The 101,913-nt window shown below is 51.6% G+C and overlaps 1 protein-coding gene across 4 annotated transcripts; it reads right to left on the bottom strand.

The window, feature by feature from the left end:
• Nucleotides 1–8,554: 8,554 nt before the first annotated feature.
• On the bottom strand, nt 8,555–100,870 carry ADAMTS14 (ADAM metallopeptidase with thrombospondin type 1 motif 14). 4 transcript variants are annotated; one of them, XM_067025444.1, is made up of 22 exons: nt 100,642–100,870; nt 98,485–98,927; nt 75,623–75,779; nt 69,969–70,159; nt 41,945–42,028; nt 41,090–41,237; nt 39,022–39,127; nt 37,170–37,313; nt 36,378–36,510; nt 34,835–34,948; nt 32,155–32,303; nt 30,002–30,177; nt 27,698–27,831; nt 27,226–27,349; nt 26,156–26,236; nt 22,777–22,940; nt 20,077–20,245; nt 19,496–19,628; nt 17,436–17,643; nt 14,273–14,402; nt 14,054–14,164; nt 8,555–12,342 (listed from the first exon to the last, which is right to left on the bottom strand). In XM_067025444.1, exons 1-22 carry the CDS (start codon nt 100,721–100,723, stop codon nt 11,849–11,851), a joined length of 3,675 nt encoding a protein of 1,224 aa, XP_066881545.1. In that variant the 5' UTR covers nt 100,724–100,870; the 3' UTR covers nt 8,555–11,848. The 4 variants fall into 4 exon arrangements, with proteins under 4 accessions (XP_066881545.1, XP_066881547.1, XP_066881546.1 ...); XM_067025446.1 differs by lacking the exons at nt 98,485–98,927; nt 100,642–100,870 and adding an exon at nt 86,752–86,822; XM_067025445.1 differs by lacking the exons at nt 98,485–98,927; nt 100,642–100,870 and adding an exon at nt 84,038–84,163.
• Nucleotides 100,871–101,913: the final 1,043 nt, after the last annotated feature.

Consider the following 101,913-nt stretch of genomic DNA (forward strand, 5'->3'; position numbering starts at 1 on the left):
GGCAAGGGTCAGGAGAGGCCAGCAACATCACGCGGCCCCCTGCCTGCCTGCTAGCCAGGAGATGCACCGCCACCCTTGGAAGAGATGGGAGCCACAGAAGAAGGTGACCTCACACAAGTCCCTGACCTCTCGCTAGAGTCCTCAGATATAAACAGAGGGGCTGGACCAGGTGATTCTGAAGTCCTCTGAGAGCCCCTGGCCAAAAGTTTTAAGCTGTTTCACCCCTCTGGGCAGGTTGGTGTCTTTATTCCTAGGATTCTGCAAGTGTAAGATTTTTATATTTTAGCAACTGATTTTAAAATCTTATGTTTTAACACAACATTGTAAAACAACTATACTCCAATTTTTAAAAAAAGACACACACAAAAATCTCAGTTTTCATTATTTTTGCATGTGAGGAAAAAAAAGGGACTGACCCAGCCAACAGGACATTATTAGCCTCCACTCAGTTATAAGAGCCTACAACCTCTGGTAATGAGAGGCACCGTGCTATCTTTAAATGTTGTTATTTTTCATTATATATATATATTTAAAAATCCATGCTCATTGCAAATGTTTGGAAAATAGAGAAAATTGGGAAAGGTAAAAAATAGAGTCAAGACCCCAAAGAAAACTACTAGTATTTTTTTAACATATTTTCTCATTCTCCAAGATACGATGGTAAATAAAAGAGCAAGGTGCATTAAAATGTGTTTTAAAATCTTATGCTTCAGTTATTTCTAGAATCCCAATATCAAGTATTTCTAGGATTCTATGATTCAAAAATTCTAAGATTTCCTTATCCTAAGATTCTCTGGCTGCAGGAAAGGAGACCAAAGGCCTCTTTTCAGGCCCCTGTGAGCTACCATTTGGGTAGAAGGGAGAGAGAATGGGTCGTTCCATCCTCACAGCTCCCTAGGACTTGGACAGGCTGTGTAAGCATCTCATCCATGCCCATGCCGGCCCTCCAAGGACGCCCCCGCCCACCCTCTGCACCCTTCCCCGCGACTCACTGAGGCTGGGCTCTGGTGTTTGCCTCTCAGAAGGTGTTTGGTGGGTGCTGGCAGCCCTGGAGCCTCAGCCGCCATGGCCCTGGTGGGGCCTGACCCATAAGGTGAGGGTCCAGGAGGACCACACTCTTTCCCTCTCCCTTTACTCTCCCTTTACGGTGGGGGCCAGAGACACCTCCAGGTGGGTGCTGCCCCACCAGAACCAAAGGTTCCAGGCCTAGAATAGGCTGGTGGGGCAGGGGCTCTGAGCAGACGGCGAGGACTCACCCAGGAGCTCAGCATTTGGGCTTCCCCGACGTGGGGTCCGAGTGGTGGTGGTGGAGGGGACTCTGCCGGCTGCGACCCACCTCCCCACAGAAGAACATCATCCTCTGCTGACGGGTGGTGTGGGAGAGCCAGGGCTAGGGACTGTGGGTGTGCGATGGGTGCCTTGTCTCTGCCCTTCTCCCTCCAGGCAACATCCAGAGCTGGTCTCTTCATTCCTGCCCAGCTCCCCCGGGCACCTCCGGGCAGAGCCTGCGGGAAACCCTGGCAGTGGTTGGCAAGCTTCCCCACTCCCACCACCAGCCAGGCCCTGTCGCCTCCCTGCCCGCAGTGTGTCTCTCCTGCCCCTGCCACTCCAGCCTCTTCCTCACTCTGGGTTTGAGACCCACTAGACAAAAGGAGCCACCCAGCTCTGCCACAGCCCACTGTGCGACCCTGAGAATGCACGTACGTACTTCCTCCCTGGGCCCATCTCCCCATTCTGTAAAGTTGAGGGTCCAAAAGATTTTCAGGCTCCTTCCAAGTCCAGACAGGCTCTGACTCCATGGGACAGAAGTGGGGTACGCTTGCAGACGGGCACTACCCCAACTATCCCAACACAAATACGTGCCATGTCAACAAAGTCGCTAAAGCAGAGGCGATTTCTCTACTGAAACCCAGACGTCAGCGTGGGGTTCCTGCTCCTTGAGGTCCTCAAGTGGCTAGAATCTCTGCGCAGAGTTTGGTGCCCTCCTCAGTATTTCTGTGACTTCCTGCAGTGTGTGTGTGCGCGCGCGCGTTGGGGGGTGCGCGCGAGTGGGAGGCGTGGGAGGGACTGCTTGCTGAGCTCCTCATTCCTGCCCTCCGATTTCCAGGGCTGTGCTCACTCCTTTATCTTCACCCATGCATCAGTTCATCTCTCTCAATTTTCACCAAAATAAACAAAAATCCTGACTCATGCAAAGCCCTTAATGTGGACATTCCCAAAGGACTGAGGGGACAGCCACACCAGAACAATTAAGTATTAGATGTATTGGGCAAATTGCATCCTAAAAAGCCCCCAGCTGCTCCCACCTGCCCCTGCTGCCATCTCTGTCTTTGTGGCTCCCCCGACCCCGTCTCCACAACCATTTTCTCTCCGCGTTAAAGGTGCTCTCCGCGGTTACAAGGGGCCCCTTATGCAGCCTCACTTTTCTCAGCGCCCCGAGCAGCGCAGACCCACTTACTCGGTGATACAAATTCTACCGCTCACTTAGAAGGCAAGAGTGGTTCCAGTCATTTGCTTTCAGTGACATTTCTTTTGTCAGTGGTGATTGCTCTACCAAAGCCTCCTGAGATTTCTTTAGTGAGCTCCCCTAGTTACATTTAGAACAGGATGAGACTTTCATACATTTGAATCCCAATGATTTTTTTTCTTCCCTACAGCACAACGCTGAGATAAAGTGTAGTCCTGCAATTCGGGCCTCAGGAAAGCATGAGACTTATTACCCCACAACCTGGTGGAAGCCTCGTGCCAGCCTGGCAGTGCCCGGTGTGGGTGGGAAGGTCAAGGGGCCACAGGAGGAACACCCTTCCCCAGGACAGTGAGGTGGGACCCGCGCAGCCTGGAGCCCCAGCCCTCCCGAACCGGGGTGGCAAGGCTGCTCGCAACATCCCTCTTCTCCCCCACCCAGCTCCGCCTCCCCCCCAGCAGAGGGTGCCCCGGGAATCCGGGGAGCTAGCTGGAGGGGCTGCAGGTGGGAGGCACACCCTCTTCTCACCACTTACCCAGCAAATGCCCCTCGCCTGTCTCAGCCTGGCCCGGGGACTTAGGGCTAAGTCCCTTCATTCATCGGCCTCCTAGGGGCAGGGCCCAGACGCTCTGGGGCTGAACCCCCATTGGGGCTCACCTTCCAGCTCTGGATGCCTCCCTTGGACAGGTCTCTTTATTCTCAGTGCATCAGTGGCCACATCTGTAAGGTAGAATAATGAAACACAGAATGAATGAGATTATTTAGTGAAAGCACCTTGCAAACTGGCCCAATGCCAGTGTCAGACCCAAGTACAGTATATATTGGCAAAAAATATCATCCCAGGCTCCTGGTTCAGGGCTCCTGCCCAGTATTTAGTCCCCTGTGGCTCTGTGACCCTCCAGCCCCCTGCCCATGGCATTCCAGGTGAGAAATCCTTGAACCCTCCCAGTTCCCATAGTTTGAAGATTTCTGGGGCTCCTGCAAACATAGAGACTTGGGGTCCCACTGCCCGTGGCCCCAGCTCTGTCCCTCACACCAACCCAGATGCAGAATCTGGCTCCTGCACAAACTGTCAGGAGGAATCCAGTCATCATGAGCATTTGGGATTTCTGGAGACTTTGCAGGGGTTGTGTGGGTCCCAGAGAAGAGCTCTGCTGTTAGTCCCTGGCATTCAACCACCACTCTCCCCTTCCCCCATCTCTCTCTGCCCACTGCCACCTCCCACTCAGCTCTCACAGAAACCCCCAGATAATACCCTTGCTCACAAACCGTCGCCCCCAGCCTTCGGCAGTCTTTGTACTAGGGGACCCTTGCCTTGAATCAGCATCTCCCCAAGGGGCGTTACCAAGGGCTCACCCAACTGCCCAGAGATGGATGAACTCCTCCAGCTCCCTTTGCCTGGGATGGGTGCCCACCCAGAATCCCTGCGTGGCTGAAAGCCTCTCTCAGCTGCGCCCTCCTTCTACCCTCTCAGCCTCCACGGTGTGACCTGGCCTGTGCCCACCCCCAGCCCTCCCTGGGGGACGTGGCCACCTCCGCTCAGAGTCTCCCTGGCCGCACACGGACTTCCTGAACTTCAGTAGCCCGGAGCAGGACAGAATGCTGGAGACGCTCCTATCCCCTCAGGCATCCCCAGACCCTCTGCATCTGCTGTATGGGACCCTCACCACCACTCTCCCCTTGAGAGGCTGTAGGAATAGCTGGGGGAGGGAGGAATAGGATGGAAATGGCAGCTAACACTTACGTAGCACTTAGCATGTGCACGCACTCTCCTAAGGGCTTTTCACTTACCACAAATACGTATGCAATGCATGCAAAAATAAACCACTTAATCCTCACACTAATCCTGTGAAATATGTATTATTTCCATTTTATAGATGAAGAAACTGAGGCTCAGAGAGGTTAAGTAACTCGCCAAAGATCACACAGTGAGTGAGGGAGCCAGAACTGGAAGCCAGGCAATCTCGTCTCTGCTCTTTTCCACAAGAGGCTTCTGAGCCCATACCCCCGTCGTCTCCCTCACCAGGGCCTATGCTCCTCCCAACCCACATGGTAACACCTGGAGCTTAGATGGAAGAGAGGGTGGGAAACCACTGGCCTAAGAGGAAATGTGAGATCTGTCAGGAATATATTGCATGAGCATAGGCAAATCTTAACTCCTGGCCTGGATGCTGCCACCACTGGTTTGGTTTGGGCATAGTCATTTGGTCTCTCTGGGCCTCAGTTTCCCCATTTGCACAAGGGGGTCAGACATTTGTACACATTCTCCTGCTGCTAATCTTGTATGAACTGAAGGCCTAAGTGTCCTCTTACCGATCAAGCCAGTGATAGGCTCCTCCTAGGAGACATAACCTCCAGCTGCAAGGCCCGGTGGCCTCCTCACCCCCTCTCCTGGCTTCCAGCTGCCTCTTGGTTTCCAGGGCCTTGTCCCCAGGAAGAATCTAGGGAGCCCTGTGGGACCTTGAAGGGAGGCAGGGAATACACCACCTCTGCATCTCTGTTTATCCTGCAAATGCTGCTTTTATTAAAGGCAAGTCCTGCCGTCATGGGCTCATGGTCTAGGGGGCAGATAGGCCTTATTCAGTCACCATGGAGATCAACTCACAAATGCACCAAATTCTCTGAAGCAGAGGTTGGAGAAACATCCTCTGAGGAAGACCGGCAGGGCCTCAGCAGATGCGGGAAGGATTTTGGCCTTCTCCCTAAGGGCAATGGAAGCCACTGCACGGCTTTTGGCAGGGCCCCTGTGAGGCAGAACTGAACTGCCACCGCCCCCCCACCAGATCTCTTTAATGTTATTACTCATCATCAGATTTTTAGGAACAATAGTAATTCCTCACTTGCTAAGCACTTTCATAGACATTTCCTCCTTTGTTCTAAACCAACCTTGTGAGTCGTTCCATATTCCCATTTTGCAAATAAGGGAGCTGAGGCTGGAAGGGAGGCGGTGGCCAGGCAGGCTGCACGTGGGTCCAAGAGCTGGTGTGGAGCCAGGCCCCCCGCCTCCCTGAGCTTGTCCCAGGGGGACTCTGAGCTTGGCGGGCGCCCTGCTGCCTCCACCTCTCCGGGAGCGATGACGCACCTCCAGCCCTGGTGGTCACCCCCTCCCAGGGAGTCTTGGCAGCAGGAACAGGGCCTTCGCCCAGCAGCGGGGGGTTTGCCGGGGCGCCTCTGGCTGTCCGTGCACGTTTCTTCCAGCAGCACGCAGCCAGGAGTCCCGGAGGCCTCTGCTGAGGCCTTTTGGAAGGCAGCAGGTGGAGACAGAAAGATACAAATAAGAAAAGAATCGTGCCTCTCCTCCAGCAGCCTATGGCCTAGGGAGGCAGAGACACTGCACTCAGCAGCTCAAGGAGTGATCAGCAATTCTGATAGGGAAAAAGTATGCCCATTTTACAGATGAGAGTCTAAGGATCAGAGAGGTAAAATAACTTTTCCAATTCCACCCCAGCTGGTAAATGGTGATGCTGGGAGTCAAAAGAATCCCTGTCCAATTGGGGGAGGGGAGCAGTTTTCCCCAGGAAAACAGTGCAGCTTTTTCACAGAGATCTTGGGTGACAGAGGTCTCCCGTTAACCTGGTTATGTGATTAAAAGTTATTTTTTTTAAACTGAGGTATAATTTGCACACAGGAAAATGTGTGTGACAAATGTGTGTAACCACCACCAGAATCAAGGTACAGAGCACCTCCAGCTCTCCACAAAGTTCCCTCATACTCACTCCCAGACTCCTTCCTACCCCCCAGCCCTGGCAACTAGTCACCTGTTTTCTGTCCTCAGGGTTTTATCTTTTCCAAAATCTCCTGTGAAGGGACTCACCTGGTGTGTAGTCTTTTGGGGCCTGGCTCCTTCACTTCGCAGAACGCTGTGAACATCCGTGCACGCTGATGCACGAATGTACGTGGGAGTGACTCACGCCTTTGTACTGTTGAGTAGTATTCCGTCCGTTGTATGGATACGCCACAGTTATTTATCCATTCACCATTTGCTATACGTTTGGGTTGTTTCCAGTTGAAGGCTATTTTGAATAAAGTTGTTAATGGACATTTGCATACAGGTTGCTTTGTGGACAAAAGTTTTCATTTCCCTTGTGCGAGTACATAGGGCAGGCGTTGCTGAGTTGTAGGTAAGTGCATTGTCCAACTTTATAAGAAGCAGTCCAAATGTTTTCCTAAGCGGCTCTACCACTTTGCATTCCCACCCAAATGTATGAGAGTTCCAGTTGCCCAGCATCCTCCCAATACTTGATGTGGTCAATCTTGTTACTTTTAGCTGTTCTAATGGGTAGGAGGTAGGATCTCTTTGTGGTTTTAATTGGCCTTTCCCTAATAACCAATGATGTCGAGCATCTTTTCCTGTATCTATTTGTCACTGTATATCTTTAGTAAAGTGTCCAAATCTTTTGTCCATTCTTTGGGGGCGGTTAAGAACTCTTTATATATTCTGGATACAAGTCCAATATCAGATATATGATGTGAAAATATCTTCTCCCTGCTTGTGCGGTTTCGTTTTTTTCTGTTTTTTGCCTTCTAATTTTTTCACCACTGTCTTTTGAAGAGTAGGAGTTTTTAGTCTTGACTAAGTCCAATTTGTCAAGCTTTTCTTTTATGGCTTATACTTTTAGTGCCATCTTTGTCTAACCCAAGGTCACAAAGATTTTTTCAAATGTTTTTCCTCGGTAAGTTTTATGGTTTTAGTTCTTACCTTTAAGTTGATTATCCATTTTGACTGAGTCAATTCTCACACATGATATGAGGTGAAAGTTGAGATTTATTTTTTTCCATGTGGATCTTCCATTTTTCCAGCATCATTTACTGAGAAGACTATCCTGTCCTGATTGAACTACCTTGGCACTTTGTTGAGAACTAACCATGGTTGTGTGAGTCTATTTCTGGATTTTCTATTCTGTTCCATTGTTCTGTGCGTCTATTCTTACACCAAAGCCTGACTGTCTTGGTTACTATAGCTTCAGAGTAAGCCTAGAAATCAGGTAGTGTAAATGCTCCCACTTTGTTCTTTTTCAGAATTGTTTTGGATATTCTAGATCTTTATTGCCATAAAAATTTTATAATCAGTTTGCCAGTTTCTAAAAAACACCCAGTCTGCTGGAATTTTGAGTGGAATAACATTAAATTTATAGATCATTTTGGGGAGAATTTGACATCTTAACAATATTGAGGCTTCTTTTAGATATTCTTATGTTTCCCTCAGCAAGGCATTATAGTTTTTCATGTACAGGTATTTTATGTCCTGATGCACTGTGAACAGGTATTGTTTTTTTTTTTTTTTTTTTTTTGCGGTATGCGGGCCTCTCACTGTTGTGGCCTCTCCCGTTGCGGAGCACAGGCTCCGGACGCGCAGGCTCAGCGGCCATGGCTCACGGGCTTAGTTGCTCCGCAGCATGTGGGATCTTCCCGGACCGGGGCACGAACCCGTGTCTCCTGCATCGGCAGGCGGATTCTCAACCACTGCGCCACCAGGGAAGCCCAAGGTATTGTTTTCTTAATTTGCGCCCTCAAACTTGGCTGGAGCCCCAGGGGATGCTGTCGAGGCTCTCCTGTCCTGCCGCAGATATTCCTCGTGTGCATCCAGAGGAGGCCTGCGGAGAAGAGGGGATGAGTCGGTGTAGACTCCCCTGAGCACGGGGCTCCCTATGATTCCAAATTGTCACCCTAACCTTTAAAAATCTGTTAAAATTTCAGTTGCATTTTCTGCTTCTCTGTTGACTACTTTCTTCGATGCTCTTCCATGTTCTGCCAGAGGTGCAAGAGAGCATGGGCCCCCTCTCTTCTAGGGACTTGTCACCCTCTGAAATTTAATCCACCTGGGGCTAAGAGGTATGACTTTGTAGATTATTAGCTTCTTCTTATCGTTAGGGTAGGACTGATATCTTCTTGTAGCTTTCTGCATCCTAAGCAGCGTGTAGGTAACTTGGTCAGGGCCGTGGCCTGGGCTTCCAAGGCCACAGTCCCCTCAGGGAAGGGAGGGCCACCGGGAGACTGGAAAAGGGGAAGGATTCCACAGGTGGAGGCCTGGGGGCTTAGAGGAGCCCAAACCCTGGCCCACTCCTGTGGCCGGATGAGCTGTCCTTTTTTTTTTTTTTTTTTAAATCTATGATCTTGTTTGCAATACTCTAGAATTGACAACAGCAGATAAACCTGGTTTTCTCACACACACAAAAATTGTGTAGCCTTGTTAGTTATAATACTTTAAATGGCGGGAAAGAAGATAAAACCCCTCTTACTTAGCTGCTTCCCAATCCTCTGCACTTCATCAGGGCCACCCCCCAGCTGAGGTTTCCCTGAGTCACAGCTCATTACTTACTATGACAATTCAGGCAGCAAATGGCAGAACTACCAAAAGAAATGCTGTAAGTGTCTGTGGTGGTGGTTGCTGTTTGTATGTCTGGTTTTGTGCCCCCAAGAATGTTATTTCCCTGTTGCTGGAAGCCTCATCAAAACCAAAGATGTTTCAATTTATGATCACCCTGCCATCTTCATGAGTGACACAGACAGCCAAGTATTATCCTATTTATTAGGATTCCTTGTCCTGCTGATGGCAGTTGATCAGAGGTCAGTACCTGGAGCATTATGTGAAGGACTCTGAGGGGAGAATGCACTGATGGATTGGCAACGTCTGCCACGGGCAAGAGATGGGGAAGCATCGGCATGTGTTTCCATGTGTTATCCCTGCCCCATGAAATGTGCCAGGACTGCTGTCAGAGCTGGGCCGCTGGGGCTCTTAGAGGGCCCCACTCCACCCATACTACCCACCACGGCAAGGACTGCACTGCACCAAGGGCATGTGCCCACCCAGGGTCCACGGTCTCCCTCCTTGCAGGCTATACTCTGAGTACAATGGCCCACAGAATGCCCTGCCTGAACAGTCCCAAATCTAGGGCCTGTGGTAGCATCTCCCTAGGTCAGTCCCCCTAAGGTGTGACTGGGTCACCATGAAGGCACCCCTAGGCCCAAGTGGTAGCTGTTTAGAAGGGGCAGTTTCCAAGGGGAAGCTGTTTGCACAGGGATGTAAATGGAGCTTGGACTTCAGGCCTAGACACACACAGGCGTGGGAGGTCCCTGGAGGGGGGTTTCCTCTTGCCCTGGGCCCCACAAATGTCAGGGAGGGGCCTGTGATACACTCGTTGAAAGGGTGTGGTAAGGATTAATAACGTCTGTCATGGGCGAGGGGTAGTTTTAAATTATACAGCACCTTGCATGTTGGCCCTCCCTGCCCAGTAAGATGCATCACATTCTTTCTACCTCCTGTCTGGCATCCCCATCCTGCACGGACTTTTCCAGGGAAAGAGCGCTCACCACCTCCCAAGGGAGACACCCCCCTGTGTGTTTGAAAGTTCATTGGAACGTCCTTCCCTATGTGACCCCCAAATTACCTCCCAGGTACTTCCACCCTTTGGACCAAGTTCTGGACGGTGACTTGCCCAAGGCCACACAGCTACTTGGTGGAGGAGCCTAAGTAGGATCCCCAGGCCCCCAGGCCCGTTCTTGCCTCTCCACCCTGAGGTGATGCTCAGAAGAGCCCCAGAGCAAGCGGGGGCCACGGCGGGGAGGCTGGGGGCCGAGTCTTCTCGTGGCTCGGGCCACTCCCCGTCCACCCCCCAACCCCAATCGTCTTACCAGCCCAGCACATTAGAGCTCTGGCTTTGCTGGCCCTTTCCACTAAAACAGAGAGAAAAAGAAAAACACAGCACAACATTCTGGGGTCCAAAACAAACACCAAGGACAATGTTAATAAATACATAAAGTTGTAAGGATCTGGATCTCAAAGGCACTTAACATAGGCAGGCTGGGTCGCACAGGAATGGTTCAGTGTGTGCCCCAGCCTTGCTGGGAGGGGGCAGGCAGCAGGTAGAGAGGGCACCTGGGGAGCCCCTCTAGGGCCTCCATTCTCCGGGGGTTGCCGCCCGGGGCCCACTGCTCCTGTTCCTCTAGCCTGGCTCAGAGTGGCCCCCTTGCCCTGGGAACAGAACTAGCCAGCACCTCTATGGCCTGCTGAGGAGTCTGGGAGACCCTCTGCATGACTTAGAGTGAGGAGCCCTGGGAGAGGTCCTGGGAACCGGGTGGCTTCCTGAGAGCCAGAGGGCCCAGGGAAGTTACCTGCCCTTGGAGGTAACGTGGGTGCAGCTGAGGCCCCACAGTGCTGTCTCCCCCCACCCGCACGAGGGGCAGAGGCTCACGTCCTGCCCTGGGGCACTTGGCCCTTGTCATCCCCAGGACCCAGCTGTGAGTGGACTCTGGTCCTCAGCCCTGGAGCCTGGTCACCCCCGCACCCTCACCCAGTACAACAAATAGACCTATGGCCCAGCTTAAGCCAGGTGGGAGAAGAAGACGCCTGACTCCAGCAGGAGTGGTCTTTGGTAGAGGGCAATGATTAGCAGGGCTCAGCCTGAGAACTCACGTCTCCTCTGTGCCCCACAAAGTCACCTTCCAGGCCATGCTCTCTTCACGCGCCGGAGTGATGACCACAGTTGCCGTTCCTGGTCCAGCCAGGGGGCCTAGCACCAGCTGGGAACCCCCTGGATGATGAGGACACATGTTCCAGAGTATCCAGAACCCCCTTCTCAGGGGGGCCTGGGGTGAGGTTAAAAGGCCCACCTGTAAACTGGAGGCACCAGAAGTAATAGGAAGCGCCATCTTCAGGGGCAGAGGTGGCCACCAACATGGCCCCCCAGCCAGCAAATGCAGGGTGGACTCTGCTCTTTGGCCTTGGCCGGAGAAGCTGTCTGGAGCTCTCGCTATGAAGAGCTGGGTCTGGGATGAACTGGCCTCCCACCCACCCTAGCCCTGCAGCTGGAGCCTCATGACCACATTCAGCCCCAGCCCACTTCCTCTTGGACCACCCTGTGAGTGCGCCCCGGATCTTTCCCGGCCCTGCTCTGCCTCTTGGCAGAGGAGCCTGGTACTGGTACACGGGGCCTCCACAGGGGTCCCCACAATTTCTGGCAAAGGGAGGCGGAGTGAGGCCCGGTGGCTGTGTGTGTGTGTGTGTGTGTTGGGGGGAGTGAGCTGGCCCTCAGTGTGTGTGTGTGTGTGTGTGTGTGTGTGTGTGTGTGTGTGTGTTGGGGGGGGAGTGAGCTGGCCCTCAGTCCTGGCAAGAGAGACAGACAGGAGCCCCTGAGAGGTTCGATTCGGTCACCTGGGCTGCTTGCTGAGGTATCTCCGGTTAGGGCTATCCCTGATCTTTTTCTTCCTCATAGACCCACTTCACGGGGTGAAAAGTGTCACAGCCCCAAACTAGAACAATAAGAAGGCAAATAATTTAAAAGGCAGTCCGTGCTCGCCCCGGCCCCGCTGTGTGTCCTCTGAGCCGGGATGTCTGGGGCAGCACAGAGAGTGTAAACTTGACTGGTGGGATAGGCAAGGCGAGGCTCATGTCACCGGGGAGGTGGTGGGAAGGCTGGTGCCTGGATGCTTCGCGTCTTCCCTGAGCTGCCCTTTATCTTCAGAGACTGGTGTAGGGGCCCCAGCCCAGCCCCAGGGCAGTCCCCGGGGGGCACTAGGGGGAGTGCCCCAGAACACTGTAGGGTTCAGTTTCTGGGTAGCAAAGCGGCGCTGGCTCACTGGGGAGCTTGTGCCCAGAGGTCCTGGGAGCTGTGTGGGTCGGCCAGGCTGATGGTCGTCTGATCCCGCTGGTCCCACAGTGGGCTCCACAGCCTCTGGAGGGGCCTTGGGTGCTCGGAAGGGGCTCCCAGGAGTGGAGAAGGGTGGTGGTGAGGCCAGGCTGGGGTCTGGGCTCACGTCAGGGCCCGAGGCCTTCTTGGTACAGGACTCACAGCACAGCCGGTGGAAGCCGGGGATGGAGCAGTAACGATCAAGCACTTCCATCTGGCAGAAGATGGACCTGTCCTCCACACAGGGCTCCGCTGCACACACAGCACAAGGACCGATGCTGGAGGACGCCCATCAGCCAGGTTACAACTCCCACTCAGCCCTCCATCTCCCGCCCTCACCACCTCCCAATCAACCCAAAGGAATCCAATCCACTCTGGCCAGGGCCAGGCAGATGCCCGGGCTACTCACACTCTGACAAGCAGCTTAAACATCCTGCCCCTGGTGAGCACGCCTTTGGAACAGTAAGCCCCCCACCAATAAATCTGGAATCAAGCAGATCTAGGTTCCGATCAAGGCTCTATCACTTAAAAGCTGCAAGGCTTCGGGCAAGTCATTTAAACTCTCCAACACTCAGTTTCTTCTGTGAAATGGGGATAATGCTGACATTTACCAATGAATAATAATATTATTACTGTAAATAGCATTTGTAAAGTTCCTGGCATAGAGGGGTGCTCATTATATTAGCTTTGTTTGCTTTTGTTCAAATGTCATCTAAAAATGTTTTTGCATTTCTGTGATAACTTCAGGTAGGTCTCTCCAGACAATGTGAAGGCAGGAGCTTTGCTTTCTATTAATTTTTGCCAGGGAAAGAGAAAAGGAGGGGGACAGGGAAGAGGAGAGGAGGGGGACAGGGAGAGGGAGAGAAAGAAGAGAGAAAAGGTAGGGTGCTGGCTTAGGGGAACAGGAGAGAGACTAGAGAAAATGGAAAGCCAGTGGCCTCTAGATGGTGCTAGAATTCTAGGATCAGAATCAGAGCTCCCCTTTGCTCCCAGAGGAAAAGGAAAGGAAACTCAAGCATTTGAACAGCCTGAGCCTCAGCACAGGAGCAGAGCAGCAGCAAGACTGGAGCCAGAAGCTCCTTTGAGGACATTTAATCAGACCCCTCTATTTTACAGATGAGGTCGCTGAGCTCAGAGAGTTTCACGAATTTGTACAAGGTCACACAGCCAATTGATCCTCTAACTAGGAGTTCGGGTCTGGGATCTTTCTGCTACTCATCTTGTCAGACCCTGGTCCTTGGGAAGGTAAGAAAGGGAAACAGAGAAGGAACCTAGGAGGGAAGCACAGAACATAGAGCCTGGTATATAGTAGGTGCTTAGTTAATATTTATTAATGGATGGATGGGTGGTTAGATGGATGGGTGGATGGATGGAAAGATGAGAGGGTGAGCTGCTGGGCTCCTGGTCATGAAGCAGAGAGAAATGACTGCTATATTTGTTGTTGGCTGACTGCTAAGCAGGAATGCATGCATTATCTCATTTAATTCTCTCCACAGCCCTATAAAGAGAGCTCAGAACTACAATTGCTTATCCAAAAATCTTGGAACCAGGTATGGTTCATAATTCAGAACTTTTGAGGTTAGAAGAGTAACATTCAGTGTATTCATATTATATAATGTCCCCAGTGGAGACTGGAAGTCACCTTGCAACCAAATACGGCAATGTTTCTGTAGCAAAAGAATAACTAATCTCTCATTAGTTCAGTTCAGATTTTGCTACCCAGTGAGTCTGCACCAAATTTAGGGAGACACTTGCAGCTTTCAATAGTTTGGAATTGCAGATAAGGAATCATGGACCAATATAAGCACCATCTCCACCTCACAGCTGAGGAATCCAAGGCTCCAAGAGGCTAATGTCACGCAGACAGACTGGAAGCTGGGTCCACTCCACTGCACGGCCCATGCCCGCGATGCCGTGAACACTGCAAGACTGGGGAGGGGGTGGGGTCCAGAGATACACTTACTTGATGATACCTTGTTGATGGGATCTAGGGGCCCAGATTGTGGCACCCACTCCCCCTCTGGGGTCACAAGTTCCCGGACGTCAGCCCTCACTGTGGAGTTCTGGAGATTTCCTGTGAGGGGGAAAAGCAGCTCTAGTATTTGGGCTGGGAAGCCAGCCAAGCTGGGCCTCCAGTCTAGGCCAGAGGAGCTGGGCAGGCCCCCCATCCTACCCAGCTCACCTCCGCAGGCGGGCAGGCTGCAGACCTGGACCGTGTCCGGCTTGTCCCCCTCACAGTGCCCCAGACTGCTGGCGTTGGCCCGGCACACCACCTGCCGCAGCTGGACGCCCTCTCCGCAAGTGACAGAGCACTGCCGTGGGGAGACGGGGGCGGGGGGTGTGGAGAGACAGAGGAAGGAGGCGGTGAGCTCCGCATGTCCAGCCAGTGCCCAGGACAGAAAGGGGACAGAGAAGGGTGCCAAGTCTCTGCTGGACCAGAGGGACATGCAAGGACTGCTCTCAACAGCCTCTCCAGGACAGCACAGCAACTGTCAAATACTCCTGTACCAGATGGGAAAGAGCCACTGACCTTATCTTGGAACCCCCTGAACCTTCCCACCATCTGGAGGGGGCCTGTGGGACCCCATTCCGGCACTACTGCTTGCGTCCACTCTGTCTGGCCTGTGCCTGAGTCCTTAAATATTTTGTGTATCACCCTGCTGCCATCCACTAGCCCAAGGGACCTGAGGCAGGTCCATGCACTTGATGACACCTTGTGAAGGGGATGCAGGAATCCAGATTGTAACAACTGCTAAGCTGAGAGAGCTGGGTGATGGGGTCACCATGGACCCCTCTAGCTCTGACATTCAGTGACTTTGTTTCCAACACTCAGCTTGCAGAGACATGCTCAAAAGTGTCTTCTCTAAGAGGGAAAGGTGTGGGTACAAGGAACAGAAGGCCATTTGAAAGGGCTGCCACACACATCATGCCCTGGAACCCACATACTCTGATAAAGGGGTGGGGTGGCTTCCAGAAAAGCAAGGGTGCCCCACATGACCAGGTCACTGGGTCTGTAGGCACTGAGCACAGCCTCTCCCAGCGGGATGGGAAGGACTTGCAAAGGTCCACTTCTCATACCAGGGCAGGTGATGAGCAAGGGAGACACAAGGGTCACATGCCACACACAACAGTGGGACAAAGACGGCTCATCTTCCCGGGAGGAATAATTACAAACAGCAATAGCTCTGGAATGCTCTGCCCATCTTACAGGGGCAACTATCTTCCACCAGCTGTCACCTCTCTGTTTTATGTAAGGGGCCCTTTATGGACCAGCAGTCTTTCTGGTTTACATTCAAACAAATAAAGCTATATATTATGGAGAAGAATATAAAATCTGCACAGGTTGTGTGGGGGTTTTTCGTTATTTAAAATACTCTGTATTATGCAATATTCAAGCCTACAGGAAGGTATGAGGAAGTTGGTCATGAACGCCTGTTCAAACACCCCCACCAGCAACTTTAATAACTCAGTATTCTGGCGTATTTTCAAATATTGTGTTGTGACTTTTTAAACTTTAAGTAAACGGTATCCCCATTGGTAGTGCTTTTTTCTTCATTACTTCAGTGCTTTTTCTCATCTGTTTTTCTGAGGCTTATCTATATTGATAAGTACAGTTCAAGCTTATTCATTTTTCTTGCTGTATAGTATTTTATTACATGAATAGACCACAGGGTTTTTTTTGGGGGGGGTCCAATTTCCTATGGATGGATATTTAGAATATTTCTTGATATTTTGCTATTACAATAAACATCATTGTGCTTATTTCCATGATCAAATGAGGTTTTAAAAATTGTAATCAAATATACAGATCATAAAATTTACATCGTAACCATTTTGCTTGTTTGTTTGCTTTTTGTTTTTTTTTGGGGGGGGTACGCGGGCCTCTCACTGTTGTGGCCTCTCCCGTTGCGGAGCACAGGCTCCGGACGCACAGGCTCAGCGGCCATGGCTCACGGGCCCAGCCGCTCCGCGGCATGTGGGATCTTCCCGGACAGGGGCATGAACCCGTGTCCCCTGCATCGGCAGGCAGACTCCCAACCACTGCGCCACCAGGGAAGCCCACATCGTAACCATTTTTAAGTGTACAGTTCAGTGGCACTAAGTGAATTCACATTACTGTGTAACCATCACCACCATCCATCTCTAGAACTGTTTCTTCTTCCCAAACTGAAACTCTGTGCCCATTAAACATTAACTTCCCATTCTGGAAACCACACTTCTACTTTCTCTCTCTATGAATTTGACTGCTCTAGGTATCTCACATAAGTGGAATCATACAGTATTTGTCATTTTGTGCCTGGCTTATTTTACTCTACATAATGTCTTCAAGGTTCATATCAAACGAATTTTTAAGAGAAAACCCCAAACTTGAAAAAACTTCCCTGTGGCCCCTGGACTATTCCACAACCTTCTTACTGTTTGCCTTTTTCTTCCCTGGTCTCCCAGCAATGAACTTGCTACACAGCTTGCCAGAGTGATCTTTAAACCTGAAATCAGAGCTGGTGACATAGACGTTAAAATCTTTCAAGTTTCCCACTGCTCTTAGAATAACTCTAACTCCTCATAAAGCCCTGCAGGATTTGACGCCCTGCCCACCCTTCCAAAGATGTCATGTAACCCCTGCCCCTCTCATTAAGCTTTAGTCCCAATGTCCTTTAGGTTTCTGGAACATGGCAAGGTTGGTCTTGCCTCAGGGTCTTCATATGGCTCACACCTCAGGTCTCAGCTCAAATGTCACCTCCTCAGAGAGGCCCTCCCTGATATGTTACCCTGTTTACTTCTGCTCAGCTCCAACTGCAACCTGTAAATGCTTTTGTTATTGGTACTTGTCTCTTACGTCTCCCTCACTGGACTGTAAGCACCACGAGGACAAGAATCAGGTCTGTCTGGTTGGTAATGGGTTCCAGGCGTTCTTAGTACAGTGTGCCTGGAACATAGTTGGCACCTTAGTTTCCCGACCAGGGGTTGAATCCGTGCCCCCCTGCAGTGGAAGTGCGGAGTCTTAACCACTGGACAGCCAGGGGAGTCCCAGTAAATATTTCTTAATACAAGAGTGTCTTTCAATTTGCTCATCTGTAACACAGGGATATTAGCCCAGGCCTCCTAACTCTGTGAAGGTCAAAGCTGATAGTGAATGAATATAAAGGCCAAGCCCAAAACCATGGCCCAGCATACCGTTGGACTTAGTTCTGAGAAAAATCAGATCAGATGTGGGGAGAGGAATTCAGCCAGAAAGGGAGCACCAGATCTCTCTGCAGCTCCTCCACCCAGACCCTCCTCTTCCTTGACTTTGCAAGGAAGATGCCTGTTGGCCCAGCCCCTCCCACGCCCTGAGGTCAGCTCACCTGGGACCAGGCTCCCGTCCGCCACTGGGCTGGACAGGGCACGCGGTGGCAGGGCCGGCGGGCCTCGGGCCGGTCCCCGGGGCAGGCCTTGGCCGGCATGGCCTTGTGGGTACCGTTGGAGAGGGGCAGCAGGCACTGCACTCCCCGAGTCTGCACCCCCAGCTTCCCACAACTCCGGCTGCAGGTGCCCCACTCCTCCGTCACCCACCTGGAGACAGACAGGGAGAAAGGTGGAGGAAAGGCGGGACTATGGGACACTTCCTCCCAGGGCCACTCCCACTCCCTGAACCACCAAAGGCAGGAGCCACAGAGAGAGTTTGGGCTTCAGAATACTTGGGGGCCAAGCCAACCATCCATATGGCTCTGCAGCTGTCAGGTGTGTGGCCTTAGGGAGGTCACATATTCTCTCCTCTGTTTCCTCATCTGAAAAATGGGCATAATGCATATTTAAATCCTGACATCCTGCAGGTCCTTGGACAAGCTATTAACCCCTCTAAGCCTCAGTTACCCCATCTTTACATCAGGATTCTTTCAACACTTCATAAATCTTTGCGAGTCTATCATGTGCAGGCACTGTCCTAGGTGCTGACATTCAGCTGAGCACAAAACAGATGAAAATCACAGCTTGCAGAGTAGAAGCCCCTACCATGGGGCTCTTGGGACAATTAAAGCACCTGTATATGTAAAGCACATGGCAGAGCGCATGGTATGCAGTAGGCACGTCATAAATGCAGGCACTATTATTATCACCGTCAGAGCCTGCAGAGCTTTGTTGGTGCTGATCAGCTAAGCCGCTAGTCTCCAAGCGTCTTTTAGCCACAGAGCAACTTCCAGTAGCATCTTAAGCAGGTGCTCACTGGAAGAGTTAGACAAAAGCAAAACTGCTCTGGGGGGGTGGAGGGAGGGGCAGCCCCCAACTCCCACTCCACTCTGTTTCCTGAGGCATCATTTAGTAAACCACGGCTTTAGCCAACCCCTTCCCTTAACAAACAAAACAAAAAGCCCCAAAACTTCATTTGGCATTTTACAGATAAGGAGACAAGCCAGGGTGGGGTGACCTGCTAGGGGTCGGGCAGAGTTAGCCCCGCATGCTCTGTGATCACAGATGTTTGTGGGCAAAGTGGCCTGAATAAAAAGTAACGCATAAAAAAGAACCACGGAGAGCCAGGGGGCTGGGGATCGTGGCCTGGGCCGGGCACAGGAAAGCCATGGCAGCCTCTAGCACCGGTCACCAGCTCCCGCCCTGGCTCTGAGGTCCCTCTACCCTGTGGGAGCAGAGCTGCTGTGGATCAGCAAGGCCGAGTTGGAACCCCCCAACCCTGGGAGGACTCCGGGGAGGCAGGAGGATGGACTCAGCTCTTCATGGTTTCCTACTGGCCGGCCACCCTCGGCCCTACCTGGGGGCCACTAGAGAAGCCTGCTGGGGCTGCGGAGGAGCTGGGCAACAGGCCCAGAGACCAGACATCGATCCTCCACAAATTATAGCTCTCTCCTCTCCCCAAAGCCACCTCCAAGTAACCCCAAGAACATGACCTTGGGCTCAAAAAGAGCCTGTGTCCTCAGGCCAGGGAATCCCAATCAAGGGCTAGACCACAGCTGGGGGCTGGAAGGCCAGACCGCATCCCCGGGCCCCAGATGACTGGGCAGAGAGGAACTGGTAGACAGCATCCTGGCCTAAGGCCTGGAAACACTGAAATCCTCTTCACCTGCATGGATCACCTGGATCCTTGAGGGAAAGCTGTGTCCCCAGATCGGGCCTCAGCTTCCCCATCTGTAAAATAATGCTGGGAGGGGGAGAACAAAGGCAGCATCTTCCTCCTTCTGGGAGTGAAAGTGAATGCAGAAATCCCAGAGGGGATGGACAGGCAAGGAAGGCAGCGCGGGCCATGGGCAGAGGCTGGCATGTGGGTGCTCTCTGCTCAGGAAGTCCCGGCTGCGGGGGCTATGTGCCTCCACCCTCCAGCGCTGGCGGAAGCAGGTTCACCCACCCCTCGTCCTGACGTCAGGGCAGAGAGAGGGTCTGCGATCAGCCTCCTCGTCCCTCCCCCAGAAGTACTCACGCAGGCTGGGCACACGGGTGCTGGTTGCAGCGCCGGCGGATGGGCTTGGGCCTCTTCCTGTGGTCGCACAGGTGCCGCTGGACCATGTGGTGGTCTCGTCGGCGCCGGCAGCCGTACTTGGTGAACTGGATCCCTGAAGGGAGGACAGCCTGCCGTGGGGGTCAGTCTCACCAGGCCCCCACTGTCCTGCCCAGAGCCTCAGGGACAGTGAGCTCTGCAGAGACTGAAGCCAATCCCCCCTCCCTCTGTGCCTTTGCACCTTCCCCTCCCCAAGTCACTTTCTGAAGAAGGCTTCCTTGACCAGCCCATCTCGGGTGTCACTGGTATAGCACAGGTGGGGACGTGGGCTGCTGTCCCTGCATGCAGCTGGTGAGCCCTTACAGGGCAGAGGTCCTGCCCCGGATACTGCTCTAGCACCCCCAGCCCAGGCCCAAGGCCCTACCCAGGCACCCTGCCATACCCCAGAGACCTTCAAGGAGAAACTGAGGCATGAGCAGGGGACACGCCAAGTGGAGACGATGTCAGGCCCCTGACCCCTCCCGCTCCTCCCACAAGGCGTCTGAGGTCAGGCAAGCCAGTACCTCCTCCGCAGGCCTTGGTGCAGGGTGCCCAGTTCTTGAGTGCCCACTCGTAGGTGTCCGTCTCCTCCAGGAGCACGTTGTTGCTCCCAATAAGGGGCAGCAGGTCCTCGTGGATGACGTACTTGTAGGCCAGGCTGCTGCGGGGGCTGCCCTCAGCTGGGGGGAGCACCTGAAGGGAGACAGATGAGGTGGCAAAGGACTGGAGAGCAGGGAAGCAAGGCCAGCATAGGGGGACCGGGGAGGAGGGGTCAAAGGGGAGGATGTGGGGTCAGATGCAGAAGCAGTGAGAGCCAGGAGGGGGCAGCACTGAGCACGCACTGGCGAGGCCTTTCAGACCTGTAGCCACATGGCAAAACTGAGACTCATACAAGCAACTCATGCAGCTCAAAATCAAGAAAACAAACAACCCAATCCAAAAATGGGCAGAAGACCTAAATAGACATTTCTCCAAAGAAGATATACAGATTGCCAACAAACACATGAAAGAATGCTCAACGTCATTAATCATTAGAGAAATGCAAATCAAAACTACAATGAGATATCTCCTCACACCGGTCAGAATGGCCATCATCAAAAAATATACAAACAATAAATGCTGGAGAGGGTGTGGAGAAAAGGGAACCCTCTTGCACTGTTGGTGGGAATGTAAACTGATACAGCCACTATGGAGAACAGTATGGAGGTTCCTTAAAAAACTAAAAATAGAACTACCATACAATCCAGCAACCCCACTACTGGGCATATACCCTGAGAAAACCATAATTCAAAAAGAGTCATGTACCACAATGTTCATTGCAGCTCTATTTACAATAGCATGGAAGCAACCTAAGTGTCCATCAACAGATGAATGGATAAAGAAGAAGTGGCACATATAAACAATGGAATATTACTCAGCCATAAAAAGGAACGAAACTGAGTTATTTGTAGTGAGGTGGATGGACCTAGAGACTGCCATACAGAGTGAAGTAAGTCAGAAAGAGAAAAACAAATACCATATGCTAACACATATATATGGAATCTAAAAAAAGAAAATGGTCAGAAGAACCTAGGGGCAAGATGGGAATAAAGATGCAGACCTACTACAGAATGGACTTGAGGATACAGGGAGGGGGAAGGGTAAGCTGGGACAAACTGAGAGAGTGGCATGGACATATATACACTACCAAACGTAAAATAAATAGCTAGTGGGAAGCAGCCGCATAGCACAGGGAGATCAGCTTGGTGCTTTGTGACCACCTAGAGGGGTGGGATAGGGAGGGTGGGAGGGAGATGCAAGAGGGAAGAGATATGGGAACATATGTATATGTTTAACAGATTCACTTTGTTATAAAGCAGAAACTGACACACCATTGTAAAGCAATTATACTCTAATAAAGATGTTTAAAAAACAAAAACAAAAAAACCCCTCAAGCTAAGCAGCTACTGTGCCAGGCCTGAGAACAGCCTGTGTGCCCATCGGTGATTCTCCTTCCCACACACCTAAGTTCCAATGAAGGCAGGAACCATGTCTGCTGGTCTGTCCTGCTCACCAGAGCACCCACACTGCCTGACTCTAGAAGATGGTCTACAATAGAGACTCTTATCAGATATAGGATTGCCAATATTTTCTCCCAGTCTGTTCAGGTTATCTTCTCACTTTCTTAAAAACATCTTTTTTGATGTACAAAAGCTTTCAATTTCCATGAAGACCAATTTATCTCTTTTTTGTTGCTGTTGCTCATGCTCTTGGTATCATATCTAAGAATCCAAGATCATGAGATTTATCCCTCTCTTTTCTCCAAGAGTTCTATGGTTTTAGCTCTTGTACTTGGGGCTTTGATCTATCTTGAGCTGATTTTGGTATATGGTGTGAGGCAGGGGTTCAACTTCATTCTTCTGCATGTGCATATCCAGTTGTCCCAGCACCATTAGTTGAAGAGATTCTTCTTTTCCCACTGAATGGTCTTGGTACTCTCGTTGAAAATTAATCAGCCATGGGTGTATGGGTGGACAACAAATACAGGGTGAGTAGAAAGCACATGCTGGATTGAATTAATGTGCTGACATCAACAGGCTTCAGATCCCGCCCTCTAGGACCTCCCTGACTAATGAGGGTAGCACCAGGAACAAAGCCTGTAGAAGGTCTCCCTGCCACCAGCCAATGCCAACAGAGCCCCTCCCGGTCTGGTCTCCTGAGTTAACAATCCCTGCTCCATAAGCCCTGGCTTATGGTCTAGGAAGAGGGGGTGTTGGCAGAGGTGGGCCTCAGCTGGGACAGCGGCCCCATCCCCCTCTCAGGAGGCTGGCAGTGCCAGAGAGCAGTCCTGGGCCATAGGCCACTGGACTCCTGGACTCACTTGCTGGCAAAGCCATAATGCAGCTGGATACTGGATGATGGTAGAACGATGGGGGAACCAACCCAGTCCCTGCAGCTCCTCCTGGGCCCTATTTCTGACCCTGTGTTAGGAAAACAGACTCCCTGTGTGGGGCACCTCTGATCAGACAGTGAGACAACCATTTCTTTTTTCCTCCTCACTTGCCATCCTGCCAGCCTCGAAGCACAGAGGGCATCTTGGCCTTTCCCAGGCTCCTGAAGACACCAGGACAGGCGGATTTCCACCAGGCTTGCGCTGGCTCAGCAGCAGAGATGATGAGCTAGGGGATTGGGCTGGGGCAGCAAGCGGGGGTGGGCAGGGGCCACCACGCAGGGTGGGGACTCACCAGGACGGCAATGGCTTCCGGCAGGGGCCCACTGGTCTTGAGGCTCTCCTTGGCGTCCTCCACTGCGTACTCCCACTCCAGGCCCATTGCAGTGAAGGTCCGGCTCGTGGCTTCCTTGCCCTTGGGGTTGAGGATGAAGCTGCCTGTGACCTGGTTCTTCACCGCTGGCCATGGGGAAAGGGTCACACAGATTTCTATTCCCCTCCACAGGAGCACCAGCCACACCTCAGGGGTTTCAAGGCCGTCCCAGTGGGCCCCTAGGGGCTCCCTGCACACCTGTCACTCCTTCCCACCTGAGCCTTTTCCCAGTCGGATGGGTCATCCTACTGCCCCCACATAGCACCCCTGCCTCTGGACCCTGGCACACACCATTCCTCTCACCTTGTCTCCTCTTCCTCCTGCCTGACTAAGCTCCACCCACATTTAAGGCTCAGCACAATTCTCCCCTCCTCCAGGAAGCCTTCTTTGATTGTCCAGTCCGCAGGGATTTGCCATCCCTGCAACTTCGACAGCAGAGCATTGAGGCTAAGAGTATAGGCTCTGGAGCCAGATTGATCTGGGAAAGTTACTTAGCCTCCCTGTGTTGCCTCAGTTTTGCCATCTGTAAAATAGGAATGATAATTCTACCTAGTTTGTAGGGCTGCTGCCCCATGAGGATAATCACAGTATCCCCTTGCCCACCTACCCTGCCATGGGGCTCTTGGGACAACTAAAGGAGTTCATATATATAAAGAACTAGGCAGAGTGCATGGCATACAGCTGGCACTTAATAAATGGTAGGCACTACTACTGTCATCAAATCAGCACCTGACTTTTAGCACTGTTGCAATTATAGACATCCTGTCTCTCCCATAGCCTGTCAGTGTATCTCCTCCATCTCAGTGTCCTTGGCCCAGCACAGGGCTTGGCACAGAGCAGGAGTATAAAAAATATCTGTCCATTTTTCCCCCTTAAAGTCGCAGTCAGCGAGTAACTCACAACTTGTAACTGAAAGGCGCTGGGTGACCGGCGGGCGGAAGGTGTGTAGCTGCAGACACCCCAGCAAAGGTCCCCGAGTCACAGCCTCATTCACCCTGAGGCATCAGGGGTCAGAGAATGGCTGCACCGTGGGACCCGAGCCCCCAGCCAGGTGGGGATGGCAAAGGCTCTGGAGCCCCGGGGTGTCCCCAACCTGGTGTCATTATAATATAAGAGCTCAGGATCCAGGGCATGAACCACATGCCATTCACTCTGCTCCCTCCTCAGTGGGATCCTCACACGCATCCTGAGGTTGGTGCTGTTATTAATCCAGATGGGGAATCAGAGGCCCTGAGAGGGGCAAGGGTTTGTCCTGGACACACAGAGGCTGGTAGCCCAGCCCTCCGGAGGGCCAGCCTCCCTGCTGAGTAGGAGGAGAGACGCCCCCTCCTTTCCCACGACCTGATCTCTACCAGCCCCCAGAATCACCAGACCCTCCAGGCTAGAGCTGAGCATCTCCTCAGGCCCTTGTCTGCCTCCACAGCTCATGACCACTGCTGTCCCTGGTCCCTGGATGTACACCCCGCCTTCCTGAGGGCGGTGGGCTGGAATCTCCACCACCTCCTACCAGCTCTGAGCCCAGGTCCTACCACTGACCCACTCGGTACCTCCAGCAACTCTTTTAACTTCTCAGAGCCTCAATTTCCTCAACTGCAAAATGGAATAACAAGACGGTTACCATGAAGCTCCAACGAGATAACGAATGAAAAGTGCCTGCTCAAAGCCCCACACACGGTGGATATTAACAGCACAGCTTGTCTTCCCTTCACTTCCTTTCAGAGTCCATGCCCCCAAATTCCAGGAGTGCCTCACACATTTGGACAGGGCCTTGGCCTTCACTGCCAAGGCTGCCACCTGTCCCGGGCTTCTCCAGAGAGTACATACCCTGTTAGCACGCGTGTGCACACACACGTGCACACACACACACTCACTCCCACATACATACTCTGCACATTTACACCAGGCCCGCTGCGATCTCACACACATATAATCACACAACCTGTGCCGACGACAGGTCTCAGTTATGCTTCCCTCCCCTCCAGGCTCCTGGAGAGCTCTTACCCTCACCCCATAAACACACAGCAAGTGTGCCCGCCCAGAGTCTGCCACAGGTGCTAGGAGCCTCTGCCCCGACCTCCACGGAAGCCAATCTGCTGCCTACAAGCCCATCTAGCTCCTTGGAAGGGCTGAACATCTGAGAGGGGTTGGGGGGCCGTGGGTGGAAGGGGCTCAAGCCCAGGGGCCCAAGGGGCTGCTGACATTATGGAATCATCTGTAGGGGTGCAGTAGGAGGAGTGTCTGTAAGCAACCATCCTCTTCCAGGGGTAAATGACCTTCTCTCCTTGCCCCTGTGCAGGCGTAATTCTCCACAGCCAGACAGGCAAGTGGGCAGGGAGGCGGCCAAGCCAAAGCCCTCCCGTCTCACACCCCCACATGCAGAGGTGCAGCTGGCAGGGGCACGGGGTAGAAGATGGGAGACCCAGGCCCAGACTGACTCACCCCGCAAGTGAAGGAGGGTGCACAGAGGGCCCACAAGCCACTTTGCGCATCAGTTTCCCCTTGTGCCTTATGCCTGCTTGGACTACACTCAGGTGCCCTCCAGAACAGGTTAGGAATTTTTACAGCTGTGCTAATGCAGATGTATTCTCCAGGGAGTGCAAGTTCTCCAGGAGACTTTAAAAATGTTTTGTATTATTTTAATAATAACCTAAAAATATAAAAAGTCAGCACTTTTGTAATATACAAGCTTGCCCAGAGATGTTCGGTTTGGGGTTCGTGTTTATGACGAGCTGGTGACAAGCAGGGTGACTTGGGTGGGCACAGTGGGTAAGAGCGGCCTCTGTGACATGCCGAGGCCCAGGGACATCACAGCCCACATGCCCTCAGTAAGGAGCCTGAGCACAGACGAGGGTGGGGGAACCCAGCCACGGCCCAACGTGCGGGCAGCGGCCTTCTGCCCACGTGCTCGCCAGAAGCCTCCTCCAAACCATGCTTACGTGTTTCAAACTGAGATATAATTCACATACCAAACCATTCTGCCTTTCAGTGACTGTGCAATCATCACCACTGTCTAATTCCAGAACATTTTCATCATCCCCGAAAGAAATCTGCCCATGGGGGCTGGGGGGGAAATCTTCACTGGATCTCCTTTCATACCTTCTGATATTTGAACCATGGAGCAGGTTCCCATTTCAACATGAATAAAAATCAACCAATCAATAAAAAAGGGTTCTCTCCCATTATTCGAACTCATGAAATGCCCTCTGCATTAGAATCCTCTCCTCTGCCCTCCCAGCTCCCTCCACACCCGAGGGCAGGTCCCGGGGCCTGGCTGCCCATCTCCTGGCACCCCGGCACTCACCAATGTGGTGGGGGACCTTCTCCAGCTCCTCAACCTGGATGTGCCTGGCACCTGCTGGGATCTGCACCAGCTTGAGAGCTCCTGCCACAGAGAAGGATCCAGAAAAACCATGAGCATCCTGAGCTGGTAGCCCCACTGTCCAGCATCCCCCATCACCCCCTCTCCTCACAGATACCCAGGAACCTCAGTTTCCTTGTCTGTAAAATAGGAATGGGCCCTTCTCCATAAGGTGCTGAGAGGATCACAGTTCATACAGCTTAAGATGCTCTATAAATACTACTGGGCTCTGTGTGTGTGTTAGTTCCTATTATTTGACACTTTCTTGACCTTCCTTTTCTCTCCTGACTTTCCCTCCCCTCTTTCTTCTCACACTTTAAGCCACTGTAGGGATTTCGATGAAATAGGCCATGAAGATCCAGCATGGGGGGCCCCCATGATCCTCCCAATCTGAGGCCTGAAAACTAACCTTTCTCAGAGCAATCAACTTTCTCCCAACAAAGAGAGAGAGGCATGGCAAAGCTGAAACACTCTCCAAGGGGAAATGAATCTAGTTCATACTAAAGTGTAAAGAACTAATATCTGGCCCTTTTCAACAGCAAGTGTGGCCAGATTGGAGGTGGGGAGGGAAGTCAAGGAACTCTAAGGCACCAGGAGTTCAAAGCAGGAAGCACTTCAGTTAAAAAAAAAAAAAAAAAAGAGAGAGAAGAGCAAAAAGGAAATTACCAGTCCAGCCTGGGCCTCATCTACAGACCTGTCTGGACCCTCACTCCCACCAACAGCCCCAGGCCAAAGAGATGGCTGAGTTCCTAGGACAACACAGTGCCAAGCAGGAAATGCTTCTGAGCTCCTGAGCCCAAGCGCAGGCGCAGCACGCCTGGAGGATGAGGGACCACAGCCAGGGGCAGCTGTGGTCTGAGACAGGCTCCAGGCCCCCCCCTCACCCCCCCCCCCGAACTGTGGCCCAGCTCAAGGAGGGAGGACCCACCTAAGGGATGGTTTGGGCTCTGGGGACGCTAGCTGGGCCAGAACCCCAGCCCCTCCTGGTCATCCCCCAGCCCTAACCTGCTCACCTGCCTGCTTGGAGGCCTTGCCCAGAGTCCCCTTCACAGTCCTGCAGTGAGAGTTGTCGCCGCCACAGACCCCACACTTGTCATCTGCCTTCATGGACCCCACCTCCTTGTCACAGCCGATGGGCTGAAGCCAGAGATGGGGTCAATGGGAAGAGGCTTCCATGCCCCACCACCACCCCCGGGTCAGCAGCCCCTGGTCCCCTCCTCAGTCCCCAGGCCCTGACAGGAGAGAACCCCGGACCGAGAGGCATTCTTGGACTCGCCGTGTGACATGGGCAAGGTCTTAAACCTGGCCACGCCTCTCCCTTCGAATGGGGCTGGGCAGTAACGCCTTTCCAGCATCCCAGGGTCACGTTGAGGACCGAGGGGTGTCATGGGTGAGGAAGGGGAGGCGATGCCTGTCTTCCCAGGGAGGAGAAGGAGGCAGTGCAGCCCTCCAGGCTCCCGGGACGGCCAGGAGGGGGGCACCTACCACACACTCGCCGCGGGCACAGACGCTGTACGGGTCCCGGTAGCTGCAGCGAGTCCCGTCGTGGACCACCTGGTTCATGAAGACCACGTCCCCGGTGTCCTCTGACTGGCAGATCAGCTCACACTTCTGGGCGTCTGTGGGGAAAGGGACCTCACTGAGCCAGCTGGGCTCGGAGAAGGTGGGTTGGCCTAGACCGACATTAATGCGTGGCCCGAGCAGGAAACTCCGGGGGCCAGCTCTGGGCAATGGGGGGAGAACTGGGTGTGGAGCTGGGCTTAAAATCCTTGCTGTGTCACTTATGAGCCATGTTGACCTTGGGCAAATTTTCTGACCTCTCTGAGCCTCAGTTCCTTATTATGCCTGATCAGTAAAATGGCACATCACGTTGATAAGAAACATCAAGTGATAAAACAATAATAATAACAACAATAATAAGCTGACACTTAATGAAAGCTTACTATGTGCCAGACTTCTAAAACCTTTATACATTCTTACTGTACAACTTTAAATGCTTTTCATGAATTAACTAAGTTAAGCCTCTCAATACCCCCAAGGAAGTAGCATTCCAGAGGAGGAAGCCAAGGACCAGAGAGGTTAAGGAATTTGCTCAAGGCCATACAGCCACCCAGTAAGAGGCAGAGCCAGGATTCTAACCCAGACAGTCTGGCTTGAGTCCTGCTCTGACCTCTACATACACATCACCAATCACACATAGGATGGTGAATCTTACCATGCTTGTGAACACTAGAAGCCTGCATGAAAGTAACGCCGAACAGTGGTCTGTTTTGGGGTTTACAAAATGGAGCAGCAGTGAGGGAAGGAGGGAGATCCTTTCTAGTTCTAACAATCAGATCAAGGCTATTAACGTCCTACAAAAGTACGTTCCGGAGAACATATAAACACTTGCTGTGTTTCTTAGAAAAAGGGAGGTTGGGGCTTAGCTAACTTCCTGGAATTTGTCTAAAAGTCCTGGGAAAACCCAAAGTCCAGCTGCCCCATTGGCCTTGCAGCCCTTCTCCACCCCGTGTTGCAGCAGCTTGTGTGGGTCTGGACGGATGTGCAAGGCTTCCAAAGCAAAATTTTTAAGGAACCATCTGGCTCCCTGCTCCTCATCCCTGGGCTCCCAGGATACCTGGTGACGTCTCGCCCCAGCACTCAGGACTCAAGTCCAGAGCCACAACATCCAATACTACTTTGGACTTCATGCAGAGGGGGAGTCATATTCCTGGTGGGACCTGGGCCAGGGGCTAAGGGGTGGGGGGATGCATCCCTCCCGAAGACAGGCAGGATCCTGACCAGTGCACCCCAGGCAGGGGGGTTTCTGGGCAGCCCCGGAAGCCAGCCGACAGTGGCACGGGAGTGGTGCAATACACAGGCCTCCAAGGTCCCTTCCAACTTGAAGACTGTTGTTCTAAATGTGAGCTGAAGATGGAGGGTCTTGCAATTGATATTAATACTCTGGAACCAGGGCTACGAAGAGGTGGCCCGGGGCTCAGGAAAGGCCGTTCTGATCAGCGCCATCTGATGCCAAGGGCTACATGGTAGCAGGTAAGCATCAGGCTATGGAAGGATCACGGAGAGGCCGGCAGGGGAAAGTAGACTGAGAGGACTGTTAAAGGCCCTTCCAGCCTGAAGGCATGAATCCAGCCCTTCACTGGGTTCTCTGCCGCTGCGAGAAATGCTCCAGATAGGCACTGGCTTGGCCCCAGAATTCAGACCCTCTACGTGAGTCCTGAGACCTGTGTCCAGGGTAGCCTGTAGGGGGGTCAGTAGGAGGATCCCACAGACTCCCATCGGCCTGACTTTCAAATCATTTTCATTAACTACTGAAACAGGAGCACCATCAGTAAAACCTAAAAACATGGTATGTAATAGGACAAAGCTTCTCAGGATGCCAGTTACGCAAAGCGAGGGGCACCCGCATCTGTACCGGGCCTTCCGTACAGGTAAGGACATGTCCGAAAGGCACCAACCCCGACAGCCAGCACTGCTGCCAGCCGGTATCTCTGGGGCCAAGTAACCCTTGCTCAAGACATTGTCCTTGCATCTGACAGAAAACGGTCAGCATAATCATACAAATCAAGGATGGCTGTGATGAGGATTGTGGCTCCCCCAATGCACACAGTGCAAAGGCCTGCACAAAGGCGTATGGCCAACTTGCTGACTGCAATATCCCTTTTGGTGCCACCACTGTCCCTCCACCTTCACTGGTGGGCCAGGTATGGGAAGCCCTGCCTGGGAAGACATGGACCCAGCAGATGCCCAGGGCCACGGGGTGGGCGTGGGAAGCAGGGCTCCGCTCACCGTCATCCGGCTCGTAGGGGATCCAGCTGTGCTTGGCGTTCTGGTGGACGTAATAGGAGTTGCGCTTGGCGCACTGCTGGGCCCGGAAGTCCTCGTAGGGCCCCGGACACTCCTCGCCGTTGCAGACCTGGTACTGGAACGTGGGCCCCGAGCACAGGCGGCCTCCATAGGCTGGGCTGGGACGAGTGCAGAGAGACCGTGCTGGCTGGAAAGGCTGGGGGTGGGGGCAGGCTTCCCACATGGTGACCTGGGGTAGCCCAGCCTTTTAGAGTAGCATAAAAAGGGGCTCCACTAACTTACAAACTAGAGAGGAACCCCCACTGTGAGGACTGCTGAGCTCAGAGCCTTTTGGTCCCTTCAGGCATATGCCACCTATTGTGTATGTGTGTGTGTGCGTGTGCATGTGCGTGTGCGTGTGCGTGTGTGTGAGTGATGGGGGTGAGGAGAGAATGAGCAAAAGAAAGGGGGCAAAAGATGGGGGGAGGGAGAGGGGGGAAGACAGGAGGGAATGACTAACCCCCTCCAAGTGGGCTAGAAGAGAAATCAATCCGATTCATCTTTGTATATTCTTTCAACCGTTACACAGCTCCTGACATATGGTAGGCCCTCAATAAATGACTCAACTGCTCCTATTTGCATCCACTTACATTTAATATCATAATAAACTGAGGAGTGGTAAAAGAGACTTGGATTTGGAGTAAGAAGACCTGGCTAAATCTAACCCCAAGTCTTGCTGTGCCTTAACTTCTGCTTTAAAGGAGGGACCTCAACACCTCTTATTTTACCTACCTCCTGGTGTGTCTGTGAAGAATAAATTTTAAACAGGTATTTAAATCTGTACTCTCTTCCCCATTAAATTAAAAGGATTCGGTAAGATTATGGATACAAAGTACCCAAGTGAGCAAGGTTACTGGAACTCTGCTCAGACATGCTGGGAGGATGACATGGGTTTATGCATGGAAGTGCTCAGCACCCCACCTGGCACAGAGAAAGTGCTCCACACACTGGAGTAATTATAACAGCAGCTGTCCTTTATTAATCTGTGCTGGACATGGTGCTGAGAGTGCATAGATTATACTTCATTTAAGCCTCATAAAATAAAAATAGTTATTATCATAGACGAGTTCAATAAATGGGGATAACTATCTGTCATGACTGGGAGGTGGTTTATCCAGAGTGGGCATCACCATGCCTTTCTTTAGCCTGGCTTTCATACCCCCAACAGGTTGAAGTTACAAGGCTGTTCATTTTGGCTCATATTTGTAAAGGGTCAGTACACAGGAATAGGCTGCTCCGGGGGCACTGAGCGTCCCATCCCTGGAGGTACACAGCAGAGTAGGAAGGACCACTCCTGAGGATGCTGGAGGGAGGGTGACCATCACCGAGCCTCTGTGATCCTAGGACCCTGCCAATCTGAGGTCCCCATCACATCACTCAGCACTGTGAGGGGTGGCACCGGCCCTGCCCCACAGAGGTTCAGAATCACTGAACGTGGAGACAGCTGACCCACACGGCCAGCCCCAGCCAGCCCCCATCTCTCATGAAGCTGTTCCAAGCAGGCTGCTTCCGCTTGGGAGACGGAGGCCATAAAAAGCTGGCACTCAGAGGCTCCAAAACCATGGGAGGGGATCCCCATAGACGGGATAAATGGGAGAAAGAGATTATTCCCTCAGAATGCTGACATATGGGTAGGGGGTAGTGAGGGGGGGGACTTGATGTTAGAAAGAGATAAGTTAAGAAAAATTGAAAGAAGTTTTGCTTCATGTAGTAGGAAACAGACTTGGGGAATTTATCGTCCCAAGACATGGCTAGTGAACATTTAGATCAGTGTTTTCGCAAAGTTTAGCCGGAGGATCAGGGTCACATGAGGGCTTGTTAAACTGGCCAAGCCTTGGGCCCACCCAGATTCTCCGCAGACAAGAATCTGAGAATCGCTGGTTCAGACCCATTCTCAGATGTCAGTCAGACACAAAGGGAGATGTCAGACCTAGGTGGAAGTGATTTGGCGCCCCCAACAATTCTGGGCCGTCATCCATTGGAATACGTACACAGCCACCTGCAGGGGACCTTCTTTCTTGTGCCCTGCCCCCCAGCGACTCCCTCTCCAACCCCCTCAGGCCCCTGCCCTGCCCACCTCAGCCAAGTGCACTCACGGGGGATTGTCACAGCTCCGGCTACGGGATCGAACCCCGCCCCCACACGACCGTGAACATGACCCGAACTTAGTCCAGGAGCTCCAGCCTCCATCCTGGCCATAAGTCTGCTCCGGCGACTTCCAGATGCAGTGACCTTTGAAGCACCACTGGGATGGAGCAGAGGGTGCGAGGTCACCCTAGGGTCACTGCTGCCTAGCCTGCCATAGAAAGTGCCCAACCGGGCACATGGCACAGCTGGCAGGCACCACGGGTGAGCCCAGAGAAAGGAACGTTAAGAGCACGAGCCTCAGGGTCACACAGAATCCCACCCCTACCATGCGCTGAGGGACCTTGAGCAAAGGGCTCCTCTTTCTGATCCTATTCCTCAACTGTACCATGGGGATAACAGCACCTGCCCACAGGGCTGCTGTGAGCATTCAGTGAGATAACACCTGGCACACACAGCCCTCCAAAAACAGCAGATGGTATTATTAATGATGACAATAACTGTGCAATTATTTGGTTTACCTCCCCCAGAGAAACAAAGGGCTGATGAGGGAGAGAAGACACAATCTTCCCACACAATCTAGAGTTGATCTTGGCTCTGTACCTTGAAATCACCATCCAGGTGCCCCAGGCAGGTATGTTCATGGGAGGAAAGCCAGCCACCCGGGAGGTCCATCCATGCAGTGGAGGGAGCATATGCCTCAAGTCCAAGAGGCCTGGGTTTGAATCCCAGCTCGGCCACTACTAGCTATGTGTGGTTTGGGCATAGCTTCACCTTGCTGAGCCTCAGTGTACTTGCCTGTTAAATGGGACTGTTCTAAGAACTGAGGGCAGCAATACTTACAAAGCCCTCACTCAGCACAAAGCCAGGCACAAAGGAGGGCTCAACCAAAGTTAACCCCCTTCCCTTTTCCTGTAGGGCCATAGGTAAGAAATACAGCAAAGCTCTCTGGGTCTTTTTCAAGAGATAACTCAGTAGTTCTCAGCTCTGGAGTCACTTGGGGGAACATTTAAGAACTCTGGACACCTCAGCTTCACCCCAGACTGAGTCAGACTCTCTAGAGGTAGGGATTTTTTTTTTTTTGCGGTACGAGGGCCTCTCAGTGTTGTGGCCTCTCCCGTTGCGGAGCACAGGCTCCGGATGCGCAGGCTCAGTGGCCATGGCTCACGGGCCCAGCCGCTCCGTGGCATGTGGGATCTTCCCGGACCAGGGCACGAACCAGTGTCCCCTGCATCGGCAGGCGGATTCTCAACCACTGCGCCACCAGGGAAGCCCTAGAGGTAGGGATTTTTAAAAGAAGTGGTAATTTTTAAAAGAAGCACTATACAGTTGACCACTGAACAACTCAGGGGTTAGGGGTGCCTGCCCTCTGCAGTTGAAAATCTACATATAACTTAGAGTTGGTCCTCCATATCCATGGTCTGCATCCACAGATTCAACCAACCACAGGTTGGTAGTATTGTGGTATTTACTGTTGAAAAAAAAAATCCGCATATAAGCAGACCCATGCAGTCCTAACCTGTGTTATTCAAGGGTCAACTGAAATTTACAGGCCATAAACTTCACTCGTTTCAAGTGTACAATTCAATGACTTTTCATAAATTTACAGCATTTGGCAACCATCACCACAATCCAATTCTGGAACATTTCCACCATCGTAAGAGATACCTTGTGCCCATTTGCAGTCACTCCCTGTTCTGGGGTGTGGGGGATTTTAAAGCTCCCCAGATGGTTCTAACATGCAGACAAAACTGAGAGCCATTGATTAACTCTTATGTGAAACTGCGATAGGAGAGGGCCTGGAAACTCAAACACACCTGGAGCAGGTAGACCCAAGGCTCCAGGATAACAGCCCTCCAGGTTTGGAGCCCACAGGGCCTGTACAACACCATGGGAAGCCCCACACATCTGTGAAGGGACAGACCATTTATAGATGAGAATGGGAAAAACAGATGAGGGCAGAGGGTGAAGGGCAGAGGACAGGCTGCTGGGGGCAGCACCGTGCTTCTTCCCAGCCCTCTCACTTGCTTTGACATGACTCACAACTTCACCACAACCTGAGGAGCGGGAAGGATGCTTGGTCAGGGCTCAGCAGGGGTCAAAGAATGGCCCAAGGTCACCACACAGAGATGGGGGTGGGGGGCAGGGCCAGCGATAGAGCAGAGGTGGGTTTCAGACCTCAGCTCAGGGCTCTCAGATCCGGGGTCCTCCTGACACCCACACACACAAGAGGGTGCAAACACACCCCAGGAAGTACATGAAAGGGCAGGTTTGGGGGGGAGGGGCAAGAAACAGCATGGTGGGTGGGGGGAGGAGGCAGAATACCTGGAATCTTCCCTTCACCCCTTCTCAGCCAATCACCCTCTGTCTGACCTCCACAATTTCCCTAACCTGCCTGGGCTGCATTCTCCTCAAAGGACAGTAAGCATTCCTGCCGATGGGCTGGGAAACAAGGGCAAACTCTGCTGCTGTAGAAGCCAAGGACTGTGGTGCCGGAGAGGAGAGGGCGTGTGTGTGAGTTCTTGCGAGGACTCCCTGCCCATCTGCTCACATGCGAGGCTGGCTCCTGTTCTCAGCCCTCCCCCAGCCCCCTGCCACGCATTCATATACACACTCAGCGGTGAGGCGGGTCTCCCGTGGGGCCTGCACCCCGGGAAGGCGCTCCTGCTGCAGCCCCCGGTCCGCAGGTACCTTGCCTGGCGCGCACTCCGTCCCGTCCAGCGGGGGCCCCTTCTTGGTCTTGCAGAAGTAAGGGTTGTCAGGGTGGCTGCACCACAGCTGCTTGCAGGCCTCGAAGGTCCTGAACTGCACGGCAAGTTCAGGGTCACTGGGCCGGACTAGCTCCCCAGCTCTGACGAGTTGTCCAGGGAGCAAAGGACAGTGACAGAGCGAGGGGAGGGTGTGGTGGGCATTGGGGCCAGAACACTGCGAGGGGGGCAGGAGGGGCCCGTCCAGCCAGAGCCCCGCGCGCACACAAGCTCGACCCCACCCCAAGCGCCACTGGCCTCGGCGACCCCTCCTCTCTCCAACAGGGCACCGAAGAGAAGGCACCAGCCACAGCCCACACGCCTCTGGTCTCCCTCCCCAGGCCTCCCTCCCTGTCTTTGCAGAGGCCACTCTGTGACTGAGCAGGGACCAGGGTTTGAGGCTCTGGGGAGGCTGGGTCCACTGATACCTCCTGAACTCTGTGCATGTGGGGGGCTTTGAGAGGGCTGCCAGTCTAGCCCAGGCCCTGCAGCACCCAGATAAGGTCAGGACTCCCACCTCCCTCTAATCTCACCCAGCCACACCAGAGGTTGGCACCCTTCTGTTTCAGACTGTCCAGGAAAGCCCCAATTTCCTTTTCTCTCCTATCATCCCCTGCTGGCCAGACTAGTGTCCTACAAACACAGCATCTGGGCACTGAAATCCCATATCCCAGCTGTTTCTCCACTCCCAAAGCAGAGACCAGGTGTTCCAGTGTGGCCTGGGCAGTGGGGAAGGTGGCCACACACAGGGCCTTCTGGTCCTACAGAGCTGAGGAGGGGTCTGCGTTCCTGGATGGGGGCGGTTTGAGGTACTCAAGGCACCAAGGCCTGACCCCTCAGAGAGCCCCCTGCCCTGGGATATCCATGTCTCTGAGCCTCCACCTGGGCCCAGGTTAGCAGCTGTCCAATTCTCTCCTAGGTGGCTCTAGCTGATCGCCAGGCTCCAGGCTCTCCCCTGCCCTGTCCTGCAGAGTAGGGACAGGGCTCTGCTCCCTTGTATCTATCTCCTCAAGTACCGGATGGGGGTGGGGAAGGGTTGGGGAAGCATGCAATTGACCGCCTGGAGAGAGGTTATATGGGGCACAGGAGAACTTTACCAGTGTGGGAAGTCTGCCCAAAACATCCTGCCACATGCCCAAAGAGCAGAGGGTGGCAAGTATTTCTCCACCAAGCCAGAGCCCAGCACCTGATCTGACACATGGGCCACCTGACAGATAAACTCCCCCGGTGACCAGCCCAGCCAGGATCCCAGCAGTGGCCCACCCTCTCTGTTCTACTCTGTTCCCATCTTTCCAGGCATTCTCCAGCCACCACACATGCTGGCCCCCCACCCCTCTGTGGGACTGCGTGGGGCAGGGATGTGGCAGAAAGCGACAGGGCCTGGGCCCTGGTCACCCTGCCTGGGCTAAGGTGCTTTGTGAATGACCAGCCTGCATCCCAGGAGGACCTGACCTGGCATCCAGCTGGCAGAGGCCGTGGGAACTCACCGCTGAGCAGGTGTGGTACCCAGTGCCGAAGTCAAAGCGGCATTGCTCGTCCATTGAGTAGGCAATGCCGGGCAGCTCCGGGGGCCGGGGCCAGGCAGGTGCAAAGGGATCATCCAGGAGGCAGTCATAGGAGCTGCCGGCAGAGGCAGGGCAGTGAGCAGGGCAGGGACAGTAATTCCCAAGCTCTCCCTTCCCAGAGGAGGGGGTGTTAACCAAGCAAGGAAGGCCTGCAGGAATCCGCCCCCGCTGCCCTGTGCCAGGAGCTGTGTTGTCCAGGGAGGACGGGCTGCCCTGCCCTCCCCTCGCTTCTACCCACGACCATGTCTGGGAGCTCCAGGGCAAGGGCACCCAGGGCTGCGGTTAGGCACTCAGCTTGTGGCTTTCTTACGGGGCCTGTTTTGCCCGCATTACAGAGGCACTTCATGGTCCAGATTAAGGGTTGGCTCGTGGACAGTTTGAGGGCTCACTGCACTGAGAGAAGAAGACAAGTCAGCCCGCCGGGCAGGACGTACACTGGGCGCCGGCCGGCTGTTGCATGAGGTTAGTGACAGTATCTCTGCCGGCACCCGTCCCACCCAAATCCACTCTGCACCCATTCTCGGCCTTGAGCTCCTGAGTCTAATGCTCGTCCTGGGCCTCCATGTTACCCCGGAGCCCCAGGAGCTGACCAGCAAACCCAGAACTGAGCATGTGTCAGGAGTAGGATGGTGTTAGGAGGGGAGATGACTTGGGGGAGACGGAGTGGCAGGCCGCTTGCTCCCCAACCCGGCCCCGAGGGTGGAGGGGACCTACGGGAGGTAGCGGCTGAGTTCCAGCTTGCTGCAGTGGGACCAGTGGAAGCGGTGGAAGGCAGCCTGTACCAGGGGTGCCATGACGCTACCCAGGCTGGTCTCATCCGCGCAGCCGTTCCCCTGACCATCGTGCTCCATGCCGAGCCTAGAGGGTGGGGGAGGACAGAGGGGAGCCCTCAGTCATGCCCAGGGAGCCCACCCCTGGGAAGATGAGCAGGCAGACCTGAGACCCTGCCCTGACCAGGCTTCAGACTGTGACTTTTGGCCTCATTTTCCCCACCATGCAGTGGAGAGGGCCACCCCTCTGGATGGAAGCTGAGACCCCGCCTGGCCCCCGCCAATGGGGCTGGACTCATTCTGCCCTCCTGCTCCCTCCTCAAACCCTACCCACGTCCTCACAGTTTCCGAGGTCAGCTCCAGCCCCACTCTGGCCCCAGGACACCTTTCCTGGCCGCCCTCCCTGTGGGCTGCCCTCCCACAGCGGGGAGCGCCTGTTCCACCATTAACAACTCACACGCCAGGCACTGTCTTCCCTCCAGACCCAAGGTCTCACGTGCAAGGACCAGTTTCATTCTGTTCAGGTCGACCTCCCTTACTGCGCCCTCCCTGGGTGCCAGCCTCTTTAGCTTCTCCTAGACCCCGCGGGACCCAGCACAGAGCTTTGTGTGTGGTACCTACCTGCCGTGATGATAGTTTAAATGTAAAAGTTTGCTCTTTATAGTTAGTATTTAACACCAAAGCCCAAAGGTTCTAAATTCTTAAACACTCCCAGGCGTCTGCATCTGGCCTTGACCACTAGACAGACACGTGGGCCTCTAAGCTTGACCTTGTCTCTCCATAGGGAGGGGCTCTGTGAGTGAAGAGTGGACACGCCCTGCCCCCCATATACAGGAAGACAAACTACTGGCTCCAGAATATGTGGAAGCACTGGCTACCAGGGCAGGAAGGGCCCTCGGAGGTTTCCCTGGTGTCAGCCTCCGTGTTGCAGATGAGGAAACGGAGGCCCCAGAGAGGAGGTGCTACCCACCCAGTGAGGGGCAGGTCTGGGATGAAATCGCAGGGGCAGGCAGATGCAGAGAGGGGCATGGCCAACCACGGATGGCAGGCTCGCCCTCGGGACTGGCCCACTGCTCTCCTTCCCACGTCCTTCCAGCTGCAGAAAACAGGCCTCACTCTGCGTGTGGGCTGGGGGCGGGCAAGCTGGGGGCGGGTCCCGTAGCTCTGCCCTTGTAGACAGACAAGGCCAGGAGACGTGACTGTGACAGGTATATGTCACCACCAGACACTGGATGTTGGATTATTTGTTTTCTCCCAGCACATAACTTCTTGCCTGCTTTTCTGTCCCGTTCGCCACTGCAGCCCTATTTCTAGAACAGGGCCTGGCACACCACAGGTGCTCAAGAAATACTGGTTGAATGAATGAATGAACATGCTCTAAACCAAATCCGGGCCCGAGGATCACACAAGCCCGCCACCCACTTGGCCCGAGGCCTGGGTCTAAGTGCCCCTGTTTATGATGGACTCAGGGCAGGGCCCCATCGCAGAGCACTGGGAAGGCCTTGAGGTGTGGCTGAGATGGAGGGATAGAGGCCACCCAGAGAGCAGAGCAGTGCCTATAAGGTGACACTGCTACTGACATGCCAGAGGCAGGGCCACATCTGGTCTCCCAAGGCCCTGGATTTGGGGCTGGGCCCAAGGCAGGCCCAGAATTGCTGTCTGGGCCCCAGGGCTCCCTCCCCGTCGGGGCAGCTCCTCTGGCATCTCCCTGGACACTGCGAAGGGAGTCCCAACTGGGGCGAAGCCTCCCACACCCGCAGAGCTCAAGGCACAGCTCGCCCCTCGGTGCCACTTACACGTGGCCGGTCTCATGGGCCACCACGAAGGCCGAGGAGAAGCCATCTTCGTGGTTAAGGGCACAGCTTCTCAGGGGGTGACACATGCCAGTAACAGGTGCGTACCCTGCCAGGGAGAGGGAGAGAGGGCAGAGAGAGAGGTCACATGCAGGTGAGGTAGGACTCGACGAGGTCTGTGCCAAGCCAGCCACTGCAGGGACGTCCAGACCTGGTCACCGCCGGAGGGTCCCTGGAGGAAGAAGGATCCTTGCAACGCGACCCCCATGTGTATGCGCCCGCAGTACAGCTCCTGGGCCGAGCTGCCCCCACATCCAAAGGCTTGCTGCCCTCCCTCCTGGCCTGCAGTTCTCTGTGCGTGTCGGCCCCGAGACTGCATAGAGCCAGCTTCCGAGCCGCGTCCCTCCAGCCAGTCAGTCCGCTGGTGAGTCAACAAACAAGCTCCAAATGTGTCTACGCAGAGTAGCAGGTGGCACCGTGTTAGAGACTACGGGGAAAACAGGCGTGAGCCCGCAGCCCCCCAGCACAGCCACACACCGGAGAGGCAGATGACTTAGCAGGGACACTAGGGGTCACGAGGTCAGCCTAGGTGTGGGCCTGCAGGGCCGGAGTTCAAGGAGCACAGAGGGGTGTGCGGGGTGGCTGGGGGGAAGGGCTCTGACCGAAGGGGTTGAGCGGGACCGGGGAATGACGTACGGGGGCCTAGAGATGGGCCTGGAGGACAGGTGAGAGACTCTGGCGAGGTGGGGGGCGGGCAGGGGGAGGGGAGGGGAGGACACAGGAAGGTGCAGACACAGCTGCGCAGGCCTCAGGAGCCACGGGCAGTGCAGGGGACCGGCACATGGCACTGAGTAAGCAGCTTTGTGTGCGAGGCCCGTGATCTGTGGGGGCTGCTTCCCCGCCTCCCCAGGGCCTGTATCAGCTGGGAGGGCAGCCTGGGCTGGGGAAGACATCTGAGGAGGGGGAAATGGTAGAGAGCGCTCCCTGCCTCGGGCTTTCAGCCAACCATGACCAGATAGCTATTCCCTGTCTTTGGAATTGCTGAAATCCTCTCTTATTTGAGATGCTTTTGGGGGTGTAACGAGAAGCTGCTGTGAGAAGGCTTCTTGGGTCCCGATTGTCCTGGAGGTCTGGATGTGCTCTACAGGGCATGCAAGTACACACGTGTATGTGTGTCCGTATGCACATGTGTCTGTGTATGAGTATGCATGTGTCTGTACACGTGTGTGTATGCGTGTACGTGTGTAAATCTGTTTATGTGCGTACAAGCCTGCCTTTGGGGCTTCAGGGATTCAGACAAGCAGCCCTTTTGGTAGAGGCTGACTCTCCTCTAGCATCAAACCAGAAAACACTACAAAGCCCTCAACTTGGAGCCTGGAGACCCAGTCTGAGTTTCAGCTTTGTCTCCTCTCCACTGTGAGGCCTAGGCAAGCCTCGTTGCCACTCTGTGCCTCGGTTTCCCCAGACAGAAACCTGGGGGTGATCAAAGCTTCCTATGTCTGCAGAGTGCTTTCAGCCATCCTCTGTCACAGACATTGGATGCACCCTTCAGCCCTTTTAGCAGCCCGGGAATGGAGGGAGGCAAATAGTACTATTTCTCCCATTCCACACTTGGGAGAATCTCAGGAGATAAATGAGTTGGGATCACTAGGCTGGAGAGGCATGGATATGTGGGTAGAGCAGGGCCGTCCTTTCTGAAGTCCACACCAGCCCCGCCCTAGGTGCCCCACGGCCTGCAGTGAGGACAGAAGGATACAATGTGGGCAGAAGCATCTTGAAGATCACTGGGGTCTTCGAGCAGCCAGGCTCCAGGATGGTGATCACAGGGCCTAGGGCCTGACTCACAGCGACTTGCAGGCTCAACCAAGGCGGCAGGGACCAGAGCGGGGCCCCTTCACTTCCCCTGGCCCCCGAAAAACCATTCCAAAGCTCGCCTACCTGTCCGGACAGGTCCTGTCTCCAAAGTCCCAAGGATCTTTTTGTTGCCAGAAGACCTGGCCCCAGAGACAGCCTTGGCCTCCGCCCTGCAGCTGCACACACCTGGCCACGGCAAATACAGTACCTTGCGTACCTGAGGGCCCAAAGTCCTGCCGGGTGAGGAAGACGACGTGGTCGTGGTGCTCTGCGTGGCCGGGGTCCTGGCGCTGCTGAGAGTGAGCCCAGCGACACACCTGCTCCAGGCTGCGAGAAGGGTTCCGGCGCTCGATCAGGCTCAGGGACTGGGGGGCCAGAGAGGAGAGTGCCGGTCAGAGCCCACGGACTGCAGCAGGCACCCTGCGCTGCGCTCCCAGCAGCAGGGGACACCAAGGCCCGCAGGACGGCAGGGCCCACCCCAAGGTCACCGCTGTCCCGGCTCCGGCTGCCACTGGCACACGGCCCCGTTCCGTTGTAGGGAACGTTTCTGTGCCAAGCCCTGTGCTGGGGCACCTGTCTGCTGAGAACTCACATTATTGCTAATTCCTCAAGTAACCCACAGGCAGGTGCTGTACTGAGCAACTCCTCTATGCATTCATTGTCATTAATCTCCACAACAGCCCCTAGAAGAGAGTTCTGTTTTTACTCCCGTATGGGGGAAACCAAGCAACAGAGCCCAGAACCACCGGCCACAACCCTAGCAGGACTTGTCTCGGTCACTGGTCCCTCCCCTAAGCCCCACTTTCCCCACCGATTCATGGAGCAGGACCTCCAGCTGTAGGGGTTGAGGACTGTCCATTTTTACCTGATTGGAGGGAATGCATCAGTCCCCGCTTACCAACCCCAGATGCCTCTGCCACCGAAACCTCAATTCTAATGGTTTTGGGGTTCTAATTTTGGAAACAAGATGTTTCCTAGATGCTGTTATCCCTCCCCGATACCTTAGCTGGTCTGACGCTCTGGCCCCCCACCCCTTCTCCCTCAAACACTGCCTGTTGACACGGGGTTTTACCTGTCGGTAGCCAACCATGATCAAGCGGACAAGGGCGATGTTTATGTGGACCCCCAGGGACTCATCGTGGTAAATCTCATCCACCTTCAAGAAGAGATGAGCGTGTGGTGTTAGGGGAAGCAAGAGTTCATTAAAGGCCCACTGCATGCCAGGTATCTGACACGTTATCCTACTTCATCCTTACCATGGCCTTATCTGACAGGCATTCCTATCCTCAGATGAAGAAACTGAGGCACATGGAGGCAAGATGACCCGCCCAAGGCCACACAGCTAACAAGCTGCACAACTGGTTTTCAAATCCTGGCCCACCAAAGTCCAACACCGAGCTCTTTCCACGAAGCCAAAGCATGAGGGGACCTGGTCTCAAACCCATCAACTCGGATGGAATCTTGTCTTTTTATATCTCTGAAGAGTCCTTCCAGAAATGTCACCCAGCTCAGGTCACTCATCCTCACAGCCCTGTGTACCTTTCCAATTGCCTCTGGAATCATCTGTCTGCTCTGCAGTGCCTGGGCACTCCTCCAGGGCAAATCCAGGAAGAAAGGGCTCTAGGGCCTTGGACCGGCAGCAGCACCATCACCTGGAGCTCATTAAAAATGCAGAGTCTTGGGCCCACCTCCTGAGTCAGAGTCTGAGTTAGAACAAGATCCCCAGTGATTCTCAGGCACGGTCAAGTTTGAGAAGAGGAGCAGTGCATTGGATTATTCCCTTCTCCCACAGGCTCAGGGACCTTTGGGGCAGTCATGGCACAGTTCATCGAAGAATGCAGCCCCCTGCCACTCCCCTGTTCAGGAACTGTGTCCATAACAGAAGGACACCGTCTCTGCCTGCCCACCCCCAAGGACAGGCAGTTCACCGGCTCTTGAAGATGCCTATCTCCTGAGTGGTCTCCCTGGACAAGCCCATCTTTTTTGTTTTAAATAACTTTTATTCCTGGATATAAAATATTTCACTCTAAAAACTCTGAAAAATACCCCCAAAAAGTAAAAGAAAAAAGTCAGAGGTGATCAAGATGGCAGAATAGTAAGACGTGAAGCTCACCTCCTCCCACAAATACATCAAAAATACATCTACATGTGGAATGATTCTCATAGAATATCTACTGAACGCCGGCAGAAGAGCTCAGAGCTCTGAAAGGGCAAGAAAATCTCCATGCAACTGGGTAGGACAGAAGAAAAAAGGAAAAAAAAAAAAGGAATGTGAAAGAGGAATCAGAACAAGACCTGTGCCCCTGGGAGGGAGCTGTCAAAGAGGAAATGTTCCTGCACCCTGGGGAGTCCCCTCACTGGTGGGGAGATCAGCAGGGACAGAGGGGGGCTTCGGAGCCTCGTAACTCAGCAACGGGTCTGCAGCAACTAGAATGAAGAGAAACCAGCACAGACGGTCAGTGTCATCGGTCTGCACTCCCCAGCCTGAGACATGTGGCCACCAGTGTGGACAGGGTCTGGGTGTGGAAGCTTGGGATTCAGATATCAGACCGGAGAGAGGACTGGGGTGGGCTGCGTGGGATCACGCAGAGTGGCTGGAGTCTGGTGTGACCACAACTTGGGGTGTACACAGAGGAAGCCTGGGCAGCCTTAGAGGCCAAGCGCCACTGTGTGGTCGGTGTGTGCGAGCAGGGGCAGGACATGCTATTCCAGGCTTTTTCCCTGTGTGAGCTCTCAGGCAGCAGGACACTGCCTACACGGGCTCCAGGAGCGGTGGTGAGCTGCCTCTGCTCCCACGGCATGCTCCAAGGGTGCACATGAGCTGCCACCACTGCCAATAACCCCATGACCAGGCACCAGCTGCTGCATCAGCACACCCTATATCAAGGGGATAACGGCCAGCACACGCTGAGGAAAGAGGCGACATGCATCCGTACTAAAAACAGCCCTCGCACCAAAAATATTAAACCCACACAAGCTACACATGGACACTCCCACATATAAATAGGCCTCCAAGACCACAGTAGATAATTGTTTCTCCTAAACTCACAGAGTTAAGAAAAATATAAGTAAAATGAAGAAGCAGAGGAACCACTCCCAGTTGAAAGACCAAGGGAATTCCCCTGAAAGAACAAACAATGAAACAGACCTCTTCACTCTGATAGACACCTATTTCAAAAAGGAGATAATGAAAATACTGAAGGAATTAAGCAAGGCTATCGACAGAAATGCAGAGAACTGTAAAAAGGAACTAGAAACTATAAAGGGGAAACAAGAAAAATTAGAAAACTCATTTGCTGAGACGAAAAGGCAACTAAAGGCAATGAATAGCAGAATAAATTATGCAGAAGAATCAACAAGTGCCCTGGAAGACAGAACAATGGAAATCACCCAATCAGGAAAGCAGACAGAAAGTCAAATGAAGAGAAAAATGAAAGCAATATAAGATAATATATTATATGGGATAACATATTATGGGATAATATAAAGTGTGCCAATCTATCTATGGGATAATATAAAGTGTGCCAATGGGATGATATAAAGTGTGCCTATGGGATAATATAAAGGGATAATACAAAGTGTGCCTATGGGATAATATAAAGTGTGCCAATCTATGCATAATAGGGATTCCAGAAGGGGAAGAAAGACAAAAGGGGATAGAAAATGTATTTGAAGAAATTATGGCTGAAAACTTCCCAAACTTAAAGAAGGAAACAGATATCCAGGTACAGGAAGCACAGAGGGTCCCAAACAAGATAAACCCAAACACACGTACACCAAGACATATTATAATAAAAATGACAAAAGTCAAAGAGAGGGTTCTAAAGGCAGCAAGAGAAAAACAGAGTTAATTACAAGGGAACCCCCATAAGGGTAGCAGCTGATTTCTCTACAGAAACACTGCAGGCCAGAAAAGAGTGGCAAGATATATTCAAAGTCCTGAAGGGGAAAAATCTGCAACCTAGGATACTCTAACCAGCAAGATTATCATTTAGAATAGAAGGAGAGATAAAGTATTTCTCAGACAAGCAAAAACTAAAAGAATACAGAAATACAAAACCTATCCTGAAGGAAATACTGAAAGGTCATCACTAAATAGAAAAGAAATAAGAATATATAAGAAAGAGAAAATCACAGTTGGAAAGCAAATTACCTAAATAAGCCAGTACACAGATTTTTTTTAAAAATCAAAAAGTTTCTGTGAAAGTGATGATAATCACAATGAACAGCAAAAGGATGAACAAAGATGTAAAAGGACATCAAAATCATAAAAAGTAGGGGAGGAGAGTAAGAAAATGTAGATTTTTTTTTTTTCATTTCCTATAATGTGTTTGAGTCTATATGATTACCAGTCTAAGGCAAGTAGACACAGGATGGGGTTAACATACTTGAAAAACAGGGTAACCACAAATCAAAAACATACAATAGATTCACAAAAACCAAAAAGAACATAAGCATAACACAAAAGAAAATCATCAAACAACAAAAGGAAAAAGAAAAAGAAAGGGACAGAGAAAAAATATAAAATCAACAGGAAAACAAGGTTAAAATGGCAATAAATACATATCTATTAATAAGTACCTTAAATGTCAATGGACTAAATGCTTCAATCGAAAGACACAGGGTGGCAGACTGGCTTTAAAAAAAAAAAAAAAAAAGCAAGAGCCTACAATGTGTTACCTATAAAAGACCCACTTTAGGGCAAAGGACACACATAGATTGAAAGTGAGGGGATGGAAAAAGATATTTCATGAAAACAAATGAAAAGAAAGTGGGGGTCACAGTACTCATATCAGACAAAACAGACTTTTTTTGTCTATTTTTTTTGTCTCTTTTAAACGCAGGCCATAAAGAAAGGTAAAGAAGGATACTATATAATGATAAAAGGATCAATACAAGAAGAGGATTTTACCCCTGTCAGCATTAATGCACCTAATGTAGGAGCACCCAAATAAATAAAACAAATACTAATAGACATAAAGGGAGAAACTGACAAGAGTACAATAATAGTAGGAGACTTTAACACCACACTCACATCAATGGACAGATCTTCTAGACAATCTATAAGGCAACAGAGATCCTAAATGATACAAAAGAACAGTTAAGACTTAATTGATATTTTCAGGACATTACATCCAAAATAACCAGAATACACATTCTTTTCAAATGCACATGAAACATTCTCTAGGATTGACCATATACTAGGGCATAAAACAAGCCTCAACAAATTTAAGAATATGGAAATTATCTCAAACATCTTTTCTGATGACAACAGCATGAAACTAGAAATCAACCACAAAAAAAGAAATGAGAAAAAAACAATTACATGGAAACTAAACAACATGCTACTAAAAAACCAATGGATCAACAATGAAATCAAAGAGGAAATTAAAAAACACCTTGAGACAAATAACAATGAAAACACAATCATACAAAATCTATGGGATGCTGCAAAAGTAGTTCTTAGAGGGAAGTTCATAGCGATACAGGCCTTCCTCAAAAAACAAGAAAAATCTCAAATAAACAACCTAAACTACCACTTAAAAGAATTAGAACGAGGGCTTCCCTGGTGGTGCAGCAGTTAAGAATCTGCCTGCCAATGCAGGGGACACGGGTTCGAGCCCTAGTCTGGGAAGATCCCACATGCCACGGAGCAAATAAGCCCAGGCACCACAACTACTGAGCCTGCGCTCTAGAGCCCGCGAGCCACAACTACTGAAGCCCGCACACCTAGAGCCCATGTGCTTCTCCACAGCAAGAGAAGCCACCGTAATGAGAAGTCTGCGCACTGCAACGAAGAGTAGCCCCCGCTCACCGCAACTAGAGAAAGCCCGCGTGCAGCAACAAAGACCCAACTCAGCCAAAAATAAATAAATTGATTTTTTTAAAAAAGAATTAGAAAGAGAAGAACAAACAAAACCTAAAGTCAGCAGAAGGAAGGAAATAATAAAGATCAGAGAGGAAACAAATAAAAATAGATATAAAAAACAATAGAGGGACTTCCCTGGTGGTGCAGTGGTTAAGACCCCACGCTCCCAATGCAGGGGGCCCAGGTTCAATCTCTGGTCAGGAAACTAGATCCCACATGCATGCCGCAACTAAGGAGCCTGCGAGTCACAACTAAGGAACCCGCCTGCCCCAACTAAGACCCAGCACAAGCAAATAAATAAATAAATATTTTTTTTTAAATAGAAAAAAATCAATAAAGCCAAGAGCTGGTTCTTTGAAAGGGTAAAGAAGACTGACAAACCTCTGGCCAGGTTTACCAAGAAGAAAAGAGAGGGGGCTTCCCTGGTGGCGCAGTGGTTGAGAATCTGCCTGCCGATGCAGGGGACGCGGGTTCGTGCCCCGGTCTGGGAAGAGCCCACATACCACGGAGCGGCTGGGCCCGTAAGCCATGGCCGCTGAGCCTGCACATCTGGAGCCTGCGCTCCGCAAAGGGAGAGGCCACAACAGTGAGAGGCCCGCATACAGAAAAAAAAAAAAAAAAAAAAGAAGAAGAAGAAAGGAGAGAGAACCCAAATAAATAAAATAAGAAATGAAAAAGGAGACATAACAATGAATACCACAGAAACACAAAAAACCATAAGGGAATACTACAAAAATTTATATGCCAACAAATTTGACAACCTAGAAGAAATGGACATGGATCTAGAAACACACAGCTCACCAAAACTGAAGCAAGAAGAAACAAATAATTTTTTTTTTTTTTTTTTTTTTTGTGGTACGCGGGCTTCTTACTGTTGTGGCCTCTCCCGTTGCGGAGCACAGGCTCCAGACGCTCAGGCTCAGCGGCCATCGCTCACGGGCCTAGCCGCTCTGTGGCATGTGGGATCCTCCCAGACCAGGGCACGAACCTGTGTCCCCTGCATTGGCAGGCAGGCTCTCAACCACTGCGCCACCAGGGAAGCCCGAAACAAATAATTTGAACAGACCAATCACTAGAGCTGAAATAGAATCTGTAATTTAAAAACTCCCTACAAACAAAAGTCCAGGACTAGATGGCTTCATAGGTGAATTCTACCAAACATACAAAAAAGAATTTATACTGATCCTTCTCAAACTCTTCCAAAAAATTGAAGAGGAGGGAATACTCCCAAAGACATTCTATGAAGCCACCATCACCCTGATACCAAAACCAGACAAAGACACCACCAAAAAAGAAAATTATAGGCCAATATCGTTGGTGAATATAGATGCAGAAAGTTTCAACAAAATATTACCAAACCGAATCCAACAACACATAAAAATAATCACACACCACGACCAAGTGTGATTCATCCCAAGTTCACAAGGATGGTTCAACATATGCAAACCAGTCAATGTGACACGTCACATAAACAAAAGAAAAGACAAAAACTACATGATCATCTCAATAGATGCAGAAAAAGCATTTGACAAAATTCAACATCCATTTATGATAAAAATTCTTACCAAAGTGGTTACAGAGGGAACATATCTCAACATAATAAAAGCTATTTGTGACAAACCCACAACCAATATTAATACTCAATGATGACAAGCTGATAGCCTTCCCAGTAAAATGTGGAACAAGACAAGAATGCCCACCCTCACCACTTCTATTCAACATAGTATTGGAAATCCTAGCCACAGCAATCACACAAGAAAAAGAAATAAAAGGTATCCAAATTGGAAGGGAAGAGGTAAAATTGTCATTATAGGTAGATGACGTGATTCTATATATAGACAACCCTAAAGACTCCACACAAAAACTACTAGAACTGATAAATGAATTCAGCAAGGTAGCAGTATACAAGATTAACATACAGAAATTGGTTCCATTTCTTTACACTAACAATGAAATATCAGAAAAGGAATGTAAAAATATATATACCTTTCAAAATCACAACCCCCAAAATAAAATACTTAGGAGTGAACCTGACCAAGGAGGTGAAAGACTTATATGCTGACAACTATAAATCATTAATAAAGGAAACTGAAGATGATTCAAAGAAACGGAAGGACATCCATGCTCTTGTATAGGAAGAATTAATATTGTTAAAATGGCCATACTACCCAAAGCAATCTACAGATTTTTAATGCAATCCCTATCAAATTACACATGACATTTTTCACAGAACTAAAACAAATAACCCTAACACTTATATGGAACGATTAAAGACCCAAAATTGACAAAGCAATCCTGAAGAAAAAGAACAAAGCAGAAGGCATAACCCTCCCAGACTCCAGACAATACTACAAAGCTACAGTAATCAAAACAACATAGTATTGGCACAAAAACACACATATGGATCAGTGGAACAGAACAGAGAACCCAGAAATAAACCCACACACCTATGGTCAATTAATCTTCAACAAAGGAGGCAAGAATATACAATGGGAAAGAGAGTCTCTTCAGCAAGTGGAGTTGGGAAAGCTGGACAGCTGCATATAAATCAATGAAGTTAGAACACACCCTCACACCATACACAAAAATAAACTCAAAATGGCTTAAAGATTTAAACATAAGACTTGACGCCATAAAACTCCTAGAAGAGATCCTAGGCAAAACATTCTCTAACATAAATCACAGCAATGTTTCCTTAGGTCAGTCTCCCCAGGCAATGCAAATAAAAACAAAAGTAAACAAATGGGACCTAATCAAACTTACAAGCTATTGCATAGCAAAAGAAACCATAAAAAAAAACAAGGGCTTCCCTGGTGGCGCAATGGTTGAGAGTCTGCCTGCCAATACAGGGTATGCAGGTTCATGTCCTGGTCTGGGAAGATCCCACATGCCACAGAGCAGCTGGGCCCATGAGTCATGGCCGCTGGGTCTGTGCATCCGGAGGCTGTGCTCCGCAACGAGAGAGGCCACAACAGTGAGAGGCCCGCGTACCATGCAAAAAAAAAAAAACCAAAAGACAACCTACAAATTGTCTTTTCAATTTGCAAATATTTGCAAACAATATGACCGACTGGGCTTAATTTCCAAAATATACAAATAGCTCATAAAACTCAACAACAAAAAAACAAACAACCCAATAGAAATATGGGCAGAAGACCTAAATAGACATTTCTCCAAAGAAGAAATACAAATAGCCAATAGGCACATGAAAACATGCTCAACAGAGCTAATTATTAGAGAAATGCAATTCAGAACTACAGTGAGGTACCACTTCACACCAGTCAGAATGGCCATCATTAAAAAGTCTAGAAACAATAAATGTTGGAGAGGGTGTGGAGAAAAGGGAACCCTCCTACACTGTTGGTGGGAATGTAAGTTGGTGCAGCCACTGTGGAAAACAGTTTGGAGGTTCCTCAGAAAACTAAAAATAGAATTACATATGATCCAGCAATCTCACACCTTGGCATATATCCAGACAAAACTCTAATCCAAAAAGATACATGCACCCCTATGTTCACAGAGGCACTATTCACAATAGCCAAGATGTGGAAACAACTAAATGTCCATTGACACATGAATGGATAAAGAAGATGTGGTACATATATACAATGGAATACTACTCAGCTATGAAAAAGAACAAAATAACACCATTTGCAGCATATGAATGCAACTAGAGATTACCATACTAAGTGAGGTATGTCAGAAAGAGAAAGACAAATATCATATGATATCACTTATATATGGAATCTAAAATACAACACAAATGAACCTATCTACAAAACAGAAACAGACTCACAGATACAGAGAACAGACTTGTAGTTGCCAAGGGGGAGGGGGTTGGGGGAGGGATGAACTGGTAACTGGCCTAAATGCAAATACTCAGCAAATACTCAGCAAGCAGAAAGGGACATACCATCTGGAGAGACCACTAAGTGCTCTGAAATCATCTGGACACCAAAGGCTCCCAGTCACTTGTGTATCAATCTCTGTGGCGCAGACCCCTTGTGCCCCACCCCAGGGGTCAGGGGAGAGGAAGAGGGTGCTTGTGGGAAGGAGGGTCAGGCAGGTCTCACTGGAGGAGCCAGAATGATCCTTGACTGAGAATGTCATTGACCCTTTGGAGATGGGCAGAGGCTTGATGCAGGAGAGAGGAATGCGGGAACCATGTGGAGCCACCAAGAGAGCCCCAAGGTCACTGGCAATCAAGGTACCTGAGGCCAATCCCCATGTGACGGGGAGTTTCGTCCCAGCCCATGTCCGCACACCTCCAGCAAAAGGGCACTCTCGGCCATTAGAAAGCTCTCTGTGCCATGAGCCCCATTCGGCCTTCCTGTCCACCTCCCCCACGGGCCTCAAGTCTCCCTCTTGAAGTTTCATTGAGCACATCGGCTCCATTCCTGGAGACAGATGGTCACCACTGACTCCCAGGGACTCCTCTCTAAGTTCACATCAGTCAAAGAGAACGTCTTACAGGCAGCAAGACAGAAGACAGATCACTCACCAAGGAAGGACCACTGCATTGGGAGTAGGTTTTCAACAGTAACAAGGGAGACCCTGAAGTAACACCATCAAAGCACCATGACAAAGAAACCGTCAACCTAGAATCCTGGACCCAGCAAACCATCTTTTAAGAACCATAATGAAATAAAGACATTATCAAGTGAAAGAAAACTGAGACTGGCACACGGACCCACTAAAGGACCTGCAGGTAAGGAAGATGGAAGGCAGCCTAAATACGAGAATGCATGAATAGTTTTGAGGCTGTGATAGGAGCAGGGTTCCACAGTGAGATAGTCTGGTCTCTTCTTATATTAAATAAGGATAATGAAAATGAAGCAGGTCAATTTTCTCCCATATTCTGCCCCCCCAAAAGTAGGGTTGGCCCTGCCACTCCAGGGGTCTGGTCTGTCTCTGGGGCCCTGGTTCATCTTGTACATACCCTTATTAGCCCTTGAGTGGGGACCTCAGTGGCTTTGATTCAGCTGGAGCTACCCTGACACTCTGCACAGGCCAAGGAGGGGGCTGGACAGGGCTGCCGTGTCCAGCAGAACCACAGAGGCTGTGGGCACATGGGTTCCACCCACAGCCCTGAACTGGTGCCCCAGCAAGGAGATGAGGCTGCCTCAGAGACCCAAGACCCCAGCCCTCTGGAATAAACAGAGCTGCTCCCTGACAGGCTCCAGCCTGGCTGTGCACTCAAGGCCTGGCTCTGTCAGCCTCTGCCTGCCACGGCTGTCTCCCAAATGCCAGAGGTGAGGCCAGCTCGCCAGCTCAGGAGAGATCAAGAATCGCTTCCCATGGTTGTGGGCAAAAGCATGATTGCTGCAAGACACACCCGTGGGGCAGAAAAGAACACTGTGTCTGGTCTCCCTGCTCCCCCGACCCCAGCCAAGTTCGAGACCAAGACCCCCCGACCCAGGTTAGAGTTCCACAAAACATATTGGCCTGGGATGGCTCTTGGCTGTTTACCAGAAAAACAAGCACAGGTCAGGACTCCCTCTGGCCAAGGGGAGACGAAACAGCAGAAGCGAGAGGATGGCTAGAGAGCACTAGGGTTGAAGGGTGACTGCTAGTCACTGAACACCTACAATGTACCAGGCACTGTGCTGAGGGCTTTGATGCAACCTCACACAATCTTATGGAGGGAGGACCTGTTCCTATTTCATATGTGAGAAATCCGAGGCTCAGAGAGGTTAAGTAACTTGCCCAAGGCTACCCAGCTAGAGAGTGGGAGGGCTGGGATTTGAACTCAGATCTCTGTGAGTCTTAGCCACTACACACAGCTGCTCTCCAAAACCAGCTTCTGTGGCAGGCTGGCTGGGGTGGGCTTTCTCTGGCCTGTAAGAGAAGATGAGGGGAGTGGGATTCCATGTCCAGTGAACAGAAACTCGGCCAGTCAGGGATTGTTATAAGAACCCTTTCCCTCTTCTCCTATAACCCTCTGTGGCCAGGCCTCCCGGGTCCCTTGTGGTCAAGCCCAGGGAGCAGGAAGAAGGGAAGGGGGGTCTACTGGGGTGGGAGCTCTGAATCTGTTCTCCTGCCCAAAGGGAGGGTCAGACTCTGGGCACCTGCAGCAGCAATGCCCAGACTTCAGCCCATGGCTGGTGGGGGAGAGCTAGGCCCCAGGGAGCCCATGCGAGGGCAGCTGGCAGCCTTCCCTTCTGGACCAAAGCCAAGACGGGCTTCTCCTTCTTGCTGCCAGCAGAGAATGGTCCCCCACCAACCCCAAGTTCCCTCACTCCCTAGGGAATGTTGCTTCTGAGACGCTACGGAGCAGAATGTCCACCTACTGCTTGGCAGCCGGTTTCAGCAGGGCTCCACAGGGAGGGGCAGTACAGAGAAAGCCCGCCCCTGGGGTCTTAAGCCCGCCCCTCACTCAAACAGGAGAGGGTACTCACTGCCATCTAAGGGATGGCACAGCCCACACCTCCCAGCATCACCTCACAGAATCCTCCTAGCAACCTGCTCGCAAGGAAGTCATTGCCCTTTTTTCCTTTTTAATCAATATACTTTCAATTTTAGCTTTAGATTTTCAGAAAAGCAGCAAGGGTAGTACAGAGTTCCCTGTTATTAATATCTGTCATTACCATTGTACATTTGTCACAATGCAGGAACCAATACGGACACATTAGTACTTACTAAAGTCCATATTTTTTCAAATTTCCCTAATGTAGGGGTATTGCCCCATTTTTTGGCTATGAGATCGCATCTGGGTCAGCACCTTACATTTAGTTATCCTATATCCTTCGACTGCTCCAGGCTGTTTATCCTCTCTGATGGCCCTCAGACTTTCCTGGGTTTTGATGACCTAAACAGTTTTGAGGAATACTGGTTAAGTATTTTGCAGACCATCCTTCAATTTGGGCATGTCTGATGTTTTCTTCATGGTTAGTCTGAGGTTATGGGTTTAGGCAGGAAGAACACAGAGGTGAGCGCCCTCATTACATCATGTCAAGAGTGCGTGCTATGGGACTTCCCTGGCGGTCCAGTGGTTAAGACTCCGCGCTTCCACTGCAGTGGGTGCGGGTTCGACCCCTGGTCAGGAAACTAAGATTCCACATGCCATGCAGCATGGACAAAAAAACAAAAATAAAAGGAGTGCGTGCTACCAACATAACATCACTGGTGATGTTGACCTTGATCACCTGCAAGACAGGCTGCCTGCCAGGTTCCTCCACTGTAAAGTTACTACCTCCCCCCGCCACCCAGCCCTGGCTTCCATGCTCCACTCTTTAGAAGGATGTCACTATGCACAGCCCCCCACTTCAGGAGTGGGGAGTTAAAATCCACCTCCTTGAGGGCAAAGGACCTACGTCATTTATTTGAAATTCTTCTACAGAGATTTGTTTCTTCTTCCCCATTTATTTATGTATTCAATCACTCATTTATCAGTATGGACTCGTGGATATTTATTTTATACTCTGGGTTAGAATCCAATACCTCATTATTTATTTTATTGCTCAAATTGTCCCAGCTTTAGCTCTTTCAGTTGGCTCCTGTCCTTTTAACACACTCCCATCGTTTTTGGCTTGGGGGTCTTGGGGGGGGGGCACTTCCTTACTTTCTGACATTACAAGACGCTCATCTTGGGCATTCCCCTCCCCAGCTCTACAGTCAGCCACTCCTCTAAGAAGCTCCAAGGAGCATGGTATGTTATCTCTGTTTTCATGGTCAGAAAAGCTGGCCCAAAGTGATGGAAGCGCTTGTCTAGGGACAGCAACCACAGTTGGCATTCAAGTGCAGCCTCCACTCATGTGCCTTCCCTGGTCACTGAGTGCCTCTGAACCTGAAGAGAATGCGGGCAGCATTGCTTGAAGGTCGGGGAATGGCTACAGTGACTCCTCCAGCCCTTTCTCAATACTGGGCTCTGGGGCCAGTCCTACTGTCCCCAATCCCTGACCCTTCTAGCAACACGGCGTACAGCGACTCTGCAGACCAGGCGCTCCAATGCACCCTGCATCTCATGAGGCCAGGACGCTCCTCCTTCCCCTTGTTTATGATTGCAGGAGGCCAGGTGGCAGTTCAGGTGTGTTGCCACTGCCTGTGCAAGCAAGACCCTTTTGTTATTCCTGGTGGCTTCACAGGATACCGCAATCCCTCAACATTTCAGGCAATGAACCGTTTAGGGACTATCTGAGGAAGGAATGTGAATCATGAGTGTCTAAAAACCTCCACTGCCACCTTCAGGAAGGATCAAGAAGGCACCGCATGGAAGCTTGCAGAATGGGTGTCCGTGGATTGGATGACATCCCAGAGGAAGAGAGAGCGTTCCTGCATCATCACCCAGGCTCCTGATGGCACAAGGGACAATACTGTGTGGAAAAGCACAGATTTTGATGACTCCATGCTGAAAGTGGTTTGGACAAGTAATACTCTGAATGTGAGGAAGTTATGGGAATACTTTAGTTCCCCACTTTGTCACATCTGTGTACATACAAGAGTAATATATGATCAAAATCTAAGCCTAAACAAGGCTAAAGAGCTCTTCCAATAAGTACAAATACAAATGTAAGTGATAAGAAAACACCATTATCAGAATTTAATCGGTAGCATTTTTTCTCTTGCTCGAGTCCATGAAATAACGGAGCATCTGACCATTGATGGGGTCTTAGATTTCATGAAATGTGGTAAATATGTGTTCACATACGTCTGAACTCATCTGTGTGTGCACAGGTGTATGTATCCATGTCACACAGACAGATGTGGGCATATGTATATGCACGTGTGTAAACACATGTACTGTACACGTGCTGGCATGCACACGTGCGGATGTATGTCAGCAATATACTGCTGCCTACAGCCTGGGGTCCCTGCTCTCCCCAGGCCCTCGGGCGCTGACCCACGCAGGAGCCAGAGCTGGGCCCTGCTGTGCCCTGGGCTGGGACACTGAGGCCTCACCAGGGAGCCATGCTGACTTACATGCCACGTTGGCAGGCCTGCCTTTGAGGTCACCAGTGAGATCTTGAATATGAGGCTGCTCTCTGGGTGGTGCGAGGAGGGTGCTGAATCTCCCGGTTCCTTTCTCAGCTGCCACAGGCTCAGCCACTCCATCCCCTGGAGTTAGTTATCCTATCTCCTTCGACTGCTCCGAGTTCAGTCACGGGCTGGTGTGGGCTACAGGCTGGCACTTTAAGTGGCCTCTAACCAGCACACCTCTTCAGGTGTGGCTGCCCCTGGGGCTCCCAGAGCCTGCAGGCTGGCCCATGCTGCCCTCCTGGGCCCGGTCACTCAGCCCACCTCACACCCGGGCTGTTCGTGCAGCCTGGTTCCAGAGTGCTCAGGGCCAGGCCTCCCAGCCCAACAGAGTCCCTTTCATGAGTCCACAATACTCAGCATTTATCCCCCGCGACCTATTTCCAAAACGCAGGGGCAGTTACAGCCCAGGTCAGCCTGCTGGTGAGTGAAGAGAGGCAGTGAGCAGGCCTGGAAAGAGTCGCGCTCTGCGCGTGATCTCACCCTGCGCCGACCCTCCTCTGAGCCTGTGGAGGCCTGGGGACAGCAGGTGAGGCAGAGGTCAAGCGTTTGGAACAGGGCCTGGTACATGGCCTGTGCTCAACCAAGAGCAACAGCTAGTTAGTTTAAAACTTACACCTCCCACTTCGGCAGCTGAGGAGCGACCCATGAGATCACCCTAGAAGCAGTCAGGAGTCTGACCTCCAGACCTGCGAGGGAGAAGCTGGATATGGGAGCCCTTGGTGAGCCTTCAGGCTCTCTTCACCCCCGAAGGGTGCTGCTTGTTATCACGGCTCTCCTGCCAGGAATGCCTGCCGGGAATCCCAGCACCGGGCCTGTTCTCTTCCCAGTGGGCTCGCCTGCGTGGGGCAACAGGAGCTTATACCTTTTTGTGTGTGTGGCCCGTGCCACGTGGCTTACGGGATCTTAGTGCCCCGACCAGGGATTGAACCCGGGCCCTTGGCAGTGAAAGCACTGAGTCCTAACCACTGGACTGCTAGGGAACTCAGGAGCTTATACCTTAGGGCGGGGGTCACACGTGGTCACGAGGGACACTTTGACACTGACGATTCTCTCTCGTGGGGGCATCCTGTGCCCTGGAAGGTGTTTGGCAGCACCCTGAGCCCCTCCCATTAGATGCCAGAAGCATCCCAGCCCCTCCAGCTGTGACAACCAAGATATATCTCCAAACATTCCCAAGTGTCCCCTGGGGAGCAAAATTGCCCCCAGTTAAGAAACACTACCTTAAAGTAAATGCATTTTTGCTTTTCCTTTTTGTGGGGTGGCCTCTGCGTGTCATGAAAGCAGTGGAAATTTTCTAGGGGAGAGACAAAAAAAGAGAAAGGACCAAAAGGAGAGGGAAGAGGGGGATTTGCATCCTTCCAGTGAGCAGGGATGCTGAACTGCTCACATATCCCCGAAAGGAAGAGGTCTGGCAAAGCAACACTCTGTCAGTAGGAAAGCAGTTTTCGTGGTGTTCCAAACCCGCTGTTATGATGAATATCTAACACGTTTAGTGACAAAAGAAAGCCAGGCTCCCAGGCTGAGGCCACCAAGGTCCAGGTCTGACAGCCAAACCTCTTGGATCTAGAAGGGGAGCCAAGCTTTTCCTAGCAGGCCATCTAAGAGGTGCTCAACACCTTCGTAGTTTCAGCTGAGTGGGGCAGGTAAGGAGCAGGGTGGGCAAAGGGTCTACCACCCAGACAGGTGGGATGCCAAGAGGGGTCCGGCTGCAGGCTGGCTTGGTGAGGACCAATGAAAGGGCCTCTTTGCTCTTCTCACCTCCCTCTGCCCTGGCTTCAGGCTTGAGGAGGATCCCCATATCCTTACATCAAAGGGATTCTTCATCCCAGAGAAGATTCGGTGTGTCACCCCAGGCAAGGAGAGGGCTCCTGCCGGCACCAGCAGGCCTGGCCACAGCCAGGAGCCAAGAGCAGGAAATGTGCCCCAGGGTGAAGCTTCAGGATCCTGACTCTGCTAGGGAGACCCATCTCAGGAAGAGGCTTCTTCTGCAAAGGGGCAACGTTCTTCCCACCTACCGGGCCGGGAGTCCGGCGACCCTCCTTCTCCCTCCTCAAGTTCTGCCACAGCAGTAGTGGAAGGAAAGTACAAACTTTGGCATCAGACAGGTATGAGTTTGAATCCCAGCTCTGCCACTTGTTAGCTGTGTAGATTCTGAGCAAGCCACTTAGCTTCTCACAGCCACAGAATGTTGCCTGCATAAGGTAGCAGTGAGGATTCAAGGAGCCTGCCTGTAAAGTCTTCAGCTCTGTGCCTGACATGCGTTAGGTACTGGAATGACACTGTGATATTTGGGATATTCAGGATAGCTCGGAGTCCCCGCATCCTGGGTCTTTCTGCTGCCCCATCACAGCCTCAGCTGGCCTCTGGCATCCATCCTCTCCTGCCCTCAATCCACCTGGGTGCCACCATCAGGCAATGTTCTTCATGCATACTCTCCACTCAAGAGCCCATGCTACTGCCTGATGGACCATGCTGCCACAGCTATATTACCGAGAGTTCTCTGCAGGCCTCTGTCACCTCTCTTGCACACCAGGGTAGTGCTGCCCAGCTGCCACCACGCTTGGCCTGTATGCTCTTCACCTTGCCAGACCCCTCCCCGCCAAGGTTAGTTCAGCACCAACCTCCTCCAGAAAGCTCTCCTCTCTCCCCGAGTCCACAGGGATACCGCCTCCTTCAGCACTGCCCTCAAAGGTCCCCTAGAACAGGAGTCTGTCTGTCATACTAGGTACACACCAGGCACTCACTAAATGCTGAAAATTGCCCCTTATGTTTCAAATGTTTCCCTTGGCCAAAGTAATCCTGAAAAAGAAAAAGGGAGCTGGAGGAATCTGGCTCCCTGACTTCAGACTATACTACAAAGCTACAGTCATCAAAACAGTATGGTACTGGCACAAAAACAGAAATATAGGTCAATGGAACAGGATAGAAAACCCAGAAATAAACACACACACCTAAGGTCAATTAATCTATGACAAAGGAGGCAAGAATATACAATGGAGAAAAGACAGTCTCTTCAATAAGTGGTGCTGGGAAAACTGGACAGATACATATAAAAGAATGAAATTAGAACATTCTCTGGATTTCCCTGGTAGTGAAGTAGTTTGGAGTCCAACTGCCAATGCAGGGGACACAGTTTCGATCCCTGGTCCGGGAGGATCCCACATGCCACAGAGCAGCTGAGCCCGTGCACCACAGCTGCTGGGCCTGCACTCTGGAGCCCACAAGCCACAACTATTGAAGTCCACACTCCTGGAGCCCATGCTCCACAACAGGAGAGGCCACCACAATGAGAAGCCTGCGCACCATGACGAGGAGTGGCCCCCACCCACCACAAGTGGAGGGGGCCCACACGCAGCAATGAGGACCCAACACAGCCAAAAATAAATTAATTAATTAAATTTTTTTTAAAAGAACATTCTCTAACACCATACACAAAAATGAACTCAAAATGGATCAATGACCTCAATGTAAGGCCAGACACTATAAAACTCTTAGAGGAAAATATAGGCAGAACACTCTTGGACATAAATCCCAGCAATATCTTTTTTGATCCACCTCCTAGAGTAATGAATATAAAAATAAACAAATGGGACCTAATTAAACTTAAAAGCTTTTGCACAGCAAGGAAACCATAAACTAAACAAAAAGACAACCCACAGAATGGGAGCAAATATTTGCAAACAAAGCGACTGACAAGGGATTAATCTTCAAAATATACAAACGGCTCATGCAGCTCTATGTCAGAAAAAAAACAAACAACCCAATCAAAAAATGGGCAGAAGGGCTTCCCTGGTGGCGCAGTGGTTGAGAGTCCACCTGCCAATGCAGGGGACATGGGTTCAAGCCCCGGTCCAGGAAGATCCCACATGCAGCGGAGCGGCTGGGCCCATGAGCCATGGCTGCTGAGCCTGCAAGTCTGGAGCCTGTGCCGGAGCCTGTGCTCCACAATGGGAGAGGCCACAACAGTGAGAGGCCCACATACCGCAAAAAAAATGGGCAGAAGATCTATATAGACATGCCTTGGGAACTCCCTGGTGGTTCAGTGGTTAGGACTCTGTACTTCCACTGTAATGGCTACAGGTTCAATCCCTGGTCAGGGAACTAAGGTCTTGCAAGCCGTGCAGTGTGGCAAAAAAAATAAAAATAAAAAATAAATAAGTAAGTAGACATTTCTCCAAAGAAGACATACAGATGGCCAAAAAGCACATGAAAAGATGCTCAACATCACTAATTATCAGAGAAATGCAAATCAAAACTACAATGAGGTATCACCTCACACAGGTCAGAATGGCCATCATCAAAAAGTCTACAAACAATAAATGCTGGAGAGGGTGTGGAGAAAAGGGAACCCTCTTATACTGTTGGTGGGAATGTAAAGTGGTACAACTACTATGGAGAACAGTATGGAGGTTCCTTAAAAAACTAAAAACAGAACTACCATATGACCCAGCAATCCCACTCCTGGGCATATGTCTGAAGAAAACCATAATTCAAAAAGATACATGCATCTCAATGTTCATTGCAGAACTATGTACAATAGCCAGGTCATGGAAGCAACCTAAATGTCCACTGACAGAGAAATGGATACAGAAGATTTGGTACATATATACAATGAAATATTACTCAACCATAAAAAAGAATGAAAAAATGCTATTTGAAGCAACATGGATAGACCCAGAGATTATCATACTAAGTGAAGTCAGACAGAGAAAGACAAATATGATATGATATCACTCATGTGGAATCTAGTTTTAAAAAATGATGTATATGAACTTATTTATAAAAGAGAAACAGACTCACAGATTTCAAAAACAAACTTATGGTTATCAAAGGGGAAATGTGGAGGGAAGGGATAAATTAGGAGCTTGGGATTAACATACACACACTACTATATGTAAAATAGATAACCAACAAGGACCTACTGTATAGCACAGGGAACTCTACTCAATATTCTGTAATAACCTATATGCGAAGAGTCTGAAAAAGAATGAATATATGTATATGTATAACTGATTCACTTTGCTGTACACCTGGAACTAACACAACACTGTAAATCAACTATACTCCAATAAAAATTTTTTTTTAATGGTTCCCTTGCCCTGAGATTTGAAGAAGCCTTAAGGAAAGAGACCCACTACAGATGGGTAAAGCGAGGAACAGCTTGGAAAGCCAAGTCCATCCAGGGCCCAGCAGCATGTGAGGGAGTGCTGAGGAGGAGTCCTTGCCCACCATCTGGAGCTGCATGAATATTTATAGCACATGCCCAGGTTAATGCAAAAGTAAAGTGAGAGGCAAGATGCCCCTGAGAGCAGCAGTGACTGGGGCCTGATGGTCTGATCAGATCATTCCGAGTTCCACTAAGGGCTTTGTCCCCTCCTCCCTGGGTTAGCACAATGAGACCATCCATCCTGGGAACCAGATCTCTCTCTGATCCCACCAGGCCAGCCCTGGCCCCGGAAACCGGGATCAGAAACGGTCACAGGCAGGCAGGTGCTGCGAGGGAAGAGCAAAGGGACACCCTTTTTACCGGTTTCATGAAATCCCTAAGGGAATTAGCGCTTCAAGCATTCCAGCCAAATACAAGTTCCCACACAATGGACAGGATGTGCTGCTGGTCCCCTGGGAGGGAGAGGTTGTGGGCAGCCCCTCCACTCACTGCCCCAGGAGGAACTCTGGCTGGCTGTCCACTGCACCTGGGAAAGTCAGAACCCCAAACCCTCACTTTCCCCCTGGGGCAGCGGCAGGTTTGCAAGGCAGCAGCTCCTTAGGCGTGGCCCATCTCAGTGCTGTGAGCCTCTCTTCCGCAGAGGAACAAGCCCTCGAGGGAAGCTCTGTCTCAGCTGCACACCTCTGTTCCCACACCCACAAGGGCAAGGCAGCAGTGAGCAAGGAACCAGCCTCAAACAGCGCTCCAGAACCTCTGAGAAGACATTTACTCTCCTCCTCACCTACTTTCTGGTAGGTTGTAAGAAGGAAGGTAGAACCAAGACTATGAAAATAGGCCTCCAAAGCAGGCCCTCCTGGCACGGTCTTCAGTGGTGTGTGTCCCATAGGGGCCTTGCCAAGGGCACAGAGTGGCGCAGAACACACAGCATATGGGTTTCCACCCTAAGCGGGGACCTCAGGGACTGACACAGTGCCAGGGGCCGTGGTCCCTCCAGGACACACACACATATAATCACTCACTTCCTGGGGTCACTCCCGGGGTCCCACTCCTGGCCTGTGTGGGGACCCACTCAGAACTGCAGAGCTGGTATAAATATTATTTTAAGCTGAAGACATTTGAGAATCAACAGATGCAGAAAGAAACCATCTCAGAAATTCCCTCCTCTGACAAAGCAGCAACTTCTGGGAAAATGAGCTACTATAAATCCCCTCCCCAGGGGAATTTCATGGTCATTAAAAAAAAAAAAAAGCCAGAAAGCCCACTTGCACCTGCATAAACATATATTATCACAAACTTTCTTATTTCCCAGTTGTTCTCCTAAAGCCCATTTATCTTTCCTAAAGAAACCTATTTGCCCTTCCCATAGAGCCTTTTCTCCCCTCTCATCCATTTATTAAGCTAGGCATATAAGCCCCAAATTCTAACCACCTTTTGTGAGTTACTCATCACTAAGCACTTGCACGAACATGCACATTACATATGTAAACAAACTTTCTTTTTCTCTTGCTAACCTGTCTTTTGTCAGTTTAAATTGCATGTCTCCATGTACTAAACCTAAGACGGTAGAGGAAAAGTTGTTTCTTCCCTGACATCTGGGTCACCAGCCATGGACAGCACCACTTGGCTGAGGCTACAGACCTTTGCAGAGGCCATGGGAAGAGGGTGGCTCTGAAGTCAACAGAGTGTCACTCAGATCTCAGCCCCGTACACGACCAGATGGGAGACCAAAAAGTTATAGCCAGCTCTCTGCGCCTCGGTTTCTGTGTAAGGACATCAGGGATACTCAGACCTCTCACAGGGTTATTGGGAGACTTGAGTAAACGAGGCCACGTTTATAAAGAGCCTGGCTCCCGGTGGTTACTCAAAAATGATTCTAATGACTTCTAAAATTATGTAATTTGCAATTGTTTTTTAAATGTATTTTTTAATGAATAAATGAAGGCTTTCACTATGGTGTCTTATTTATTTATTTTTATTTTTAATTTATTTTTTTTCACCGTGCCTTGCAGCATGCAAGATCTTAGTTCCCCGACCAGGGATCGAACCTGGGCCCCCTGCAGTGGAAGTGTGGAGCCCTAACCACTGGACCACCAGGGAAGTCCCCAATTTGCAATTATTTGTGGACATACAACAGTTTACGTGCTCTGAGGGAAGGGACTACATACATTTTCCACTCTTTCTGAGCCCTCCACTGTGGAAGTTATTCTTCTCTCTGCATGCTTCCCTGCTTGATTTCTAGGAACAGATACTGCTCCACCTGACTGCGTTGGCAGCAGCAGACTCCTGGGGCCCAAGCCAACGCTCCAATCACAGCAATTAGTCCAGGATGACCATGTGACCCAACCCAGGCTAATCCTCCCTAGGAGGGCAGAAAGGATCCCTTTGCCTTTGGGTCCTAAGAGCAGGAAGTGTGGGAATCTGGGGTTGACAGTGGTCCTGTTTCCTGCCATGGAGAGAAAGCCTGGCTCCTGTTGGCTTATATGATCAAGCAGAAAAGCAGGGAGGAGAGGGAGGAGAGAGCATCCTAATGGACCTGAGGCCCGAGTCCCTGGAGCTGCCCTGTCCCATAAATCCCTTCTTTGGCTTAAGCTACTGTGAGCTGGGTCTCTGTCACTTATGACCATAAGAGCCCAGATCACACCCACCCTCATCTTGCCAAATGCCTAGCATAGGGGAGCCCCACAGAGGCAGCGTAGCACCTGGCTCTGAACAAATGAATGAATGACAGCCCAGACTGGGGTTGAGGCCAGCTGGGGAGTGGGGCTCCAGCAAGTCTGTTCTACCTTTCCAGAACCTGCTGCCATGCTCACACTTCAGTCCAACCAAGAGACATTTAAAGAGAATCTGAGCAACACAATCCTTAATGCAGGGGCCCAGACAGGAAGCTTTCTCTGAGAGATGCGAGAGAGAATGGAGCATGTGGCCCAAGAAAAGACAGCTCTAGGGTCTTCCTCAGACTACCCACCCTCAAGCACTCCTAACTCTAGGCCTTCTCTCCACACCCCACTCCCCAACCAGAATCCAGAAAGGGAGGGGCGTTGGCAGGTCAGCTCTTGAGGAGGTATGGGGGAGAAGGTCCCACTATTTAGTTGCTTAATCCTCTCACACAGCCAGAATCCAGGCTGTGCCCTTGTGTCCTGAGGGAATCTGCCACTTCTCTAGCTCCAGGAGGGAGGATGCAGCCCATAAGTCAGATGCGCCAGCAGACTCCCTGCCATCCATGCAAAGGGCTCTCTACCTGCGACCCAGTCCAGGACGCAAACTCAGGGAATAAAAATGTGTACTTCCATGAAAACTATGCACTGTCCACAGCACACCTATTGGCCTTATCTGAATCTGATGCTACAGAAGCTACTTTACAACTGAGAGAAGTGTTAGGTAACTGACAGCAAGGCAAAACTCTTGTCTACAGACATGTAAATTCTGTCTTCCCTTCCACCCTGTGAAAAAGCCAATTTTGTCTCTATTTGCACGTTTTCGTTTCAAAATTCCTGATCTATAAATGCCTCTGTTCTTAGAGTTCTCTTTTGAATGCCTTGTAACATCTGTCTGGTTCCCTCACTGATCAGTGAGTAGAGTAAAATCTTTAACACAACACCTGCTTTTATTTCTGTGTGAAGAGTCATGATTTTACCTTTTTCTGAGAATTATCTTTTAGCAAACTCTGGGGCTGTGAATAGAGCCCAGCTCACACTCCTGGAGTCTTCAGGATCCAGGACCGAGGGTCCCAGTACCAAGCGCTTCCTGAGGTCTCCCCTGCCCCCTGCCCCCTTCCCGCTCTCCCTCCTGTTCTCCACCTGCTGGCTCCAGGGGCCAACCTGGCTCTGCTATTAATGGGATTAGTACTCAGCTGTGTGGTCTTAGGTTGGGCTAGCAATTTATAGAGGCTGGGTGGGCGGTCAAGTGCTCCAGTGAGGTGGGTGTGTTCATAGGCAGAGTCACCCACCCTCCCTCCCTCCCGCCCTCCCTCTCTTTCTCAAATGGCTGCACATGGTAGCTTTTGCTTTTTGAGTGGCAAACCACATGCTACTTCAGGGATAAAAGAATTAGTATCCAAACAAAGAGGTGGCAAGGGGCAGACTTTCTGGCACCCCTTCCCTCCCTGGGGCTCCTGTAGTTGGAGCTGATTTCTACCCCTGCCCTTTTCTTAATGCTAGCATTGTAGACAGAAATCTGCTGTTTTCCCCTTTTCCCATGCTGGCTCCCTCCTTCTCCCATAGACACCATTCACCTCCACATTTACAGATCACCTATCAGGTGTTGTACTAGACACCCATGCTGTGTGCTGTAGGGTTTCAAAAAAGCCTAAGTCAAAGTTCTCACCCTCAAGGACCCCACCTTCAGAGACTTTGACAAAGAACCACACATACACACACACAAAGACAATACAGCTATAAGAATGCAGAACACATTGCTTGAGTACTCTCTATGTGCCAGGTGTGTGCTAAATACTTTACACATATTTAACCCAAGAGCAGACACTATTTTGAAAAACGGAGGCTCTCAGGGATTAAATAGTATAACAGATACAGATTGGGGTGTCTGGTGAGCTCAGAACAATTTCTCCAGTGGCCATGCCTATGTGTAGTCCCTCTCCTCCTTTCGAAAACTCTATCTCCTTCTCCAGCATACAGTGATTGGTCCAAAGTGTGGTCATGTGACCCAAACTTAGACCAATCAGAGTCCAGCCCCAGGAACTTTTGCCTGGGAACTTGAGGGGAAACTTCTTTTGTCTCTGGCCAGGGAGCTATGGCAATAAGAGTCAGCTTCAGTGAAAAGATGCTCAACATCACTAATTATTAGAGAAATGCAAATCAAAACTACCATGAGGCACCACCTTACAACGGTCAGAATGGCCATGATTAAAAAGTCTACAGGGCTTTCCTGGTGGCGCAGTGGTTAGGACTCTACCTGCCAATGCAGGGGACATGGTTTCAATCTCTGGCCCAGGAAGATCCCACATGCTGCAGAGCAGCTAGTCCTGTGCGCCACAACTACTGAGCCCGCGCTCTAAAGCCCGCGGGCCACAACTACTGAAGTCCATGTGCCTAGAGCCCATGCTCCGCAACAGGAGGAGCCACCTAAATAAGAAGCCCGTGCATGGCAACAAAGAGTAGACCCAGCTTGCCGCAACTAAAGAAAGCCTGAGTGCAGCAATGAAGACCCAGTGCAGCCAAAAATAAATTAAATTAAATTAAATTAAATTAATAAATTTTTTAAAAAGTCTACAAAACAATAAATGCTGGAGAGGGTGTGGAGAAAAGGGAATCCTCCTACACTGTTCATGGGAATGTAAGCTGGTGCAGCCACTGTGGAAAACAGTACGGAGGTTCCTCAGAAAACTAAAAATAGTGCTACCATATGATTCAGCAATCCCTCTCCTGAGCATATATCCAGACAAAACTCTAATTCAAAAAGATACAGGTACCCCTATGTTTATACCATCACTGTTCACAATAGCCAAGACATGGAAACAACCTAAATTTCCATGGATAGATGAATGGATAAAGATGTGGTACACATATACAATGGAATACTACTCAGCCATAAAAAAGAACAAAATAATGCCATTTGCAGCAACATGGATACAACTAGAGATGATCATACTAAGTGAAATAAGTCAGAAAGAGAAAGACAAATACCATATGATATCACTTCTATGTGGAATGTAAAATATGGCACAAATGAACCTATCTATGAAACAGAAACAGAATCACGTACATAGAGAACAGACTGGTGGTTGCCAAGGGGGAGGGGGCTGGGAGAGGGATGGAGTGGGAGGTTGGAATGAGCAGATGTAATAGAATGGATAAACAACAAGGTCCTACTGTCTAGCACAGAGAACTATATTCAATATCCTATGATAAATCACAATGGAAAATAATATTTAAGAAAAGAATGTACATATATGTATAACTGAATCACTTTGCTGTACAGCAGAAATTAACACAACATTGTAAATCAACTATACTTTAATAAAAAACGGAAAAAAAAAAAAAAAAAAGAGCTTCATGATGCTAATAGCCAGAATCTGTCTTGTAGAGACGTTGGTCAAAGAGAATTAGGATGTCACACAGAGAGAAGGGAACCTAAAAACAGAGTCCATGTAAGCCTCTAGTACCAATTACACTTAAAACCAGCTCCATCCTGTCCCTTCCACAACCTGGCCCATTTCTTTTAGCCCTGTTTTTCTTAACCTAGTTTGAATTCGTTTTCCATCACTTACAAGCTACACATTCCGAAGAATACAGGTCCCCTGCCTAAGGTCACACAGCTTACAAGGGGCTGGCTGCATGCCCTCCGAAGAGCCACCTTGCCTCCCATGTGGCTGGATTATGGACCCCAGACAGTATAGGCAGCATCATGCTATTTTATTTATTTTATTTATTTACATTGCCAGGGGGATTGGCATGACCCTGGAGTTGACACTTCTGCTCATCAACGGTTTAGTTCCCAGAAATGTGTTACCACTTCCCTCATGAAAGCCATATTATATCACCAACCACTTACTGGGAGCTTATGACATGCGAGGTACCACGCTATGTGCTATGCGCCTCATTTAATCTCCCCAAACCCTTGCGTAGTAAGTATTGGTAGTGCTGGGGTTTTTTTGTTTTATTTTGTTTTCTTGGTTTTTTATTTTTGTTTTTGTTTTTAACGTGGACCATTTTTAAAGTCTTTATTGAGTTTGTTACAATATTGCTTCTGTTTTATGTTTTGGTTTTTTGGCCACGAGTCATGTGGGATATTAGCTCCCCGAACAGGGATCGAACCCACACCACCTGCACTGGAAAGTGAAGTCCCAACCACTGGACCACCAGGGAAGTCCCCAGGTAATGCTGTTTTAAAAGTGGGGAGGGACTTCCCTGGTGGTCCAGTGGTAAAGAATCCACCTTCCAATGCAGGGGACGCAGGTTCGACCCCTGGTCGGGGAACTAAGATCCCACATGCCGCAGGGCAACTAAGCCCGTGCGCATCAACTAGAGAGCCCGCGTGCCGCAACTACAGAGCCCGTGTGCGCTAGAGCCCACACGCCACAACTAGACAGAAGTCCATGCGTCGCAATGAAAGAAGCCACATGCCACAGATAAGACCTGAAGCACCCAAAAAAGGGACACTCGAGAGGGTTGGTATTTTGGGGTTTTGACTTGCCCCCAAGGTCAAAAGACAGGAAGGGGCAGAGCCAGTCTGGTTGATTTCATAGACCACACTCTTGGCCAATCCACTAACGTTCCTCCCCACACAGTACTGTGATCATTATGATTGGCTGCACATCCGTCACAGCCTCCAAGAACCTTGCATGTTAGACTGAGTGTAAGTTGATCCTATCGCAGCCCTGGCCCACCTGCCATCACCTTTTGGTCTGCATGAGGATGCATCCAGCCAACTTTCTTACAGGCCTCAGGTCAGAGGGCCCTAACCTTAAGGCCAGTGGAGGCCCATGCAGGGGCTGGAAACTTTGGCTTTCTAAAGAGGCCCCACCTGGTACAAAAGAACTTATTTACAAAACAGAAATTGAGTCACAGATGTAGAAAACAAACTTATGGTTACCAGCGGGGAAGGGGGAGGCAGGGATAAATTGGGAGAATGGGATTGACATATATACACTACTATATATAAAATAGATAACTAATAAGGACCTACTGTATAGCACAGGGAACTCTACTCAATACTCTGTGATGGCCTATGTGGGAAAAGAATCTAAAAAAGAGTGGATATTTGTACACGTATAACTGATTCACTTTGCTATACACCTGAAACTAACATAACATTGTAAATCAACTATACTCCAATAAAAAATTTTTTTAAATAAAATAAAAAACAAAGAGGTCCCACTGTGTATATATATCTTCCTTCTCAGCTCTTATGCTCCGGGTGAATGTTTATGATGAGCCGTCGAGCTGGGTCTCCTGCAGACTCCAAGCTGAAGGCCCTGCCCTGTTGTCTCCTGTTGATGGGGTGCTTGCCTCCTCCTGCCTGAACTCCGCAGCACCCTAGTATTCTGAGCTGGGGCCTGACCCCCACGTCACCCCTCCACCTGGCTTCATAAAGGAGAGCCTGAGGTCCTGCCTGGTCTCCCCAGCATCCGGCCGAGGCCTGAACAGTTTCCACCGTAGGTCCCACTTGCGCCTAGACCGGTCCCCATCCTCCCAGAGCCACAGCCGCAGGCGCCTCTGACAAAGGCTTCTTGCCGGAAGAGAAACATTGCAAGCCCACCCCTGACGCTTTCACCCTCCTTTTCCCTGGTCTCCCTCGTCTCTGCCCCTTTAGGTCAGAGGTGCCCAACTGTAGCCCACAGGCCAAATGTGGTGTGTAAATAGGTTTTATTCAGCATTCACAGTGGGTTTTTTTATTTTAGCATTTTAAAAAATTGGGTGTTTCACTTAGATACCTCAATTTAAATTTTTCATATATAAAAAGTTTTTTTAAAAAAATAAAACTGTCTGCATTTCTAACTTTTCTTTAAAAAACTGGCCTTTCTGTGACAAGACCCCTGCATCTCAGCATGAGAGCCTCCAGTGGCAGCTGAGCAGTGACCACCCACTTAGGACAGTGCATGGCCTCTCTGCTTCACAGTCTCAAAATCCGCCCATGACCCTCCTTTTCCCTGCCCATCTGACCTCTGTGAACACCCAAGGCCCACCCTGGGGGCCTGGGATCCCCCCTAGCAGACGGACAGCTCACTAGCCAGTCTCCCCAGCCTGGGATTGGGCCTTTTCTCCAGATGATGAACCTCAGGGAAGTCCCTTCAACTCTGAGGCAAGGGAGGACCCCGACCATGCCTGACCCAGGCTCTGAATGTGTCCAAGCCCAGAAGCCACTGGCCATGGGCTCTGGTTTGCCTGTAGGCACCTCAGCACAGGCATGCACAGCTGAAACCAGGCTGAGGCCTGGGATGGACGTCATGACTGCTCAGGCCCATCTCACCATGGAAATCTCCGTCCAGCTGGACTGAGGAGCAGGCAGTGACTTCCCGGAGTCTACCCAGAAAACATCAGGCCCAGGAGAAACTGTCCATCAGACCAGCGCCGGTGGCCCCCACCCCAGCCCCTGCCCCCAGCCCCGGGACTCGGGGACACTCACGATGTTCATGAGGGTGAGGACGTAGTTCTGCACGTGTTCCTTTCCATGGAAGCGCACCACCGAGTCGTCCACCACCAGCAGCACCTCCATGCTGTAGCTGCCCGGCTTGGCATGTCGCCGCTTCCGCTCTGCTTCTCCCAGCCGGTCCCCCACCAGGCCCAGCAGGTTGGGAAGGTCACCCAGGCCAAAAGCTGGAACCAGGACGGGAAGAGACCGAGGTCAAACCCACATAAGGGACTGTCACCATGACTCCACCCCCGTCACGTGTGCCCCTTTCCCTGCCTCTGAAAGCCAAGGCAGCATGAGGGTTTGTGCCATACCAGGTAACTGGTGGGCGTGAGCCCTTTCCCTGGCGTGAGGACGCGGAGAGTCTCTGAGGCAATGAAGAGCAGAGAGGCGAGAACTGGCCCGGGTTCCAGTTCCTACTCGGTCCCATCTCCCTGTGCATCCTAGCCCAAGCCCCGCCGCTGCTCCAGGCTCCCCTCCCCTGCTGTGACATGGGGAGGGATAATCCTTGATCTCTTGCCCCACCAGGCTTGCTGTAAAAATCAAAGGTGGCACTGGGTGTAAACATCTTAATAAAGGAAAAAAATTGTGATGTTACTGTGGCTTATGCGGGGCATTTTAGGGACCCCTGGAGCATGCCCTGTGCCCCTCAAATCCCTCCCAATCACTGCCAGCAACTTCAAATTTCACCCTCACAGCTTTGGCCTTTTGGATAAAAGCAAAATATTTATTTCTTTAACCAGCATTTATTAACTTGTATGATGTTATCTAGGCGCTGTCGAACTTTTTCTGTAAAGGATCAGACAGTAAATATTTTAGGTTTTGTGGGCCTTCTGGTCTCCGTCTCAGCTCTTCAATTCAACTGTTGGAGCATAAAAGCAGCTACAGACAATACGTAAACAAGTGAGTCTATCTAGGTCCCGATAAAACTTTATTTACAAAAACAAGTGGTAGGCCACATTTGGCCCATGGATCTCAGTTTCTGACCCTTAATCTAATCCAATCCAATCCAGTCCTTACAACAACTCTGTCAGGTTATCGACCCCATTATACAGGCAAACAAACCAAGGTTCAAAGTAGTGTGTCCATGTCTGTCTGAATCCAAAGGCCTTGCTTTGAAACATACTGCTACTAAGAAAGGTAACACCTCAAGCAGTTATCAGTCGTTTACACCATAGCCTGAATAAGGACTGGAGCAACATCTGTTGGGGCAGTGGAGTGAGGGTGCATGAGGACACCATAGGGAAAGCTATGAAAGCAGGACAGGAAGCTGGGGTCCCTCAAGAAAACTTCAACTGAACTTAATGACTTTCCTGCCATCCTACCCTGAAGCTCTGATACTTGTGCACTGATTTCTAAGACTATTCATTTATCCACTGTTATTTGAGAACCCCACCCCCACCCCCAAGACTGGGCCAGGGGCTGAGGCTGTAAAGATGCCACCACTACAATCCCAGCACGTACCCAGAGGTGTGGCTGCAGGAGGGTCCCCAGACTTCCTAGAAGGGTTGAGGGTGGGTGGGTGATGAAGGCAGGGCCCTGTCCTTGAGTCCCCCTGCCTAGTGCAGGTGACAGATAAGAAACCAGATGGTATCCATAAAGTAACGTCAAGGGCTATAGTAGGACTGACTAGGGCAGGCTTCCACACTGAGACCCACACCGGGACAGGGGAGCTGGGGAAGGCTTCTGGAGAAGGGCATATCTGAACTGGCTGGCGGGGAGCAGGAGACAACCTGCTGGAGCATGGGGAACACAGGGCCCCAAGCAGAGGGAGCTGCACCTGCAGGATCCACTGTGAGTATAAGGAGATGCCGCCCACAGTGTGCGTGACCCTCAGGAATGAATCAACGGACACCCAAGTTCTGCCTCTAAGCCTCCATGCACATGGGTACTTCAGGGACTGAACTCTGAGCACAGGGCAATAGGGAACCACAGGGCTCCATGTTACTGTTTCTGTTTTCCCTTTGGTTAGTAGTGCTACCGTGCAAAGGAAGGAAAGCACTAGATTTAAGAGTTGGGAAAATGGGGACTTCCCTGGTGGTCCAGTGGGTAAGACGCTGCGCTCCCAATACAGGGGGGCCGGGTTCAATCCCTGGTTGGGGAACTAGATCCCACATGCATGCCGCAACTAAGAGTCTGCATGCCACAACTAAGAGTCCACATGCCGGGCTTCCCTGGTGGCACAGTGGTTAAGAATCCGCCTGCCAATGCAGGGGACGTGGGTTCGAGCCCTGGCCAGGGAAGATCCCACATGCCGTGGAGCAACTAAGCCCGTGAGCCACAACTACTGAAGCCCACATGCCTAGAGCCCGTGCTCCGCAACAAGAGAAGCCACCGTGATGAGAAGCCCACACACCGCAACAAAGAGTAGCCCCTGCTCGCTGCAACTAGAGAAAGCCCACGCGCAGCAACAAAGACCCAAACACAGCCAAAAATGAATAAATTTATGGAAAAAAAAAAAAGAGTTGGGAAAATGTATGGCCACTGGCCTAGTGGAGAAACCAGAAATGGGCAGCCAGCCCTCTGAACCATTGTTCAGCCCTGGTGAGCAGGGTTCAGGCTGGTGTCCACCCTCACTGCCCCCGAGGCCAATGCCTCTCTCTCTGCAGATGACACTGCACCAGAGCTCCTGGTGGCCCTGATGTCTGAGTCCAACAGTGAGTGCAGCAGCCCAGAGACAAATTCCTGGGAGGGGAGAAGACCCCCAGGAGGGGAGGAGGAGGGGCAAGGGCTCTCTCCATGGAGTGAGTAGAATCATAACAGCCACTCCCAACACATAAGCAGTGCCCGGAGGTTTCAGCACTGCAAGTGAAACGGGGAACTTGACCCCTCACAGCTCTCCCTGCCAGGCCTGTCAAAGGGAGGCTCAGAGAGGTTACCTGACTCATCTCAGGTCATACAGCAAGTTCATGGCAAAAGGCCAGAATGTAAACCCAGACCTGCCACTCCCCATTATCACACCCTAACCAGGTCCACCCAGGTTTCTCTCTCAACAAAAACAGTAACGGGCATTGGGGAGGGCCTGCTGACATCAACTATGGACCTTGGAGATGTTCCACTCACACCCTCTTTTATGTGTCTCTCATCCTTCGGGCCAGATATAGGGAATCCTCAAAGCGAGGAGAGGTGAGGGCAGCAGGTCACGGGGAACTTTCAATGAGGCCACCCAAGAAGCCCCATGAGAATGTAAAATGGTGCAGCTGTTTCGAAAAACTGTTTGGCAGTTCCCCCAAAAGTTAAACACAGTGTAGTCATAGGACCTAGCAATCCACTCTTAGGTATATATGCAAAAGAATTGAAAACATATGTTCACACAAAACCTTGTACAACAATGTTCATAGCAGCATTATCATAATAGCCAAAAAATGGAAACAACCCAAATGTCCACCAACAGAAGAACAGATAAACAAAATGTAGTCTCTCCACAGGATGGACTATTACCCTGCCATAAAAAGGAGTAAAGTACTGATACATGCTCCAGCACGGATGAACCCTACATGCTAAGTGAAAGAAAGCCAGTCACAAAGGCCACAGACTGCATGATTCCATATATAGGGGATGTCCAGAAGAGACAAATCTCTAGAGAGAGAAGATCGATTGGTGGTTGCCAAGGGGGTTGAGGACAGGAAAACGGGAGTGACAGCTAATTCATGGGTATCAGGTTTTTTATGGGAGTGATGGAAGTGTTCTAGGATTAGATAATGCTGATGGTCCCACAAAATTGTGAATATAGTAAAAAAAAAAAAAAAAAAAAAAAAAAAACAAACTGAATTGAATGTGTTAAAATGGATTTTCTCTCGATTAAAAAAAAGCAGCAGCAGCCTTAAGCCCCAGCCTGGCCAGGGGATAAGCTGCCCTGGCACCTGGCCGCCCCGGCCCCCAGCCGAGGAGCCAGAACTCTGGCAACTGGCACATACGGCCTGTTGGCATCCAGGTCCCAGGGACCTGGATGGTGGGGAGGCGGCTACAGAGCTGAACTGAGGAAAGGACAGCACTGGGAGAATGGGAACGTCCAGGGCACAGCCTCCAAGGTCAAACCTTTCATCTTAACGGAGATGTTAAATGGAGATAGCCGCATCCAGAAACACTTCACCAACTGGGCTCAGAGGCAATGCTGGCTTTAAATTAACAGAGTGAGTGAGTCACAGGTTTTCAAGAAAGTCCCCTATCACCCTTGTCTTTCTAAGGAAGGACCCACATGGGCCAAGGGCATGACACCACCCACAGACCCACAGGAGGTTCAGCTGGGCAGCCTGATGAAAAGGAGTCAAAGCAGCATTCGGGGCCTGAACCCCACCCTGAGCTCAGCGGTCTCGGCCTCCCAGCCGATGACCATGGTGGTGGACTGTGTGGTTGGTTCCAGGCTCACAGCCCTGGAGTAGGACTTCCCCAAGGTCTCTCCCCAGAAGGGAGGATTTATGGTCTTTTGATTCAGAGCTGGCCTCAGATAAAATGGAGCCCGAGGGAGACTTGTCATTCCTCCCAGCCCTGGTGGTGGGAATGGTCACCACCTGCTCCTGAAACCCTCCCCAGCCCCCCGAGGCTCTGCCCAGTCCTCAGCTTCCCCAACCCCCACCGCCGCCAGGCCTGCAGAGGCCTCCACCATCGCAACGTGAGTGCAGCATCACTACGAGCAACAGCGGGAGAGCAGCTGGGGCTTCAGAGGAGGCATTCTATGTGGGGACAACTGGTTTCCAGGCATTCCTCCACACTGGGCCCAACCCTGCCAGGGCCCAGGCAGGAGGGTGTGGTCACTCATGGCCAGATTTCACCCAGGGTCTCATATCCTAGTGGCCAAAGGGGCTTCGAGACAAAGCTCAGTCAGCCTATGAAGTCGGCACGGGCCCAGGACCAGCACAGGTCGCATCCACTCCTTCATTCACTCAACCACGCGTCCTGAGTAGGTGTGCAGGATGGTGTGCAGGCCCCGGTGCTGGTCACTGGGGTACAGAGACGCCCCTCTCAGGGCTCTCACCCTAACATGGCAGCAGTTACCTTAATAACAAGACCATGATAAGAGCAACCATTCATCAAACACCTACTACGTGCTAAGCTCCACGCGGGGATTTCTATACACACTATAATGCACACAGCCTTAGAGGTAACAATGATCGCCCCCACTTTACAGATTAGAAAAAGACGCTCAGAGATGTTAAGCAACTTATTGGGGGTCACACAGCAGACAGTGGTGGAGGTAGGATTTTTAAATGGTCTGTTGGACACAGAGCTGACCCTGGTGGCCTGACCCCAGGCAGTGTCCCTACAAGTGCCCTGAGAACCTCCTTCCCGTGGCTCCCAGGGGCTGAGATGATTCTCAGGGGGAAGAGCTAACTGCAGCCATTCCACCTTCTGCCTTGGCAGAGAAACAGCCTTGCAAAGCAACACTGAGCCCCTCAGAGACTCTGGAGTCCCAAGGACTACAGTTCAGTGGACTCAAGTACCCTTCTGGCCCCCAACTCCAGCCTGTTATGGTGGCCCCTAAAACCCAGTGGCATTTCTCTGCTGGTGTAGTTGGTCTACATGGCCCAGTCCCATTACACAGCTGAGAAGACTGAGGCCAGGAGTTAAGAAGTTCAGGCCGGAAGTTACCTAAGAACACCCCCGAGGTGTGGACGGAGGTAGAGCTCGGGGCCCCGCCCACAGCCTACCTTCATTGTGAAGGTCCCCGAGAGGCTCTGTCCACGCCTGCTGGACGACTTCCCGGCGGTACACCACGTGCATCCTCCCGCTGGCCTCCGTCTCCTGCTGCCCCCGCTCCAGGGGTTCAATGAAGTAGTCAGTGCTGTCTGTGCGGATGAGGCCCGCCTGAGCCAGGGGCACGGCAAGCAGGAGGAAAGAGGGGGAGAGAGAAGAGATGTGAGCACGGCAGAACGGGTGAGCTTGTGCGACTGCAAACGAGTGCGACGACACGAGTACAGACTCTTCCTCTAGGGGCTTGGGGGGCCCTGGGATGCCAGCAGGGACATGGGAGGGGGTGTCAGGGGGCCAAGCAAGGGCTCCCATGCCCATTGCAAGCAGAGCAGATCCACTTCCACTGTGTTGCACGCTCACGGGGTTCCACATAACATTTCATTTAAACAAAGGGTTCCAGTGCTTAAGATGGCAGGTCACTGTCACAAGGACTAGGCACACACACCAAAGCACCCCAAAGTCCTATCACTATCCTGCGGATTTGCCTTTACCTACAGACAGACAAGAAGGGAAAGTCCTATCAGTAAAGGTTAACTGTCCCTACCTAAGGTGGGCACTGGACCCCAACTCCAGTACAAAGCACTGTTATTTCAGATTTAAAGCACGTGTGCATACACACCAGGCAGGGCAGCTCATGTTTGCTGATGATAAACAAGCCAGGACAGTGCCCCAGGAGTGCGTGCTCTGTTTTTACTCTAATTTTTCGCCTGCATCAAAACGGGCCCTTAAAAAAAAAAAAAAAATCAAGTGTTGGCCTTGGAAATAAAAACATAAAAATATAACCTTGGCCAAGCCCAGCCAACATGTTATTAGGTCCCAATGAAGGCAATATTCACAGGGGCCAATGAAACATATAACCTGGATGTGTGTGAATAGACGTGGTATAGGTCCCCTACCTACCGCCCACACATCAGCTCTATAAAGCAGTAAGAGACACACATCATGGTGCCTGGAAAATAGGAGGCAATCCTTAAAAAATATATACTTGTTGAATTCCTTCACTCCTTCGACAAATACCTATGGAGTGCCTACTACATACCAACCCTGCGCCAGACACTGGGAACGCAGCTGTGAACACAAAACAGGGAATGAAGGAACCATTTTTATAAACCTTCCCATGTGAATAGGAGCTGCCTCTTTTTAAAGCAGCCACTACTGTGCGCAACAAAATTCCACCAACTGTCCCACCTCAGCCTGTTTTGAGCTGGCTTCTTAGGGAACCCCCTTCAAGGCTTCCTGAGCACACAACACCAAACTCCCAGCAGCAGCCCATCTTCTTCCTGTCCTTTGCTGCTATGTCTCTCCATCAAACTCCAAACACTGTTTTGGATCAAATCCAAGATGGCCTCTGCTCCAATCAGGAGGCCAAAAAACGTTCTAGGGAAAATAGCCAGCATTACCCGAGTAAGTTTGGGGCTTCCCAAGGTAACCATTTTATCAGGTGACACTCAGTTGTCTGCAAGAGCTCTGGTCTGCTTACTAAAATGACAATGTCAAACTCTATATTAAGCACACGTCCTTTCATTTAAAGCGCTTTCCCTTTTTTTTTTTTTACTTTTGCACCTGCCATGTGCCCAGGGCAGGGAGAAACAGATAAGTAAGGCCCAGCCTTTGGCTGTGAGTTGCTCATTGTCTGGATGGAGGGGCCCACAGAGGAGCAGAGGGTGACCAAATTGTTGGGCTTGGCGCACTGGCGGATATACCTGAGGGACAGGTATCCATCAGGCTCTCGGTTGTAAGGGGCAGAAATTCAACTTGAACCCCCTTGGACCAAAGGGGAGCGTGTTGGCCCCTGGACAAACCATGGCAGGTGCAGGCACTGGAAGTGAGAGGCCCAGTGCCCTCGGCTCCCTCTCCACCCTCCTCATGGGCCGCTCTGCATCAGCTTCATTCTCCAGGACAAGGCTATGTTCTTAGAGGCACATCTCTGCTCTGACACCACAGACAAGCAGGCTTTCCTTGCAGTCCCATCTGGAACAGCCCAAGGGAGACTGTGGTTGGTCCGGCCTGAGTCATATGGTCACCCTGGGACTCGCAGTCTCCGCTCGACCTCCACGGCCAGCGGAAGGGTAATCAGTGCATCGGAAGAAGGGAGAAACTGACAGGGTAGCAAAAGAAACCTACTTGAGCTGGAAAGGGCACAGCTGGTAGGGGACCCAGGCACCGGTGTGGAAGCAGGAAGGGCAGGGTGGTGCTGGAGAGGCACTCAGGCTCGTGGGCAGAGGCTGAGCCAAACCTGCATAAGTGGTGGCCAAGTCGAAGGGCCTCTGCTACTGCAGACCCGCAGAGCCCCCCAAAGGAAGCCGTCTTCCAGGGTACACAGGGCTGCAGGATGGGAGGGCCCAGGGCATTCCCCCCAAAGTACTACAGCTCGGCTGCCAAGAGAGACTCTCTGCCAAGCCCCACGCCCATGCATCCCATCCCAACTTCTGTACCCCTGATACCCAAGGGCACTGTTGCCACCCCACCGAAGCCCCCCTGGGCCAAGCAAAGCAAGAGACCCTCACAGCACAAGTCAGACAACCTGTGCTTCATCCAGGCCAAACTCACACAAACCCAGGCTCACTAAGGGCTGTAGCTGCTCTGTTTCTCTCTGCCCATCACAGCTCTGCAAACAGCCTGGCAGAGGAGAATTCTCCAGACCGGGGGGCAGGAGACTCCATTCAGCTACCACTCTCCCGCCCCCGACACTGGGTCACTTGATCACAGCCTCCCCCGTTCTGGGACTTGGTGAACCCACTACACAGGAGGATTCTTCAGAATCTGGCATTCCCTGCCTCATCACCCACTGGGTCCCTGTGGCCGCCAGACCTCAGTGCCTCATATGAGGGATGCAGGTTCCAGAATGATGTGCACAGCATAAGGCTGGGCTGCAAGGTACTAACTTCCAGCCCACCCCTCCCTTTCAAGATGGTCATGCCTGCCCCAGTCTGAGGCTTCAATACCCTGACAACATCCCCAGTCAGGGGACCTCTGACATTTGCTTGGATGCCTCCAGTGACAGGGAGCTCCCTCTCTCAAGATATAACATATTTTGTGTGGGGACACTCGTAATGGCTTACTGAGTTGAAACACACTTCTCTACATTCCGCCCTTTATGAACAGTCTTGTTACCACTGCTATTAATAACAGTACCTGCCACTTACATTTACACATCTTAATTCATCTTTACGACAACCCTATGAGATAGGCACTAATATTAGACTCATCTCATGGATGAGGAAACAGAGGTTCAGAATGGTTAAGTAACTTGCCCAGAGTCACCCAGCAAGTAAGAGACAGCACTAGAACAGCCGCCCAGCTCTGCGTGGCTCTTATACACTAGGCTCTATTACCTCAGGCCACTCGAGCCCTGCTCCTGCCCTGGGGGCCCACTTGGAGCATTCTTTCGTAGTCCCAACTGCAAGTCCCCTGGGCCTCTGGTCTGGCCTTGCAGAGCAAGCAAGATATTCATTTCCCACCTCTGGACGAAAATGTTCGATGGAAGCCAGTCCACCTCCCACCACTGACATGAGGACGAGGAGAAACTTCAGCACACAGCCTTAGGAGGAGCAGACCCCTCCCACTGCCTGGTGACCACCCTCCACGCACACACCTGAAAGGATTCTCACCGCACACACCAGCTCTCCTCTACCAGACATGGAAGCCCTGGGATTCCTGGGACTGGTCTAGCCCCCATACCTTCAGCCCTCTCCCCAGGGAAGAGTTAAAAGAACCCCTATTTTTCCACCCAGTGAACTGTTTAGGGCAAAGACCCAAGCCCTGTCATATGCAAGGGCTAAGAAATAAGTTTCAAAACTAGGAAATAAGTTTCAAACCTCTTTGTAACTGCAGATCCCACCAGCTCCACCTCCACCTCCCTCCCCCCTCTCACTGGCGTCCCGATCAGAACCTCCCTAGTGATCATCCTCATCTACTTAGGGCATCATGTCCAGGCCTTGGCAGTTCTGGGCCACGTCCGGGCTCCCTCTTGGCCTCCAAGACCCTCCTCCTGGAGAAGGGATGGCAAGGCAGGCCCAGCCACCAGATTAGGAGGCGGCTTGGGCCAGTTCCTCCCCCATGGCCCTCCGTTTCCCCGTCTGCACCAGGAGAGGTTTGGCCCACGCTCCCCTCCAGCGCTGCCCTGGCCAGGAAACCAGGCACCGCTCAGAGCAGACAGGCTGGCAACGGGAACCTTCTGGCTCTCTGCCTCCTTGCCAAATTACTCCCATCTCTCAATTTATGAGATGTTTATATTTCTGACAAGTGGTGGCTAATTTTAAGCACAAAATCAAATCAAATTTCTGTATAAGAAATCAAGAAAGGGGGAGAAAATAAGTTCTGGTGGAATGGAAAATAAATGTCAGCTGTATCTGTTTTCACCCATAACTTATTCTTCTGGAAACAGTAAATAAGTAGGAAATATATTCCAGAAAGATCCTTCGTGCAATAAAAACAACAACAAATAGCTGTTTACATCCAATTGAGCCACATACTATATAGGCCTTCAGGCAATTTCTCCAAATGGAAACCCACCAGTGGGCAAGCCTGGCCCCCTCTGCCCTGCTCTAGACCCTTTAATACGGCTGCTGAGGACTCTTTCCTGGAAGGTGTGTGGCTGAGGGAGGGGCCTGTTTGAATTTTCCAACATGGCTGTGACACTGTTTTGGTTGCAAAGGTGACAGCTTCTTCTGCGTCTTCATCCAGAGGCCTTCAGGCCATGCTAACTAAGGTTTTCCAGTCCAGCTTCCCCTCAGGAAAAAACCCCCAAATCCAGAGTGTAATTCCAGGGCACCTGAAGGAGTCAGGTGATGACAGGGTAGGTGACTGCTGCCTTAGAAATCACCTGTGTCCTGCCGTGGGTCATAATTGAAGAGTTCAGTTGGTTACCAGCAGCTGTCTATCATCAGGGTGAGGTCCCAAATATTTCAGCAGATAACTGAAGTCATACTATTTTGAAATTCGTATGTATGTGGGAATGCGTATATATAAACATGTTTATTCTAAAATTGCATGTACCTGCATGTAAACTGGGAGGCACAGGTAAAATGAGCCAACAAACATATCTCCAGGGAGGCCAGAGATTGAGATCCCAAAGGACACCTTGGACAGTGCAGAAGTCCAGACTTGGACAAGGACAGGGCTCCATCTGTGCTGAGTCAGGTGCAGAGACAATGAGCAAGGACCCAGCCTGGGTCTGGGAAAGGGGAATCCCGAGCCCCCTTGCTGCCCCCTCAGATTGGCCAACCTTTGTCAAATGCCCAGAAGGAGGGCCCATTTCAAGATGGCGGCTGCAGTGGAGCCAGCTGAGGTGTGGGCCAGGTCTCCCCTTCCTTCTCCTTCCAAGGCTGGCCTATGTGGGGCCTCCCCAGCAGGGAAAGAAGCAGAGCAGGCCACCCCCAACCCTACCATCCTGCCACCTCCCAAGGAGAGTGCATTCTCAGGCCTGAACTTGTTCTGTAAATTCCATTACGAGGGTTTTACTGCCTGCTGTGCTGTCTCAGGTTCTAGGCTTCCAGCAAATTCAGATTGAAACTGTTCCACTAGAGGAAACAAAAGTAAACCCAGCAAGTGGAGGCTGGGTGATGCACACACTGGGAATGACATGAGAATCAGAAGTGGCTTCCACTAGCCTCGCCCCCAACAGAGCCACCTACTTCTATCCCCAGCCACTGCCAGCCAGGTTGCTCCCGAGATCACATCACCTGCTACAACCTCAGAAACCTTGACTGTGGGTGTCTCCTTCTCTCCCCCCACCATCCTGCTCACCTAACTCTAGCACGCTGGCTCCAGCTACAATTAAACTTCATCAAGACCTCCAACACATGGCCCCACCACTCCACCACTGTCAATCCCCCCTCCAAGTCCTCACTTCTCCTCTCACCACCTTGGACTTCTCGATCCAGACACATAATAGTTCTTGTGCAAACACCCATAACTCTCTCCTGCTTTTCCCTCCATCCTGCTCTCCCAGAGAAGCCTCTGCACTGGTTCAACCCAAGCCGCCACTCACTCCACGTCTGCACGCTGATGGAGAAAACGCACACGGTGCCCACTGGTCTCCCTTGGAATCAGTGCCCAGGGCACTCACGTGAGCACGATGCAGGCAGGGGATTCTGCAGCACTGCCCTGTTACACCTGTGTTCCTGTTTTCCCATTGGCTTGGACAATCTAACAGTGGTTCCTCCCCCACCCTCTCCAGTTTTCAAGGAGAAAACAGACACCGTCAGGCAGGCTCTCCCACCACCACATGAGCTCCCATAGCCGTGCCCTGTGCTCAGGACCACCCCCTTCTCACCGCCTCAAGACTTAACTCCTGCAATTAGCATCCCTCTTTCTGGCATCACCAGGCCCTCCCTGTCTCCTGATTCAGTCTCATTGACATGTATTGATAAGTGCACTGGAGGATCTCCCATATGTGAAATTCCCTCCCAGCCCTGTCCAGCTACTGCCAGGGTCTCTGCTTCCCTCCACAGCATAAAGAGTTGTCCACACTCACCACCTGCACCTCCATGCCTCTATCCACACCACAGAGGCGTCTAGAACCACCACTTCCTGGAAACTGCTCTCATCACAGTCACCTGTGACCTCATGTAGCCAGAGCCAGAAATCACTTCTTTGTCCTGGTCTCACTCAGCTCCTCCAACCACACACACATGCTCCCTGGGGATTTCTCCTGATCCTATGGGGATTACGTATTTGCAGGTAACTCCAAAATTACATCCTCAGCTCTGACCCCTCCCGAAATTCCATGTAAGACTGTCCAACAGTCTCCTTGATAGAGACCCTGGGCTTCCGCTGGGCGCTGCAAACTTTAAAGCAGACCTACTCCTCCTCTGCATGCCTCCCTCATCTCAGCAAATGACACTATCTTTTTCCCAGTTACTCAAGCCAAAAATCAAAGGGAGGGGTGGGCCCAGGGATGAGGTTTTTTTCAAGTCCTTCCACCTCCCCAGTGGTTCTGTTAAGTCAGTTCAACTGAAAGACACACCCAACATAACCTGCAGGGACCAGACCCTCTGAGGGATCATCCTGGGCCATTGCCTCTGCTTCACGATGAACGTGAGGGGGCCAGTGCCACCCCACACGCCCCCATAGCCCGAGACCATCGTTCCCTCTCTCAGTAGGTCTTTACGAAGCATCTACTGCGTGCTGGGCTTGGGGGTGGGGGGTGGGGTGCAAAAAGATATGAAACCAGCCTCTGCTCTCCTAGTAAGGGACTTGCATCTAATATAGGTAAAGAGCTCTTACTGCTCAATAAGAAGACAACCCAATTTAAAAATGGGGAAAGAATATGAGTAAACATTTCTCCAAGGAAGATATACAAATGGCCAATAAGCACATGAAAAGGTGCTCAACATCATTAGTCATTAAGGAAATGCAAATCAAAACCACAATGAGATACCCCTCATACCCACAAGGATGCCTAGAATCAAAAAGTCAGACACTAACAAGTGTTGACAGGGATGTGGAGAAATTGGAACCCTCATACACTGCTGGTGGGAATATAAAATGATGCAGCTACTTAGGAAAACAGTCTGGCAGTTCCACAAAATATTAAACAGAGTTTCCATATGAGCCAGCAATTCCACTTGATATAAACTCAAGAGAAATGAAAACATAAGTCTATATAAAAACCTTTACACAAATGTTCACTGCAGCATTACTTACAGCAGCCAAGAAGTGGAAACAACCCAAATGCCCATCAGCAGATGAATGGATAAACAAAATGTGGTGTATCCATACAATGGAATGTTATTTAGCCATAAAAAAGAAAGAAATGCTGAAAAATACTACAACATAGGTGAATCTTGAAAACATTATGCTAAGTGAAAGAAGCCAGTCACAAAAGGCCACATATTCTACAATTCCATTCATTTGAAACTCTAGAATAGGGCAATCTACAGAGACAGAAGATAGATTAGTGGTTGCCGGGGGCTGGAGTAATTGATCCCAGCTGGGAGTGGCGAGAGGGGGTGGAGAGAGAGGGCTGCGATAGCTAAAGGTCACAGAGCTTCTTTCTGAGATAGTGAAAATGCTCTAAAATTGAACATGGTGATAATTACACAACTCTGGGCATATAATAAAAATCCACTGAATCGTACACTCTAAACGGGTGACTTACATGGTATGTGAATCTCAATAAAGCTGTTAGATGACACACACACAGGGAGATAAGATAGGCACAGAGATGACATATATGCACAGGAACAAGAGACACACATGCACCCAGATGACACACAAAGGGATGACACACAGACAACACACAAGCAGGCAGACGACACAGACGACACACATGCATGAGGCGCACAGGCTGCCCGCTACCATGGAAGCGTGAGTCAGCACGGCTGGGATGAAAGCCTGAGGACGCTGAGATTCCACATAATTCAAACCTGATGTGGAAGCCCCAAGCCACAGGAGCTCTGCTGGAGGCTGGGCCGCCAAGGCCTGGGCCCAAGCCAAGGAGAGTCTGAAAGCTGATTCATGCCGAGCTGCAGCCTTGGGGACAGGCAGGAGGAAGGAGCCCTCGGAGGATGGAGCCGAGAACCGCCAGGTTTGTCCTCAGAGGGCAACGCACACCCCACACGGGCGCAGCAGAAGTCCCAGAAGGCCCTGAGGCTCAGAAGAAGCACAGGAAGCGGAAAGCGTCCACCAGCTGCAGGCAGTTACCCCAGATGAATGCTTGCTGGCTCCGCCTACTTCCCAGGGTCATGACCTCTGCAGGCCCCACACCCTGGGAGGTGCTGGGTGAAAGGCTACTGGGGCCTTGGTGGGCCCAGCCCATTTGTAGCAAAGATCCTTCTCAGGGGAGAAACAGCATGGGGCATGTGCTGGGTAAATGCAGAGACTCTAAAGGCAGAATCCCTGCGTCCTGCTACTCTCAAACCATGGAATCTTGGACAAGTTACTAAACATCCCTGTGCTTCAGGTTATAAAGGTACTGATCTTGTGGGTTGCTCGGAGAAACATACATAGAGCACTGAGAGCTGGCAGCAAGGACTGTGTAAGTGTCCGAGTTTGCTGCCATGATTATCACGACCAAACTTCAAAGTGTGCCAGTGGCTCATGAAGGGAATGCTGGGAGCAACATTCTGGAACCGTGGATGGTTTGCCCCTAAGTCCTGGCTCCACTGCGACCTGGCTTTGACCTGCTCAGATCCCCTGTCTGTACACGGGAAGAAATCCCTGAGAAAAAAGTCCCAGTGGTTAAGCATCCTTAAAGGGAAAAGTCCTTACCAAGAAAAGACTGATTCACAGGAATTGTAAATGTGAGAAAGAACATGGGCAAACCAAAGGTTGGTGGAAATGCACCACCTGGGTGTGAACTTGTAGGCAATTTCCTTCTCTTTAAACATTTAGGTGTTTTCTAACTTTTCCATGATTCCCCTATCTGAAAAGGAAACCTGATTCTGCACAGAACATCTGCCTGCTACAATGAGCAACAAAAAATTGTATAACAATGACTTTAAAACAAAATTTAAAAGAAGGAAACAAACCCAATGTAACCCTCCTTTTCGGTCATCCAACCTCCCTGCAAAGTGATGCAGCAGCTACACTTGGGAGTGAAATACCTGGGGCTCTGTCCCAGCCTGGACCCTTCCCAGCTGGGCGACACTCTCCAAGCCTCAGTTTCCATTCCTGAAATGAAATGAAATGACGTAATGAGGGGGACATGCCCCCTGCTGAGGCCTGGCCCACAGCAGGTGTGTGGCCTTTTCCTTTCTTTCCTTCCTCAGACTGGCTCTCCCCCAACTTTTCCGTCAAACACAAAGGAGACTTTTCCAGGAGGCTACAGCAGTGGGTCTTACCCCTAGTGTCCATTAGGATCACCTGGGGAATCTGCAGACTGACACCCAGACCACACCCCAGACAAATGAATCACATCTAGGGAGATGGGGCGGCAGGGGTGGGGGGGGGCGAGCATCAGTATTGTCTCAAAGCTGCCCAGGTGATTCTCACATGCACCCAGGGCTAGGAACCTCTGGTCTCAATTCTAGAAGCTCCCAAATGGTGTAATGGTACTAAATGGAATGTTGAAGTGATCATCCATGTTTCACAAAGACAGCAGTATGAGCGTCAGGTGTCCGACCAGAATTAGTGTGTCATAATACCGGAGACGGGCAAGAAGCCAGAGAGGGGACAAGGGGACAATGAGTACACACCCTGACCAAGGGGGGGCGGGGGTGGGGAAGGGGAGCCCGGACAGGCCGGGTGACTGCACCCCTCTTACACTGTGAGCATCTCCCCGGGCTGCGCATGACCAAGGATCACCCGGACCACACGTGATTTGTGCCTTAGGTGCTATCTTAGAACCTAGCCAACCCCTGCCCTTAAGGTGCCACTCCACTGTGAGTGAAGAGTAATTCGCCAAAATTGCCCTGAGCTGGGTGGGTCCGAGAGGTGGGGAGGGAGGCTGTGATCTACTGGGCGGCCAGTGGCCAGTCAATGATGTCACAGCCCTCCCAGCTGGGAGCCCACAGTGCAGAGTGAGGACAATTAACAGCAACATCTCTACGCTGCTCCTGCTGCTGAAGGCAGCGACCGAGTCTATCCCCTGGCTCTGCAGGGAGCAGAGTTGCTTAGATCTTCCTGAAGCTCTTCTTCAGGCTTGGCAAACGTCCTTACAGGAAGGGTGCTTGCTTTTTATGACACCCCTCCCTGCCCAGTGGCAGGGGTCCTGGCCCAGCGGCAGGGCGGGGCCTCACATGCAGGTGCTCAGAGAGTCCCTCTGTGCCACAAGCCCCCACCCTGGAGCCCAGCCAGAGTCAAGGGCAGACCTTTCCAGGCTGGCAGCCACCATTAATTTCCATTCCCCATGCCCAGGAGCCAAGTGGCTCTGAGGCTTCCCCCCTCAGTCACCACCACGGACGGCCCACCAAGCTTGGGCTGGGAGCTCCACCTGGCTCCCTGCTTGGCCCAAAGTCCTGGCAGCAGTGGAGGCTTCAAGACAGGGAGACAGGAAGCAGCCCTCACATGCCAGGAGGCGGTGTCGCTGCCAGGCCCTGAGCTGGGGAATGGTTCCCCGCCTCAAGGCCTGAACCCTACAGCTCAGAAGCAAGCCAGAGGACAGTGGGGTGGCTCCAGGAAAGGGTGCGGCCGGTCCTACCTGCAGCGGAGGGCTGGCCCCCAGCAGGTCACTTGTCCCAGCCAGGGCTCCCCTCTGATCCATTCTGACATCATCCTGCCCCCAAAGGGCCCTGCAGAAGGCAGGTGAGCACAGGAGAATGGAAAGATGAGTGGACCTAGACGCCTGAACTCCTGTGCCGGGCCCAGGTCTAACCCCACATGGGGGTCCTGACAACACATACCCCTCCAGGCATCGCTGCCCTCCTCTGCACAGTGGGGACAAGTGGACAAAACCACATTAGCTGGAAAGCCACACCTGTGCACGCGGGCCTCCATGCCTGTGCCCTGCGGAGAGCTCTGCGGGATGCCCTTCCAGCCCAGCTCAAATGTCACCCCGTCACCGCCCCCTCCTCCACACCCCCAGTGGTTCTGGCGGGTGCTCTATCCCACCCACATATGTCTGTCTGTCCCTCTTCCAGATGCGAGCTTCTCCACAAGAGGACAAGTACCGATCCACAACACAGGACCAACTTCGGAACAAGGCACCTTCGGCCAACATCCTCAGGGTCCAAGTCTCCAAAATGAACCCCCTTGGGCATACCACCCTTAATGAGAGTCCTCTCCCACAAAACACGGCTGTAGCTTAGGGGACAGCCTCGGGACTGTGAATTATGAGGTGACAAAATATCAAGCACTCAACAAGGCCTCTTTGGGCTGAAGGAGCTAATTCAGAGTGTGAGCTCCTGCCAATCTCAAGGGGCGGAAATTAACTTCTGCTGTGGGGCGGGGTGGCCTGGGGGTACAAATGTTTTCTGGACAGATCAAAGGTATAAATATTTGGCTGACTTAAAAGCAAAAACTGACAAAGGGCTTCAAGCAACCCGTTGGGAACAGGGTTTGCATTCAGACCGACCAGGTCCTAACAAACACTCCCACATTCAGAGGTTTCTCTAAAAGGGCCTGATCTACTGCCCCCTCAGCCATGTTATGGAAAGCAGAAGAAAAGGAGAGTGCAGGGTGTTAATGTTCCATCATGTCATGACATGACATGACATCCATCATGTCAAGTGATGTGTGCATAACGGTAACCCACTGCCCTGCAAAATTCCGAAAATGGACAAAACAGCGGCAATGGTGACTTGGAGCTGAGAAGCACCAGGTTTCGTCTGAGCTTCAAATCCTGCTCACTGGGAGGTTGGCATTTGTTTTCTCTTAACAGGTTTCCCAGTCTTCAGGAGGACAACGACACGCAGAAGTTGAGCTGTCCACCCTTGCAGGGGGAGCCTCGTAAACACCTCCACTCAGCACCCAGGCCCAAGGACTCCCAGGATGCCCCCCACGAGGCAACTGATGGACCAGTCCCTTCAGTGTTTGTGCTCTGAAGTCCTTGCCATGGCTACCGAGGCCCTGGCCGTTACAGGGTTTATGACCTTGAGGAATGATTCCCGTCTACTAACTCAGGAGAAGCTGTGTGGGATTGTGGGGGTAGCACTGGACTGGGGGTCAAGGACCTGGACCCCATTGGCCCTGACAGTCGCCCACTGCGTGACCCTGGGTGAGTCTTTTCCCTTCCCTGAGCCTCAGCTTCCTCGTCTGGAAAGTGAGAAGGGGACCGAGAGGCCCCCAAAAGCCTCTTCCAGTCATAGCTGAGTTAGGATGAACTTTGGCAGTGACGCTGAGCTGAGATTCACTGCCGGAGGTGTTCATAACAGGAGAGTTATTTGTGCTGATACGGAGCTCCCTGGAGATGCCAGGGATGAGGCAGCCTACAAATATTACTGCTGCTGTTGTTCTTCTTATTGTTGTTCTTGTTGTTTCTAAGGCTATAAGGGCAGGAAAAGGCCCACATGCTGAAAACAGAAGGCCAGGCCTGGCGGATGATTTGGGAACTTTCCACTGCAGGGTCCGGGGAATGCGGAAATTCCCCAGGTCCTCACCAAAAGCCCAGCCCTGGGCCTGGGCCACACTGAAGCTGGAAGGCAGGTGGAAGGCAAGCACAGCCGCCCCCCCACTCACCAGCCCACGGAGCAGCCCAGAGGCCACCCTCCCTCCAGGAGCCCAAAGATGCCAGGGAAGTAAAATAAAACCAGCCCCTAGACCAGCCTTCCCTGGAATGGGAGGCCGGCTCTGCTCGGAAGGAGCGGCAGTGAGGTGATGTCTGGCTTCTATTCCGTATCATAAATAAGTTATTAACCCAGAGCAGACAGCAAGGCACAGCCGTGGGGAAACTAGGGAAGTGAAACTGCAAGATCAGACCGCCTCGAAGACTGGAAAACCACCCAGGATCCAGACCCTAGGCCACTCAGACAGAGGCCCTGATGGGATGGGGCCTTCTGGGAAGCAAGAGTACTAGAATGGGCGTCCAGGGGTCTGGAAACAAACCCACTGTGGAACCTGCCTCAGTTTCTATATTTATTCCAAGAGATCAACAATAATAAGAGCAAATGCTACCATTTATTGTTCTGGACACTGTGGCAGCACTTTTAAGTGCCTGATTTCTAATTAACAAAACTACAAGGTAGGAACACCCACTTTACAGATACAGAAACTGAGGCTCAGAGAGGTCGAGCCACTTGCCTAGGGTCAGTATGGGAGAACGATTGCAAAGATGGCTGGAACAATGTCTCCTGTCTCTGCTCCCATGCCTCTTTGAAATGAGGTAGGGTCCATTCCTCCACTCTTGGAAAATCTAGGCTGGCCTTGTGGCTCACTTTGACCAATAGCATGCACAGAAGCAACATTATGCAACTTCCAAGACTAGAAGATCTTCCTTACGAGATCTTGCAGCTTCCACTTTTACCCTCTTGGAATGCTACCCTGAGACTGCCGTGAAAGAAGATGGTCTTACCTGCTGGAGGATGTGAGGCCACAGACAGGAGAACTGAGGCTGCCTAGCCAACAGCCAGCACCAATGCCGGATGTGTGAATGAGGTCAGCCTGGACCTTCCAGCCTCGCCAACTGTCCAGGGAGCAACCGGCAGAGGAATCACCCAGCCAACCAACAGAATTGTGGAAAGAATATGCTATTGTTTTAAGTTCAGCAGTTTTAGGCTGGTCTGTTTCACAGCTGTGGATAACTGATACAGTCACTCAGTTTCCCCACACTGCCTATCTCTCCAAGAAAACCTGTGCTCCCACCTCCTTGGATTTGGTTGGGGTCAAGGCACCCCATGCTGACTGCTGCCCATGCCTGCAGCCCCCAGACCACAGCCCCACAAGCAGGAAGTGACCACGGGGGGCATACTCTATGAAGTGTAAGAAGGGCTGCAGGCCACTATCTACCTGAAGACCCACAGTCACCCTGGTGTGGCAGGTCAGAAGCTCCCTTTTTCTCCAAAAAGACAATTTCTTGTTTTCGTTATAGAAACATAAATTCTACAAAGGACTGAGGGCTTCTCAGGGAACTGGGTTACCTGAATAGCAAACGTGATGAAGCAGGTTGCACCCTCGCAGAGGATGCGAGCTCTGGAGACAGAAACTCGCCAGTAAAGGGCACACTGAGGGCAGGAGAGCAAACAGTCTCGCCTCACCCACTGGCTCAGGCCCACGGGGCATGGGTGCCTGGAGCACACACTGGGACACACACTCGGGGGCAGCATGCACAGCTGACCTGCAGGGCTTGCCGGGCGTGCAGGAGGCCAAGTGGCACTGCAAGCGCCATGTGTCATCCATCACTGGCCTAGGAGCAGACAGACAGCCACAGAGAGGAGGACAGGCCCGCTGTCCCTCCCCATCTGACAGAGGTGAGAAGATGCAAACGTGAGCCGCTGAAAGGGAGCCCTCCACGTTCCCTCTCCCGGTCCATCAGCTCACCCAACATCCACTGAGGGCCTGCCCTGTGGCAGGTGCCGGGGTCATAGAGACACACAGGTGACTGACTAAGCTCAGACACTGCCCTTTGAGAGCGCAATGGGAATGTTCCAGGGGAAGAATGCAGACGGGGGTGAGAAGCAAGTTGCAGCCTGAGAAAAAAGTGAACAGGCCTGGAGAAGGTTGGGAGGAATGGGCTCTGCCTGCCCAGCTAAAGGCCCAGAGACCCCTCTGGGGTTGTAAAGCAGAAAACTGAGGTGCTCTTGACTTCCTCTCCTCTTCTTTCCCACTCCCATCCCCTCAGACCCAGTGGACTCAACCAATAAATCCACACAATTTAATAGCAACAGTTGAAGCATATCAGGTACTGTGCTAATAAAGCCCTTTGCACACATGACAACTCTTATGAAGTGACTAATATTATCCCCACTTTGCAGATGAGGAAACTGAAGCACAGAGAGGCTTAGTAATTTCCCAAGGCCACACAGCATGAAAAAGCCAAGGCTGGCATTTCAACCCAGGCAGTCTGGTTGCAGGGGTCATGCTCTCATCCCCTGCACTGCTCACTGGCAAGCTGAGGCCTCCAGCTAAGAGCCCTGCTGCACTGGGCCCACATACTGTCTTAAAAATAGAACACTTTGCTTAAAAATCCGTATTTCTGATTTCTTTCTTAAAATTCTCAAATGTGATACCAGATTGGCACTCCCTTTAAAAAGGAATTTGCCGCTGTCCCACCTCTCCCCTAGTACCTGGCCCTCTTCCCTTGCACTATTCCCTGCTCCTAGAGGCAGCTGAAGTCCCGACCTCCTGTATACCGCGAACCCAGCCCTGTGCTAGGCATGCAGAGAAATGCAAAAAGTTAAGACAGTTCCTGACTTCTGGGAACCGGGTGGCCAAGATGGGGGATGCCTCAAGCAGAGGGAAGGGAAGGCACCGTGGGAGGTGTGAACAGCAAGAGCAAAGGCATGGGCTACAAAGTGAGGTGCAAACACACCAGGCTGGCTGGGGAGGGGTGAGGGTCTGCAGGGCAGGATCCACCATCAAGGCTGGAGAGGCAGGTGGAGCAAGGTGACGAGCTCTGCACAATGCGGGGCCAGACATCCCCCACCCCTCCCAGGGTTGTCGGCACAGATGTGTAAGGGCAGGCAGCCCGCAGGCCACGATGTATGGGGACAGGCCTGCCAGGCAGTTGGGTGAGGGCACCTCTGAAACTCCAGGCCTCACACTCCACATCCCAGGGCAGGCACAGACAGAAAGGCAGAGCTGGGTGCTTGCCAAGGAGCTGCCAGGAAAGCCCACTCACTCCCTAGACATCATGGAGCAACCCCGGGGAAAGGACAGATATTGGCACAAAGACACCGATGAGCCCCAGGCAAATCTGCTACAATAGGACTGTGCCAGCATGCAGCTGGAAAGATTTGCATCTTCCCCAAATACTAAAGTGACTCCTGCTTACAAACCTCCCATGGCTCCCTATGGCCACAGGGGCAAATCTAAGTCCACAGTGAGGTAGAGCTTCTCCCAACTACATTTTAATCGCCCCCCTTTCCAGTGGAGAGCAGCTGAGATGATTTGCCATTTCCTGAATCCTGCAAAGACGTAGGATTTCCTTCCCTGTGAATGCCTAAAATTCCCACCTCTTGGCTTTGAAAGCTCCTATTGATGCTTTTATTCCCAGCCCAAATGTCCCCTCTGCTGGGAAGCCTTCCCTGAGCACCTCTCCTCAGTACTCACCTACAGGCCACCTACCAAGTGCATTACGTTTCCCTGCATTCCTACACAACACTGACGTTTAGTGTGATCAGTCTTGTTTCATGCAGTCTACTGTGCATATCAGCCTTCTTTAAACCATGGGTTCTGGAGCACAGGGAGAGAGGGGTTTCAACCCTGCATCCCCAGGAGCTGGTCAAGGGCCTGGCTGGGGGAAGGTGCCTACAGATTGTTAACAGAATGCTCCACTTGGCACCTCTCAGTACCCTCCTGCCCTGGAAGGCATGTGGGGTTATTACAGACCAGTCGTAATACACTCTCATGCACTGAGCAAGCACCATTTGGCCCATTCTGCAGAGAAAGCTGCCACAGCAGAGGGGAGGCAGGGCCTGGCCAACCCGGGGACCAGAGGTGGCCTCAGGCTCACATCAGAGAGCACTGATAATCTACATACTGTTGCAGTACAAGGGACTCCAACAATACTTTCAGTATTTCTCACCATTAATGATAACTGTAATGACTGTAGTAATTACTATAAAAAAGTAATAAATATTACTGATAATGATCCCCATTTTTTAAGGCCCCACCATATACCAGACCCTTCACTTTTTTACATTTTCTTATTTAATCCTCTGAACAGCCCTATAGACGATTGTTCTCTCCTCCTTACAGATGAGGAATCTCAAGCACAGAGAGATTTAGAAACTTATTCAAGGTCACACAGCTAGTCTGTACTAGAGTAGAGAGACTCCACAATTTCTGCCACCCTAGACTGTTTCCTAATTATGATTTTAAATGCCTGTCACGGGGCTTTCTATGGGCCAGGCCCTACTGGTAACAGCTTTACTGAAACATAATTCGTATACCATACAATTCACCCATTTAAAGTACAGAATGTTTGTATATGTATAACTGATTCACTTTGCTGTACACATGAAACACAACATTGTAAATCAACTCTACTCCAAGAAAAAAATTTCTTTTTTAAATTAAAAAGAATTAAAGTGCAGAATGTAATGGCTTTTCGTCTCTGCATAAAGCTGTGCAACCACCACCGCAATCAACTTTAGGACGTTTCATCACCCCACAGAGAAAGGCCGGGCCATTTAAACTGTCAGTCCCAACACACACGCCCTCCGCCTGGCATCTTAAATCCATTTTAAAGACAAAAGGACTGAGGCTCAGAGAGCTGCTGGGACTTGCACACCACTGGGCAGAGGATAGGAAGCAGAGCTGGGACACAGCCTCCCCTGCCCTCTCCCCATACCGCCTGCCAGGGGTCTACTCTGTAACCCGTTAAAAATGCACGTTCTGCAGAGGGTGGAAAACAGAACCAGATGGTGACAAATCTTACACGTGCGGCTGCTTCCACGCCAGGCCTGTGACTCACAGAGGCACTGAGGGCAAAGAGGGGGGGACGTGATGCCTCCCAGTCCCCATGACCCCAGTGCAGGGGCAGCGAGGCCCAGGAGCCCGGGAGACAGAGGCAGAAGCAGGGCAAGTGGCCTTCAGGAGGCTGGCAGCCTGGGCTCCTGATGGTATGCAGGGGTCCCACTCTGCTGATCTCATTCCTGCACCCCACAACCCCTCCAGGGCCCACAAAGTAGTGGCCCCCCACCCAGGCCTCCACGTGCCTCTCAGGACTTCAGAACCACAAATGCTAGCAGAGAGTCTGTTCTGCACCTGGCCCCAGCCAGGGGACCTGAGATGACCCAGGCCCTCCCTGCCCACAGGCCCTGAGGTTTTGGGTCACAGGAGCATTGGGGGGACTGCCACATTGATTGGCCGGGATCCCCAAGGGAGGCTCTGCAGAATAGACCAGCAGGCTGCCACTGCTGCCTGGGTGCATTCCCAATCTGGGACCCCAGTGTCTGACAGCTGCCCCCAACCCCAGAGGAAACACTCTGCAGGTACGACTGGGCCTCCCCACATCGCCTATTTCCTTCCCCCAAACACCCACAAGCCTGCTCTGGGTCAGCGTGCACAGCTGACCTGCAGGGCTTGCCGGGCGTGCAGGAGGCCAAGTGGCACTGCAAGTGCCATGTGTCATCCATCACTGGCCTAGGAGCAGACAGACAGCCACAGTAGTTCTCTCTGCTGGCCAAGGGCCTGGCACTTTCTTTCATGTTTATAATGTCTGAACAATTTTGAGCCAATGCCACCTCCTCCAGGAGCCTTCCCTGATCCCCTAACCAAAACAAACGGATCCTCCCACTGCTGCCTCATACAGGATTGTAATCTGTCTGCTTTTATGTCTGGTTTCCCATTATCCTCCAGACTCATCTAGGGCAGGGGTCCTGGCTTCCTCATTCTTGGTTCCCCCCCCCCCGCCGACCCCCTCCCTGACTATGACACACCAGGCCTTCCAGCAGAGAAGGTGGGAAGTGAGATAAAGTGCCCATTCCTCAGTGTCAGGCATGAATTAACCGCCGTGCACAGCACCCGCCCAGTGTCTGTCGCGGTGCCCGTGGTGACTGACTCTGCGGGATGGCAGGAGAAGTGGAAGAGATAATGGTCACTGCTCCCACCGCAGGTTCCAGCTGGAAAGGAGGATCGAGTCATCAGTTTAGACACAGCACTTCTCACCAGAGCAGCTAAAGTCCAAACGGCTGCAAGTCTGTCCACACAGAGGAGGGTTTGTTCAGACCGTCTTCCAACTGGAAGGTCTGCTAAGCCATGAGGGCCAAGCTCAGGATGGGTGTCTTTCCTCTCTGCACCTGCAGCCCCGCCCAGGCCTGGCAGGAGCAGACCCAGGACCTGCCAGGAAGGGGCAGTCAACTACAGGTTTACAGTGGCCTAGCTTCAAGCTCCTCCAGCAATGCCTGCCCTGTGTCGCAAAGTACCAATGCCAGAGCTAGAAGGTGCTCTGAGCTCATCCATTACAGGCTCCATGATACACCCAGGAGGCAAGGGAGGCCCAGAGAAGGAGGGCAGCTTGCCCAGGGTCACACAGTCATGGCTCCCAACTCCCAGCCCAGACTCTTCTCAGTTAACAGGCTGCTGCTTCCCTGCCCTGGGCCCCCTCTCCTATCCTGCCCTTCCTTCAAGGTCAGACCAAGGCCTACCTGCCCAGTGTCTTCTAGGATCACCTCCCCAGCCCCATCCAGCATGGTGCTCCCTCACTGGCAAGCTCTTTTGTCTGCCCAGAACGCCCTACCCACCATCTGGCCCCAACAAACTTCTATTCATCCTTCAAGACCCAGTTCAAATATTATCTTCTCTAAGACAAGGATAATAATCACTCCCATTTACCGAGTAGCCATCCCTGCCATGCTACGGAAAACCAAAGTTGCTGTTGAAACTATTTGTGGGGTACCCCCTGCGTAGCACCCAAGTTCCTTGAGGACAGAGACCTGACTCTCTGCAAAGCAGGGTCACAACAATATCTGTGTATGCACCTCATACAACTGAAAGGCTTTATAAACTAAAAAGTCCTGTGCCAATAGAAGCTACATGTATTGATACTATCTTCACACCTCTCCCCATGACTCAGTCTCCCCACTTACACGATGGATGAAGTTAATGAATGCACATGACAGTATGTGTGCTGTGCCTGGGCTATGGCTATGGCTCGTGTCGTGACTGTTGCTGTTATTATTCGTGTCACCTTCACTTTCTTACATCTCCCTGTGGACCTTGCCCATGGCCAGTGCTCAGTACGTATTTTTTTGGACTGAATGACTTCAGCATTTGAGATGTGGAAGAAGATGGGGTTAAAACCCAGAGTCCACATAAAGAGGCAGAGTTAAATTTTATCATCAGAAGGGCTGCACTGTTGCCTTTGAATCCAAAGGTGGCTCCGCTGAGTGACAGTGAACAGCTCTTGCTCTCACGGGGACACAGGGCAGTTTTCTGGAGTGGGCTGGAGGTGAGGAAATCTCTGCCCTGGACAGGGAGCCTCTGTGCTGGGCTGTGGTCCGTGTCAGGGACCAGGGCAGGGAGACCCCTGAGAACTGGCCTTAGGGACTGGACTCTGGAGCCCAGGGCACAAGCAGGGGCCTAGCCCATGAGGTCCGGTTCTGCCTCTCACCAAACGCAGGGACCAGGCAAGCGACTCCTGGAGCCTCAGTTCCACCGCAGAACAGGCTTCCAGAAGCTCATCCATGGAACCTCCGAGACCTGACCCAGCTTCTGCAAATGTCACGTAGAATCGATTTCTGTCTGCCAGGGAGGAGTGAGTGCAGCCCCTCTTTGGACAAATGAGAAGAGGAAAGCCCAGAGAGGGGAAGTGACTTGCCCAGGTCACATAGCCAATGAGAACATTTACTCAGAGGCCACCAAAAGTCAGCAACATCAGCTGAGCATCCAGTGACCACCTGTCAATGTCTGCTGAGCTGGTTCAATGATAAGAAGGTTTCCAGGGTACAAAGGGTGTGGGCAGTTACATATTAATGGTGATGATCATCCACTCATGCCTTTGTTTAGGTCCCCGTGGACATTTATGGAGGTAGTCAAGGAAACGGGAGAACATCTCTGTCACTGAACAGCTTACAGCCCATTTGGCTGATGACTTCAGGTCACCATGTCATTCAGCCCAAGCCACTGATGTGTACTGGTGCTTTCTATCTCTCCATCTGCACAGACACTGGATCTTTAGGTGATTCCTCATGTCACTTGGGATTTACAACCAAAACTTGGCCACAGCATAGCGCTAGCCACAGGCTGAGGAGAGTCCCAGGACTGCTGAGCCAGGGCGGGATGGCGGCCAAGGCTCACCCTGGCACCAGGACAAGGTCTCAGCCTTCTCCAGCTATCCTTACAATCTGGGTTCCTCAAAGTCCGCTCCACAGAACCCTCACATTCCAGGTGACTCTGGTGCACAGTCAACTCTGAAAACCAACCACTGCCTAGACCATGCCTCTCAATGGGGGCTCTAGTGCCTCCCATGGGGCAAAAAGTGGTTCTCTGGGAGGCAAGAATTTTACTCTTTTCATATATAAAGCACAGATAGACATAGAGTTTTAAAACAGATATTCAGTATAGCTGTGGTATTAAGGTTTCATTGGGGAGCAATTAGGGGAAAGATGTCTAAAAGGTTCCTCAGGGGGATGACAACGAAAAAAAAGACTGAGAAACCCTGGTCTAGACAAAGGCAGCCATGACATTCAGCAGGAAGACACCTCGTAAGGATGGGAAGATGGTAAGAAGTGTTCCCAGCCCTGCCAGTAAGGAAAGACCCCACCCCTTACCATCCATCCCCCCATCTGACCCATCCCTCTCTTAAAGCTCAAAGGCAGAGGGGCAAGCAGGTCCTTTCCTGGACATATCAGCTCGTGCCTGGCAAAGCAGAGACCATGAAAACAGTGCCCATCAAGGCCCCGGAGCTGCCACGCAGGCTCACGAGGGCCTGATACACAGCAGACGGGGCAGCGGGGGGAGTGGGATTCAGCCTGAGCTGAGCACAAGAAGGAGAGAAGCCACCTGTGGCTTTCTGGTTTGCAACATGGAACCACCTAGAAGGGGTTTCCCTGTGCCTGGGGGGAGGGAGCAGGTCCTGAGAAAGGGGACTCAGATCAGGGAGCCACGGAAGAGCAGGCTGGCTTCGGGACCAGAGACGGGGGAGGCGGGGGCACGAGGAAGGACACAGCAGTAAAAATAATAACAGCACCTGATATCGACAGCCCTGACCATGTGCCAAGCAGGTGCCAACCACTGGCCATGCTGCCTGGTGAGGCAGGTCGTATTTTCATCACCAGCACATCAGCTCCAGGAGGGCAGGGGACTGTGTCTGTCTCAGGCACTGCTGTATCCCCAGCGCCCGACTGGCATGTGGGGCGCACACAGTAAATATGTGCAGAATGAATAAATCCCATTTCATGGGTAAGGGAAAGGACCACAGAGGGCAAGGAACTTATCCCAAGTGACACGGCCAGTGAGCGGCACGGCCAGGACTCAATCCCAGCAGAGCCTGCCCTCCTCATGCCTGCGTGTGTCTGCTGCACTCAGACCCTGACACGTCAGCTGTGGTCCCGGTGTGTCAGTAGATGGCGAGGGGATGACCAGGATAAGGTACCATCCTATCTCAGCCACTTTACAGCTGGCACAGTATGAACCTGGGGGCCCAAGGGGCACGCAGGGCTCTCTCTGGAAAGCGGCGCAGGCCCTGACTTGGCCCAGACTGCAGGCTGTGCCCACAGGAATCCCAAACACACGGGAGCCAAGGAGAAAACCATGTCGGGCTGGCTCGGTGAGGGGAACGGGGAGGAAAGGGGGAGGATGGGGGGTGCTGCTTGATGAAAGCCTTGTCCCTTACCAATCCATCGCAGTTGCTGATGGCAACAGCTGCCCCTGGCATGCCTGTGACACCGCCGGTGTAGACACACTCCCTCTGCAAGGGCTGACGGAACAGCTCCTGAAAATCCTCCTGCCACTCCACCGAGGCTCCGGGCACCACCAGCCGCCAGTTGGGCCGCAGGTGTAAGTGCAGTTCCTCCCCAGAAACAGTGATGTTGAAGTAGAGGGAGGAGCGCTCCCCCCTGCCAGGCTGCAAGGTCACTCCTTTGGGGCGCAGTGGGCTTCGAGCCACCCGCAGGTGACCGGAGTGTGACAGTGGTGCGGGTGGTCTGTCCACCTCTGTACTCCCCGAGGAGGCTGCTGGTGGCCCAGATACCACGTGGGAGAGGAAGCGTCCCTGAGAATCTGTGCTGCAGGGCACTGTCACACCATAGTCACTGAGCTTTCTTGAGAAGCGCAACTCTGTTGGAAATAAAGAAAGAGTTACTTCGGTGCCGTCTGAGCAGAGCTAAGCGGGGGAAGCTGGAAATCCCATGGGGGCAGGAAGGGCTCTGCAACCTTGACTGTCACCTTGGAGGAAGCCCTTAGACCAAGTTCATCTATTTCTCATCCAGTGCTTCCAGAGCCCATGGATCTCTGCACTTGTATGATTGGTGTTCAAGTTCATAAACTGCTAGACACACGTTGCTCCCCATAGCCCCCAGGCCCTTGTTACAGCTGGCAGAGGAAAACAAATGATGCCAGACAGAGTCCTGTCACTCCAGCAACAAACCTTCCAACCTTGGGCACTACAGAGGAAATTCCCTGAAAGCCCCCAGGGCAAAGAGGGATGGCTAGATGTGCCCAAACTCCCCAGTGCCCTTAAGTCACCAGCCCACCCCGGGGTAGGGCCCTCGTCACCAAGCTCCCGGAACACAGCTGGCAAAACAAACACATCTAGAAACTCAGGGCCTCCTGGGCACGTGTCAAGGAGAAAAGAGCTGGAGAGGGAAGGGAGGGAATACAGGTTCTACATTTTTCCAAGTTTAGGAAGAAAACTTTTTTAAGCAGCACAGTGGCTGCCGAGATTTCTACATGGCCCAGCCCCAAGCTGGGTATATATAGATCTTCAAAAATAAAAGGAGACACAGGGGTGACCTGCCCACTCGGACTGAATTAAGTGTGAGGTCATGGCCCCATGCTCCAGGCTGCATGCCAGCAGCCCGTCCTCACACAGCTCTCGCTAAGCCCAGCCAGGCAGGGCAGGAATGACAGCTCCCTGGCTTCTAGGCCTAGTGATTCATGGATAGGAGTTAGGGAGGAATTTTCATTTCCACACAGCTCTATCTCTTGTGTCCCCAGCCCCCTTCACGGCACTGATAAAACCTAGAAAACGATGTGCCCTGAAAATCCCTCCTGCCCAAGGCAGTTATTGGAGGGCGGGGAGGGAGATGATGAACTTTCCTCTGGTTTTACCCTTTGCAGCAGAACACCCCCAAGACTTCAGCTAGGGGGATCCTGTTTGGTACGTGAACAGAGCTCAAAGACAAGCAGGCATCCTGCCTGGAAATGACCAGAGCCCCCTCCCCACACTCAGAGCCACCAGGAGGGCACCTCACACTGCAAAGTGAGGGTGGAGTGTGTCTGATCTGCGAGTGAGAGGCTGTCTGCACAGTACAGAGTGTGAGAATGCTGGGGGAGAGGGATGTATGTGTGTTTCTGTGCAGGAATGTGAGTGCCCGGTGTTCACTGGGGTGTGGGGCAACCACCTGCCAGACTGATTCTGTGTGTGTGACAGACACTTGCACATACATACAAACATATGTGCACACATGCATACAAGCTGGAGACAGAGAAGACACTGAGAGAAAGACACACAAGAGCGAGAGACAGAGAGTGAGAGAGAAACACAGAGACCAAGAGACAGATACACAGCCCCTAAGAAAAGGCTCCTATCCTCAAGTGCTCTCCTGGGGTCTCTCCCTAGTCTTGTGCCAGAAAGGGAGAGAAATCCCCGGACAGCGTCGGTGGCACTGGGGTAAGAAAAGAGAGCTCAGACCCAGCGTGCGCACAGCCTCCCACCCGCTCGAAAGCTGCCGGGCTCCTCGGGTACCCTCGGGCCACCCTGGCCCGCGTGCATCCCGGACCGCGTGCACCCCGGACCCCGTGCGCCCCTGCGCGCCCTACCCGCACGCACCTGGGGTCCTGCTGCCCGCGTTGGCGCAGAGCGCACAGTGCAAGAGCAGCAGACAGGAAAGCCGCGCGCGGAGAGGAGCCATGTGGCCGCGCGGGCACGCGGGCCGGGAGGGCGCCGAGCCCCGAGCTCCGGGCTGCGAGCGAGGCTGGGGCGCGCTCGGGGCTCTGAACGTCCTCCGCTTCTTCCGCTGCCTCCCGCCTCGCAGCCTCCAGCCGCCCGATCCCGGCCCCACGCGCGGCGCCGCCGTCTGGACCGCTGGCTCCGGGAGCCTGAGGTTGCCGGCGGGAGAGCACAGCGGTCGACGCGCCAGCGCCCCCAGTGCCAACTGCTGGTGGGTCAGTCCGCCAGCGCCTTGACGCTCCGGGACGCTGCGGGAGCCGGGCAAGTGGACCGCGGGGCGGGCCGGGGGTGGGCACACTGGCGGGGCGGGGCCGGGCGCGGGTCGGAGCTGGGGGCGCAGAGCGCCCGTGGGCGGGGCGCAGGGCGCGGATCGGAAGTGCCACGCGGAGCCCGAGCTGGGGCTTCGGGCGCCCTGGGAGAGTGTCCCCTCAGGATCATTGGCTCTCCGGGAGTGATGGCCCTTACTTTCCTAGGCTCCTCCGCCCCACCCCCCTTTACTTGACTGCAGGGCCCAGTTTCCAGAGCTCCTGGGCCGATGGGATGTCCCACTGCCTTTACATGGGGAGATGGTGAGCACCACCCGCACCCCACCCCCCGCCCCAAGAGAGTGTCTCCTTTCTCTCCTAATGGTCTTGATGCCCCCAGTAATTTTCCGCCCCTTGGATCTATCCATTTTGCATACTACAGCTCCCTGGGCCCTCAAGTGCAGTGATTGATCTGTGTCTTAGTCAAGAGCAGGGCTGCGCAAGGTGAGCCGAGAGCCCTGGCTTTACAGTCAGCCAGACCTGACTGAAATCCTAGCTCTGAGCCTCAGTTTCCTCATCTGTGAAATGGGTGTTAATTATAGCACATAGTAAGGTTCAATAAATGATAACCATTCTCTGCTTCCACACCTGGCACCAATGTACCCACCACACAGCCTAAGGTGGGAAAAACTGAGTCTAAGAGATAAGAGTGGTTGCTGGTTTTGCAATGCTGCTGAGACCCGTTCAGTAGTCAGGCAAACAGCCCAACTCCTGCTTTCCTTTCCTGCTTCCCTTTCCTGCTTACTCTATGAATGCGTTCCTAACAATTTTTGAATGCACTGAAAATCCAGAGGTGGGAATTGGAGAAAGGAGGGGTTTTTTTTTTTTTTTTTTGGTTTGTTTTGTT

The sequence above is a fragment of the Kogia breviceps genome, chromosome 2, assembly GCF_026419965.1.
Source record: "Kogia breviceps isolate mKogBre1 chromosome 2, mKogBre1 haplotype 1, whole genome shotgun sequence".
NCBI classification, from domain to species: domain Eukaryota; kingdom Metazoa; phylum Chordata; class Mammalia; order Artiodactyla; family Physeteridae; genus Kogia; species Kogia breviceps.

Coding starts and splice junctions, on each gene's coding strand:
- ADAMTS14 (XM_067025444.1), bottom strand. CDS start 100,723: ATGGCTCCTCTCCGCGCGCGGCTTTCCTGTCTGCTGCTCTTGCACTGT. Junction 36,511..37,169: donor GAACTCAGCCGCTACCTCCC/GTAGGTCCCCTC, acceptor CTCTGCCGGCAG/CTCCTATGACTGCCTCCTGG. Junction 27,832..30,001: donor CCCCTACGAGCCGGATGACG/GTGAGCGGAGCC, acceptor CTTTCCCCACAG/ACGCCCAGAAGTGTGAGCTG.